Consider the following 144,179-nt stretch of genomic DNA (forward strand, 5'->3'; position numbering starts at 1 on the left):
CCACAAATGCCTTGTTTTGTATTTTTGCTCGCGGCAGATTAGGTCATATTCTTCAGCTGTTGAATATGTACTTTTGTAAGCCCTTTTCTTAACAGAGATATTTAAAACAAAATGTGAAAATGGTTTAAGTAAGCTTTGTGGTTAAAGGTAAAACCCAAATCCTCCTCTAATCCCCCTGGACACTTGTGTAACACTCTGTGTATACACTTAAGACTCTTTTCTGCATACCACAAACCTACACTTTGGTTTTGTGTGATTTCATCAGTGCTGTTTCCCTAAACACTCTGGGAGAGACACTATTTGATTACATAAGTTACATAAACCTGCTAATGAGCTAAATCTTCATGAAGCTCAGTGTTACACTTAGACCTAATTTTCTCACTGCTGAAGAATCTTATTTAGATGAGGAAAGATGGCACGGTGGTGCAGTGGTTAGCACTGCAGCCTCACAGTGCTGGGGCCCTAGGTTCAATTCCTGGGGTGCTGTCTGTGTGGAGTTTGCATGTTCTCTCCAGGTTTGTGTGGGATTGCTCCGTGTGGTGCAGCTCTTTCCACAGTCCAAAGACATACTGGTAGGTTTAATGGGCTTCCAGAAAAATTGGGCCTGGTGTGAGTGTGTGCATGTTTGTGTCTGTGTGTGCCCTGTGATGGGCTTCTAGCTGCCTTGCACCCACTGTGTGCTTGGTTAGGCTCCAGCTCTACCCAGCCTGTAGATAAAGCAGTTAGAAAATGGATGGATAGATTTTGTTGGAATAGGCAGGATGGCACCTGATGAATATGAAAATATGCTACTGACAACAAGTAGTAAGCAGATGGAAAAGGTTTCATTGAGTCATATTTGCGGAAGAAAACATGGTTTTAACTGTATTTCTTTGTGTGCAAGCACATGCAAACATATCTCTCCCATCTTATTTAAAAACCAAATATGAAACAGAAAGAAAAGATAATGTTCTAAAGAAAAAACAGCCCAACAGCAGTTCATTGAAATACTGTTTAATTCTGATTCAAGACAAGATCAAATAAACATGCATGTTTTCCTTCTATTGCTACATTATATAATACATAAATGCTTCTATCAATACAAAATATAAAAATATGTAGTACCTCATTTACATAATATATACACTAAAATGTCCTTAACTTAGTGAATTTATGTACAATTCATAGAATTAAATTAAAATGCTAAATACGTAAAACCATACATTTTGCAAAAAGGCAGAACTGTACTGAACATTACTGTTGCTGAAAATTTTTCAAAAACAACAAAAACCATACTGCTACTGTATACTTCCATGGCTAAATGTTGGCAGTTTTAAGTTGTGTGCAAGAATACATTACATGAAGTTATATAAATTGAATAGTTAATGGGAAACATGCAAAATGTTTGTGTTGTCAACGGTTACAGTAATATCAGTCACAAAACCCATTGTGGACCATACAATATTAAATTTATTTCCAAGTTGTGGATGCTTTTAAGATGAAATTGTACTTTATGAACAAACCGTTGGAGTGCAGTTGTGCAAGCCGACATTCCCAGCTGGAATAGTCTCGCCATCCCGCAGACCTTCACGAAATGATGCAGTTCTTGCTTTTTCGCCTCTTCCTAGTGTGCAGCTGTCCCCGGCCGCCCAGCGTGGCAGAGCCCGCGAGCCCCGACGATCCGTACTTGTGGAGCAGCTCGTCACTGGTGAGGTACCGGAGCTGAACGGGCCTGGGAATGGGCTCGCCCAGGAAGTAGCCTTCGTCCTCCGACTCTGAGGAGGACGAGCAAGTGGAGCACCAGTCGTCGTCATCATAGTCATCGAAGTAAGGCCCCAGCCGATGGCCCATGGGGTTTTGAAGTGTCAAGTCAGAAGTGGTCCGCGGACACTGCCTGTAGGGCTCCTGTTTGTAACCATTCCCTAACAAATCTCTCCCTCCTCTGGCAGCAGCAAACTGGTCGTAGTCTTCGCGGATATGCAGCTGAGGCCGGTCCCTCGCTTGACTGCGTCTTTCGGCAGCAAGGTGGAGGGCGTTCTCCGAGCGGGAGCGCCTGGACCTCCGTGAGCGATGGTGGTGATGGTGGTGGTGGTGGCGGCGGCTCTCCTCCTGCTCGTTCGCCCGCCTCCGCATTCTTTCGCTCATCGGTGGCAGCCTGGTATTGTTGGCACTGCTCACCAGGTTAACAGGATCTTCTGCCTCAAAGGTAAAGCCTTGTGCCAGCCTGGACAAAGCCTGGGATTCCCTGTACTGCGCAGGATACTTCAGTCTCTCAGCAGGGGGGCCCAGGTCCTGGTAGGGCTGCACGGAATTTAAGCTTCTGAGCGACTCGGTGCTCCTGAACTGAACTGAGGAGTTCAGGGTCCCCATGTTACTTTTTTCCGATATGTTCATGCCGGAGTCTTTGCTTAGATCTGGCATCGAAAACCTGGACAAATGCTCCTGGCGTTTGGTTCCTCCATCTGCTGACGTTCCTAAATAAATAATTTTAATTACAATTTGCACTTTTCAACAACATCAATGCCATTCGGATTCTAATTAAAATATACCTATAGTTGTTTTTAATATGGGACTTCGTTCATTTTGTAAACTACTGTTATTCTTTTACCTAATTAGTATCTTATTTAGTTTTTAACTAATGTTTTCCCTAGTGGCACTATTCAAACCCATTCTTTAGCAATACAATCGTTTTCTTTTATTTCAAATTAAGTTTCAGACATTTCAAGAGGATTCTGTAAACAAAGACTAAAAGACTGAAATGGGACTAATTAGGGAACAATTATCTCTGCTAATCAACAAAATATATTACATATTTGTAATGATTAGAAGTTGGCAAAATAATCAAATGAAATAATGCTCATCATTTCTAGATAACTAAGAGAATGACTTTAACAACAGTGGTATTTAAATAGCAGTAAAGTATCTAAACAGAAAAAATGCAATTAATCAACCAAGAATTCAATCAAAAATATTTTTCCAAAATTGAATTGTTCGTTTTTTTCTAACCATCTCTGTAAATTACTGGGATAAAATTAAAAATAGCCACAAAGCAAAAGAAATATCACCCTGTTCTAACAAAGCAGATCAGATCAAATATTTGCAGATTTGAAGACAAAATGGAGATTTACAAGCTACTGAATGAATATCTTAGCAGTAGCTTGAGGTTTCAATTAAACAGAACAATGTGCGCCAGAATGCCAAGATGTCCTGCTGGAGTGGAAACTTGCTATATCTGCTTACAACAATAATAATGAACATAAGTTCACAGTAAATATCATGTGTTATTTTTGTGGATCCTTAGGCTACTATCATTTTCTTGTGTTTATGAACATATTACTGTGTAAGTCTCCTTCCTTCAGACCACACAAATCATCTGAGCAATCAATCAACTAATACTCACAAAGAAAACAAGTAAATATTAAAATTGAACGGTTCTATTGTTTATATTATGCATATATTTGAAATTGGCTATGGTGGCAAGTAGAATAGTTATTTGATTAAAAGAAACCAAATCCATATTGTTATAATACATTACAAAGAAAAGGAGAATACCTGTTGCATTGGACAAAGCAAGAGACTCCATAGATCCCCTAGGAGTTTGCTCCATGGGCGTAAGTTGCTCAGTAAAGCTAAGTGCACTGATAGGGTTCCGTGTTCGGCCCTGCTGGGGCCCCATTTCTCTCTCTCTCTCATAACTGTGGAGGCTCACTGTTCTTTTCTCCGGAAACGCATGGTTGGAAACTTCGCCAAAACTATCCTGTACTTTCAGCTTTGGTGAAAAATAGTCATCCTTGCCCTCGTGGATCCAGTTATCGGGATGCCCCTGCCCAGCTGAAGTGGAAGCTCTCTTTGAACCGCTGTTCTCCTGGGCCCAGGCGTCTGGCGGGTTCCCAGGACTCTGTGCGGAGCTGTAGGCTGTTCTCACATTGCACTGGCTGAGAAGCTGGAGAGGGCTTGCCGTCTGCTCAGTTTTACTGTCATACTGGTACAGCTCCTCCCTGCTCTTCCAAACTTGGGCATCCCGGTTCAAGCTAGGTGCCTGGCTAGAAAGACTCAACAAGTCCATTTGCAAAGAAAGGGGGTCGATATCAGTTGAAAATCTGTTCGACGAAGCTGCAAGTAATGGCGCCGATAGCCTCGTGTCCTGCTTTCCATTGTTTTTTCCGATTTTGGCACTGCGGCGGGATTCCCTTGACCTTGCACTCTGGAATGCAGAATCCGAGGAATCAGAGCCATTGGGATCTTCTCCTACGCTGCAGGAGCGGGAGCAAAAGATCTGACCTTGCTTAGGCAGGAATGGGCGGCCTAACAGGGACTTCTTACAGCGTGCGCAGCAGAAACAGGTCTCTGTAGCATGCCAGTGCTGACCATCATACGTCATCTGGCCTTGATCAATGCCTGATACAGCAAAGAAAATGAAGGTCAAATTGAGAACCTGCACAAACTAAGTCTGTAGCAAATGCTATCCTATTGCTGGATGTATCCTATTAAATACATGAAACCGCTGAAGAATACTCGTTAACAGACTTTGACAGACTACACTTCTAAAAACAAATACAAAAGAAGAAGATGGGAAATCTTGCCCCACTTTATTTCTGAGACCTCTGGTTGGCTTTTTAAGCAATCCTCCTAAATCCTACTGAATACAGTAATCAAAAATGCAATGCACTGTGACTAATCTTTTGCATGCCCAAAGTTATGCAAATCTTACTTATTCCATAACAATAAAAATAATTCTATCACGCTAATGTATAAAATAATGTATTGTGTATTCCCAAAAGGCTGCTGGTATTTGAGAGTTAAGGAGAAAAATCTGTAACTATGCAAGATGTTTAAATGATAAAAGAACACACTGCATTTAAAGCATGTTTTCTTGTTGTGCCAGAACGAAAAAAAAAAACTTGGTCCTTAACAGATCACATCTGGTTTAGAGCTTGTTTTCTTCTGGTTTCAATTTCTAATCAGTTTTAGCTGAATACGTTTTGTATCCTGTCTAACTGGCAATCATGGCCTAAGTGTTCTTTTCTGCGATACGTTAAAACAAAGCTGGTATGATTTTGTTGCAGGGATCTACGATATTTCGTTTCTTGGAACACGTATTTATGGGAGATTTTCATTATTTGTGATTAGATTCCACTCTTCCAATGAAACTGATTAGGTCAGTAAGGGGTAAGGGGTTTGAATTTTAAGAATTAATGATGCATAGCACAGGCTTGTAAAGACATTTTACGTACAGTTTAAACTCACACATATATCTGATGAGTGAAGCCCTGAACGGGATACCTCATTATTCCATTGTTGGAAACACGTGTTGTAAGAACACTTTTTTTCTTTAACTGAGAATGGACATCTACCATTAAATTCAATTAAAATTAAATAAGTAAACAAATGCAGAAAAAAACAATAAATAACTGTTGAGAAACTAGGCTTTACCTATGTGTTCACCACATGAATCACAGTACTCTGCATAGAGAGACTCAAAGCAGCTACAGCAGTACGGCCTTCCCTCTTTCATTATGTACCGCTGGCCGCCCAGAACAGTCTCGCATTCAAAGCAACAGAAGTGTTTCATGTGCCAGTGTCTTCCTTCTGCTTCTGTGCACTCATCTGCAAAAATGATCTGCAAGACAAAGAATGCATGACTGACCTCCAGGTTATATCTCATTGCAGCAGTGTGATAAGGGAATATTTACTACTTAAACAGCAAGTGACAAGAGAGTTCACAGGCTCAGGAGTGTAATTCAACAATATTCAGATGTTGTCCAGACACACATATTAGCTTGAATTTTAGATCTATAATCAAATTTTAAAAAAGGCTATACTTGGAAGGGTGATTTCTATACAAAATCAATCAAATCAAAGCAATGTATTCCTTTCTCAGTTTCTAATGTATACATATTGATGCATGGAATACTACTAATAATCATATACAGTAGGTGTTTTGTTACAAGACTCATTAACACAGTGATAAGCTTCCCCTTTGCATTTAAGTATGCAGGTCATTAACTGAGAAGTGGAATTTTCAAAGAACAAAGAAAACTGCAAAACAAGACAGGATTCAGTTTATCATTGGCCCAATTCTGGGTCACAGCTAATTTCTAATCCTGTCACTGCAAGCAAAATGAAAATCTGCAGCACGAAATGGGTCTGTCAACCCTGTCCCTCTGGAAGGCTGGAGGGTCTGCTCAGGATCAGAGCTTTACTCATCCCAGTCCTTACCTCATCGCAGGCTGCACATCTGGGCTTGAGGCGCTCAGCATGGTGCCTGCCACAGTATATCTTCCCGTCTTGATAGAAATAAATGAGATCTACCAAGAGCTCGTCACATATGCTGCATACAAAACAGTGAGGGTGCCAGCAAACTCCATGCCCAGCTCGTGATGCGAAGATGGCCATGTCACCTCCATTAATTTGCCCACCACACTATTTCATGAGAGAGAAAAAGAAACTGTACACATGAGGACGTATCTGCACACCAAATACAGCATCTACTTTTTGAGCATATTATGGGAGTGAAAAAAAAAGTGCAGTCAACAATCCTTGTTATACAGTATCATGCTGATCCACATTCTCGATCCACACATATCAATAAGAAACTTGAACTTAGAACTCAGCGTTTGCTATTGCTCTAAGCTCTTGAGCTCTACATGTGATCAAACCGCAATAAAAACTTGAAGTGATTACATTAAAACCTAATCAGGTACATTTGTGGGAAACATTTTTTAAAGCATTCTTTTCTGCTTCTGACAGGTTTACATGATTACAAAAAAAACACTCCTATCTGTCACAGATAAAGGGATTTACTGTAAAATCCTATGATAAAAAAAGAAACAGCAGGTGCCAGCAAAGCCAAAACTGCACATTTGTTCCTGTAACATCTGTTCTGGTATAATAAAAGGAACACAGCAGAGATATGCTGCCAGTAAAACAAATCCTGCCTACACAGATATATAATTTACTTGTCACTCCCAATGCATGATCTTATCAAGCCAATTCACGGTATTACCAATAACATGCAGCACTTCCGTTATTACATGCAGTTTTGCATTCTTTCTCACATTGTTGAAAACTGGAAAGGTAAAGGGATATTTAAGATTCTAAATTAATTTAAAAGCTGTCAAACAAAAAATATTAACAAACAACAATATGCATATTAAAAGGGCTACCCTAATGGTATCTGACACAGAGGAAGAACATTCATCATGGTTTCAGATTTTAGCACTGTCCTTGTCTTAATTCATATATAAGCCTTGGGTCAAATAATACAAATGAGTTTTAGAACAATGAAGTGTCACAGTGCGAGGCATAGCATTCCATTTATGAATTCCGATATTCATTCCGATATATATATATATTGGACACTATGGAATGTGTGCAAACCAAGGCATTACCTGCTCACAGATTGCACCAGTCATCGTCACAGGGAAAGGTCTCACATTGCCTCGTCCTAAGTTCTCCCTTTTCCTCTGGTTGCTGAACAGTTTCAGCTCCCTTTTCTCTTCATCATCCAAAGAGTTGCAATACCGCACCTAAAACCAAAAAGACAAGAAAACTAGTGTCAATGAACAAATGCAGCCAACATAGTGACAGAATGACTATGTGACAGAGTGACTAAATAAAAGTCTGAAATTGCTTCCAGGAGGTACCATTGTGATAAAATAAACACAACATTCAAGTCCTGCTGAAAACGCAAGAATATCGCCTATGATTGCTGTACAAAACATTTTGGGAAGAATTTCACCAGATCACACTATTTATATTGCATGTAAAACATTTATGCAACAGACTGTAATTTATATTTGGGTACAAAAATACCCAAAAATAACAAAAATTCAAATAACAGTTCTTTCAAGCACACAGCATATTACCAGGACACTGTGTAAGTAAACCTCTTATAAACAAACTGGATTTCATCATCCAGCATATGTCCTAAATCTGGAAAAACAGAAGTGTTCAGTGTAGTAAATATGAACTTACATCTTAGTCATGAATATTACTTTATTAAGTCTTTACAAGATGCCATTCTTCTTTCACTGGTTTTACCTTCATAACAAGAAAAAATAAGTTTCCACTGCAGGCCGTGAAAGGAACATTTACCTCATTGTCGTGTGGAGGCAACTGATGAAGAAGCTGTTTGATTCTGTACTTCTCACCAGGGCTGTTAACATAGGGAACCCTGTCCTCAGGAAGGCAGCTGTAATAATGGTGCACCTGGAGAGAAATCAGTGCTGGCTTTAACAAAAATACAGACTGCGCCTATAAAACGCAAGATCAATGTGGATCTGTTCGCTGCAGAAGCAGTTGACAGGCTAATTATAGGCTAATCTTTTATGTAAAGGGGCAGAAGAAATATGAACAAGCCTGGATAGTTAAAGCAATGGCAGCTAACTTGTATTTGTCTGCGTTTCAAATGGGAATGGTTACAAACAAGTGGAGGCCATTCAGTCCATCTAGTCCATTTGGTACTTAGTAGTTAATTGATCCAAGGATCTCATACAGCCGTTTCTTTAGAGAAGTCAGTATCGGCTTAAACCACGTGGCTCGGTAGCTTGTTCCACACACCAAAAGAATTTAAATGTGAAAAATTGTTTGATCTGCTTCCTTTTGAATACTGACAATGCAAGGCATTGGTTCATTTCTGCAGCCACATTAAATGTTAAAAAACTTGCAGTGTAAATTACTCCCCCGGTTTGAAAAAAAGCCCTGTTCAGCAGATTCACTGGTCATTTAGATATGGATTTTTCCTCCAACTGAATAACCCAGAAGAGATATGAATGTGTAGTTATGTCAAGAAGACAGTTAGCCTGTTTGGGCATGATTCTAAGACTTCCTCCTGTGTTTCAAGAAAATGTCTATATTACTTGAGTATATTTTTTCAAAACTGTCACCACATTTCCAAATGCACAAATTCATAAGCTGCCGATTCAGTTTTTAAAGCATGAAAAAGTCCCTTTAATGTGCTGAGACAGTGATTGTGCCAGAGATGAAACAAGGCTACAGTTGTTGCCAGGCAGAGATGTTTATGCGTTTAAATGGCAAGACTTGAGAGAAAATAAGGCTAACACTAATGGAATGTGTAGGGGAGGCAGATGGGCTAAACCACTCCAAGAAGTGATATATGGTAGTGTGCAAAATAGGATGGTCTGCTTGATTCGGAAATTCACTACTTACTGCTCATTTCTGTCTATATCACATACATGTAACCCCATATTTCATTGGAACAAGTAAAGGTTTATTCCATGCTGAAAAGAGAGGAAAAGAAACACAACGTTTTGGCTGTGGAGCTGTCTGTGGAACACCCAAAGAAGGCTCCACAGCCAAAATGTTGCATTTCTTCTCTTTTCAGCATGAAATAAACCTTTTCTGGTTCCTTTGCAGCTTACGCGTGTGGACGCAGCTACCTACTTGAACTACTTCATTGCATATTTCTTTGCTTTATGTAATAACAGTAGCATTATTAATAAGAAAAGTAATTTACCAGACTGTTTCCAAAGCAACTTACAGAGCACTACTGGCAGCTGCTGCTGCAGACTCACTGATCACAGGACCTTTGGGTTCTGTCTCATCTATAACAAACCTGCCCAAATGACAGCAGTGGATTGTAAACTGTACATTTCTAAATCCTTTTTTCCTGTTTTCCACATTGTCTCCACCTAAGCTGTAATCGCCAGTCACTTCTTTCCATCTTGTCTCACTGCAATGACTCCTGTACTGTACAGAGCCTAAGCTATGCAAAACATTACAGGCGACTTAGTACCAGCTGTGGGAATTGCGCCCTCACTGACATCACTACAAAACCTGCAGGTGGCCTTTAAGTCACAGGAGTCTCCGTTGTGCCGAGAGTTCCCTTCCCCCTGTAGTGCTTAGCCAGGGTTTTTATTCTTGAATTAAAGATTTTTCAAAGCAAAAGACAATTGAAGGGGTAAAATATTTTGCTGCAATTCAGTTCCAAATTTATGTAATCTATGATGTATTTTCAGAGCCAAATCTTTCCAATACTCTGGGGGCACAGGGACTTGCAGTTTGTGGTCTCACAGAGGTTGGTCATTTCTGGGTAATGAGAGAAAGCTAAGAAGGCACAGGTTTATAAAAATATATGTGGAAAAACATCTGGAGCAGGAAACATAAGCATAAGCAAAATATACAAATCATACTTCATAAAGTACATTTAAAAGCTGAGCTGACTGAGAAATCTTCTATATTACCAAGTTAATACTCTTTTTAATAAACATTTCTTACTAAGATAGCACACAAATGGTCAAACTGTCTCATACACAGTTTGGGCAATTATGAAAGGTTGCTGTAAAATATTTTGATACTGATTTTCTTAGGATTTTTTAAGATCCCCTGTTGGGATTGCTTTGGTTGTTTTATGAAGGACAGTGGGTTCACAGCTCAGATGCCAATGCAAACCCCTTCAACAGTTTCCTGAGTGGCATACATTATGGGCAACCTACATTACACTTGTAGAGGATACATGAAAAATAATACTTCAGAGCTATCAAAGGCATTTTCATACAAGTGGGATAAACAGTGAAAATAATTAAATGAGACAAGACTAAAAAAACTTAAATGAGCCACATTTTTAACAGCAGAACCGGAAACATTTGGATTCCAGCAAAATCAGAAAATGCTTGTAGCTTTACAATGCAGCACATTAGGAGCCACATCAGAATACAAACTCACTAAATCCACCATTTTTTCTGTTCCAGCAATTACGTTGTTAAAAATATACTTTGAATAGAACCAGATGAGGTGTCCCACCCAGACAAGAGTCCCAAGGTGCACAGGAATGAGATGCTGGCCTACACTGAAACCGAAAAGATTTTCCACTGCCTGTTCCACACAGAAAGGAATACTAGAAATCTGAGAGGAAGTGGAGGTTTGGCTGAATGAGATAGTTACTGTTTGCATCTGTTCTAGGAAAAGCAGAATAATTCAGTGTTTTGGGCAAATTGCTTCTACAGAAATTTGTTTCTTAAATGTCTCATTACAACTTCCTCAGTTACAAAAATGATGAGACAGAATTAGAAATAAAATGATTTACTCTGTACTGTGTCTACATTTAGGATTATACAAGTATAAATTAACATTACTACGAGATTTCATGTAGTGAAATTAATACTTCTTAATATCTTCTGGTAGTAAGATTTTCACATGCTCATTACGAAACTTAAGCTCAATTTGAGATTAGACATGTCAAAATACATAATTTTCAGTTTCTTAGAAGCAAATATAAAACAAACTTTTTTCTCACCTGACAATACACTGCATGTTCTCCGTAATATGTTTTTAATTGACTTTGGCTTTTTCAAACTGCCATTATCTAAATATGCACAGTCTCTAGTGGTGAAGGATTTTAATAATTAAATATGCACTGCTAACAAATAAAGCTGCAACAAATAAAGCAGTTATTTACAGACCACAGACCAAGATTTCTTATAAACAGGAAAGTCATGTAAGAGTCTCAAACTATAAAATGTAAGGTGTATTAAGTGCTTATATTCGAATGTTAAGAAAAGATTTATTAATTTAATGATCTGTAGCTGCACAGTATCAAAGCAGTTTCAAACTGCTAAAATGTAGATGAGACCAATGACAACCTAAATGAAGAAGCACTGTACTGAATGTCACTCTCAATGAACACATCTAAGTAAAAAAAAATCCTCAGGTTATCTTAATGCATTACTCAAGGAATTTTCTCAAACTGGGGCTATTGTAATATGTTCCATAAATAATCAGATTTCTGCAATCATTGAATGGCTCTTGTGCTCAGCAGGGCAGTCTCATGACTATGTAATTAACTTGAACCCATGGATGACCTTTGAAAAAGGCTAAAACTGAGTATGCAATGCATGCGCAGACTCTAAGGAGTCTGAGTTATTGACCCCACTCATTAGCTAAGTAATAAAACTGGGCAGCCAGGTAATTAACAGGATGAAATGTGAATCTGTAAATAAAATAAGATTTTTTTATTGCAAACAATTGGTGCATCTTAGAAGAAAGAGCAATAACTTAACATGAAGCACGTTTATTCACTTTCTCTTTAAACATGTCATATAGCGAAATACAGCTCAGCAGCCTACAATTAACAAAACCAAAAGCCTGGTCTTATTACTTCAAGAACATTTTACTTCACATCTCTTGTACAAATACTTTAATAAAGCACCGATGCCTATCTTTTTTTAAGCTCCAATACATAGTTACAATGAAGGGAAATTATATTTTCTAGGGCACTCGTTTCACACTTCTTAACAAAGCCAACTGTTCCACTTGAAACCTATTTAAAATCAAATCCCTGAAAATGGGGTACCTGTTCTGGTTTTAATCCGGGGGGGACCCAAGCATACTCCTCCAGGGCACAGCCGGAGTCGTCGTCGGATGTGGAGTTTCTCTGGAAGTCGTACATGAGTTTGCTCACAGTCTTCTCCATTTCTAAAGGCATGACTGCAACAACATGCTCCTCCCGCGAGCACTTACAGTGAAGGCAGATCTTCCTGCAGAGAGCAAGAGACCCATTTTTGAGTTTAATGCTCTTAGAGAAACTGTTTAGTTGAATTAGCCCAATCAGCGGACGCTGGGACACAGAACTATAAACACATTCTTTGGCAGCATGCCTTTGGCAGGAACCCAACATATCCAAGGCACTTTAAAAAAAAAATCCAACATTCGTGTCTTTTGGAATATAACCCCTACATGTTATGACAGCCTCAGAGGGTCAGGGGTTAAAGCTGGATTGTTAAACCTTGGAATCAGGCCTTTTCGCACTCTTTGGCCAAGAGCAGAACCAGAATGATTTCCTGACACCCCCCCCCACCACCACCCAATTATAATAATTACCTGTGGATACAAATAAATAAATGTCAAGTAGTGAATAACTAGTGACAAAAAAGGTTTTGAATTTCATTTGAGTGCAGAAGACTAAGTACTGCATGCTAACTAGTGCACCTACTTTAAACTTGTATATATATAATTAAGAATACGGAAATTATTTCCTTCTAATTAAGGACAGACAATGATATCTCTACTTAAGGATAGACTCTAAGGATATCCTTCAGTGGGTAATCACTCTGAAGCCTGAAATTAACTTGGAATTTGAACATAGTGGCAATCCTGCCTTAAATGCATATGTAAATGTCTGTAACTTCGCCACAGAGACTACACCCATCTGTAAACTGAAAGTGTTGGTATGTTAAATTACACTTCACCGAGTACAAAAAGCATTGTAAAAAAACTTAAGTGCTTCAGACATTTTTTCTGCAACAATACTTGTGTTTGCAACTAGTGTCAACTTTCTTTAGTCTATGAGTCTAACTTAGTTAAAGCATGGACTTTGGCCAGAATTTTCTATTTCCTGCTATTCGTCAGATCAAAAATACACATACATCCAAAAAGACAGCCTGCATCTGGTTTGCATCCATCCAGCCAAGCAGACTCATTAGGGCCCATGGCTCTCCCTTTCAACAACATTGAGCCCAGAACCAGAGACTGCAAGCATAGAGATAGGTTAGCTGGCTACTGTTGTATAAAGCCAAATACTGCAAAAACAAATCGCCCATGCTCATTTCAAACTTCATTATTACTTCAAGAGCATAAAAGGCTTGAAAAAGCCAGAACAAATATAGGCTCTAAGCTGGTTTATATCCCTTTTTTCCCCCCATTTAAAAAAATAAAAATAAAATGCATGTATAATTCCAAAATGAAATCAACATTGTACATATACGCAGGTATTTGTTCCAGTGTTACATAAACACAAAAAAGCTGTATTTTTTGTAGTATACATTTATTTCTCATTCTTTGCATTTATGATATAAATAAAGCATTAGGTTCAAAATCCCAGACACTTTATTACTTAAAATGTTTTCAGTTGCCATTGATTAATAATGTCAATTGAATAATAATGTTTAATTGCAATTATTTAACATTTTACCATTTTAATTTTTTTTCTTTCAATGCATTTCACTGCTGTTCCACACATGTAGCCTACAAATGATCATTTCATATTTGTGCACTATGAAAGCTTTTTTTAGTGTTACCATTACCTTGACTTGAAATATCTGCATTGCATCAAATACAGGAAATCTAATATCATCAGTGCAGAACAACTGTACCATTACTTCATTGCTTTAACCATTAGTGAAATTCTGACTGTTGCCAAGATGTACACTACACAATTTCTGTATATAAAATTATCAAAATTTGTTAATACTTGTCACTGATAATTAATACACAACCTCTTGACAAACAAGTTGTTAGGATAATTAGAGTATTTAAAATGTGTGGTTTTAATTGGCATTGGTATGAAGTCATGGTTAGCAATCAGAACTCTAAACTTGAACACTGTGGGTTCAGAAAATACATGTACTGGTTTTGGATCCTTGAGGAATTAATGTCCTTCAGATTGCTTCTGTAAAATACCCAGCTGTCTAACTGAGCAGAATTGAAAACCAACATGATAAAAGCATCATCCAAATGAATAAAAAAATAATGATTGAAACAAAGACATCAGTAGCCAGACTCAGAGCTGGTACCATCACAGCTGTGACACACCTGCTTCTGTACTGCCCAGAGCAAAGGCCCTTTTCTCATAAGCGTGAGCTTTTTGTGTATTGCTAACAGCGTCTCTATAAATAGAGCCAATATCATGATGATTTCAATATACCGTCATACTTCAAGATGAATTTTGCAAAGGTTAAACAGATAAAAAAATAAAAGCAGAGATCGTTACCTTGTTAGTATTTTACCAGTTTTAATTTCCTTTAATGGGCCTTCTTGACATTGACTTAAAGAACAATACACTTTAATAGTCTTCAAAAGGAATACAGGTTAATTAAATGTGTATAAATATGTTTTATAGTGTACTACACCCACAGATCTGGCACTAAGCCAGAGAAAAAGACATTGACTACATGTTTAGTGACTCCTAGTTTGCATTCCAAATTTAAAGAATAGAAACTTAATTAGTGAGAAGGAACAAGTAATAGGTTTATTCCATGCTGAAAAAAAGAAGAAAGAAAACACAACATTTCGGCCGTGGAGCCTTCTTCAGGTGTGCTCACACGGCCGAAACGTTGTGTTTTCTTTCTTCTTTTTTTCAGCATGGAATAAACCTATTACTTGTTCCTTTGCAGCCTACGCATGCTGACGCAGCTACCCACCTGAACTTAATTAGTGAGATATTGAGATCATGCAGTTATGACACTTGCTGAAGGGCAAGTCATTTTAGAAAGAAAGCTCTGCATGACCTGGCCATCCACAAGAAATAAATTAGTACACCAAGATTATTTCACAACAAAACATAGGGATTGATCTGCATTACAAACTGAATACTGAAAAAAAGGTAAAATCTTCAAAATCTCCCTCCCAAGACCTAAGAAAGATGAAAGTAAGAACCCTAAAGCTATCCTCTTATAGCTTGTTAAGTAACACGAATGACAGTAATCCTCTGTATCAATGATGCAAGAACACAGCCATTTGGGATAGTGTTAAATTGTCAGATGCATTTCCAAATTCACAGAAACGGTGCAGATCCAATGTTGTGCTTAACCACACTCATATCAATTTGTAGACTAACACCATTTTATTTTTCTCTCCTCTGAAAGGATGACTGCAAAACCACTTCCCTTGGCAGAGTTTTGTCACAGTCTAAACATGGGCCTGGGCAACATGTGGCATCATCCTCAAAGTGCCTGGTCCCTTTTCCTGCCCTTAAAGTAGTTTGATGTGGTTTCCAAAAAAAATTCTACAAGCCTATTTAAAACAGTTTACAGATTCATTGTAGCTTTTCCAGAGCATCATTCCGAATGGATTAAACAACATCATTAAATGGCAGTTCTGCGTAGGAGAGCTCAGAACAGCTGGTTGTAAACAGCAGCCAATTTTTTTTTTTGGGATACTGGGCCGACAGATCATTCTTTACAGCCCTCAGCTAGTGGGAGTCTGGAGGGAAGAATGTTTATTCAACGTTTCACTGTACATTCAGGAAGGTTTCTTATAAACTCAGTGGCACCCAAGTCCAACGTAATACTGTGAAATACTCACATTCAGTGAAATACTGTTAAACATTTTCCCTTCGATGGTAAATACCACGCCTGAAAGTTTGGAAAATGTAACATTGCACTTCAATTAATTTTGTCTCTTTAGTTCGCTAATTGGTCTCTGAGCAACCTCAATCTGCCCTGCTATCTTTGTCAATTATTAGCATCCAATTACACCACAACCAAGCAATGTGTTCCACCTCTCAAACGTTACACTTACACCTGCCACCATAAATCATAACCCTATGGCTCCTCTCCATCAGTACCAAGGCACCTGTACAGACTGCCGGTAAATGAAACATGGTTCAGAAAAGACCATAGCAAAAGTACTTCTAACATTGCTAAAATATACTGTTTTTTTCATATGGATTCAAACAACACTCCTGAATAATTTATTCAGCAGGAAAATCTAGAACTTTTTAATGCTATGTTTAAATGTTTGTCCCATTGGTATTTCATTAAATATTTTCATTTTAAGATCGCAAATGGCTGATATGCCTTTATACTGAAGTGGACACCGAATGAGATTTTCTGCTATACACCCCTAAATGTATTCCAAGTTTAATTTATTATGCAGCACTGAAGTGCTTATTAAGATATACAAACAGCAACTTACATCAAGAATAATTCACTATAGGACAAATAGGACAAATCTCTTAGATCACTGTGTTTAAAGTTTCAGGTACTGTAATGACTATATTCACAAGAATGACTGACATGGCTGTCTTTTCAGCTGTCTTGCTGGCTATAAGACGCCATCTGTGAAAGCAATCAGTAGGCTTGCTGTTTGTGTTTTCTGACACAAAATAAAGGAAAATGCCTAGAGCAATACAAAACATGACATTTATTGTCTGCTGAAATGATGTATAAATTGCAACTCGCAAAAATGTTAATTACAAATCCAAACAAATAAAAAAAGTACACTTTATATGAACCAGCTGCCTCTATATTATGGAGGTTGTTTTTTTGACAAATATACAAAAATGGATCAAGATGTCCTTGAGTCTGTACAATAGCAGAATAAAAAGAAAACTACTATGGTCATTGCTGGGATTTTGCAGAAGTAGGGGTACATCTGCCAGAGTCACATTATCTGGCTGTTTACTCTCTTCAAATGCTAATGCAGGATGACCAATTTTAGTTCCATCAATCCTTGGGACAGCCAAGCCATCGTATCTTCAAAACAAAGGCTGATCCGATTGGAACATTTACAAGAACACAGGTCATGTCTATATCACAAATGGGTGCACAGAGAAAATTGCCTCTTATCTTGGCAAAACCTGGAAAGCAAGGCCATGCAAATGGGGCACTTTGCAGGGGATTAGGAGGAAAGTAATTTTATTGTCTGTGAATATTAGCAGAGTGCCAATATAAACCAAAAGAAATTGTATACACTGTAACTGCTTCATAGCAGCTGATGACCATTACACAATGGCAGTCCCCATAATCCAGACACGCACACAAAAATTGACAGTTACCCTAAAAGATAGTACATCTGATACAGTATGTCCATGTGTACTATTTTACAGGCTACACTAATCTTCAGAATTATTAAAAAACAATTCGGAATGTACAATGCACTGAATGACTTAGAAATATGTGAGTGATGGTATAATCAAATTTGATGTGGGGGTACTTTGTAGTGGTAAACCTCACTTCCGTAAGGACAATACTACAAAACATATATTCCTTGTCATTTGAAAAAGACAAGTAAATCCAGTTAGTGCTGTTTATTTGACTTTAAGTCTTTCAACTCTAACTACTGGTACTAGGCATCCCACAAAAAACAGTGCCACATGAAATAAAATAAATCAAATAAGCATTCCAGAAACAACGCAAGACAACTCGCAGGAAGATCAAAATCAAGACAACTGAAACATAAAATGTAAAGCAAAACAATCTGCTAGCACAGAAAACATAACATGCTTTCTTACCTTCAAAATGAGAAGCAGTAAACTAATCCATACCTGCTTCCCAACAGTGGAGTTAGTTTTTAGAAAGCTGTGCTCGGTGCATATGCAGTACTGTGATGCAATGAAACATCCCACTCAGACTCCTCTCTCTGTGCCACTGCAAGCTGTTTCTGTGTGGACTGAGCAGTGAGCCTTTGTCAGAGCCTCTCAGTAAACACATACATCAAACTTGCAGATTCCTGGAAGCCGTCCTACAGAGACGAGCCTCAGTCTCTCAAGCAAATGTCCTTGTGCTGGAGTTTCAGTAATATAAATTGTCTCCTTTTTACAATTTGGGCTTTGTTCCTTCTCCTCCTTTCAGAAAACAGAATCTCTCATCCTCTCCCTTTGCAGCCATCTAAATGAATCCAACAGACTCCTGCTTCCAGGGTTTCTTACTAAATGAAGCTCACAGGCAGGAAAACTGGCATATGTTTAACTTGATCTCCAAGGTCTCCCTAGCACAAGACATTTCAAAGGAAGCATGCAGCTCTGCTTCAGTAATGACTGCCAGCCCGGTTACTGAGCAGCCCGGCTTGCTGATGCAGTCTACACACCTCCTGCATGCTAATGTGGCCGGTGATGTCAGCAAGCCAATGTCCTTACATCGGTATAATTAGCAGTTTGAATGACTGGTATTTTAGGTTCATTTGCATGTAAATCGGGCAATTTCCCTCAATCAATAGCCCAAGGGCAAGTCACACTTTAGTGAAAACCACAGGATCTGCCCAAAGGAAATGGATCACATTTCAGAGTGGACAAAATAGTGTGAGCACTGAACCTTAATTTATCAAAAAGTCTTCAAAACATAGTTATGAATTAATCATTAACCACCAGCAGATATTGCTGTTAAGACATTCAGAATAATATCCTGATTCCCAAGTTAACCATTAAATGCTTAAAACTCTGCATTTGTTTGCTGTCAAGAGCTTACCATACCCACATCTTAAATGGCCTTAATCAGCATGTGGGTTTAATTTGTTTGACGTTTCTTCCTGACTTCAGACTGATTCACACTAAGGGTTTAAACTTTGCATTTAGTATAGATCTGGAACAAAACATTAACACAGAAGTTACACATTAATTTGTAATTCATAGAGCCCTTCACTGTAGAAAATATCTGACAGAGTTGAATGACTGTTGGGTGGTCAGATCCTGAACTTTTTCTCACACGAGACTCTAACCCTATTGCGCTTTCTTCTTATTTTCTCTGTTTTGCTTAAGTGATAATGGTGTTTCACTTCACTGGTTTTCCTAATAGGAAAGTCACAGCTCCAGGCATTCCCAGTGGTAATACTTTTCCATATTTCTGAATATAGAAGTATACGTGACTGTTTAACAGTTTAATTATATTACTTATTCAAAAAGTCCATTAGAAACAATGTAAAAATAAATAGTTTTACATACATGAAAAGCAAGCCTATATATATAGCAAAGGTCTACACATTTGATTAACTTTATAAAACTGTGGTTTTAAAGCTAAGGAAGCTTGAGGGCATCGAATTAACTTGGCAAAATCAGAATAATATAAAATTAAGAAGCAGACTACATCATTTTAGATTGTACACATGTAATGGTAAATATTAAATCTGAGATCTAGATATGTCAACCACTTAATTTAAGACAACTTAATACAAAAAACAGACTATAGCTGCATTTAAAATTGCACTAAGCACAGCAATATCACTATTAGTTTAGAGCAAATTAAAAAAAACTACTCTGGGGACCACATAAGATTTAGTCACAATGGTACAGCATTCATCCTCATTCATATAAAAGTTATCTGTATTTGTAATCACAATGTGACTAACTTGAAAACTGTTAAGGTAGCACTGTCAGGAAAATTATAATTCTGGTAATTATAAAGTGCAATCTATAATGAGGCCCAAGTTTATTATTTACCCAGTTGAGGTGTAGTGAACTAGAACTATGATGTAGGGATTTCATCAGTTTATTTTCAGACTTGTACGTCTTAACCTTACAAACTACTAATGCTAGAGTGCTCTTAAGCTGCTAATGTCTTGTGCACTTGCTAACTGAATTAGTGTCAGAAACGTTTAACAAAAACACACACAGCTCTACCTTTTCTTAGGTCCTTGATGAGAACAAAATTAGGTACTAACAAAAGCCCCCTCCAACCTAATCAAAGCAATTAAAATGGATATCTGGATTTGCTTTAAGCGTAAACAGTCTGAGAAGTTAATGAAGATAATTACATGCATTTTGTATAACGCTTTTCATCCAAAAGGATCCTAACATACTTTACACAGAGGAAGGAACCAACTTCACCTGGGTGACTTGAGACAACAATTATGCATCGCAACCATGTTAGGAACAGTGATCATTTTCATTACCCACTGAATTAAGAGGAATTTTTAGATAAATATATGGAGGCCAAAATGTGAAATTTAACCAGCATACCTTGGTAAAGAGCCCTGCTCTTACAGTATAAACCCCACCAAGGGTTCTTTAATGACCAAGATGTCCAGACCTCCGTTTAATATCTCATCTGAGGGACAGAAGCTCTAACAGCAGTGTGTCCAGTTTCCTGGCTGAGGCACTGGAATCTTCACTTGCTCAATGGATAGGTCCAGTTACACTTAAGTGTGACATGCACTTCAATCTGTAAAATGTTACCAAGAGCCAGTAATACAGTATTATAAAAAAATAGCCATTGTGTTTTAAAGATTTCACTTGCGAAGAAAAAACTTTATAAAACGTTCCTGTGAATGTGTCTCCATTTCGGACAATACTTTATCTAACAGAGTTATTCAGACCTTATCAAGGAAGGAAGCAAACAGAAAAAAGGCTTGCTTTGATAAACAACAACACGCCTCCAATAACAAGACTGCTGGCGCCACAAGGTGTTCTAAAGCTTACAAATACATTGCTCTCGCGATAAACTCCACATTCACTGAATCGCCAACATTCTGTCTTTAAAAAAACAGTAGTCTTTGATGTGGAAAATGTTGATGGAATCAGTCTACATCAACAAAGTAGAGGTCACAGCCCAGTCCAGCCCATAACTGATTACTTTGGCTAGCCACAGTTCTGTGCCTATAAAGATAACCAAGTGCCCATCTAAGATTAGGCAGCCTTCACACCATGACACTGGAACTGATTTCCTTTGCACCCCAGCAAGCTTCCTGTTGTAAATTGAAAAAGAGGAATTACTTCCTATAATTTCTCCACTGTAGTGTTTCCAGTCTCGACCTGAATTTTTCACCTTTTGCTGCACGTGCTGTTATACAAGTACAGAGAGAACACCAGCCACCACCACCTACATTTAGGAGCCAATTTTGATATAGGAGCAAGTAAATGTTTATTCCACGCTGAAAAGAGAAGAAAGGAAACACAACGTTTTGGCTCACACTCAAAGAAGACTCCACAGCCGAAACGTTGTGTTTCCTTTCTTCTCTTTTCGGCATGGAATAAACCTTTATTTGTTCCTTTTCAGCCTACACATGCTGACGCAGCTACTTACTTGAACAATTTAATATATACGCATCAAGAAAAACGATTGCAAGACAAACTGCAATATTTAAAATTGATTTATACAGAAATTATTTTCTATACAGACTAATCCAATTATACTATACTGTGCTGCTCCTATTTTCAGGTAGGCAGGGAAACAGCATGTATGATCTGTAGCTGGAATGAATTTGGAGGTTAGCTCCATGGAAGCAGCCCATTTCTACCTCTGCGGCCCTGTATGAGCACAGCACATCATCAAACTGTTGTTAACACATTTATCAGAACATCTCCTGCTAGACAGAAACCAATCTCAAGGGCTGACTAACTTACATTTGACCTACTTTCATAATCCATATGCTGCAGCCTTATACATTTTAATTTGGGGCTGGTTTTGATAAAAATATGATTATTATATGAACATATTATATATATTAAGAAAAAAAGAGAAAACTCAATATTACACCCAATATTCTTCTAAGTGGAAATAAAATTATACAGAATTGTATCTTTCTAGACAGTATATTGCATTCAAAATGTACAAGTGGGGAATTAGTAAGAAGGCAGTTCTGAACTGATTCACACCACTGTTAGCTTTCTCCAGTTGACAGAATATTAGACATTTTAATTTCTTATTAAAATGAAAAATTAAAATGTACTGGAAGTATTTTACTGGAGGAATTCAGTATTGCACTCAGGGATACAACAATGTCTCACCCAGGATTTGAACCCACAGTCTTCCAGTCCAGCACCCTAACTACTGCCAGTTGCACTGACAATCGAAAAATGATTTAGTTCTTTTATTGTAAATTAAATATTAATTTAAGAAGGTCCAAGTGTGCCAGATCTAAAAGTGGCATTTGTCCTTTGTAACACAATGAAAAGTACTCCTCCACCTTAGGACTTCCAACTGAAGTCATCCTTCTTGTGAGCAACTAATCAATACGAGAATAGCAGCAGATGTTAATACTTTTCTCATCTAAGCGGAACAAATTACTTGCACTCTGCAAGGAGGCTGAGTCATGTGACAGTTGTCTGTGTACCTGTAGTCAAGGTCACCATGGTGCTGGGTTCGTTGTAGATGTCTTTCATGTTCTCCTGAATGGGCACAGCTGATAAATACTAGAGATTAATATGCAGTGAAGTTCAGCTTATAAAGCATACTTTCATCAAGTGAAGGCAAGCACTCACCAAATTATATTTACACAACTAAAGCTTTTTTAAAAAAATATTAAAATGAAATATAATGCTCATTTGGCTTAAAAATCTAAAAGTGCTAACTGTTCAAATATAGCACATAGCAAAATATCTAACTCCTTAATGTTTTACATTGTAAAAGTTTGAAGACATTTCCATCCATAATTCAAATTTTACTACAAAGGAAAGGCATTTGTAAAAAAAGGTCAAAAGAAATTGCATGATAAATAAATAAAAAAGCAATAAAAGAGTTCAGTTTTAGTCTTCCCCTCTTCTGTTCAAATTAAAAGTGAACCTGTTCAAAAGTTTTACTCTTCCATGAGCTCTCTGTAATGGCCATTGAGTCTTTCAATTAAATTCATAAAGCCCAAGTATTTGTTAAAATATTTTGCATGGGAAGAGTCCAGGATGTATCCAAGTGTTGAATGAAAAGTGGTTCTGCACACTACTTTGTAACTTGCCTTGCACTTTTATTTTTGCTTCCTTGAGATGAATTATGCCTCTAAATTGGAGTTTATACCTTAAATTCATGAGAAATCGAATCACCCAATAAGAAAATGCTTATTGACAAGTTTAGGCACAAGAAGCTTTGGTGTGGTCCTCTTGGCTGAGAGCCAACCACCTGGCCACAGGAAACAGAAGTTAGGACCCCATATAGAGAGAGAAATTAACTCTGGGGTAGCTGGAGATGGAGGTGGAAGAGAGATGCAGAAAAATGAACGCAAGCAAGAGAGAAGCTTACGAAGGTATTTATAGTTTTTTCAGGAAGTGACACAAAGGATTACAAGTTAAGAATAGCAGAGGTGGGGGAGACCAGGGTTACTGTCATCCCTCGTGAGCTTTCATTACAACTCCATTAATAAGGACTCGAGCCAGCTTTAAAATATTCACTTAACATCTGTCTAAAGAAGAAAAAAATGTATATGTGAAGTTTCACAAGAAACTTGTGCACATCATTATGGTGCTGCCATCTCCTCTGTGCTGTCCCATTTTTCACGCATTCTCTGAATTAACGTTGACTCCATTACCTGCTCTCACCTCCTCCGCTGACTTCCTCTGTCCTCTCACTTGTGACCCAGACAAGCCCTCCCCTTGCCAAAGTCTCCTATGTGCTCTACTTGGTAAGACCAACCTGTGTTTGACTAAAACCTGCATTCTCAAATCTATATACCGTACATTGCCCTCTTCCCCTGCTTCTCGATTTTTCTATTCTCGGTTTCTGTTCTTCTGTTTTTCCAATCTATCATCCAGTCCTTGCAAGCTTTTCTCCACTCTCCCTTCTAATCTCAACCCTTCAACCCCAGTCTCATATGCCTCATTTTTCTCCTCCAAGGTCTGGCATCTGCAGACTCTTCAGCAGTTAATCTCCTTTCTCATCCAGCCTACTCACTGCCCACCTTCTCTCACTTACAGTACTTCCCCTCTTTTCTCTCATTCACAACACCTCTAACATCTTGTTTTAGGGTCATACACATTCCACATTCAAGATGTCAACCCCACCTCCTTCTCCACACCTCTCCATTCTCTGGATGCTCCCCCTCCTACTTTTAAACAGGCCCGCATTACACTTCGACAACATGGGTAGGAAGCTTGTTCCAGAGACCTACTAACTTTTGTGCAAAAAAAGTGCCTCCTGTGTTGAGTTTTAAAGGCAAAGTTCCCCACAATTTCCTCTTGTGACCTCTATTTTGTGGTTCACTACTGATGGTGAAAAAAAGTCTATTGGATTAACTTTGTCAATGTCTTTGATAATTTTGAATCAAGTTCCCTAGTGAGACCTCTCTGTTCCAAACTAAAAAAAAATGCAGTTCTTTTGGCGTGTCGGGGAAAGACATTCCTTTAATCCTGGGAGTATCTGGTGTCTTTTTTCTGGACTAACTCCAGAGTGACAAAATCTTAATTACAACTTTATGACTAAAACTGTACACAATGTTCTAAATGTGATCTTCTTACTGCATTTTAAATTCTACACTTAACTACAAGTCCTAACATTACTTGTCTTTCTTACTGCTTTCCCACAAAAAAGCATTTTCAGAACAATGGTCCCATGCTCCTTCTTCCTTTTCTTAAAGTTTTGAGTATACAGCGCAATGCCAACTCTCCGATTTCCTCTTGCACTGCTTGCTGCTTGATCCTTTACAGTCAGGCATTTGCTCGATACCATGCTCATCGTCGTTTCTGTTTCTCTTCATTTGGTTTGTGCTGCCTCTCCCAGTCTTAATCCTTCTTGATCTCTCTGCTGGATTTGACACTACACTCTCTAACCTAAGTCTTAGCAATGTTCACACCTTATTATGTATTATGGCTTCTCTCACACCTCTTTGATTGCACATATCAGGTCTCCTGACTTTGCAAAATTACACAGATAATTGAGGTTTCTTTTGATGCTCAGTATATATTCACATTTCCAGAAAGTTCTTGATACTAGCTTTTGATATTAGTCCTCATGTCTTCTAATTGGGTGGATGTCAGCAGTGGTGCCACAGGGATGTGTTCTAGGCCCCATCATCTTCCTTACTGATAATGATTGAGGTCCTGGTACAGTAACATTTCAGTTAAACTTCCAGCCAATACAAAAACTGGGGGAGTAGCAAACTCAAAAACAGCGACAAGGATAAAAGTCAACATTAAGTGCATTAAGGGAGCCTTGCAGGAAAGAGGAAAATGTACTGTATATTGCATGGATTTTCAGAGCTTAAGGAAACTCCACATGAAAGGAATCTGGGTATATATGTAAGTCCTTCCATGTTCTCCACAAGACAATCTGGAAAAACGATAAACAAGCCAGAGCTTGGGTATACAATACAAAAGAAATTGAATTAAGGGAAGTTCTGATCACCTTTAACAAGGTACTTTTAATAATTAATTTAGAATATATTGTTCAATTTTGGTCACCATACCACAAAAAGAATAAAGTAATAAAGTAGCCTAAATAGTTAAAAGAAGGCACAATTTCTGGTATCAGGGGTCTTTGAGATAGAAATAAGTTAACGAAATTAAATCACTTCTGCCTAATTCAAAACAGAATAGAGTTGCTATGTGATTAATGTACTGCATATATAATCCTAAACATATAACCCAGGAGAGCATTTCAGTCTCAGTAGTCAAACAAGGAAATGTTCTCAACTGGAAGCTAATAGAACATTATTAGGAGAACAGGAAAAAAATCTTTACACAAAGAGAGTGTTGAGGCTCAAACTCTGGGCTTCTTCAATAAGCAGCTGGTTGAAATATTTAGTTTCAGTTAGCTACTTAACTACCAAGTTGGCAACACAGGAGGAAGGGCCTCCTCTCATTTGTGGCACCGCTCATGTTTTTATCTGCAAATGTGTGCTACTCTCCTTTAGTATTTACTATACAGTTATGCATTTACTAGTTCCAGCAACCTAAAATATCAAATTGTAACGTCACAAACAGCTAAAAGGATTTTTTCTTCCAGTGGAGACAGTCTTGGTACTCCCTAGGCCAAATGAAATAGCACTTTTGTGTACTGTCTTGTTTTGCAGTCTGGCAAAAACATTAGAACCACTCAGGATTTGTACCCCAGCAGTGCTACGGACTGTATGTTTTCTGTCATACACCAGGCAGTAATAGACTGTGTGGGTCTATTTGTAGGCACCAAATCAAATATGTGAAAAGGGTAACATATGAATTTTCTTGGAAAGAAGTATTATTTTCACAGTTTAAACTGATTTTAAAAACAGCACACTGTTTTTAAATCATGTTACGGTGGATGAGATTTATTTTAAGCAAGTAATTCTGCCATAAAAGGCTGGAAAATGGACTTTGTTACAATAAACAAATCTATTGTTTCAATACAGCCATACAATTACTAAGAGACAGTTTTATGAGGCAAAAACAGTGCACTGGGAGAATCTCTACAGTACTATATTAATATTTCCACAAAATTCTGTAAATCAGTATTTTCTTCAATCATTAAAAATTGACTACAATAAAATTATCAGTGCTTCTTGTTCTTTAATTTGATAAAATTCCATAGCACCCACTAAAAAACAACAACAACATTAAAATGGCAACTTCAACTTGCCATCACACAGCTTGATATTGCAATAGAAACTCTGCACACTCTCCAGATACTTCAATTCAGTCTGCTATTTCATAAAATGTATTTGACCATAAACAGATAATTCAAGTAATACAAGTTCATTCAACTCAGATGACTGAAGTAATACAAGTTAATAAATGAAAAGCACATGACCAGAGCAGCCTTCGCTGTGGATAGAATATCGGAGCTTGTTTCTAATAAAAGCAGCTGAACAGGGGGAACAAAAGAGGATTAAACTTCAATATGATTCTCCAGTAGACTGAACAGAGTGACAGATTGCCTGAAGTTCAGCTAAATGACTAATAAAAAAGCCACGCTGGATCAACTCCCTCATTGAGTGAGAAAAGCAAAGGAAGCAAATTGCCAGGATTTGCTTCTTTTTAGAACGTGTGCGCAAACGTATTATTTTGTGTAATTCCCATTCCAATCAGAAAATGAACTGCCATCAGCACAGGAAAATGTAAGAAGTGAAGATGTCTACTAAAATGTAGAGGCTCCTGGGGTTAACAGGTACTGAAGGCTACCCTGCTGAAGGCAAAGGGTTCCCCTGCACGTAACTGTTAATACCTGGGCTGACTTCATAAGAGAAAGGGCAACAGGGAATCATGCAGTATGCACACCCCTCAGAACTGGAGCTACATCCATTGGTGGCCTTACTGAAGTGGAGTAGGGCTCTCTCAGACACGCCACAGCCCACTGAGCTATTGCAAAAGCAACACCTGCAGCTTCCTGATAAACAGCAGTCAAGCTAAAGTGTTTCAGTTTATACAATGCATAGAATATGAATAAGAATGCAAACCCTTGAGTTTCAGACTTTAGGCTTACTAATGCAAAGTCTTGAAAGCTATTTGTGTGATAACGATATGAAGGCATCACTATGTGAGAAACTCCAGGCACTCGCAAAAGTCATGTTCAGAAACTTTCACTTACTGTACTTTTTTTCTTCATTTGCATACTTAATTCCAGATTTGCGGTGCTTTATTTTCCTGTGCTAAAAATTGCTCTTAGGAAAATATCCAAAGTTACACATCACGGCAGCAGATGGGGTTTTTGCAATGCAGCTCTTTAATGTTTATTTTAACTGAGAAAGATGAATTAAAAAGACTCATGAAATTCTAAACCAGCCCTCTTTTCACACACTTCCACACGGTTAACATGCTTTTCAGAGAGAGCTTGTCTCCAGCGACTGCCTGCTGAGCTCTGAGCTCAGCTGTACAGACAGTCCTCTGCAGGTCAAGAGAAAAGAACAAGATGCCTGTTTGAGGAGAGTGTAAACCCAGCTGATTGTGCTGCCAATGGAGATCTCAAACTGACCTACATATGGAAACCTTTTCACACTGTGGAAATGGCTGCTGCTGCACACCATGCCCCTCCGTCTCCGTAGATACAATTATATATGCAAATTGCAAAATAACACGATCAGTAGTTATTTTTAACTAAGTAGTTAAAAATAACCCACACAAGCTTTGCAACACTACTTGAGGCAATAAAATTATGAAATCTGAACTTATCCACAGCAGACTTTCAGTTTTCTACAAATTAACACTGCAGAGCTTGCAAATTGTCAAGTCAAATACAAAACTTAAGAAAGGGTTATTTAACAGTGCGAGAGGATAGACCACTTATCTCAAGCAAGCTGATGCCCAACGTCAGAGGCATCTTTGTGTGATTTCATTATTTATACTGTTTATCTCCATATGGAAGTATAGAAATAAAATGACGTGCTGCAGCACTCTTAATTGTTTTATTCTAAAAAAGTAACCTATAAACAGTAATTCTGTATATTTTAATCTGTAATATTTTAATCCTGCACTTGACATAATGCAGATCCTTGTTTTTATAGTAAACTTGTAACTTTTCATTTTACTAAAAATGTGAAAGTATATATTATGGTAACTGAAAAGGTAAACTTAAGATACTCAGATTTTAAACTAAGGGAAATGTTAAAATTGATGAAAAAAATCACTGATTAAAACCATATAAACTGTTTAAACTGATTAAAAACAGCCTTGGAACTGAGAAAATGTAAATATATATAAATATAGTAAACAGAAAACAAAGACGTTTCATGAATACATAGCAATTATAACTTGTTTTTCTCTGGGAAAAGGGCTATTGAGTCTGAGAATTTGACATCTGAGAAATCCATATTACAAATTACATCATCTAAATGCAGGTTCCAGGGCACTCTACCATATCCCTTTCCAACCATTAGGAACAGAAGGATGACAAAATGTCAAAAGTGGTTATGAACCAATTGAAACAAAGACAAAATAAACTGTCGCAACAACATCTTAACCAACATTCTTCTCTAGAATATTTACATACTGCTTTTATTTCTCACTTTGGCTGATGAATCATATCCTGACGTTAATTCATGTTAAAATGTTTAAAACATTTGCTGGAGGGTGGAATGTTTAATCACTGCATGTTGTTATTCATACTTGGTGCTTGCAGAAGAAGTGAGTCTGTTGCTATGCGTTGCAACTGTAATTTCTACCAGCTACTTCACATTAACATTACCAAGCACAGTTGCAGCAAAGAGCTCTCTTGATTGCGCTCCAGCAATTTAAAATCTTTACAGCTGAGGAAAATGATAGGGCTATTGAATGGGTATCATCTTAATAACAGCCAATAACTCTTAAGAATAGTCAACAGGCCTTCCTTTGGAACTTTGCTACTAGGTTAGCAGCAGCAGTAAAAAGAATGTGTGGCCACATCACACTCCTCACAGTGGGGCAAGAGAGGTCAGAGTTTCAGCTGTCATGGTCTGGTATCCTTGAAAAGTCTGATTAATCAGACACTAGGACAGGGGCCTAAAGGTGAAGTCAATGAAACAGTTCAGCTCTGTGCTGAGAATGTCTCTCATTTAATAAACCAATAACCTCTTGCTGCAGTAAATCACCTTCCAGTCAATACTGAGTACCATGCAGGTCTAGAGCTCAAGTGACCTTTAAATACCTGGCTTAGGGTATTGATCAGTGGCATTTGCATTTAGCTGCTACACACTGCGATCATATTAGAATGCACTGGTTACAAAGGCAACATTGACTGCATTTAAAATTCTGATCTTACAAATGATTATCCTGGGTAGGAAATATATTTCCAATCCACCCATCTGTTATTAGAAACTGCTTATTCCTGGTAAGTGTTGATACAACCTGGAGTCAATCCTGGAAGCACAGGTTGTAAGGAAATACACTGTGAATGCTTGTCACAAGCACCTAGAGACCTCACTTGAACATGGTTCAGCAGCACAATAGTTGGGCTTTTTCTTTTCTATACTGTTCGAATTAACCTCAACTTGTTCCAGTTTAAAACCACCAGTTATTAACATATCCAGCATGTCACTGAGGCATGGGCAGAATACGGTCAAAAAGCAAGTACAGAATTTAATCCAAGACCACAAAAGCCATGAGACAACACTAGTTGCAACACCACTGTGCCACCCTACAAATACAATTTAAATTAATTTAAAAAAGGAGTGTGAGCTTTTTCCACTAGACTGCTTAAAGTTAATATGAGAGTGGTAAGATCTTGTTTATAGTTTCAGCCATTTGCTTTAGAATAAAATTACCAGTGACTTGTTTTAAACAATTTTCTGTGATACAGCAAGAATTGCTACATGGCAAAGAAAGACCCATTCTTGCATAATATCTTAACTCTACATCTGGGAAAAATTTAGCTTGCATGTGCAAATTATTATAGATATTAAAAAAGAAGCATTTTCTTAGTCTTTAATCTAAAAATGTGGTTTCTGAATAGTCTGTTTGCTTTGATACCCTTAACCTGCAACGTAAGCAAACACAGCATCTGCAAAGCCTCTTCATCAGAGCCAAGAGTCTCTGTGCTTGCGGTGCTCTTAACCATATAACACTGCAGAGGAACAAAGCTGACCACATCGATCTGGTAATCCACCTGAGCAAACTTTGAAGATCCTGTGCTGTCTGCAGCAGGTTTTTTAGAAAGCCCTAACAACCAGGGTACGGCATCTTGATATGGGGACACACAGCTAGGGCTGGGCGATAATTCGATAACGATAATTATAGCTATATAATTTTCCTCGATATAATTTTAACAAAAGTTCGATAAATGTTCGATATATATGTTTATGCTTTGCGCATGATATATGCATGCGTGTTGCAGATCGGGCAGCTAACGTGGTGTTGTTTACCCACACGGTGGTGGCTGACAGGACTGTACTTAGAGTGGAGACATGAGCGACACTGAAGCAAATGTAGTGCTGCCAACGACCAGCTCGAAGGACGATGACATCGTCTACAGAAGGTCATTCAACTTCAGTAATTTGGAGATATTTTGGCTTTTTACAATCAGACATAAAACAGAGCACTTTAAACTTTGCAGTCTGTCTGAGCCATCTTCTATGTGTGTTTTATCACACTGCAGTATTTAATTTTTCTATTTAAGATATTTATTTTGTAAATTTTACTCATGCATATTTTGACATAAAAAAGACTTGAATACTCTCTACCTCAGATTTGTTTAATGTTTCTGCTGTTTGGCAAGTGTTTGTTGTGTTCTTAAAATAAAGAGTTGTTTAATTTACCAATTAACTGTCTGGTTTCTTCAACTTTCACTCAGGAGAAAAAATCTGCCTTTAAACTTGAAAGAAATAATGATTTGACATTTATCGTGATAATTATCGATATCGACTGATATGAAATTTTTTATTGTGATAATGTTTTTGGCCATATCGCCCAGCCCTACACACAGCAAGCCAAAAGGTAAAGAGCAGACCTCTCAAGGTAAAGCATAATACCTCTGCAAGTCTTTGAAGCAGGAAGGAGCATGACTGGTCAGTGCTTTGTAGGTCAGCAGAAGGATCAATCCTCAAACTGGGAGCCAATGCACAAAGGTTAGACCAGGAGTGATATATATGTGGGGAAAGGATCTGATCAAGGCTTTTGCAGCCAAGTGAGAAAAAAATATTGTTGCAACCAGGTGTGTGTCCACCTCAGCCTTTACATAAATCGGAGTGTAAGTGTAACAGTAGAAGTTAACACCATGATGACTATCCAAGAGGTTCCATGTAGATAAGGATGAGAAGAAGGCCAGGAAATGAACCTTGTGGAGCACTAGACAATCTTTATAGAGAAGCCAGAAGTGGTTTCTCCTATTGTCATGAATTTCTTCCAAAGATTATGAAGATGAGATAAGAATTCAGCACGTTAAGTTTATTAGTTCAGTGGGAGAATTTGGATTCCTGATATTGTTTACTTGATGAAAGAAAAAGCAAGAAAGCACTACCTTGCTCTTTCACAAAAGATTGAAATTGTTGTTTGGCTTATCAGCTGTTGACAACTAACAAACGTTGTCTAGGGCTTTCTTGACTATTATCTGTAAGGTTAGAAAGAAACTAGTTATTATTGCACCATACAGCATTTTATACCAACTGTTTCAAGAATGAATATAAAGTAAAAAAAATAGTTCTTGTCTTTAATATTTTCATTCTCTGCTGACTTACAGCAAGTAATTTATCCAGCTTCAAAGCGGGCTGCTCCAGGTTTCAATTGGCATCTGATTAAGATCTGGAAAACAGCTGATTTGACTTCTTAATTCACTTAGTTCAGTTAAAACATTAAGGTCTGGAGCAGAATGAAAACCAGAAACATGCAGTACCAAAGGACTGGAGTGGCCTACCCATCATAAACCGCTCGTTACATTACCAACCAGGAACTTGCTGACCAGGACTGGTGACAGGATGGTAAGTGAAGCCAGATGTATTAAAATAAATGGAAGAACCTTTATGCAGCTCACATCCAACTTACCCTCTCACACCCAAACCTCAGATTTGGAGTCTGGGATGTCATAAAAGGGAGAATCTATTCAATCAGCAAACCTTACAATGCAGTGATGGACTTTATCCTAAGGAATGAGGACAAATGGATCAAAGCAACGATTAATTTTTAAATTCATTTCATCATCTCTGCCAGTTCCATTGAAGGCTAATTTCATTTCGCAACCATAACATTAACAGAGCAAGGCAGAATGACTCAAGTTCATGTGCTGGGATGTGTCAAAGCCAATAGCTCAAAACCAGCCAGACTCAATGTACACAGAAGCTTATGATTCATACAATGAACAAAAAAATACATTTACATAAAATCACAGCTGATACAAAGGCATTTAATGACCTTTACAAACTACTGCCTGAGAATAAACATAAGAATAATGACTAGTACATTAACGCTTTAATTTTCTTTGATAAAAGTCATCGTAGCCTCAGAAATATTCCTTAATGGTGCCTTCAATGATATAAGGAAAGTGTCACAACTGTTGGTTAAAGTCAAAATGAGTATGTGAACAAGATTTTGGGTGCTGAATAAGTTATAGATTACATTTCACTGGGAATGCACTTTTGTAATTTTAAGGAATCTTTCAACACCACCACAGCTTTTCATTATATATAATAAACACATGTGGGAAACCAGCAAGATGGATGATATGGGATTTAGGGAGCTGTAATGGTTTACAAATGGAAGCTGTTTATTCCAAATAACACTCTGTTGTGAAGCGCATGTGTATGAACAGACTGCAGCTTTACTGTACTTCCAAAGGGGCTTCCAAAATAAAGCAATGGGATTTTTAAAATATGTGGACCTCAATAAAAAAAGCAGAAAACAACAGAATCAAAGTACAGCATTTTAGATACTACATTTTGGTCAGAAGGAAAAAAAAACACTCTTTATAAATGTACAAAAGATTCACATCCTAAAAAATATAACTACAGTACTATATAAGTACAGTATAGTAACAACGTATGTTGTGAGAAGATTGTGTGGATGTTTCTAAAGAACCAAGAATGAAGAGTTAAATTTTCAGAATGGTCTGACAATCTGGATAACAAGTTTTAGACAATATGAACTACAAATTACATTTCTTTAACCTTATCAGTTCATCAGAATTGTGAAGAACATCAGAAGGAATATGAAAGATGTTTTTATAGTATTCTTGTACCAGGAAAAGACGTTAGTTGAAAAGGGTATACTGATACTGTTGTGTAGAAATAATTAAATGCTAGAGAGTACTTGGTCTCTGATCTTGAATGTCACTGAGTGAGTTTTAGTTTCTGATCCACATGCAGTGACAGCATATTCCTCAGGAAAACGTTACTTGGATTTTTTCCAAATTCGCTCAAGGATAACAGTATCATTACTGCTTCTTCTCCAGTTGAACAGTTCCCAAGCAGAAAATGGATTACCTCCCCTACAAAAGCATATACATAAAATGGAATAAAAACAACTGTAAACATGGAAATTATCTGCTCATTTCAGTAATGCATCAGTATAGTAATCAAATTAAAATCTGAAAGCAAGGGACATTAAAAAGAGCTCAAGAGTGTTAATCAGGGGCCTGACACATCTGTAGAAGTAATAAGCAACAGCTGGTTTCTTGTACATACTGTACTGTATTCAATCTAAAAATGAGGTCATAAACAAAATACAGCTACACAAAGAATCTTCTCTACCTCCTTTCTAAATAGTGAGTTTTAATGTTACAGTGAAGCAATGATCCAAACAATCATTTTGCATCTCATATGGGTTCAAAGCTGCAAACAGACCCCAGGTGCCCAAGGGATCACCTTATATTACAATAAGTAAAAAACCCCATCTATGACCAGCCACAACACTTACAGTTTGTGTCAGCTGTTCATTTAGCATGGCCCATGAGATTTGTTTTGTAACAGAAATACAGGCTCACTGTTTTTTTTTTGTTAGGAATAGAAGATCAATACTGGGAATTGTGACACAAAGCAAACAACACATTATCCAGTGTTAGCTATATATACTACTATCCAGGTGGCTCAGGAAGTTGCTATTTTAATTGCCAATAAGACCTTTTTATTTAGCTAGGAAACCGAAAGTATTTTGAACTAAGAAAAGGAGGGAAAATAAAAAGCAGAGATCCTGATGGAGGTTTGGCAGCTCTGTTGTGTGGTCATTATAAAGATTACAGACTCAGAACAACGAGTAATTCATTAATAAAAAAAGAAAGTTTCTTTTGTACCCTTCTTGTGCTTTTGACTGCTAAACTGTGTTAAGAGCTGTGACTGATACATACATGATGTGAGGATGCTCATCATTAATCTTTCAGTAGAACAGAACACAGAACAGTCTGGTGTGACTAGGAAGAGATTCAAGGAGTAAGATCACCAGAGAGAGAATGAGGTTTAAAAGGTAACAGGTCTGAGGTCAATGTCCAGCTTCACAGTATGAAATAATTCTTTTTCTGTTTAGACTTTAATTATACTAAAGCGGACAGAACTTCATTAAAGCTCAAAAAGCTCACTGTTCCGTGTCACAGTGGTCAATCAGAAGTCCTTTCTCACCACTCTAAAACTTTTTATATACCTCATTAAAGACTTAACATTTCACATCTTTACGGAAATCAATATGTACAAGTTCGTTTACAAAGCCACTGTATTTATAAAATTATTCCTTATTTTGAATTTGATGTGACACTGGGTTCAAATAAATTGCTTTATTTTGTTTCCTTAGTCAATGAAAGGCACTGCTAATACAAAAATGACAACACACAAGCAAGGAGTATAACTGCTCCTCTCTCAGTTAGTCTCTTTCTAGTTAACTGCAACCATCTCTCTCTTGGGCAGGACCTAGGTTTGTTTCATTTGAATTTAAGAGTTGTAATCTCCAAATATGGGCTACACAAAAACATTACAAAAGTGAACCTTCATATTTTTCAGGTGCAAACCAAAGCCAAATTAAACCTGGCTTTGCTAAATACATCTGAAATTCAGTTGAACATACAAGCCTAACTCTAATGAAATATGTGTCTAAATGTAGGTCACATAATCTGTGCCAGGCCACATGGGTGGTTAAAGTTTTTAAATTGGTAGCAGCTAAAGTACCGCATCAATCATTTTAAAGTATATATGAAATAAAATGTTGTAGTTAAAAATAAAATAAGGTTTCCCGTGGGCTCAACCAGTAAAGGTGCTTATTTAGAGTGCAGAATGAGCCCTGTGGCTCAGATGTCACCAGTTCAAGACTGGGTCATGTGCCAGCTGTTGCCAGGATTCTCCAAACAACAGTGCACAATTGTCACAGTACTGCCAGGTACAGTGGACATTGTCCACCATCCGCACTGGGCTCTCACAGCTTTTGCCGACATTGCAACTTCTGCAATTTGCCTTCAGTAACCTCTGTCAATAATCGAACGGCTCTCCAATCAGTTTTAAGGCACTGCAGAGCTTGCAATATTTCAAAGGTTGAAGCCTTGAACAGGCGGATGCTGGAGAAATATGTCTGCAAGCCCCGTTTCTCAAGGTGTAGTCGGACGAGTTGTACCAGTGAAGGATTATCCATCCATCCATTTTCTAACTGCTTTATCCAATACAGCATGAAGGGAGAGTCACAGCCTATTACACAGCCTGGTAGGATACAACCTGGATGGGATGCCAGTCCATCACAGAGGACACACAGATACAAACACATGCACATTCACAGCTGGGCCAGTTTTGTGCACTATGGGAGGAAACTGAAGCACTCTGTGAAAACACACGTGAGCATGTAGAGAACATACGAACATACGAACTACATGAAGTATGAACATACGAACTACATATACGAACTATACTACCGTCAATTCCAGATGAGGTAGGTACGTTGCTGAAAAAAATAAGCAGTTCAAAATGTATTTCTAAACACTTTTTTACTCTATCTCTCTCTATATATAACTATATATACTGTAGTTAATGGTTATAGTTAATATAGCTGTGTATTAACTGTTGTATATAACCGACTATATATTATATAGATTGAAGTAGTTCAGGTGGGTAGCTGCGTCAGCATGCATAGGCTGCAAAGGAACAAGTAATAGGTTTTATTCCATGCAGAAAAGAGAAGAAAGAAAACATAACGTTTCGATGTGAGGGAGAAGCCTGAAGAAGGCTCCACAGCCGAAACGTTGTTTTCTTTCTTTTCTGTTCAGCATGGAATAAACCTATTACTTGTTCCTTATATATTATGTAGTTCTATATGTTATATACAACTATAACTATATGTAGTCATATAATAAAGGAGCATTCTCTTTAATATTGCAAAAATTTAAGGTACACTTTTTTTTACGTTTGCCTCACAGTAACATATGGAGCTGCTGCAGAAGACAATCTTTATTTCAAGGATTTTCTGAAGGTTTTACAGTATATGGCCTGGATGATGACTGTCTTACTAAAAATAAACTGAGGAAAAAAAAAACTGTGGGGGCAGGACACTTTCAGATAGTTAAAGGTGACATCTCATCTTACTAGAGAAAAAGACTACATTTTCGATGACAAGACTGCAGGAACGACTTTAAATGCATATTAGGGCAGGGCTGCAGTTTATCTTGCAGGGAAGGAGAACCTTCGAGAATTTTCGGGCCACATGTGTGCCTCTGTTTTTCTTTCAGCAGGGAGCTTGCCTGTTTGACAGACAGCCGCGGCTTCCTACAAGGCCATTAGGGATGTGCCATGTACACACTGTTTGAAAGACACAGTTTATAATTAGCAACAGAAACACTAGCCCTGCTAGACATACAAAGACCTTGCTGTGGTTGACGAAGCTAAACATTTGTAGAAATCCTGATCTCTTGCACGTGCAAAATAAAACCCCAAAATAATAGGCTAAATGGTTGAAAGTGATTTTACTTAATCACGTTTATTAATTGCACATTTACATGCCAAAAAGGCAAAAAAATAGAAAAGTTGATACGTTTTGCAGAGTGACTTCAAAGATGGTAGGAACAGCAGCTTGGGTAACAACTAGTAATGTTTTACCAGTTTTGCAATGACTATGTTAAAGAAAAATTGCATATTTAAAAAGATGATTTAGATTTTAGTTTGCAGGATAACAATTATCAACAAATCTTGTTTCCTGTGCATAAAGTATAGTCTGCAGCCATGCATTATGAAACAGATCTTGCAGCAGATCCATTAACACTGTAACAATAAAATGTCCAGTCTTGCTTATATCTGTATTCTGTTATACAATATGGGGCTTATATCCACAGAAGCATGAAAAGTCAACCACAATTGAATTATGCCTAATTATTTAAAACAGGGGTTTCACTGTTGTGGGATTCTTTTAAAGATTCCTCTTTACTTTTAAAAAAGACACTGAATAGGCCAATTGTGAAAATATGACAGTTCCCGTATTGGGTGCCATTTATGAATTCAACAGAATTCAGTTAATTTCTCCATTGAAATGGGGCCAATAGAAAGAGAAGGGAACAAAATCAAATTCCATAATGAAGGAGAAATGTGCCTGTTTGCACAAACAGATTTGTGCGCTTTCAATAACAAATTTGTTTTAAATTTCAGGATTCTAACCTGATCAGCAAAAGATGTCCGACTTCATTTAAAAGCAAATTGGGTCATTTCGTGCCATCTCAAGCTCAAACTTTTGTGCGACTTTTAGTCTGCAAGGTTACAGAAAAAACACTAACTAGTGCCAGTCGACTTCAAAGTTACAGTAATTACCACTAGAATAATAAAGCCAGTCTTCACTGGGAACATCTGTATTCAGAGATCGCCCAGGCCATGACAGAGCTGTGATGTTCTTGATTCCGTTTGGTTTCTCGTATATCTTGAGCTGGACGAACACAGCTGATGCTCAGAATCATACCTCCTGCTGAGGATGTTAAGGGATCTCCAAGTCAGGCGGCAGCCTGTCTGTTTCAGCGATCACCTGTCTACCCGAGCAGCACAAAGATGGTGAGTGTTTCAGGGCATCATAACTCTGCCATGGTTGGATGGCTGTATGAATAGATACGCAGATGGGTACAGATGAAAAGCCATTTTTTTCATCCAAAGTGCTAAGCTGTAATCCTGTTTAAAGTGAATATTCTATCTAGCTTTCAGCTAATTGTGCTGGCTAGTGTTGGCATGGATGTTCAGTCTAGTGGTATGCATCCACTTTGCCTGTGAAAATGCCTTTGGTACACATGCAGCATTATTACACATGCAGCATTATAAAGTACTTGCTTTCAGCAACACTTTAGTTCGTTTTATCTTCCAAGAATCATCAGGAGAGTAAAAAAAAACACACCTGCTTGACTTGCTAGACAAGAGAGAATGTTACAACAAACATGTAAAAGAAAGCAGATTTAGAAAGCCCCATGGGATTCCTGCATCCTTAATATCAATGCAAACCATTGCAGAAATGAAATTTTCCATCAGACAGCAGTCTCTTGTGTCAGTAATACTGCATGCCATCCGAGACACTTTTGGGGAAGTACTTCATTTTCATGATAATGCATTTCAGACAGGCCACTTAATCATCCACAGCTCAGGACCACAAAACTTTAACAAGGATGATTTGCACTTCAGTAAGGAATTCACACAGCAGCCCTGTTTGTGGTGACCTGTGTTAATGCACATCATCACACCTTGATGAGGACTGTAGCCAAAATGTGAAGGCAAAGCCACTAAATGAAGGTCTATTTTTCTTTGTTTTTCTGTTCCCTGTGCACCACGATTTCAGCCTTCTCTTTCATCACTGCAGTGCTCTCATCGTCTTTTTCCTATCAATATCCCTGTTGTGACATTCAGACGTTATGCTTTTCTGATTCCCCCAGAATCTATTGGCACTGGCATGGGTAAGGACTTGATCTTAAAAATACTGCTCAGACATCTGAGACGGCTTCAGAGAGATGTCAAACATCACAAAATGCGGCTATGGAAGGGGGAACGACATAATTATAGTCTAGTTTGATTTATCTTGCTTTGTGGAAAATATTCTTTGTGTACTTTTTCTAAATTCATCAGTTTAATGATGAACTCTACAAGAAGAGTCTTGTTTCCTCCGTATTACAACATTTAATTAAGATTGTCCTGATAGTCGAGATCTTCCAGTATACACAACAATGCTGGCCACGACGTCTTGCAGATTTATATCTCAGAGGTGGCAGGTGCTGGCAAAGACTGTTTGAGCCAAAATACATCCTTTGTTACACTTGTGCATCCATTTAGCAACAAGGCAGGACTCTGAAACATGCTGTGCCAGCCCTCAGTGTCTTGTTTCCACAAGCAGCTAGAACATAAGAAAGGTTACAAACGAGAGGCTATGTGTCTCATCTAGCCTATTTGGTAATGACTAACTGAACAAAGGATCCCATCCAGCCATTTATTGAAAGAAGTCAGGGTATCAGCTTCAATAAAGTGGATGGGTAGCTTGTTCCACACTCCCACAACCCATTGGGTAAAGAAGTGCCTCCTGTTTGCAGATTTACATGCACTACATTTCTACTTGTGCTCTGAGGGTTGTATTTCACTGTTTATGCTGAGTTCACTGAGCTGACTTCATTAAAGCCTGAAAGTTGAATGAAGGATCGGCCCAGGAGTTTTTTTTTTCATTTTTAAAAAAAGGAGGAGGCACTTCTGCGTCTTTTCACTTGTACCAAGACCGGCAGCAGACGGCCTTTTCTAGTCTCACCTGATCCGTGAAAAGGCATGGAAAGTAAAATTAAAAGGAATAATCATCACAGGGTAATGACTTCACATTCACGGCTGCGTGATTTTGTTACCTCAAGTGTCCCAGTGCTCGCGGCACCATGCAATCTGCACATGGTGAGGCCTGCAGTCAGCTGCGCCTTTCACTGCTGGGAATCCCCATTGCCTCCAGGGGTCATTTGAAATGAAACCCAAGGCATAGCTGCTCAGCTGGACACCGATGCTCCATTACAGTGGAAGTGTAGGATCCCACAGGAGCCCATATGACCTTGCTAAAACTGACACCTTAGATGCCAGTTATTTTATTGCTTTGGTGTTTGCAAATTCTTTAGAAAAGCTAAGCCCTCTACTAACAGAAAGTTTCCCCTGATTACCTATGGTTAATTGCATTGTGAATTGAGCTCAGCCCTACTTTATATTTGTAGACACTGTGCTAAAAATTCTCCAGTACATTTAATTACATTTGATGGAGAAAGTAAATGTTAAAGTACTGTTTTCTATAAGTAAACATTTATATGTTTTAATAGGATCATAAATAAATCCCAGGAAACAGTTTCTATTTACATGGACTGATTTAATAGGTTACTTGCTAATGTAGCTTAAAAAACATACACAAATATCAACTTGGTTTCAAAAGTCATTCATTCACTCATTCATACAGCACAAAGAAAAACTGTACAGTACAGAAAACAAATCAGTTCTAGCGGAAAGAAAAATATTGTTTTTCCTCCAATGCACGAGTCACAGGACGAAAACATCTGCTCTTTCATTCCCCGTAAACTGTCCTCTTGACAAACAATCCAACCTAATCAACAAATGGCAACAAAGGGGGAATTTAAACCCAATTAACGCAGCCTGCTGCCAGAATCTAATGGGGCTGCTCTCCTTTTAATTAGGTGAAAAACAGAGATTAGAGTTCTTCCTAAAAGGATTTTCTAAGACACCTTTAGGACGAAGTATGATTGTTATTGATTTTTTTTTGTTATAAATTAGATAGCAGTACTCCGAGATATTCTTTTTACACTATTCTTTTTAACAAGATAACAATGATAAAGTGATATTTAAAGAAAAAGTTATCCTGCCGCTAATTAAATATACATAGCAAGGAGATAAGACTTGGATGAGTACTGTACTCTGCTATTTGGAACAGAAATGAATCACACAGGGCTGAAATAAGTACATGCTGCTGGGAAACGCACTAAGGGGCTTGCATTTTAATTTCCATTGTTGTCAGCATAAAATGTAAAATGGGAAAGATATGAGTTTTACCCTTCCCCCCACCCTCCTTTTTTTAAAAAAAAGCCTGTTAGTTCATGGAAAGACTAGGTCCCAAAGGTCAGTTTCAAAAGAGCAACATTAATATTTTTGGACTGAAATAAAAGACCTTCATATGTTGTGAATAAATGATGTAATTAAGACTGTTATTCTGCAAAGGCAAAGCAACATTTGAGGTCTTCCTTTGGGTTAAACAGAAAAAAAGGCAATATAGAAGGTCAGGAGGAGAGAAAAAACTCTTCACGCACATTAAAACTGTTTTCAGAAAATAGAAGTCTTGAGATAGATAACACTGGCGGGGGGGAAGAGGCTTGTTTCCAAAAAAGGAAGCTTGTTTTTTGAATATATCTGAGAGGCCACTACAGCAGCAGTGGGAATGCACGTGTTTGCATCAATTTAATGATTCGTGTCAAAACACGAAAGACCATACCATACCTACATGCATGAAAGAGCTGGCATGGTTTCAGCAGTACAATATTTAGACTGTACTTCACATGTAATCTTTCTTGTTCTGCAGTGATAACAGAAATGCACTGAATTGCATTTCTGCCTCTGCAGTGCCTAACCTCAGCCGTGTTAGGAAATAAAATTACAGGAGTACATCTATCTGCATTTCGTACATGGCACTTCTGAACTTCCCCTTCTTAGCTTAATTAGGCAAATGAGGATTGATCAGACACAGAATAATTTAGGGAAACAAGCAACTGACACGTTGTGAAAAGTAGGAGAAACATTTCCCCAAAAAAGTGTGCAATTTAAACAATGAGCATCTCTTTTTTTAAAAGGTCCGCATCTAAAGCTACAAGGTCAAATCAGTGCGGTTTCAGATCACACAATATTTGCTGGACATGCAGGGTTGGAGGATGGTGTTGACAGGGTGGCCTATTTGTCTCCCAGTGGGATGGGGGAAGGGGAGCCGGAGAGCAAGAGACACTTGTCTTAGCCAGACAGGTCCTTAAAGCTATCCCTGCATTCCTTGTGGCTTATCAGGAGCAGGACTTGTCAATACTGTGAGATAGCTATAGATTTTTATTTCTTTCTATGGACCCACAATAGAGAGGTTTCTCTTTAGGAAGGGGGGGGGGGGGTGTACGGGGTCAACAGGACACATATTGCAACACTCCAATAATGATGCAGTTTGCAACTCCCATGAAATTTACCCAGCCACTTCTAAAGTATGAGGATTTTATTTGGCCCTGAAATTTAGCTTTTTTAAGCTTCTTTAATATCAAAAGGGGGTTGCTGGAAGCAAATTGTTTATGATGTGCATAGCATTAGGAAGAGGAAATATCCTCCCATGTAGAAAAGCTATTTTATATTCCTTGGCAATTTCTCTTATAAAAAATACATCCCCTGAGGTGATCTACACTGGCTCACTATATAGGGACGTTTAAGAAAAAGCCAAAGCACATACACATTTGAATTGAGTTATGCTTTATACATGTAACTGTCCAGGGTGTATCCTGCCTTGTCTGCTGGGTTCCAGCTCACCGCCATCCTATATTGGACTAAGAGGTTATTGAAAATGAATGGATGGATGCTACATTTAAAACATAAATCACAGTCAGGCAGTTAGTAATTTGTGAGATTTTGTATTAGTAAGTGATAACAGGAAAATCAAATCTGGGTTGGGTTTATGGTGAGAACAAGAGTCAGGATCGATCCACAAAGCATCTTTTTTTGCTCTACTTTTACACCATCATGAAGAACGCATTCCACTGAGGCCACCCACTCATGCAGAAATCTATGGACACATTCATTGCTCCAGGTTCTATAGAAGAACTCATTACAAAAAATAATTTTCTAAATATTAAAGGTCCACACTGGTATTAAATCTTTTCATCTTTCTAGCCTGTATTATGGCCACTTCCCCACCCAGCCCCTCCCTGCTCTCATCATAATTTCTGATTCTAACACATAACACAAGCTCTGACAGAAGTATTTAAATAAGTAATGATAAACTACTAGTGCTGTTTTGCTCAAATTCAGTGCAGATCTTTTCCTGGTGAGCAACTGTATGTTATTCGGTGACGGTGGCACAAAGGCAAAAATACAATAACTCAAAATAATAATGCCAAAATCTTTCTTTTCTTCAATGAAAAAAGCAACATCAGTACCCCTTGATCAATTTAAATAGACTATCTGCCTTCCCCTGCTATGATAAATGAATGAACAAAATCAATCAATAAATAAAGATGGGGGATACAAGGTAATGCAGTTTCAATGTGAAGATTAAAGAAACCTGAATACAGAAACAAAGACCAACCCTGGTGAAGACCAACAACAGCAGAGTTAAAAATAAAATAAAAAGGTATGCTGCACAGCTGCTCAGATGGTTTGTGGTTTATATCCTGTCGGCTCATTTAAATCACGACAGCTGAAATGACACTGGCTACTCCTTTTTCAAGAGCTAAAGATAAGTCACACACTCCCATATGCAGTTTCCCCATTGTGGACCGTTTACTGAGGGAAAAAAAATGAGAACGAGTTTAAATCACCCACACAGAAATCCTGCTGCATTCTCACTGTAATCCTAACATCCCCACCCTCTCCTCCAACTGACAGATGTAACTATGCAGCCTCTGTGGCTCTGCAAGAAATTAAAACTTTCACCAGTACCATCCTCATACATTCCAGCACTAATAAAATCCATTTGTTTTCAAAGTCTGCAAGCCTATTAATATCATTTCCAAAGCGGCATTAATAATGCAGCTATACGAGATCATCATGGCTGGAGTAATTTAACAAACTGTCAGGTTACAGCAACAAGCCTGATGGTAGCACCAGTCGAGAGAACTCCATATATTAGAAAGAAAAATACAGATTGAGCTACAAAACTACATACTAGCCATTTACAATGCAAAAAAGCCTTCATAATACAAGGTACTCACCTTTAACTCTCTGCGGATGGAATGCTTTCGGATTGTAAAGAAAATTATACTGACAGAATGATCATTTGCAGAGGGATTCCTGTAGAATGCACTTTCAAGGTCTTCTCAACCGAAAAAAAAATCTATCTTGTAACAAAAAAAATCAAAATAACACTCAGGTGGGTGCACACTGCATGAAGTGGAGAAGCTCTCTCGTCTGCTCTGCTGGTGCTGTTTGCCAAGCAATCGGGAACACTTTTTACCAGTCTAACCAAGCTCTGTGTGCTGTAGGAATGCTTTCAGGTTAGGTCACTAGTGGAAAACTGTGCAGGCAGCTTGCAGTGCATGAAACTGACACCCACCTAACCCCTAGTTTATTGGAGTGACTCATCAGCTATTACCCAATCACAGCCCACCAGCCAGACTCAGATTAGTATCACAAGGCTCTGGTGCTCTTGAGCTGTGAGGAAAAACGAAGCTGAACAATTGCAGGAGCTTTGTACCAAGGAAGAGAAAGGAAGTTTATCTGAACCCCTGAAGTCTTCTTACCATCATAAAACTACTCTTAATAACAGATACATTTACCACCTATACGTTACACACCTGTACACTATAGCAATATACCGTTACTGTAAAAACCTGTCAGGTGAGCAATTTCAACTGCATTCACTTCATCCCTTCTGATACAGCCAGTTCCACATTAATTAATACAGTACATAAATCTGGTTTCAGCACAAAAAATGCAAGTGATCAATTGGTATTTGTTACATAAGGAAAACAAATCAGTGCTGGATAATGCAAAAACACATCTGCCCTAGATAATTGTATATTTGTACATGAAATTTCTATAGGTCCTTGATAGAACCATTTATGATGGAAAAATCACTAAAGTTTAACGATGATTGAAATTTGTTTTAAAGGTACATATGGCTTTATCTGAAAGAAACGCATTTTGACTTATTTCTCAATTTTTCTCCCAGGAAGTAATTTCTCTGAGTAGACATTTGATCATAACCAACATCTGTATCTTAATAGACCATACAGACACGATAAAAGCAAATTTGCCAAAAGAAAAAAAAAATAGAGACCTTGGTTTTGGGAGAGCAGAGAAAAGTCATAAAATTGTGTACCACACATTGTACAGTAATTGCTATATGAAACCATTTGCTGACAGCACATACTTTGCAAGTCACAAGTGGGCAAGATAAAGAGGATTTCTTGCCATAAAATTGATCTAGTGTAATTTCTCAAATTGAAATTTGGAACAAAGGTTGCAATTGCGATAAAGTTGTTGACAAAGGAGACATTTTTCTGTCATCATAACCAAAACATTCAAAAAAGTTTCATATCAGATTTCATATTTATATCCGATCAATGCTGCTGCCCCCTTCAATGATCAATCTCCTTCTAAGAACAATAAGTAACATGATTAATAAGAATGTAAAATGACTTAAGAAAAATCTGCATAACTCAAAAACAATTAGATACCAATATCTGCATAGTACATAAATATCCATGTAAAACAAAGTGTATAATACATATCTATATATAAATAGCTCCTACATCTTCGCATACAAAAAGGTTAACTAATTTCATCCTACTAAATGAATAATAGGATTAATCAATCACTTGTCAAACTGAAGTGTAAGCTCCAGTGGAGCCAAAAGTTAGGAATTTGGTTTTGTAAGTGTTGCCAGTTTCTAATATTAATAAGGATGATATGGGATCAATTATTCCTGGAAAACAGTTTCCTTTCCCCCCTCTTGCTTTACAAAAAAACAAACTGGGGCACACTTCAGTTTAGTGCAATGGGTATTTTGGATACAAGCCACATTAAGAATTCGTAGAAGAAAATAAATTTTGGGTGCCATCTTAAAAGCGTATAGCCCACAGCTAGCACTCTAATCTCAAAGTGAGCTACTAAGAGCAATTTTTTATTTTTATTTTCTAGTTAGGAAAAAGGGAGAGAGAAATATAGAACAATAAAAAAGATGATTTCTTTACTGTTAATACCACTTCTCCTAAACTTCTGTGTTGTGCTGAAAATAAGCATTGACATTTTATACACATAACAGAAAGGCCTGATGACTGTAACTGTGAAGCATGTCTCCTTCTATGCATTCCTTTTCTTCTCAAATTCAAAAGCCATTACACTGACGGCTGGCAAGGAAATCGTTGCTTCCACACCAATTAAGTGAGGAAAGGAAGACAAAATCTTATATATCTGTCATCTTATCTGTTTCACTGCAAAATTGAGAGGAAAATGCCACAACTGTAAGCTTTGTCTAGACAGTCAATAAAGTATGAACAACATTTAAATCTTGGAAACTCAAGATGTGCCAGCGTTGCAGAAGTATACTGTCTGTGGGATCTACAGTATTACGATCTGAAAAACGATCCATAGTTGCCCCAGCTCTGGAAAAAAATCATAAATGTTTGGAATCCTTGGTGTTAAAAAGCGCATTTAACAAATACACGACTTTTTATTTTTTACGCAGCGACAAGTCAGAATATGACTGTCAGTTTGTGGATCTGTTACTGGAATAGGTTTCCTGCTTCAGATTGGAACACTATAGCCTACCGAGACCACACTTGACCCTGAGCCAAGGCATCAAACACTGAACGAGCCTGAAGCTATTGGCAGGGCCTGCGGTATTCGGTGCGTCTCTATAGATGTCAGAGAATGAGGGTGTGGGTGTGTTAAATCAATGTAGCAAATAACTCAATGTCCTGGATGCACAAATGATAAATTAGTCTTTTAAAAAACTTAAAGTAAAAAACAGCAAAAAAGGCTTAAAAAAATTAATTATCTCTTGCTCCAGCACTGCCTTATGATCCTGGCACTTTGTTGATGCAGAAATGTCTCTCTCTGCAGCAGCAGAAAAGGCAAAAAACAGATAGGTTAAGGCTTCATCCAGCATTAATGACTTATGCAGCGACCTGTCCAGCGGACTGCTAGTTAGTGCAAACGTTTAACTCCTCACGGGTAAGAACAGTCATTTGCAGCTTTTAAGTCTACATATATGCATAAGCATAAATAATTTGAAACTAAATAAAAAAAAATCAAAATATAACTAAGGTTGAGATTTTTCAAAAATAAAAGCATGCATATATGAACTACTAAGAACAATATAATAACAAAAAGGTTATTAAATGTATCCATTCGTAATTCTACCCAGTTATTTCTACCATATTCATAATCAAAAAATGCAAATTTTATCTTGATGTGAATGATTCAGATTGGCTATCTAAATTGCTTACTGACATTTGTCAGACAGCAACCTCCTTCAGCTTCTTCACACTGAAGTGAATGTCTTCCCTGCAACACAGAAGGTGAAAGATGAGACGCCTTTACTTCTGCTGTTTGACTCAAGCTTACAGATCATTCCCTCTGTGTTGCTGTGGTTTAGGGTTTGGCGGAGAAAACATTTTCACATGGGACGAATGCAGTCACAGCAGATGAATGAAAGAGTCGGGACATTTACCCTTACAGTCTCTGAATGCATTCATAACATGCATCCCATGAAGCATGAAACATCCATATGCATGGGTGAGGCAAACTCAAAAAAGAAGTAGATCGCGCTATGGTATTTTTTAGGAGAAACAACCAGAACTGTTCATGTTTCAATGAGAAAGAAGCAAGGCTTGTCACTCTTACCAATCAACAAGTCTGTTTAGTATAAAATACACGAATAAAGAACTTCTATATATTCTTAATATAACAGTGTCTACAGGATGTTTTTATAAAGAGGCTGTTTTTTTTTCTTGTGGTTAAATATTAAAACACTTATTCAGACTCTGCTCCCAAAAGTGAATCCAATGTCCAGATATTCCTGTCTTCTCTAAAGACAGTAAAAAACTAAACTCTGAAGAGTCCATGCCCATAACCCTTTAATTCTACAGTGCTCACAGACTGAAGTCCAGGCAAAATCAAACTCTTGACCCACTCCCACTAACAGCAAACTAACAACCCACGCCTTGATGCTAGATTTCATAGCGAAGGAAGAGGTCTTTAGGAAACAAAAAAGGCACCATCAAGCCCTGGGTTTACAATTTGTGATTGGTGGGTGGGACAAAGTTTGGAACTGGTCTGGGACTAACTCAAGGAAGGATAAGATTGCAAGATTGTGTGAACAAGCTAAAGGAAAAAGAATATACAATACGTTGCACAAGTTTTTATTCCCCTGCAACATGTCCACATTTGTGCTTGCAACTGTGAAACCTTTAAACTGGACATTAGACTTAGAATATACAATTTATCTTAAACCGGATCAGCTAAAAAATGCTGATAGTACGTAAAAAAGTGAGGTTTTCATAGACAATTAGTCAATTCTGAGTTGCATAGGTCTTTATTCTCTTTTCATTGGCAAAGGTTAATCATTTCAGGTGCAAAAACGTTACAAAATTAATGTAATGGTCTCTGTCCATGTGTAATTGATGTAAATCAAGTTTGACTTAAGAGTCATCCATCCATAAATTTCTTTGGTTTCATATTGGATTTCAAGCCACAACTCACATAGTATTAAGAAACCAACCATGATGACAAAGTTAGGAATAAATTGGCACAGAAGCACAGGTTACAATAAAGTTTTGAAGCCAGTGATCATCATTGAGAAGTAGAATGTGTCATAAAACCCAGATCAGGCCAGTCTTCCAAACTGTGTGCCCAGGTACACAAGAAATGAGCAAGAAAAACCACTGTGAAACCAACAGCAATTTTGACTCCTATTTCTGAAGTGGAACTCTGCAAAACATTCATTCTGCATACACTTACAATATCCTGGTCCTTACATAGTTGCGCTATAAAACGTTTAAGCTGCACTACAGACATCTGGTAGAAGATTGTGCTCAAATGAAAGAAAAATGTAACCTTCTGGTCTAAAAGCAAAGTGCTACATTTGACATAAACCCCAAACCTGGAACATCAGCCAGTTAACATGATCCTAACTATCAATCATAGAGGTGACAGCATCATGTTATGGGGTTGCTTCTCATCAGCAGGAACTGTGAAGCTTGTCAGAAATTATGGGGAAAAAAGGCACAATTTTTTATTAAAATCATAGAGGAAAATGTGCTTGAGACTCCCAAGAATATAAACCTGGATTAAAAATGAATAGGACTTTAAGCACAAGGCCATATTAGAGTGGTCTAACTAACAGAAAGTAAATGTCCTTGGGTGGCCCAGTAAAAGACCTGACTTGAATTCAATAGAAAATGTATGGAGAGACTTGACTATTTCAGTCTATCAACAACGCTCAACAAAATTGTCACAACTGGATTTTTTGCAAGAAATAGCTAAAATACAATGAAACTGGTAAAAACCTATTCAAACAGGCTTACAGCTATAACTATTGCTAAAGTTGCTTTCACCAAGTACTTAAGGATCTGAATAAATTTGTTACCAGAACAATTTCAATTTGTTTAATTTCTATGAGATTTTGCTGGCATTTAACCTTTCACATATAACTGTGCAACTGAATAAAAAATGTTTAAAATACTTTGGTGTAAAAATGGGGTTCTAAGTGAAATTGTAAATCTTTGGCATTTTCACCAATTCAAGACCGTTATTAAACAAAACAATTGCAGCTACAGTAAGTGCGGCAAATCCAAAATAAAAAAAAAACACTCGGCAAAATGAAAAACACTTTCTGTCCTCATTAAAAACCTATTTCTTTAAAAATTCATGAACAAAGGCAAGTCAAACAGTTGGACCATAAAAATTGAAAAGGAATTCTTCCAAAATTGCTGTGCTATTGTCAAAGCCACACACCCATATGGGATCATTCAAGTGTCGTGGACAGACAGAAGCCTAGCCGTAGTAGCTAAATGGTTTCTTTTCAAGTTAGGCTTTCTCCACACAGAGAATCTCAGTTTTGTTCTCCCACTGGACACATCATCCTCTGACACAATCAATCAGCGGATATTGCATCTATTGATAGGCAGCAGGCTGGCCTGAAGCCCTGCTGCTCTCTTCAGTATTGATCTCTTTCCAGAAACATAACCGAAAGCCACAAAATAGTTACTTCCTCCCTGACACAGCCACATACCTCGATAATAAGAATCGAATGTACTGATCAAATAAAACTACTTCCGTTTGAAGATATTATTCTTCCTCCAAGTTGACCCTTCCTGGAATTTACAAAGTACGAACAGAAGATTTAGAATTTGTACATACTGTAGGGGTAGGCGATATCGCAACATTTTTCCTGTATAATATATATTGAAAATTGTACCATTCCAATCAAAATTTTATCTTCACTGTTACATGGTGCACGAAGCACAGGGTGGCCAAAACGTAAGATGCTTGACTCTTTTACAGGGTATGAAATCTCAAAATATTCATAAGAAAATGTGGGTTAATATTACATAATAAGCTAGTTCTCTCTCTATTCCACAAAGCCTGGGACAGGCACCAAGTCAGAAGGCAAAGGAAGGTTATGTTATAAAGAAGACAGTATACTGTAAACAGCTGTGCATTGGAGCAAAACCTTCACAAAGAAAAAGACTATAATTTTGTCCTTACAATTCCAACGAGATGGCAAATGCAGTTACTTTTCTCAGTTTCAGCATTCTACTTTATAAAGTGAACATTTTAATTTATAAAACCTGTTCTCGGGGTTACTGGGAGATGGTACTAGTACAACAATGATATACTGTATAAAGCAGATGGTAATTATCAAAAATATTTTTGTAAACCAACTTATCACTACTAATAAAACTCAAAGTTCAATATTTTAAAACCCAAAATTATGTAAAGCACAAAGCCAAAAATCTTCAAGAATTGAAATATTCAAATAATTCACAAATCTGGAGTAACCATATTTTTAGGAATACATTAGAATAATAAGTATAGCTAGAATAACTGCGATGAGTTCTTCACAAATAATACAGAACATGAATAATATAGAGAACTAAAATTTCCCTTACAAATACCAAGACTGCAAACACTCCTTGTCAGCTCTTAAATCCTTAATGGCATCTTCTATCATTTCCATCTTAATTCTTTCTACCTACTCTTAGCTTTCTGCTAGAATTATGTCACTTTGTCTCATTATGAACCATTGCAAATAACTATGAGCCTGTACTGTCCTTTGCACAACTATTATGGTTGTTATATTGTGTAGTGTTTATGAAGGATTTATGATAACATTTTCTAGTCTCATTCAAGTAACACACTAGCAGGTTTTTTTTTGCCGTTTTCATCCTGAAAAATCCTAACATTCAAGAAAATGTTATCAAATGTGCATTTTTTCTGGTTGATGTTTCTTCTTAAACTCACCTGTTGTATTAGACTCTAAATATGGTTTTCAGGAAAAACATGCATTTGTACAAATATGTAAAAAAAATCACCAATAAGTCCAATAATTCACAAGTGCAACACATAAAAGCTAACAAGAGGAGACCTATGCATTTTCTTCGACAGGAAGAGAAGGATATTCTCAAGCACATGGACTGTTAAGTATCAGTAGGATGTAAAAAGGCAATAACCTTCCTCACAGTAATGTGTAAACTTCATGAAGGCAGTGTCAGCTCTTCCCATAGTTCCTCATGACTGAATTTATATCTCCAACTGGGGCTCTCCCTCCTATTGAAGCCTTTGCTCAAGCTGCTCAGTCCCACAGCATGCAGAAGATAAAATACTGTTGCTAAATTAACATTTGCCACACGGGACCAAAGGCACAAAATAAAATTCCAATTCCACACTAGCAGATGTCCTATATCAGACGCTCAGATGCAGCTACCTTAAAAAGCAAGTAGCCAACCATTTCTCTCCTGTGCATTGAATCACAAAACAAAGGAAGATCTAAAGGCTGGAAACAGAAAAGCTTTTGTTCTGAAAAGTGTGCACTTTGGGGCACTCACAACCACACCCGTTACATATTCTTAAAGTATACTAAAGGAATTATTTATCAGCCATTTGCATGAAGTTCTTGTCATGTGGAAATTTGACCTATTCGCACATTTCTTAAGGCTTTTAAAGTATTAGAAATTTCAGTTTCTGAAATTAGTTCATGCTTTAGAAGCAAAAGAGAAAACAATGGTAGTGAGAGTTTGCACCGGAATGTGTCCAAGGAAAACCCATTGTCTTATACCCTTATAATCCTTGATTTTTTTAATATTCACAGTGAACTTTTTAAACCTAATACTGTCAGTACAGCATATATTATATATGAAAACAACAGAAAGTGCTTTTTTTCCTACAAATCATAATTAAACTACATGTATGCAAACTGTTCTTATAATCTCTTCACAAGGACAGAGGTTAACAATTAAATACAGATCCGAACGCCTTAAATCCTATGATAATTTACTGCATTCATTAACTTTCAGGGACAGGCTATTTCAACAGTGCAGCACATTAAACACAAGCAGTGGATTGAGCTGTGTAAAAGACTTCACACCACTTGCGGAAATCAATGTCTATGTGAATTCCAGGCAACGCTCACAAAGCACCTCCAGCACATTAGTGCTTCCTCTGTAATGCTGTGCTAAGGCCGTTCTTTCAATCTACTCTAAAGGAAGTCTTTTTACGAAGATTTCTTTATTAGCACCACCCCCCTGCATCCCCTACCAGTTGTAATTGTAAAGCAAAATGAAGCATATGAAGCTTGGCTGTATAATATAACATATACAATCAAAGGCATCAACCTGACTAGAGCAAAATGGCATCATCCCTGAACTAAAGATGTCCCCCTAATCAACTTGTGCTTAAATTAAATAGTAATGCTGTGACATTGCTCTCCCCAGTGAGCCGCTGCGTCCATGAGCAGTCGGTAAGCGAGCTGTCAGATTGAGCACAATAGACAGAGTGCTTTCCAATGAGCTGCACCATCAAGGGCAGACAGAAAGTGTGCAACTGGGGATTTGCCTCATACTTGGGTGATCAGGTTTTTCTCTATAGTAGTTTCCTATCTTCCTGGCTGTGCTGTTCATGGTTCAATAGCTTCAGCTCCCACAAATGAGCTGGAAATCCTCAGATGGCCACTTCAGACAAACCAGCTGTGAGGACAAGGGAAGCAATATTTAAAACTACTTGAATATAGGATTCTGAATTATATCTGCAATAAAACGGTCATTCACTTTACAATAACGTTACTTGGGCTGAATGAAGAATGTAAATAAAGAGGATGAACATCCTGATTTTAAGTTATTCAAAGTACTTTGATTTATAACATTACTTTTCCCCTAAAACAAAATCCACATTTTGTCTCCACAACAATAAATCCATAGACAGAACTATTTGATTGTATTTTCCTTCCGTCTTCACTAATTTAATAGCCATCCAGCCTGCAACACCTGTTTAATCAATAGTGACTATCCAGAGGGATTTAGCGGTCTGCTGTGGTTTATCAAAAAAAGACAACCAGACTACTTTGGTTCTTATCATTTTTATCATCTTCCCAAGAACAGCAGCTGTCTTCATTCCTCCCTAAGGAATTCCAAGGTCTCGGAGAGTAAAAAATACAAAAGTAAAAACTATTTGTGTGCAGATGCAGGATAGAATTGAAGTTCCTATTAAATCAGGAGTGAAGCAAAGCTGCATTTTCCAGCAGGGTTTTCATGCATTGAAAATGATGTTGCAGTGTGATAAGAGGAGAATTAAAGCCTTCATTTCAAAACATTATCTACAGAAAGGTACAGAAGGTGCAAAGTAATGCCAGGAAACTCAATGTACAAATCATTAGCTGACAATCATTTTACACCATCAGTATTTGCATAGTTTTTCTCCTTAAGATTTTACAGTACAAATTCTCTCAAATGTAAAACCACCATTTAACAGCGCATGCTAACAATTTCAGAAGGATATTAGTCTAAAAGGTGGGATGTTTTGTAGTACAGCTAACAAGTCTTTATCCGACGGGACTGGAAGGATTTGGATCTGCATTTAAATGTGGTTGCATAAAGTCTGAAAAGAAAAACCCCATCTGAAATGACACAAAGTGTCCACTAGTGATCATCTCAGCGGTAAATCAATTCTCAGCTTGTGGCGCAACCATTTTGTTTAAATACTGACAAGCAAATAATGCAAGAGAACACTGCATGTAATCCTTTCTCCTCTTTTGGAATTGCAGAATATTTATGCATTGAAAGTCCAATATTGTGAAATGAAAACAGGCATGCTACATGGGGAGTTACAAACAAATTCGATCGTCTAAGTCTTTAATCCATTCAATGCTTTATGGGTTAACATATTTTCATAATATATTTTTTTAAAAATCCAAAAAATAAATAAAACATTTTAATTGTTGGAAAGAATAAACAAGACAAAAAACATGTCTATATGGGAAACCCTGCTGTGCTAAAAGGATCTTGGTTTCAATCATGTTTCTCAAAACCTCACTGTTAAAGCAAACAAATGATAAAAATAACAAGTACAAGATAAGTTACAAAACTAGCAACTCTTCAAACATCTAAATTATTTGCTTTCACATTTTAAAACATAAGAGTACTTTCATAAGCACATGCTGAAACAGGTACTTTCTTTTGAAAGCACAGCATATGTCAGCTGAAAATGATAAATTTCATTCCCAAGAGACTCAGTTTCTAATTGTGAAGACTGGTAGCTCATTAATCTGAAATTCAGTTAATTTAGTTTTGCACTACAAAGGTTAGAATACTTACAAATGCAAATCAATGCAGAAAACCTTTCAAATAACTGAACTTCAAAGTTTACAGTCTATAAAGTAAATATTACTTTCCATTCGTCATGCAACAGGTCAGTGTCTAGCTGGCTGCTAGATTTATATTCTAGCTATTATCCAAAAAATGCTGCAACCCAGATCACAGTAAAAAATATAATATGCAACCAATAAAAACTGAATATCTACAATCAATTTATAATTGATAGAACTGTCAGCTTCACCCTTGATGTAACAACATCCATGACATCTGATCTCTCTCTCTCTCATCCTAGTGTTAATCCCGCATCAGCAGGGTCCACTTGTCGGCCTTTGGTGGTTTGAACCAAATCTTTGAGCTGACGTTGCCATTAAATGCGATCGAGAATACTCCAACCGGCGCGTCACTCCGTCTGCCGACGGGGGGGGGGGGGAGGAGAACAAAGTAATGTAACCAATTCATAGAGGGGGATTATTAGGAGGCATGGGAAATTTGGCTAGGACGCCGGGGACCCCTACTCTTTTTGAGAAACACCTTGGGATTTTTAATGACCACAGAGAGTCAGGACCTCAGTTTTACATCTCATCCGAAAGACGGTGCTTGTTTACAGTATAGTGTCCCCGTCACTATACTGGGGCATTAGGACCCACATGGACCGCAGGGTGAGCGCCCCCTGCTGGCCTCACTAACACTTCTTCCAGCAGCAACCTCAGTTTTTCCCCAGGAGGTCTCCCATCCAGGTACTGACCAGGCTCACACCTGCTTAGCTTCAGTGGGTTGCCAATTGTAAGTTGCAGGGTGACATGGCTGCTGGCTATAACCCATTTCTGATATGTTGCAGAATTAACATTAAAGGTTATTTAAAAATTTACACTGTGTAACAAGCATAGAACTGCAACATAGCATTTAATTATCATGATAGTGCATGTATTTCGAAATAATATGCTGTGACATTACACAAAGCAGCAAAGGGTTCTTCAATGATCTGCACAACCTTACATTGCTTTTTATTTATTGCTTTCAGGAAACAGAAACAATATTTGGTAACCTACAGTACATATTCTGGAAGAAAGTTCTGTGCCATTGCCTACACATTACTCAGTCTGGCACTTGTCTCTAGGCATTAAAAGTTTATTAAACTACTGTAAATCAAAGATCTCAGATTTGCAATATAGCAAAAACTAAGAAAAGATTCAGTGAAGTGAGCTGATTTTAGCTCACAAACTGAAGCACTGTCAAGTGGTCTCTTCACTATATCAAGGTGGGTCACTTTATGACACTACTTATTGATTCTATATATTTCCAGGTTGCATGAATAGACAATAGGAAGGTGTAACTTTCTTAAAACCGACTGCATCAGCATTGTGCAGACAGGAAGACCCGCTGATGTGTAAACTGCGGAAGAATTTTCAGTGAAAAGGCTGAAGTACGCTAAAAGGGAGGATAAAACTACAGAGTCGAATTTCACTCACTCTAACTGACATTTTAAGCTTAATTTGTTGCTGTGGAGCCATTTAAAAACCATCCCTACCAAACCTTTTGCTACTCCAAACCAAGAAGCCAGCCACCTGCTCCGTGCAGTGAAGGTATATCGGTAAAATAACAAAATAATCACCAGTAAGACAACATTCGCTACGCCCGCAAGCATATGGAATTGGAGAAGGTTTGAAATGTAGCAATGCCACATCAGAATCCCTGGAACAACTTGGTTTCTGTGTGCTCATTTCCAACTTGCACAATACTACACATGGATCATTTGCTCAGACCCACTTCCAAAGAAATGAAAAATACCACAGTCACTGCCATACCCAAACCTGGAGAACACCTCACACTGCCAGCCAGCTACCAACGGATCTCCCTATTGTCTGTGCGTTGCAAGATGTTTGAGCACTATGACCTGCAAAGTATATCTCTAGAAGAGAAACCCTTACTCTCCACCAGGCTGGTTTCTGTAAGGACCACAACACACAAGAGTTCAGTAGTAGCATTTCACCACCTACACAGAAAATAGTTTTCTGAAAAAACAAAAAGGAAGACAGACTGCGCTGTCTAAGACACACTATGGAATGCTGGCCTCCTTCTGAAGCATGCTTCCAATCCAGTTTTTTGAAAAACAACTGTGGTAATAGCTCCAAGAATTCAATGCACTAAGTGTGCTGTCGGTTTTTGTCAATTACACAACAACGGATACCTTTCGAGCATCAGTTAAAAAGAAAGGTTACCTTCAAATATGATGTTTTAACTGCATAAATTGCTTATTTTTAACTTTTACTCCTTCCATCTATTATACCCCCACTTGAGAATTCCACCCCAATCCCTTCAAAGCAGCATGACCTGTGCTCACAGGGACCCTTCAGTTTGGTAAAGCAGGCAGACAGCGCTATACTGTGGAGGTCCCAGGATAAATGAAACAGCGGCATTTAGTTCCACAACAAAGTGTTTTCTTGATTTCTTAAGACAGAGTGAAACATAGTGCTTTAGCTTTAAATGGACATTAGCTTCATTATTTGACATTTTCCAAAAATTTGTATCCTAGCATTTCAACACCCTCCAACTTTCTGGCACAAATTAGAGGAAAATAATGTTTGTTTTTCTGGACTTGTAAAACACCATGAATAAAAACTATTCATCAGACAAAAACTACCAATACAGCCAAAAATGAAAGAACATTTTATCTCTTGTTGGCTGGTGAATGTAAAGAACTGCCCTGATAAATGACTTTCACATTTTGATTCATGGATTAGAATACTTTTCAGAATCACCTTTATTACCAGGTTTTTTTTAGATAGAGTTATCTGTAATTCATTGTTACAGTTTTAATCGTGCCACACTTCTTCTTCCTCACCTCTGTTGAAAAACTAAGGGTACAATTTACCCTCTTACCCTGCTTTATTCTGCTGCGACTTGAAAAGGGACAAGAGTTTTCCAGGTCTGATCTTTACAATCCTCTATAAATAATACTGACGGGTCCACCTTGAGCAAGCAAGGAATACTTGCTTGGAAGAGATGTATCTGAGGACTCCGACAGGATTCAGTCCTGGCTTCAACACTGTACCACAAACCATATCATATCAAGTAAGTTTAGATCAATGTCACTGATGGCACTGATGTACCAGACCTTGAATGAAGTCTTGATAAAATTGACAACAGTACTGTAGTACAAGGTGGTTCTAACGAAGTCCTGCCGAAACAGTCTCCAGTGAATAGCATGTCAGAGATTTACATGAAGGGTCAGAGACTAAGGCAAGGTCCTGCCCCAACATATCTGAGGTCAACTCTAGGTGGGGCCTCGACCTTCAGGGAACTTCTGAAGAAAAATGCAGCAAAGGATTAGAAACAAACCCCTAGCTAAGATCAATGATTCTGTGGAGAGCTCTGCTGCCACTACCCTGCAGACTTCAGCACTCATCATATCACATTCTGTAGTATCACCTGTCTGGTCAAGACCACCTCACACATCTCTTATGGACACCTACGCATATCTTCATAAGAACTCTTCTCTCAACAGCCCTTCACTGTACACCTATTCGGACAAACATTACCACTCTACACATCCACCGACTGGCAATGACTCACTGTGGGAAAAAAATATGTATTGCACTTCACCTGTCACTCTATGCTGATACGTTCAACCCACATGCTGCTTGCCTCCCCATCATGGCACCCTATATGGAGCAACCTCCCTATACAGAATTGTTCTGCAGACCCCCTCTGAATCAGGTATTGGAAAGTACAGGGGCTCAGAGATAAATGGCTTGCAGCAAGCCACTTGTCAGCCTGCAGTTTTTGAACTTCCATGGAAAGGGTTGTCATTGCTAAGCAGGTTCAGGATAAGCCAAGGCCAGGTACAGCCAGCCTACATCCCTATACAGTATGTACCTGTGGAGAAAGAGAATGCAGCACATCATTGAGGAATGTCCCCTCTACAGACTCATAAGGAGTCTGTTAACCTTGACTTCAGCAGACTTGACTTAAAGGATTTGCATTTGCTACATAAAAAATAATAGCACCTAATTACTGTTCCTCTCTTTTCCAGGGGAAGCAAGCTACAGTTAGGTGGTCCAATTTTAAGAGCTCAGTTTTCCTAACCCATTCAATGTGATTTATGACACTGTTCCTAATGCGTCAAAGAAACAATTTTTATCCTTTCATAGAAATCAGCAGCATATTTTCTTGGAATAAATACAAATTGCTGTGCTGGGGTTTAATTAAATATGACATTTAATAAGGCAAATACAATGCTGCTGCCCTACATATGCAACCTAAGTTCAAATGCCATCTGTCCATGCCTTGTGCTAAAACATTTGTAACCTCTGTAATGAAAACAAGCTGTCTGTGCTCAAATGCAAAGTCAGCGGACTTCCAATTCTACAGGACTGTGGAAATGAGGAGATAAATCACAAGTTCTTTTAACTTCTAGTCAAAAGCACTTTAATTAAAAATAATAAACTGAAAAATCAAAAGTACTTAACACTTAAATCTTAACAAATGTGATTTTTAAGGCATAAACCAACTCAACTATATATACAAGGTATTACAGGTATAATACAAAAAATGGTATCTTCAAATGTATAAAAGAGAAATCAAGCATTGCACTAAATAAGGAATGAAGGAAAGGCAATTTATTCCTTAGTCAAGATTAACTAGAAAGTACCATTATTGTAATAATTAGATTTACATCTAGTACAGTGATGACAGAACTATCATTCTGTAGTAGGGAACATTCCAAATAACTTACAGCAACTTAATACAGTAATAATAAGATCTATAGAACTGTGGAGTAAGTATATCTTATCCAATCACACAGCTTTTTGGAATTTCATATGCATTTCAGTGCCATATGGAAGATAAATTAAGCAAGGAAAATCAAAGTAGCGCTAAATTTTGGCAACTATAAGCGCCCAAGTTCTCTACAACACAGGGATTTCAGCTACACACGTCATAATGACATAGATTCTAGAAATTGGATCTCAGACCTACTGGGAATGCACACTTCATGGTGCCCTAATTAGATTTCTACAACATAAGTATATTATAAGCCTTAGCAACTGGCACTTTTTATTTTTTTATAGCAGGAGCAGTTCATACTGAACATTTGGCAAGGTATCCAGTAAAGAAAGTATCACTGGAGAACCCTGTTACAGCCATGAAAAACCAAAAAAAGGCTTAACAAATCCCGTCAATTTTCATCTCTGTACTTTTGAGAAAATTGTATCTGAAGGCATTCCTGAAACAGAACTACATTTCCAATACACCTAAGCACCTTTCATCGAGATTTAAGGTTAAATACTTGGTTACTGCATAGGATTCCGTGAGTCAGTCAAAATTCAATATCCAAGTACACATTAAAACTAATAGGTCAAGAAAGGAACAATGCATTCATTTCTGCATCAATAAAGGCCAAATTTTAATTCAACACAACAGCAAGGAGATCTGCATTAGAAGTCATAAAAAGCCTTTTTGTATTAGGCCTAACAATTTAATCATTTCTTGTTTGCTGAAGTAATTTGTAACTGACAAAACTAAAACATTAATAAGTAACATAATGATTAGCTGAAAATCAGAGGGCAGGAAAGTACAAAACATTCCATTTTTGGAAATATGTCATTACTAGCATGTCATTTTTCTCTTTCAAATACTTGTCACATCATACTTGGAACAGACAATCATAACTCACTCCAACTTCCACCTCCTACACAAGCTTGTAAGTTAAAAAGACAATGTGTCTCATCTGAAACACTTGCATCACTATTCCATTTGCTTCTTTTTGCCCTTCAAGCTCAGAATACAAATGGAAGGTCTTCAGTGTTGGCCAGACAATGAACGCAGACCCTTACAGAACACTTCCAGACCACAGTTCAACAGAAATAGCTGAGACCCCTGAATGAGAAGTCCTGAAGGAGCTCAGCTGAATCTACCCCACCAGCTTCTGACACAGAAGCTGATCCCAGCTGGAATCGGATATATTAAACTTAGGCAAGTTCCCTACTGGTGGATATCCTATGCACTTGGAATATCTGTTTTTTCCCCACACTTTTGCACTTAATTTTACACAGACGGCCAGTTCCCTTCTGATTCAACTTCAAAACCTGTTTCTTCAGAATCAGAGCTCCTCATCAATACAATTAGGATAAGCAGCTATTGGGATTTCTTCCAAACCAAACCCTACTTGTCTCAATAAACAGCAAATCAATAAACAGCAGTCTTAACATCACACTCCCTACATTCCTGGATAAAACAAAAGGTCTACATTTATCTGCACATTCCTGCACAGCATCTTAAACACAATCACTCATCTTAATCACAGCATTAATATTGAGTTTGGTTGAGGTGATAATAGCACTACGAGGGTTTGAAGAGGGTGGCTCTTTGCTTAAATGGAGGACATTCATAACACTACTGAAAACAGAGAGGTCGATTTATCAGTGGGCTCAATTCTTGTTAGTTTCATTCGAGCATTGTGCTGAAGTTTTTGCATTGTTTTGGAGGTCTGGATCATATTGATTGAATAAAATCTGATGATTTAGGTTTCATATGTTCAATGCACTAACTTTACATTTGTGACATTAAAATGAACTCCTAAAGAATTGTACCAGATATCATTAGAGGCTAGCCTCTAATTGACATACCTTAAACAAATTAAAAAAAAGAGATTTTATTTTTGTAGACAGCACAAAATACATTTGAGGTAGCTCAATTGAACTAGGGCTATGCATTAAGTTCTTTATATGAAGAAAAAAGGTCTTTAGTTTAACATTCATAATTTATATTTGAGATGATAGACATTAACATCTTCAGTTAAAGAACTATGGAAATACTCAATTAAAATGAGCTAGAATTAATGCCACGTATGCAGCTCAGTTATGCAGATATAACTACATTTTAAAAGCACAAAGAGAAAATTTAAATATATATCAGATAGTTAATAATGACTAATACTTTAGGCGTGCTTATGTGCAACTAAAAAAAATAAGTTCCACATGTAGACCTTTGACTGCTCCTTAACCTTATTAACCTACAACAAGCTCAGCACCGAGACAGACTAATGACACTTAACCCAAAGTCAGCTGGCTGCAAGATACAAACAAACTAGATATATCAATGTGTCTGCTGTTTGTTCACTGTGCTCAAACAGGTCAAATACCAGATGGCAGAAACCTGGGATGAGATTAAGATTATCCTAGAACTCTGGTATTATAAACTCCACGATCCTTCAGCGTAAACAAAATGTTAACAAAAGAACTTGCTCTGCACGGTCATAAAATATTCAGAGTCCAAAATCTGCATTTCTGAAAGTAGATGCAAGCAGGGAGCCTATTTTCTCCATGTAGATATATTTATGGTTTACACGCCCTTACACATCATATGGAAAAATAGCTTCGTACATATTTTTTACTCAGATCAAAATTGTTCTTTTTGGGGTGAACAATAAAAACAGTGGTATCTAATTCCACAGCTCTGCCAAATGGGACCAACAATTACAGACCCTTTAATTTCTTATTAGTGCAGAGCACAGAAATATAATTATAAGGCAGAATAGGAAGATGAATCCTGTGCGTATATATAGTGCCTTTCATCTCAAAGTACTTTACATGGAAATGGGTACCCTGATATAATCCACACAACAGTACACTACACAAGATATAATAAACCTGGATGGAAAAGGATTAGAAATACAAAAACAAAGTACATTAAAACACTTTAACAAAAAGATACAGTTATATTGCTTTGTTCTTCTTTGAAATACAGCAAGCCTGCTTACTGTAGTTAAAATCATCCTCATACTCCAAAGCATTTCTGTTACACCTGGAGAAACCACAGGACTTAGCTGAGTATTTCTGTTAAAAACCAATGAGGTATGAGCTAAGGTGGAAGGAATTGCTCTTAAAGTCAAACTACAAAATGTCAGGGTCCTGCAGTATTTTTTATTAATTCTACCTCAGAGAAGTTTCTCCTCTGGCATTGTGAAAGAAACAATTTGAGTCACATTCATCTTTTTTCTGCTATAAATGCCAAAAGAAAAAATACAAATTAAGATTAAATGAGTGGTAGAAAAAGAAAAATTCTAAAAAAAAACTTTAGAAGATAATTTCTCATTCAATCAAGAATCAGTTGGAATTATACAGTAGGAATACAAAATCTCTTAAACTTGGACATCAAAATCCAGACTTTTTTTACTTTTTTCCCCCTCACTCGATTTAACCTCTGTCTTTGGAAGACGGTGACAGTCTTCCAAACAGCTTTATAGGAAAATGATCAAATGTTTTTACAAATGGCACCCCATTTTTTCTTAAATAGAACTCATCTCATTATTCAGTAGATCAATGAATGCACTTTGACTACTATTATGAGATCAATCCAACAGCTTGGTCACAGATTGGTAATTAGCTTTTTTGCAACATGCACAAACCTACAGCTCCTATTGACTATTTTCTGCTCAATAAATACATATTTGTAAACTAATTGCTTTAAGAACAAAATGTACAGGAAGGAAATAAAATCACAAGACCAGACCACATTAATACATCATGTAAGATATATATTATTAAAAATGCAGAAATATGCATTTACCACTTCAAAACTATGGAAATCATGAAAGATATTTTTCAAAGATGTCATGAAAAATGCCTCAACGTGTATTCAGACAAGGACTATCCAAATCCTATCTAAAAGTATAAGTAAAACATCTAGGATGGCCTGTATGTTCAGAAGATTAGCTACAGCAGTAATAATGTACTGCTGCTCTTCCGTTTATTAGCAATTAAAACTGCTGATTACCAATTAAATTAGCTTAAATTAGCTTTTGCGTAATAGAAACCATCTAACATAATTAAATTTATTTTTTTCTTCGACAGAGTTGAATAACAATCAAATGCTAAAACTAAGATTAATTTAATTCAGCAGTTATAAATTATAGGTGCTATATTCAGTGATTCGGATATATAAACTCAAATAAAGAGTTGCTAATTTCATAATAGCATAACTTTCTTTTGTGCTAACCCTTACTATTTGTGCAGGTTGCCTGTCAACTCTACAGTCAATTCTCTTCGATCATTAATCATAGCCCAGCGTTCAACTGCTTCCAGCAAATCAAACCATTTATCTCCAGCAGCTAATTCAATGAGACCTCTTTAGTCCTGCAATACTTCACTTGAACTGCAATGCCCCAGGTTTTAGTATGGAAGCTTGAATCTTAAGCTCATTGACATAAAAATAAAACAGACGACTAAAATCGTAAATCAACAGAGGCAAACAATACATAGCTGTCTTTTACACCAGCATTTTAAATGCAATAGAGAAATGTTTTCCTGTATATACAAGCAATTTGAATGCAAATTGTCGGGACCAAGTAAAATCTCCACTATTTTCTCTCCTTCATTAATCCTCGTCTAAATGGAAAGAACAGAACAAGGACCTATTCTCAACCTCAAATATGCATTAAAAGAGCAGAATTATTACCAAGCTCTTTGAACTAATGTGTCCCCCAGCAGTATTAAAAAAATAATTTATGGTGCTCGATATTAGGCTAACATCCGCATAATGAGTTGCCTCTGAATATTTCTGTGTGTATCCTCTCTAAGCAGGATCACAAAGATACAAACAAAAACTGCCACTGTAAGACTAGCCACACATTAAAGAAGGTGAGCTAACATATTCTGTAGGATGAATTACAAAAAATGGATAAATCTGCTTCATAAAATGTTACACTGACATTTCAATCCAATCCGTTATACTGCAAATACAAACCTCCACACAGCAAGGTGTGCTGCACTTGTCTCTATGAAAATGATTACGCACTCATAACACTGGTGCTTTAATATATTCATATCAAAGTACAAATTTCTTGTCCCTGTGATTATGTACTACCCTACAGTGGCTGCCAACTAAATGTGAATATGAATTAGGTAGTGGGCATCACTTGACATTTCTATTCTGATGTTTGCTGAGTAATAACGCCACTTGGCATTTTCAGAATTGAAAACACAGCTATTGTTATTCTACAATTTCACATGGCGTTGTCAAGACTACAGAGAAAGAGATTACTACTACTTGAGTACATTTTAATGGTAATGATTTTCATGGAAAAACTCCATGGGCTGAAAAGAGTGACTAATTTGAATTGACAATACAGCACAAAGAATCATACCTGAATCCTTTTAAAAAAATAAACAAGATGGTTCATCCTCACCTTTGTCCATTTATCATGAAATGGTCTATTGAAAGCAAACGAAAATATATGTTATTGAAAGACAAACTTGTCAATGCAGTTTTCCACAGGTCTAAACGTTTCCCTTAAATATGAGTGCAATTTGAGTGTCGCCTCTAAAAATTAAAGGCAATGAAAAAAATGAATACTCACTTCTTTTTGTGCAAATAGTTTTACTTTTTATCACAACCAGTAGGCTAGCCTGAGCTTATCTCGCAAATTACTTGCCTCGGCAAACCTGATATACTTTCTTATGCTTTCCTTGCAGACAAGACATCAACATCAAACAATTTCCAAATATCTTGAATTTATTATGTATACTAAAGCATACAAAATGTCAATGCCAGGGCATTTACAATTCAGAAAACATAGTTGGGGGCATTCTCCATATCAGGCATTTCTCACATTACAATCTGAGGTACAAAGCTAACCACTGGCTTGCATTAATTAATCTAGAAATTTCAAAAGTGCCAGTCTTAGAATAAAAAGCCTCACCTAGCAATATTATGCAGAGACAATATACAATGGCCAAGGGACCATTTTCAAATTGGTGACGACTGGACCATCAGGCAATGCATCAATTTGCATAAAAACCTTCTGTGTATATTAGTGTATGAAAACCTGATTATTTCCATGAGGTGAGAGAATGCATTAAGATGGCTAAAACTGCATGAGAAATTGCATGAGAAAAGTTCTTGGAAAAATGAAATATAAAGAGGGGAAAATATAGGACTCACTGTCTAAGAAGTTAACTTCATTACATCAGCTGCATTTGTCCTTTGAGAAAAACTATTTTGGACAAAATGGATTTCAAAGTTTCAAAAAAGTTCATACAATAACAAAAGATCTACATTACTTGCTTTTGCTTTTTGTAACCCCCCCCTCAACACAAACACACTCTGCCATCCTCCCAATCTTTACAATTTAGAATACTGAAAACATTATTTTTTAATAGCGTCCTTACCTAAAACAAGCTGTCTGCACTGAAGCCTTGCACTTCAGGCCTTTTTGGGCCCAAGGGAGCAAACTAAGTCACAGAGCACCTGCTCTGTCCACCCTTGTCTCCATGGTACCCCACTTGTGAACAGGATCCAGCTTTTGTATTGAGCAGAACAAAGATCAAAACACAATCTCATTTGCACAAAAAGCCATGAAACTGAAAAATACCACATGCTGTGAAACACACCCAGTGTGTCATCTTTGCCCGGTGGATACGCTCAGCTCCAGTCTTGGAAATGATTTAAAAGGATAATATAATTGAGTTATCAACATAAAACACAGATTACATGGTTGAGTTTCCAGTGAGTCTGGGGGCAATGTCAACAGTTGGACGTTATCAATATAAAAGCCTTTCAAGAGAGAATAGCTCGTTAACATACAGACATGGATCACAGTAAGAATCTAAAACGTGATCTTGTGCAACTAGACACCTTCTAGTTCTTTAGTCCTGCATGTAAGATCAGAACTGTATTCATTCTACGGAAACAATGAAAAGTATATCCTGATAAAGCACTTTGTTAAACAGCCTTTCAATTAACAAACTAGACATCAATCTAACACTGCAGAAAATCATAAAATATTAAATGGACAGTGAAATTAGTAACATGCAATGAAGAAGACAGCATGGTGAGATTGTTCCTACAAACATTAGTTGTGTATTATAGCCCTAAATTAATATCTCTATGATTTACTGTATATTAAGAATAGCATACCCGTGCTTTTTTTTCCAATTGTCTTCGATTTAAAAACAATAGTTAGTCATCAAAATCTAAAAAAACATTTTAATCCTGAGGAGTTAAATTAATAAACATGCAGATTAAATAATATCCTCTTGGACTAGTTTCCATTCAAGTCAAGAGAGGTAAGTTGCACATAAAAGGGACTCATAAAGACCTTAGGCTTTGACCCGCGAATTAAATTAGTAGAATACAATCTACTAATACAATCTGAAATAAAAAGAAAAACGTTAAGAGGTTCTCATTTTCTTACAGTATATCTGGGCCTCCTCAGGGGAGTCTGATGATCACTTGGGTTAAAGAGAACAGGAAGCGGTACCTAGGCAAATATTCAAAAACCCATTTACCTCTTTTAATATGCACTCACGGAAGATTGCGACGTGCAATCTTTTAGCATTTCAATTTTAAAAGCCCAGGGCAATCCTTCCCCTAACAACGGCTGGAAAAACGGCGAACGTGCGAGGAAGGGGCTGAATGGTTCTTTCCGAAAACACACTCCTGCTCCTGCCGGTTACCCACGGTGAAGCTTTAGTCTGGCTTGAAAAGATTTAATGTATCATGTCTCAGCAGTGGTCCCCCTCCTAAGAGGAAGCCAATATCTTGACCTTTTGTTTATTGGCTAAATGCCATTCATTTATAGAAGGTATAAGAGATAGCGGAAGATAAAAGCTTTAAAAGCAGATTGCTTTCTCAGGATTTCGCCATTGCCAGGACCAGGCTCCTAGACGTGGCTTGAAAGAAGATGAAAAGCAAAGCCTGTCAAGAGAAATGGGCTTAAGGATTAAGAGAACGGATTTAGACCCCTTAAAGTCGAAAACATTGACCTCTGCTGATTGTTACAACAGCCTTTTGATTCCATAAAGCAGTTAACCTGTTGTTATAAGGTTAAAACACTAGTAATCTCTGAATTGAAATGAGACTATAGTATTTAAGTTTTTTTTAAAAAGGGGCTATCTGTAAGTCTGCAGTCAGAACTAGGCTGTAAATGGAATGTGGTTCCTTGAAAATGAAGTAATTTGTTCAGTTTGCTTGTCTCTTAAATCACATATTTGGCTGTAGATACTGCAGTACACATCAGGATCCTTCCTGCATTTATCATAAACATCAGATAAAACAAAGATTATACCAGTCAGACATTACATCAGACCTCTAAAAAGGCTTTTCATTTTTTGTTTTTGTTATATGGGCTAATAAAAAATAGCTATGCTACTACAATTAGACTTGTTCAGTGGTTAACAATGGCTATAGATATAGTCCTTTTTTTGGTAGTAGAACTTTAAACAAAGCCTCATAAAGCAAGTTACTTTGCTTCAGCCAGAAGATGGATTGGTTTGGTATTATATGACTGTTCCTTTTTTCCCCATTATTTGTTTTAACTCCAGGAATCCACTTAATTTTCTTTCAGGCTGCAGTAACATTACTGATTTGCTGGCTGCTGTCCTCTGTTGTCAAGGTACCAGCCGATCTTTTACAGCACCATTTCCTTGGAAACAAGTTAATTCACAACATGGCACCCATCAATACCAATAACTGTGCACTTGAAAATGCTAAACTGATAAAAAGTGACTATTATAAAAGCTTGCATTCTGAACTTCCCATTATTTCAATACACAATCTGTAATTCTCCATGACTCATTCAGTATACAAAGCAATGTGTCAAACTAACTTGCTCACAAAATACCCTTACAGTTTAAACCTTACACTTTTTCCCCTTAGACTTGAGTGCCACCTGGTGTAAACAGGATCATTTTGCAGCTATTTTAAATCAGTTTTGGACATTATATTTTGCTGTAAATTTATTTTAGGGAGTACAATAGCATTTTACAGATCTAGAGTCATTCAAACAAAAAAAGTACCTCAGGTGAAAATAGTACTATATCATACAAACAATATACTATCCTTGAGGAGAAAGAAAGAAGCAATTAACATTTCCAATCACAGAACAAACTAAAACCTAAAAAAAAGGGAATAGTTGGAAAAGTATACCAAAACAAATCAATTTTTATTTCAAGAGGGAAAGTAGAGCTGCATTAAAGCTCTATTTCCCTTTATTTAACTGTAAAGATACTTAAAAATTCCTGCTGTAGTTCAATATGCTTTCCTGCATTAAGAAGGAAAGTGTATATACTGTAGTACATACAACAGCAGCTCCAGCAACTGTGCGCTCTCCTTTCTGGGTGAATCCAGTGGGTCTGCTTGCGCCGCCAGAATGACTGAACATCACACAGAAGCAAACCCTGATCACAGGAAGCTGGCGGCTCTTCAGCAACATTATTAAAGGCAATTTCCTGCCCACTTGTTTCAGATTGATTGATACGCAGTGCTGGAAGAGCAGCGTTGCTCCCCTCTCATCTATACTACAGAAAGCACTTCACTTTTATTACAATTAACAGATTGACTAAACAAAACACTTATGTCTCTATTAACCTCAGCTTTGGATAAACAGCTATATACTTCAATGCTCTTTTTATCTGTAAGTGTGTGTGAAGCTTGCAGTTTACAGCAGTATTTAGAACTGTGTCTCTGTTGAAATACAAGACAAGGTTAATACATACTTTCATGAACTGGAAGACATTTAGAGATTGACATTAAAGCATCCTACTGTAGACACTATGGGCAAAATCTGCTTTTAACTTAAAGCTATTTTGAAAAGATCACTATTTTGAGTTGTCCCATCTCATTGCTTCTAAACAAGGAATAAGATGGGACAATGGAAGGACAACAAATAAACAAGGAACAAGCATGAGGTGGTCTAGCCACTTCATATACAGTTATCACTTACAGTATAATGACCTTGAAGCCTGTACCTTATTGCAACAATCCTTTCATCTTCTTCAAAGGTCTTGGCAATGAAAAAAGTAAGTCTACTTAGACTATTTAAATAATACTGGCAAGATTTACTAAACTATGCTGTACATTATGGTGATATTACTACAGATTAAGGGATCTTTTCAACTTTATCTCACATGTGCAACAGCAACCTCTGCTGGTGATTAAACTATAACTGTGGTGTTTTTTGGCAAACTAAAAGAGATCTAATAGATATTGGCATAAATAATGTGCTTTTTCTGTACTGTAAAGATTAACAGTATACTATTTACCTCTCGGAAATACAGTAAATATTATAAATAAAAATTATCTGAATCTGGATTTATTATCTTTCTTAAACATTCAATTTACAATTATGGAACTAAAAAAAAGTACAAATGTCACGCATCAACAAAGGATATATAACAGTTTAAAACCGAGCATAATGTAATAAACGTTACATGATAGAATAGTACCTTATCAGGTAATCATTACAATTAGTGGGAGGATTACACTATAGCTAAACAGCAAGCACTTTCTAGAATTAAAGATCAAAGCAAAGGTGAATCACACTCTGATCATCCACAGGAAAACATTAAACAATTAAAAACCTGTAATGGATACATTTCATAATGAGAGTTGAAACTGCAAAAGCCGCGATCTGTGAGAGAATATTAACATTAGGTAAATGGGATGTGGTAACTCCAACATCCCTGGGCAACTGCATTTTAAAAACTGCTGTCTTAATTCTTTTTCAAGAATCCCAGTCCCTCCATAAGGAACATTTGTTCATTAAAGAGTTATGCATCATTTATTAGGAACCACTTTTTTCTTTGAATAAATTCATGCAAAAAACATCACATTAAAGCTTTAATCTCTGAGCATTATTCATATGAAAAGGCGTCAAAGATCGTACAGACAGCTCTGTGGGGTTCATGCTGTCACATGTACTTGAACACCTTTTTCATCAAAGTCAACAAATGCGAATAGCTGTGCACCGCTACCCAAGTAGTATGAGCTAAATAAACCCAATATTAGGAGTACGTTTAGTCAAAGTGCAGTGAAGTAACCTCACAAATTTCCTGCAAACTGACATGTTGAAAAAGGAGTAACTGCACATTTTTATGCATCATCTGAAGCAGGCAGAAACAATTCTGGTAAGTAACATTAACAGGGGCAGAAATAATTATAAAAATAAGCAACATAAAACAGGCGTCTTCCTCATGAAATGTAGCTTCTCCATCCTGAATGCTATAGCATAGTTTCCTCAAATCATAAAATATATATTTTAAATATAAAATATATAGTATGTAGCGGCAAGGCTTATTAAAATACAGGAATTAAGTTTGCTGCTCCCTTGCCAGTCCCTCTCTCCTTCATCTCAGTGGTGCTTGATACAGAGAGGCCATTCCATTTGGTTCACATCTAAGGTGTTTTTCTAGCTGAAAGAGTGTCCGGATAAGGAACAACTCCCAAAGCTGAGATTCTTCAACCACCCTAACAAATGGTCATCTCTGGCGCCTCAAGGTCTGAAGGATTCTGGGAGAGTCTTATTCAAAGTTGTTTACAACTCTAAGGTCAGAGTGCACTGTTACTCATCATAAGCCAATCAGGAACTGGGAGGGCAGGGTAACCCCACGTGGGTCTCTGATGCCCATGAAACTTTCAACCAATGAACGACGGCAGACCCTCCAGGTAAAACAGGCAACACAGAGCTCCTAAGAGCGCCTCCTGGACATTCTTAGCCTCAGGGCTCCTCCTGAACATCCTCTGACTCAGCTCGGACCACCACGTAACAGCCACTGTGTCCGAGTGCCAGGACTTTCCTTTGTTCTCTAAGAGTCGAGAACGGAGGTTGCCAGCGCGTAACCAAAGGATCCACCCGAGGTTAGCCAGCAGCAAGCCTCGTGAACCCAATCTGAATCTAAGGATTCAGGAATAGCGCTTCATCAGGAACGAACCGGTCTTCCTGCCTAAAGAGTGTGACCTGCTTGGACCTGCAGTCACTTTTCTCCTGTGCACAAACTCTGCTAGTTTCAGCCAACACTAACTAGCCGGTCTTCAGAGAGCATCAGCAGCACATCGCAGCAGGAATCTCTCCTACCACGTCGCACGCCGCAACAGCACTGCCTGGCACCGAGCCAGAGAGCACCGATTGGACACAGCAACAAGCCTGCAGCTGTTTCTTTGTCTGTGGGAGATCTGAATCCACACAGATTGGATGAGTATTCAACATTCTGCATTACAGCTCAAGAATTCAATTGTTACCTCAACCTGAGTTGATATCAATTTAATTCCTATGAGTGATGTACTTGCTTTTGAGTATCTAGTGTAGAAGTTGTAACCAAGTTCATTTACGAAACGGTCCAAATGAATGATATACTGAACGTATGTCCCTCTTGGTATTTGTAACTCTTCGTGATTGAATATATAAGTTCTGTAATCTGCTAACCCTCACGATAAGATCTGTTATGTTTACATGCACATTTTATGTATTAATAAATGTTTTCTCGTGTATTAGCATCCGTGTGTGTGCGTTGTTTGAGTTATCCCGCAAGGTTGATTCTAATAGCCATCTGAAGAATCATTTTTGTGACTTGCTGCTACAATTAATAATTGTCCCAGTTAAGAACAAAACCCCTACATTTACTGGTGCCTCGTGAGAGGATGCCTACAAGTATGACAAACTGGATAGACTGGTGACAATAGACAAGCTCAGACTCAAACTAAGTGAGTAAGGAAGGTTTAGACACAGCGTGGGAGGTTTTAATGTAGATGGAGGGTTTACTTACAAGCGATCTAACAGACCTTCTTAATAATTAAAACAAATGTAAAACAATGCCTGACTGCACGTTTGGAGCACTAACTAGAGAGGGACCTGCAGCTAGCCTGCTTCAAAATTATAAAAAAAACTCTTCTCATTCATGTTAAAGTAACCAGCAAACTAAACTTTCTACAGGCTCTTTTGTCAGATCCTGACCACTTTCTTCAGTCTCTGGAGCCTCTGAGGTTATATGCTCTTCGTGAATTCAAGTACAGTCAGCTGGGGGCAGTGAACTATGGAAGCTGCAGTTTTTTCCAACTCCTCAGGCATCCCCAGCCCCTCATAGTGCAGCACACTTCCTCCCTCAGTGTAAAGTACAACTGGCTGGGGTGCAGTTCACCTAACTTCAGCTAAAATGTGCCAGGAAAACATGCAAGTGAGAGTCCATATATCAGTCATGCTGCTCAAAGGTCTATCACTCAGTGTTTTCTTCTTTGTGGCTAGTTTGTCTTCATCAGTATCTGTCCCATTTGGCTTAGTCTCTTTATCTCACCTCTTTATGCCTTTTTTGTTATTCCTACCTTTTCCTGAAAGTCAAGATGGTTTCTGTCATGTCTTGCATCATACTGCCAAGACAACATCAACTTACCTATTGCTGCAGGGTCTGTATATCCGAGTTACACCCAGAACACTGTCGCACTAGCTCTCTTCTGTAATGTCTCTGCAGTAAATTGCTATTTCAAGCTTAGAATCAGGTAGGTCAGCCCCTTATACATGTTGTAGTGCCTTCTAACTAAGATACTGTTGCACAGATATCAATTCTTCAAATTCTCTTTCTTCTGCCTGTGCCATATCTTCTGAATTTTAGTCAGTTTACATCCTCTGCAGCTCCACTGAGTACTCTTTCAGGATTTTTACTGCTCTCCAGTCCACTCTTCCTTTTCCTCCACTGTTGTCTCTGCATTCCATTACCAAACGAGAAATTGTACCATTCACTTTTTCCCATGTCCCACTTTTTTAAGTGCTTTGCAAAGTTCTTTTGGCAGAGAAATGTCCAACTTTCTTTTGCTCTATGTGAGGAGGTGAGTGCTTGTCTTCTGGTCTTCATTCTCCAATGGCAATAGGAACAGCAATTCCTCAAATTTCAGTTTCCCTAGGCATGTCTTGATCTCCTGTGGATGCTCCTCGTGTTCTGCCTCAGTCTTCAAAACTGCAATGTTGTAATGCTCTGCATCAATGTTTCCAGCAGCTCCTCCATGGTGTTTGGTCTGTTTCTTCCCCAAAAAGTTCAAAGCCTGCCCACATTCTCCACTGTGTGTGACACATTGAAGACATCCATTAGCATAGCAAGGTAAGAAGGCTTCACAGCTGAAACGTTGAGTTTTCTCTCTGTTCTTTTCAGCATGGAATAAACCTATTACTTGTTCCTTTGCAGACTACACATGCTGATGCAGCTACCCACCTGAACTCTTTATCCTTGTATGGATATTGAGGGGGTATAGAAGTTTGCCACCCTTGTCTTCATGGTTTTATGGACTAGGAGATGGCTTGCGACGGTGTACCCCAGGGTATCTTTTGGGAGGTGCTGCAGGGATACATGGTGCTGCTGAGCTGTGTGCCATCCTGGTTCTTGCAGAGCAGGTGTTGTGTCCATTCATGGTGGACATCGTACTCTGCCAAGGTGCAATTTGTCTTCCCTGCTGTTCATAATTTTCATGGACAGGATATTAAAGCACAGCCAGGATTTGGAGTGTATCCAATTTAAGCACCTGAGAGCTGATTCTTTGCTGTTTGTACTCTTTGCCTCATCTAACGGTGATATCCAGCGCACAATGAAGAGATTTGCTGCCAAGCGGAGGAGTTTAAGTATCTCGGTGTCTTGTTCACGAGTAAGTGTAGAGGGGAATCAAGAGATTAAAGAGCAGACTGGTGCAGCGGCAGCAGTAATGCAGACACTGTACTGAACCACAGTGGTGAAGTGGGTGTTGAATTTTTGGACACTCAGTTTTCTGGTCAATCTATGTCCCCATCTTCACCAATGGTCATAAGGTTTGGGTAGTGACTGAAAGAACGAGACCACAGGTACAAGCAATAGAAACGAGGTTTCTCTGTAGGGTTGCTGGGCTTACTCTCAGTGACAGGGTGAAGGGCTCGGCAATCTAGGGAGACCTGTTCCTCTTGATGGAGAGGAGCCAATTAAGGAGGTCTGGACGTCTGGTGAGGATGCTGCTGGAGGTGTACCAGGCACAACCCACTGGAAAGAGACCCTGGGTCAGACTTAATGACATGCTGGAGCAATTATATTTCTCGGCTAGCCTGGGAGCATCTGAGAAACCCCCAGGGGTAGCTGGAGATGTCTTGTGAAAGCGAAGTCTTATCTGCCCCGCTCAGCCTGGTACCACCGGGACCCTCACCAGGAGTAAACAATTAGAAAATGAATGGCTGGAGGTATTAGGAGCACTAGACTCATGTATCTTTCTACAAAGACCATCTAGTTTGACCCATGAACTAAATAAAATTGAGCAAAAGCTTTAGTTTTGGTTTTCAGACAACACTCAACTAATGGCATTTTACTAGTCCCCACCCCACCGGCTCCTTATAGCTGACAAGCGTTTTCTTTCGTCCCTTTGATTATCTTTCTTCAAGCTTTCTGTCTGACTGCCCTGGCCACCTCATAGTTCCAGCACAGCAAAAAAAAAACACAATTCCCTATAAAGATCACAAATCCCAGTTTTACACTTCCTTGTGACATAGTCCCTTAGTTGGAATCTTCAGGAGGGAGGGGGATTATGGGAGCTGTATTTCTCCCTAACAGTAAGGCATCTCTATCTCTTGAGTTATTACTGTATTAAAGAATGATATGTCTTTGAGATACATAAAAATGCATACTGTTAATCAATGTCACATCTGGGCTGGTCAATGAGAACTGGATCTCACTAGATGCTTGATTTTATTAAATGAGACTAAACATAACTGTACTACCAAAAATATTGATTTCTGTATAAAGTACAAAATATGTCTAAGAGAGCTCAGCTTGCCAAAGTGCTTCATTTTCCTTCAGCTGTTTTGTGTTTTGTGATTAAGAAAGGTAGCTTTTAAGACAATCATTAATGGGTCAAATCAAAGCCAGATTTTGAGTTGTGCCTTGTGCAGTTCAGGATCACCAGACCATGAGTTTCTGATGACTTGCACATGGACAGATCACCCAGTATGCTCTACAGGCATGAATACCATGCTGCACAGGATCCTTCATCAGTGCCAGCAGCATTCTAATCCTCCTCTGTGGACACGGTCTTTAAAGTCAGAGGTCTTTCATCAAAGCCCTCAGCCTTGTTTTTAGTTTACCTGTAGCAGCAGTACTTGCCCTAGCATCTCCACAGAAGATTTAGAGAAAACCACACAGATAAAGATCAACATGAACAAACAAATCCAAACACCTTTGAGAACATAAATCTATTCTGCAAATCTACCACAAAAACAGATCCCAATATTTCAAAGAGTTGAAATCTATTTCGCAAATCTACCACAAAGCCAGGATAAATATGTTCCAATAGTGTTTTCAAAAGCTATTACAGGGGATTATCACATTGGTTTTGAATATATCCACCTCCTGGAGATTTCTAAATAATGTGACCTACTCTGTATGCGTGGGGCATTTTCCATTTTATCTGAAAAGTAGAAAATTATTTAAAAGGGGAAGGCGATGGAAAACACAATAAAAAAATAATAGATGTATCAGTATGAATATATTCTAATAATAATTAAATGTCTTTGATTGAAACTGGTAGAACATTAATGATTTTAAGATGTAATAAATCAGCATATGAATACTACACAATGTGAGAAAGCGATCTTTATCACTTCCAAGATAAAAAACAAGATCATCTGTGTCCACAATGCCCACCTGATCATGGGCAAGGTCACTCTATCCAACCATTAACAAGTGTTATCTACTCATGTTTTTTAACAATCCTGCAAGATCTGTTCCATTTTATAATCTGTGACACCTAACACTGAAGCAGGTGACAGGTCCAGCTTCAACAGTCTGCACGCACACACAGACTTATACTCCACTGCTCATGGAGAGGAAGAGAGGTAAAGGACAATTTCATGCATACAAAAATACAATTACTATGTGGTACTAAACCTCCTACAACCCAAACTCCTCAAACCACACTTTTGGTCTTCAGTCTTTCAAAAGAAAAAAGCTTTTCAATGCTTCTGTGTGATGTGCAAATATCAGAATCACAAAAGATGAGGCATGCAAATAAGCCTGACTCTTTGCCCCTAGAATCAGTATTCTTCAGATACAAGCAAATAAGGCAGAAAATGCTAAGGAAATTCAAAATCACTTAAGACAAAATTCAAGAGGAGGCAAACATTTAATGGGCAAGGTCAGCAGGTGGGAAAGACAAACTAGATATAATATGGAGAGCTTCAACAAAGAAAAATAAATTTTCAACTTCTAATCTAGACGATGCGGGGAAACTATCAAAACATCAGTTTATATACAGTACAGCAGTTTTAAGTATAGAATGAGATGTGAGGTGTTAAAATTGCAAAATGTCATTTGTAAGATTTCATTTAAACTATACAGTACATGCAGTATTCTGATTTCTGCACTACAAAAAAAGGTCAAACTATTTAAATCCATAAAAACAAGACATATAGTTTTTTACATATAGGGTGGTACGAGTGAAGTGAAGTGGTGAATGTCCAGGCTCATTTCAAGAAAATAGTTCTTACTTAGATATTGCAGTATAGCCTTTTCTTCAATAGGAAACCAAAAGAGATGTTAATGAAGGGCCCCAGACTGGGATGTTTGACATGCATTATCAATGTGTACAGCAGTACACCCTGAATACAAAGTATTTAGAACCTGCTGGCTAAAACCTGGTGTCATTTCAGATGATACTGGCACTTAAAGTATCGTTAAGATGGTTTGAGCTTTGATTAATTCAAATATAAGCAATGGTAAAATTCCATCTGATTTAGCCTTTTGAACTTCTTTACAAAACAGGGACATAACACAGCAGATGCTTATTTGAGTTACCGAGGGAAACTCCTAAAGAATGCTAGATTCTCTGTGTCAGATAATTTTATTAGCTTCAGTGCCTAAGAGCCTCCAAAAGCACACACGTACTGCATTATGGTCTTTTTCATCATTGTTACAGTTGCAGGAAGTGCAGTAAATGATTTTAAAAATAAAAACCTAATGAGAATTTTTCCATTCTGATTCTGTCAAACGTTTAATTTTAACATTACACAAATTAAGTGTTAAAATAATTTCATTATTTTAATCATTTTTTAATAAGAAGTGACCACCTGGAAAAATATCCAAAGAAATGATTGACATGAGTTAAAAGTTTCAAAACTTGAAGTAAGGTAATATGGATTTTGATTAATTTAAATTTTACTGTTTAAATAAACTGCTATTTAAATCAATCTGTTTTTATTAAAAGGAAATAAGGATGTCTTAAGCAAAACTGTATATCCTTTAAAATGTTTATAATGCCAAAATGACTACATGTAAGTTCCCCATTATACAAACCCCTGATGAGAAATATCAACACCGCAGTAAGAAAGAATACCTGCTACTTAACATTTCAGCTTTGACCTTCAAGAAATGAATATGTGCCATGTCAGCATTTAGTTTCGAAGGATGGCATTTACATTTAAATTGTGTTAAATTGTGCTCCTATTACAGTTACAAAACACTATAAAAGTTTATAATGGGTGTAGTTTTTAGGGTGTAGCAATAAAGGTAATTAAAGGTAAAATACTAAATTCTGTTTTGAAAATTTAAACTAATATAAAATTAACTTTGGATAAACAAGTGAGTTCAAAATTCCAAACGCCAACTTTAAAATCCAGTTGAACCCATATCATCTTAAGACGTCAAGCAACCAACATGTTTAATGTCATCCAGACAACACCCAAGTATTGCTCTCTGAACTTTCATTGTGCTATTCTTTTGCATTTCAAAATGGTCATTAAGTCATTAAGTCTCCTGAGGACTAAAAAATACAATTTTTGAAAAAATATATTACCACGGTCATACAATAAAATACAGAAAAGTTTTTAATCACTTTCATACCATTCAAAGTGCTGCATCACCACAGGCTACCTTGGTAAAACAAACTACTAAATATGGGCATGCTGCCGACTCCCCACTACCTGCTTCAGATCTGCAGCTACTGTATAAAAATTAATATTTGATTACAAAAGTGTTTATAGTAACAATAGCTCCCTAAAGCTACTTAACACTTACCGTCTAAGCATTAGCCCAGCAGCAGTATGCTTGTGTGGTAAGCTGCACATTGAGGGACAGCCAGTGACAGATTGCACCTACAGTAGTTGACATCAGGGAACACTCTCGACACTCTAAACTCTAATTCAGATGCTGAATTGGCATGGCTCTACAGGAGTTCCTGAGCGGCCAGCTCCAGTCTGGTGGAAGGATCTACCCAGAGAAACCAGAATCAAGAAAAAGTTATGGACTTCTCTGGTCACTGTCACCAATGCGATTAATGATTTAAAAGTTTTAACACTTACAGCAGCTTCACAACACTCTTCAAAGACCAGGGTTTGCTAATGACTGTATATGACTTGCAAATGATGCTTGTACTGCAGCATCTTGATGGGCTTGGATTTTGCTTCATTAATATCTGCCTTTTGATTACAGCGATTGGGAAACAAGTCCAGAATGAAGACATTTCTTCTGAGATTTCCTTACATCGCTATTTAACCTCGACACAATGTGGAATATCAGTGTTTCCTGAGAATCCTGTAAAGCCAATTGTTGAAGCAAACCCAAAGCTTAACTCAGAGGTTAATTCTCTCTGGCTGCAGATCAGAAGATGGTTTAACTCCCAAGAATAGCAAAGCAGCATCATTTGGAGACTTTCATGCTGTGCCAAGGAAGCATAATTATGAAGATAATAGTGACAGAAAACAGCAGAGAGCTTAGTGCACAGTTTCGCAGCATTCAGTAGGGACTCTCTCTCATGTTTATGACCATACTCCTCCCCTGTGTTCCTCCAAACTATATTTTGATCTCAGTCTTAGTATTGCAGCTCTTAATTTATGACTAATCAACATAAGTGTCACAACAATTCACTTGCTCGTTAACATGCTGTGCCTAGCCACAGTCTGCAAGCAGCGCATACAAATGAGATGGTTTAGCTGGACAAAATAACCATTCCATTTAAATCTGGACTTCACATTCAGTGTTTACTAATCAAATTCTCTATTCAAGAAACCTACACAAATCTTCAAAATACATCTGGACATTTAAGCATTCATTAATGGGATTTTGTTAATGTTAATAGAAAGATTAGATAATTGAAGATGGAGATTCTTCTTGGAAGCCATCTAATCTGAAGATGTGCATGAATACTAAATACAATAGAACTAATAGGACTAATTAAGATTTAATGCTCACACAGGAAAAAATAGCTTCATATTCAGATGGACTAATAAAAGAAGTATCATCACTTACAGGCCCATATTCAGCAGTTTCCCTCAGTCTTTGTGGTTAAACAATAACAGATGATGACATGACTGTGTGATAGTCACGGTTCCGCGCGGGGTCGTGCCCCCCGCCGCCCGTTCCGTCCCCCACACCTGGGGCGCGAACCGGGGTCTCCGGCGTAATGCAACAGGGCTCCAACCGCATGAGCTAAAAGAGACCTCCCTCAGCCCAGGCAGCTGAGGACCCTGATACGCGCAATGAGGGCATTGACGTCACCACACTAGCTCCGCTGCACCTGATTTGTTCTGAAACTACGTAAGTATGACACAGGCCAAATCTGAGCCTTACTGTATTTATAAGCCAGTCACGTTCATAATAACAGGCTCTTTCTTCTTCACCAAGTTAAACATCTACAAAATTAATTTTATGATGTAACAGCATTTGTATACATGGAACTTATCTAAATAGCAAATCTCAAGAAATAACCCAGCGGTGCACATTGTGAATTAAACATTGATTAACAGAAAAATTAACAGAAACAAAACTGTACACCTCTTCTTTTTTTGGAAACAGCTTTGCTGTCGTTTGAGAGGAGATACACTGAGGCTTCTGAACTGGCAACTCCAGTACGTAGTAAGTAATTGCAGGGAGCTGTTCACAAATTCCCAATTCACCTTTTCATGAGGATCTCCACGCCTCGCCAGCCAGGGTGAATACTGTCACCATCTGCGCAAGCGTGACCATAATCTGTAAAACTTTCAAGAGGGAACAAAATGCAGACAGATTCTCCCTCTCACCAAAAGAAAACAGTCTCAAGTATGGCAAATGATCTCCATTCACCGACCTAAAGGCTTTGAAAAACAAGATACAATAAGATCGGTTTACACAAAGAGAGAAAGGCTTTCAGAGCCAAATACTCATATTAATGCTTAAATGGGCAACAAGTGGATTAAATCTGAATAAATTGGGGGAACACTGTGATACTGATGACATACAAAACAATTTCCAAGATCAAAATACAAGGATCAGTAAGAAAGTGTTTTATTTTATTGGTCATTAAATGGAATAAAAGGCATTATTATTAAATTGAAGAAGATAGGTTTGTACCAACCATGTATTCTTAAAACATTAGCAAATAAAGCTCTTGGCAAACAAATGATTGGACTTTTATCAACTTATTTTTGTTTCTTTTCACCTTAATACAAACTAAATCATCAGATCCACCATTAGGAGGATCGTGTGTGGCACAGATGTTGCCAGTTTTCCATATCAAAGGAATGTGAAGCTGAGAAAGTGATTTCGGCCTATTATCAAGGCATCTCTTGCTGCTATACAGGTTTGCATATCCATGCTAATTGTGTGAAAGAGAGCTGTAAATTTCCCCATCTTTTGTTTGGTATACCTACCACTGCTTTCTTTTTTCCCCCCTTCCATGACACTATGCAAAAAGGCACTTTGAAAAGGGCATTCATACGCCAAACACCACTGACAGCTTTATTTCATCCGGCTGCTTGTTAACAAGCTGAATGGCAGCCCTGCTCAGTGTAATGCGGATCCGATAAGGTTACAGCAAGGACAGAGGTATCAGAAGTATCAGTTTCTTGCCTGAGCTTTTGCCCCCACAAACCTTATAGCATTGGGGGATACAGAGGGAGCTTTGTCTGCACACCCTCCGATAACACCACCACAAAGGAAGCTACAGTTTAAACAAAAGTAATTCACAATCTGAGGACTCCTACTGCAACATATTCAGAATGCAGTTCATTTACAGACAAAATGCAAAATTACTACTTTATTTTCAAGGCTTATGCAACAAAATCTACAATAACAGAGGCACTTTCAGAAAGGAGCACACCAAAATGTTCTCTCCGAATAACTGGGTCAGATCAGATAGCACACTCTCACAAAACAAATGTTAATAGCATCTGTAATGAGGCTCATTAGTACAAGGGAAACCAATCAGGCTAAAAGCAAATATAAATAATTCAAGGAAAAAACAGTTAAGTATACCAGTGTTTGATTTATTTTTATCTGGTTAGGCCTCAAACATTGTCAGAAAGACTAAATACAATGTACAAGTGGAGGCCTAGTATTTATTTTTGTTGTCATTGTCAAGCGAAAAACAGTCTTTGTAAACATCCAAAACATTTTGTAAACATGCTTGGATTATACCAAACTGTAAGCTTTAATCACAGCAATCTAATGTCATCAGATCTCAGAAGCTAAACAAAGCTTGGCCTGCTCACTACTGGGATTAGACACCTCAAAGGAAAATGGTGTTGCTGGACCAATAGGTGGCACTCTTATCACTGGCCAAGGATTCCAAAAACCAATGCCTTAGCAGGGTGACTAGGGACACCGTTCTATACAGAGGTGCCGACCTTTGAAACAGATATTAAATCCAGATTCTGACTCCATGGTCAGTAAAATGCCCTTGGCACTTATCATAAGACTACTGAAGCTAATTTCCAGGCTAAACTGCACTCTATGCTTACACAGTCCGAAGTATCTAAAATTCTGCCTCAGTTCAATTGATTAAGTAATTTCTCCCTTTTCCACATGACCTCCTGTAAAGTGGGCATGCTGGTGCATAATTGCTGCATTGTCACCAGGTCGGGGGGGGGGCTGCACTTCGGTGATGAAGTGGGTTCCTAACTTTATGTACAGCACTTTTGTATTCCTTAGTGCTAAATACATGCAATCCATTAAATCTGCAAATTCCAAAAAAAAAAGGCCACCAAAGGTATTTGCCTTATTGAGGTCACTGGAAAAAAGAAACCCTAGATTTTACTGTCTGGGGGAGCCTAGTTCAAATAAGAGGAATCTGGCTACGAGGATGAACAAGCTACCCTATCCCTAAAGGTTGTTCTGTATTTTTTCTATGTCTCTCTAGATACATTAAATTGAAAATAAACTATTATATCAAGAACTACTACTCATGAAAATTAGTAAGGAAGCGTGGCAACATTTTCTGGAGAGATAAGAATACTACATTCATAAAACTGCAAATTGAAACACACACTAACATGTTAATGCAGATATAGAATATTTATTTTGACTTTGTGGGATACTGATCATATTTTTGGATTAGTACTGGACAACTTTATATTCCTCTGTGTACTCAATTAATCAAGTGGTAACATTTTGCAAACTAGAGATGCCAGTCATCTTGGTCATTTGGTAGCTTAGCAGTTAAATGAATTTAATATTTCCTCCAGCTGTTTCTTGGAGGAGCCCAGAGTTTGGGCCTCAACCACCTGGCTGGGAAGCCTGTTCCAGACACCCACAAGTGTTTCCCATTCTCCATCCTCAACCAAATCACTTGTAGTTGCTAATTGTCACCCTGTGTCCTTGTTTCACTAATGAGTCTATAAAGGTCTCCTGGGCTACCTATGCCCCCTTAAGATTTTATGTGCTTAGATCAAATCTCCTTTGTTGTAGACTGAGGAGGTTTAGGGGACCAGGGACCATTCTTGTTACTTTTTTATGAATTTTCTAAGGCAATAATATCCTTTCTGTGGTTCGGTGACTAAAACTGAACACGGTATGTTAAAAGAGGTCTTATTAGCAGATTGTAATCTTTAAGCATTAACTCTCTGAATTTAAATTAATCACCATTTGGGTGTATAAACACCCAGGAATTCCACATGCACAGTGCCACCTTAAATTTTCTTGAAGAGAGCATAGAAGAATATACATGATAGGTACTGTATCTAGGGCTTTGTACATAGATTACTGCAGCTCAGACTCACTCAAGCAACATGCACAGTGTATTTGCCTACATACTGTGTGGATCAAAATACATTTATAAATGTTACATTTAATTTTACACATAGTGGCTAAATCCCTTGTTTTCAACTTTTGTTATTAATTTCAATGCTTTGCTAATTATCTCAGAATGTAAATCCAGTACCCAGAGGTACAAAACTTTAATGATAACGTGGTAATTCCTATTTGTTAATCATGTCTAAAACCATGTTGCATACATTTACAGGATTGCAAAGTACTTTAAATTGAGAATCAGACTTTTATCGGGATCTCTGTCAAAAGCTTTCAGGAAATCAAAATATAATGTTCAGTGTTATCAACTGTCCTTGACATTCATTTGAAAAAGTACAACATTGTCGTACAACAAAAACATCCTTTTTTAAACTTGTTTTTCCTCTCTTAAAACACCACTATTTTGTTATTATTCTACCTAGCACTATCATTTGCATAACCTTACTTTTAACATAAATAAGACTTATTGGTCTATAATTTCCTTTTTCAGTTGTTTCCGTTTTTTTTTTATTAAATACAGCTACTTCTAAAAGTTTCCCTCTGTGGGTACAGCTCCCATTCTTACTAAGGTCTGAAATATCCTAAGGACAGAAACTAAAAGCATTTCTCTTTTTTCAAGAACAAGAGGGAAAATATTTTCCAAAACTTTAAAGGTTTTTCCTATCTCTTATTATTCTAAACAACAACAGCAATTAGTACAAATGCCTTAACCACAAGAAAATCTACCATCACACTCTCCCAAAGCACTTAATTCTAAGTCACTCTTTTAGTTTATCTGCTGGTATGAACAGCACTTGCCTGCATGGAAGTATACAATACAGAGCTCCCCCATTTTCCCCAAAGAGATACTTCATCATAATGAAATGTAATGTAACTTGAAACCCAGTTAAACACAGAGAATTTAAGTAACATCAGAATAAAACCTCTTAAAAAAAGTGACTTAAGCTAACAAAAGCAGTTCAGGTTTTTTACATCTTCTCATAGGTTTGCAAGTCTTTATTGTGTGCTTTACAAAACAAGACTCCTAGACTGTCCTAAAAATGCCTGCTATCAACTGTTGGAAAATTTCCACATTTATGGGTTACACTACAAAGATGTGCAATTACGGAAACATTCCTGTGTTAGAAATTGCCCTATAATTGTTTACAGCATTGAGGGCTTTCCAAACCTTCACATCTAATTCCCCCCAGCATGTTGTAAATTTTGTGCTCGTAACACAACATCTATTTTCAACAAAGTTGAATTGCAAGGAATTTTTAAGATCTTAAAGGACATAGGGGCTTGTATGAACATTCTCCTCAATAGCTGTTAGCATTTATTTTCATGGTTTTATACAACATTCAAATTTGTAATGCATATTCCAAAATCAAGTAAAAAACTATATTAGTGTCTAGCGCTCTAATAATGATTTGCATCTGAAGACCTTAAAAAAGTCATAGAGTCATCAATGTCAGGTATAAAAATTAATTTGACAGTCTGATAAATGCTACTTGGAGACCTTGTCATTATATGGTTTATTTTTCTACAATGAAACTGAAATGCTCAACAACTTCACACTAAAACTTCGTATGGAAAAACAGACACCCAAGCAAAATTTGAAACGACATGAACTGACAGAAGCTGAACTTTGCTGACTATTGGCAATACAAAGTGCCAATATAAATTTCATAAAATAAAGAATTTATAAAGAATATAAAATTTGACCATTAATACCATGTGAACATCTTCTGGCTAGAACCGTGTGATTATGTCAAAGTATAAATGCATAGTGAAAAGTGACTCAACATGCACTTTTGAGAGGTAATGGTTTATCAGCAGCTGCATGGAAGGTATCTTTTTTTAAAAAAAAGATTTTTCCTCTGGCTGCTTACACTTACAGAAAGCACAGGATCTACCATGGGCTTCCTCTGAGATCCCTCCACAGCCTTCATGTATAATTTCTGAGCCTGTATTTAATTACTGCAGATGTGTTCTACTTAAATACATCTTGAAAAATGTTGTAACTAATGGAAATATCTTAATTCACTTTGAAACAAACCTTTGAAGGTTAAAAACAAGTACATTCTGTAGAACAGTTCAGTTAGTTTTTTAATCATTATCTTATTGTTCAGCAATGTACTGAAAATCCTATTCATTACTCAAAGGTTTAAACTACCACAGCTTGAGTTAAAGTACTTGAAAATCAAATTTAATTAAACCTAACAAATACTCTGGAAATAAGCTTAGATTTGATATATTTGTTTAACCAGGTCTCATTAGCTGTAACGGTTCATAGATGCTATATATTTAAATATTCAAAGGTTTTCTTCTAAAATATTTTCCTTTTTCTGCACTGCATTAAAAACCATTTCTTTCCTAAAGTCTCTCTAAAAATGTCCCCCCCCCCAAAACAAAATCTCAAATCACGGCTTTTTCTTTCAGGCAACATTTACCAGCAACTTCACTATATAACAACATTGATCCCAACAGTGACTGACAGTGATTATAGGTTTACAGAACCACCTAAGCCTGTTGCCAAACAATCCTACCCTGAAAAAGGAAGAAATACTCTACCTCCATTTATGCAACACAAACCCTGGACACTGCTCGCCACACACATGACAGGGCTGCCCTCTTTCAGGCTCATCGAGAGCAGAGAGCTGCGAGAGGTTAGAAAAGAAGTAACAGTTAACACAAGAAGGCTGAAATTGAAATATTCAAAATACTTGATGAGCAAGGGAAGTACAAAGCATAGATATTCACACAAAACTGCGACAGCTGCTCAGAAACGCACGGCAAACTACCCAATAACCATCTTGCGTGGTTTACAAAACATCTCATTTAGTAAAGTCAATTATGTTTTCGTAAAACTCGTCACTTCGTGGTTGTGAAAGAGACAGGTGAGTACACACATCTTAGACTGTCAGACGAAACTGGATCAGTGTAAATGTTTAATTTATTAAAATTATTCGTTCAGTTTTAAAAAATGTCGTCTTATAATATTCAGGTGTTAAAATAGTGCCAGCAAAAACAATTATCATGTCCCTACTAATACTGTATAGACCCCATCACGTCTGTAAGTTGTTTCATCCTGTATATTTTTCTATAGTAATTTTTCACTAAAGTACCTCGGCTTTTTAAACGGTATCAAACGTTATGATTTAACGGGCAGGTGCTCTGCTCTTCAGCGGCTAAAAAGTAACCTTAACATAATACCACATTTGACTTTTGCAAACAATACTTTTTTTAAGAGTTACACATAACAATATTGTAGAAATCGACGGTCTGTCTGCAAGTCTATAATGAAAACAGTCCTAAGACAAACCCCAAAAGATTTCTTTCTTAGAACCTTCATTTAAACGTTACCAGTAAAGTTCATGCTTGCGCTAAACCAGTGATTTTAAGCTTAATAGTGTTTCATCCCTTTAAAATCAAATAAAAAACCGATACACCTCAATGCCTTCACGCTCACAGGCTGCAGTTCAATTCCAAGTACAGAATACGTCAACATTTGCAGGGAAACGGGGAAAATTCCAGGATAACAACAAAACACCCGCAGACCACTTACCGATCTGCTCGAATGTCTTTTCTTGGAACTGCGAGAGAACATCTCAACTTAATTTGCCAGGTTTCACAATAAACCCAATCCGTCGGAAGACCTCTTTTACACATTGGTAAACGAATCCTCAACGTGGCGCTGGAGATCCCGCAAAAGAACCCTCACTATTCTATTTCATTAAAGAATGAGTAAAGAGAGACATTCCGGAAACACCAGCTCCACCCTACCTGAGCCCAGTCGATGCCATTGGTCACTGGCGTTTTGATCAGAGAACGCTGGTGCCCTGATGGTACTTTTTAAAAAATATATGGATTTAGCTGTTGTTTTCATGCGTACACAAATTCCCAAGCGAGTTTACACGATTCACCAAGTCTTTGTAAAAGTCACTTCTGAGACAAAACACCGGAACGAGCTTCAATGGACAAACCGATAATCTTAAGCAGCAATAAATAAATTAAATAAAGCCAGGGGGATGAGTCCCAAGTTCAGTTTACATTGTAATGCCCAACAGCAGCCAAACAGCGTTGCTGTGGATTTTATCACCAAGGCTTTGGGAGGTATGATCTCATAAAAGCACATCAATAATATTAAGGCTGTCCAGTCCTGGTCCTGGAGGGCTGGTGTAGCTGCAGATGTTCAAGGTCTCTTTTAAGCACGAGCACCTAAATATCTTGGAGAAGTTTTTAACTGGTCCAGTTAAACCAGTAACCATTTAGCTCTTTTCAAACTGAACTGGAATGAAAACCCAGAGACATGAGACACATTGATACCGCAAGAACAGAAATGGACTCCCCTGATCATACTGTTGTCACAGGAATGTAATCTTCTGGAAGAAATGCTGCCAATCCCACTAACTGACTGAATGGAAAGACCCACTTCAGGAAAGACTAACATGCCAAAAATAAGGGATAGAGGGGATCATTATTAATAGTAATATATATATTACTCATATTAAGAGTAATAGTATAATATTATAATTATTAATTAATTATAACATTAAAATTAATTATTAGATGTTTTAAGTAATATAACAGCAATAAACCCTCTCTGACCAGCAACACTGAGAGCATTTTTTCTGAGAAACAAAATATGTTTTTAACTTTATATCTTGTTTAATCCTTTATTTAATCACGTAAGTCAATTAGGAACAAATTCTTGCTTACAGTGAGAATCAGTCCATTTCTACAGAAAGAGAAAGTATGTTGCTCCAGGGTACAAGAGCAATGTCATGTAGGGGACTTTAATCAACTACTATGTTGATTATGATAATTAATTTCTGTTCTGATATTTTATTCTATTATTTTTCTTGGCTTATGCAGTCATTTTCCAAACTTCAAAAACATAAGAAAGGTTACAATTGAGAAACAATGAGTTTACCAAAGTTTAATACTCCAAAATTGTGAAACTGCAAAGCCTCCCTGACAAGTCTTTCTAAGAGCGATGACGAGTAGAGATGAACCCTGCCTCACTCCAGCTGGTGTGCTGTTTGCTTGGCTTGTTTACAGTCAGAGTGAAAAGAGGTTCTTTTTAAGCTGCGATTCGAATCAGTATGCAAGCTGCCATAGTGAGACCACCCCCTTCAAGTGGCAGTATTGTTAAATAAGAGTATTTGGAATCTTCGGGCTGTACTGAAATGCCAACTGAGCACCATATCATGATACAACATTTCTTTTTTTGTGTCTGAGAAAACACTCTCAGTTTGAAAGGACCAGGCAATATGGAGAGGGTCACAGTCTGGCACTGAATGCAAATGACATTTTGCTAAAAATTATTAATTATACTTTTTAGGTCCAATCGTTAAAAGAGTTGAATTCTTATTCAGTTATTAAGGCGTCTTTCATCTAATCCCTGTGTCTGATTTCTGATAACAACAGGTATCCCTTAAGCACACCGCCACAAAAAAAATCACTATTCAGCTTGTCTAGAAGTAAACAGATACAAGACAAATCATTTTGAATAAATTGACTCTAGTGGAGCTTAATCCTTCAGCTCTGCTGGTTCCTAATCTTAGCAGCAGCCTATCAAAGTGCAGGAGTATAACATGGGGTAAGAATACAAAGAAGATAAGTGCCTATACATCGCTTGCACAATATAACTGCTGTGCACCATGGCTTTCGTTTCAATGCACTGCAGCCCTCCCCTCACCCCTCTGTATTTACAATAAGTAGGATTTCGTTTCAGCTTGTCCCACTTACAAAAAAAGACTTACTCTGGCCAAAGCCCTGAGTCTCTCCTACTGCTATCAGAGTCCCCTCGTTCTTTTTTTGACCTTTAGAATATATCATAAGCAATTACAGCACAGGATACAAACATTTATGTTACAGTTTCTGGGATTGGGCCATTAATTGTATTTAGTTTTTGAAAAAGCACAGTAAACAATTGCCACAGAGGAATGTTTTTTGATGTATAACCCAATTATCAGATCCTCCAAGCAAAGAAAACCTGGAATAGCCATTGTGTAGAAACATGAAGCAAGACCTACCAAGAAAAAAGAATGTGTTGTACCGAAGTTCAACATAAACAAATGTAACGTATCTATAATCTTTCTGTTTTGTCTAAGCCAGGCCCTGGTTTTTGTGTTTCTTCCTGGCACCTGTGGCACTGCCCCCAACGCAACTATGCAACTACAATCCCCTAACCTGGCATAATGTTGCAAACAAAGCAAAGTCACCACTTTCAAAGTCTCAGAAACAAGGGGTTTTGTTGTTTGATGGTACACAGAATGCTGGAGGTACTGTAATCAGTAAAGAAGTTCAAAGCTCACTTCAATTATCATAAAAGAAAAGAGTCACACTGGGAGTTAAATGTATGTTTATAGAATGAACAGACCACTGATAAACTTTAAGACTTTAAATTGATTTCTCGATTCAAATTCTTAAATTAATCTGAAGAAATGCAATAAAAATGCTAAATTTATTGCTGACATTAATCTGGGTTCCTAAATTATGGGCCATAATACAGTCCTAGATAGTCCTCAAGCACACCCCTTCCTGTGTTTGCTAAATGTCCTCTAAGCTTCTCTGTATCCCTCAAAATCCATGAACCCCACATTATTCACATTATCAAATTTCATGGTTTGTGTAAAAGCCTATGAAATATAATTTTTGCAAAGTGTTGTTTTTGCTTTTGGTCTACTGGTGTGGTACATAAAACACAAGTTGCTCTGCATCTGTTTGACATGGATGAAACGAAAATTACAAAGCGTTCTCCAAAATCTTCACCTATACTGGTAAGTGATGAGGACTCAGAGGCAAAAGATATTGCAAAGGTAACAGGAAACATATTTTTCTAATAACACTGTCAGCCAGTGAATCAGTAAAATGAGCATTAATTTGAAGAATCAGGTTACCAAACTAATCTGTGATACATGTTATTTTCAGCAAATCAAGCCACAGTGCAAGGTTATATGGGACATATATATATAATGCATTTCGGGACATATTGGGTAACATTATATTTAACTGGTTAAATAAAGGATTTTGCCTGAAATATCCAGAAACACAGGATTTAAAATAATAATTTAGATCTCGTGTACAACATGAAAACTTCCTTCCTGTTTGATCTTACACTGAAATTCAACTTGTTTTGTTGCCGGACCAGTTAGTTACACCTGAGAGATCTGTATTGGTATTACAAAAGTAGCCTTTGAGCTTCACTGATGTGTGAAGAAGAACTAATCATGTTAATGATAAGGAACACTTGACAATGATTGGTAAACGTGATGGATTAGCTGCTAGAACACGTCATATTTTGGAGTTGTGGTTAGAGGTCTGGACTTGTAGCAGGAGGGTTTAATTTCCAGAAGGGACAGTGCTGTTTGAACAAGACACTTCAATCAGACTACTTCAGTAAAAGTAACTAATCTGCTTTGTATAAGAAAGTCCATCCATCACTTTTCTAACCGCCAATCCATCAAAGGATACATGACAAACACAGACATGCACACAGATAATGAAGTAAATTCTTAATATTGGTTGCTTGTGTACATTTTGCTGTGAGTTGTTGTGATCATATTTAGAAGAATATGAGCAATGGAGAATTAAATATTACTAAATAATGCACTTTCCTTCTCACTTAATTTGATTCTGCAGAGTCACCCCCTGGCACCTATTGCAGAGATCCCTGAATTAGTGAAAATATCTTATTACCTCAAATTCTTTTATATGTTACCGAAAAGTAATTTTTTCGTTAGGTAGTAATGAAAAATAAATTAGCTCAATTTCAAACAATTTATGGTGCAAAAGGATATATATTGAGATTTTATATCTGTTTAATGCCTGCTTGTTCAATCAATATTGTGTTGCAAACACCTTTTGAGTTCAAACCTGTCTATTTGTATTAAACTAATTGTGGTTTATTTCATTATACCTCTGTGAAAAAATATCTGTTAAGTTTCTTGTGTTCTACACAAATTGCGTTATTCCTTGAGTGACATTTCTCTTCAACCTTTTTAAATGTTTTAAATGAAAATAGTTGCAAAGTATGCTTGAAATATCTTTGCATGTCTTCCACCAAAAAATGAAAAATGTTATTCTAACGAAAAAAGAAAGAACGAATGTACTTTCATTTACAGTTTTATGGCTTAAGTGCATAGATTGTTCTTACCCTCCCTGATTGATGTCAGTGAGTGTCAATAGGGCCTCAGTGACTACAGCTGTCACTCAGGTAGACCTCAAGGGAATATTTTTTGAGAAAAGATGATCTAAGAGGGCTCCTTCAAATTTTCTAAGAATTTCTCTACAATATACAGATCAGATGTACAGGTGTGGTTATCAACCACAGCTTAATTTATTCCCCCTTCACTTAATTCTTAACCGTAATTGTTCAAACTTAATTTATCCTAGAGCAAACACCACATTAATTTATCAGTAGGAAACTACATAAATGTGCTGTTTTTATTCCATGAAAACTACTATTAAAAATGGAAAAGGGTGATTAAATGGCCCATTTAACTGGACTAATCTTTGTGGGAATGTCTGGGAATGTGTTGTGGAGGAAAAATCTCCCAGGTTATTGAGAGAGGCAGTATCCCCTAAACATGTCCTCTGTGAGAGACATTTCTACAGCTGGCCAAGGGAATTCTTAACTCTTCATCAAGACAAGTTATTCAGTATTTGAAACTCCAGCCAATTGTAATTTTATTTTAAAAAAAGTACAGATAAAAAAGTGCACAATATTTGTTTCAGGTTTCTGTTCTGTCCTTCTGCGAGGCTATGGTAAACAAAATTAATTAACAAATTACATGTCTTTAAGTGCTATTATAATTCTATCCTATATTTCATATGCATACCAGGCTCATTTATTATAGGTATATCAACAGGTTTTTTAAACATATATATAAATGAAAATACTGTATGGGTCATATTCATGTGGTATTTTCTGCCATCTATCCTTTTTTTAATTAATACATTTTGAACCATTCATTAGTTTTAAATTACAGCCTCTCTGGAAACAAATGTTGAGAATAAGACAGAAGAACATGCTCTTCTGACATCACCTCATACCTGCAGAGACATTTACCGTTTTACTTGAGGCTTCACAGAGCCTGACAGGAGAGATAACACCAATTGGAAGAGGAATCTCACTGATATCAGTGCAGAGCTGGTTACAGGAGCCACTATTTTCTAGAAAGTTAAAAGAGCCCTGGCCAGCTACACTCAAGCCTCTCACTCCTTCCTGTTACTTGTGCACCAACATTTGGGTTATCCTGGCAACAGTTGGCAGGTGACATGAACCAGGTTGAGACTGTCAGGAGATTCCACTCACTAAATTTAATGTACTATTTTGCAAAGGAAAAGCAAGCTCCTAATATTCTAAAAAATAAAAAAGTTATTGATAAACCATTAAATTACTATCCTAATGTCATGTTTTACATTTGATCATTTCCCTGTGCTGTTTTCTAATTTAAAATTCTACAATTTTAAAAAAGGTGCTCTTGGAGGCACAGAAGCACAGTGGTTAGTAATGTTGCCTTGCAGCGCCGGAGTCCTGAGTTCCATTCCTGACCTGGGGTGCTATCTGTGTGGAGTTTGCATGTTCTTCCCATGCTCACATAGGTTTCCTCCAGGTGCTCTGGTTTCTACCAGCAGTCCAAAGACATACTTAAAGATTAATTGGCTTCTGGGAAAATTAGACCTGGTGTCAGTGTGTCATTGTCTGTGTCTGTGTTTGTGTCTGAGTGTGTGCTGTGATGGACTGGTGTCCCAACCAGGGTGTACCCGGTATTGTGCCTGTTGCTAGGCTACTGCTCTCCTGTGACCCTGAATCGGATGAAGAGGTTAGAAAAAAGAAGGATGAAAAAGTCATTGTCAATAATGTTTAAAAAGTTAAAAAAGGAAATTTGCATTTGTTTATGAATAAGGAACTTGTTATGTCACTAACACTCAGAAGTACTGTACTTTAGAATTTGATTGACCAGGTCAAGAACATCCCCGTTCACATCTTTCTGTGTGTCTACCATTATCCTGATCACCTCTCTTGGCACTGTAAACATCCTGCCCTGTGTGTAACAGGAGTATCTGCGAATGCCCGTTTTTTAACCTTGCAAACTATGGAGAAACCTGTATCAGGTCAGGGGGTAGGAGGAGAATTTCCATTTTTAGATTAGTGTAATAATTTTTCCTTAATTTCATTATTCATGTGCAGTCCTGTGTTTTTTTCTGCAGACCAAAGCAATTTAGCAGTTGACTGTGTAGAATTAGCTTTCAGCTAAGATACTATTTAAAATAAATTAATTTCTCCAGAAGTCCAGAAAAAGGTCAGAGCTTTATAGTTCATGCCATTTTAGGAATACAACCAAATATATGAATCATTCCTTCAAACTTTAAAACTTGAATATTAAATAATATTGTTTCCAACTCTAGAGAATGCAAGTATTAAAAGGACAAACAGATTTGCTTCCAAAAGACAACCAGCTTCACTTAATTATGTTCCTTTCCAGATAATTTTAGTACATTTTGAAATCTCTTGTAAACATAATACTAGTGAATAAAGCAAAAAACATGACCAAACAAACACCATTAATCAAGTTTCAAATGGTATACAGACAATTCTGTTCTCAAAACTGATACCTCGGCTAATTCCAAGGATTAGATTACTATTCTCACTTATCAGAAATGTTGGAATTCTTAGCAACTTCTTTTCAATCATTTGATCATTTTCTAAGTACTGTATGGATCTGTTTCAAAACCCGTGACAACATTGCAAGTTTATTCACCTTGTGGTACTTCTAGTCTATTCTTGCTCCACAAGGAATTCAAAAACAATTAATCAAAATCTCTATTACATTTAAAGAGCTGCAACGTAAACTGAGTTGAATATAAAACAACTTCCTTAAGCTATACCAGCAAACACTTTAGTTACGTAACAATAAAATCCTGTAGTTTAAATATTTTTTTATTGCTTATTGACTTTCATAATGACCTATAGCTTCTCCTGGAAGTCCATGTATTCTAATTTATCAATGTATAGCAAACGTAGAGTAAAATATTTCAAAACACAAAGGCATAGTAAAGTGTACAGGACTGTGGTAAAACTACGGCAAACTAGGAACACCTACAGCAAACCATATTCATGACAAGGGCACAGCAAAACTGCAAACACACTGTAAGATTAAATTTGGGTAATTTCATCAAAAATATGTGTTTTATTTTTCACAACAAGTGTATGTATTGACTATGGATGTCATTTTGCACCATCGATTTTAGAGTTAAAACTTTCCATAAAGTTAAACATCTGAGATAGAGGTGAGATCTTAAAAACAAGTCACTTACTTTTAATAATCCAGGTTAATTTTCTTTTTTTCCTGGCCAATTTCCTTATGGAGGAGTATCATGGCAGTAACAAGGCTTGATCATTGCTACTACAGGCTGAATTCAGGAACTCTTATGCAGGTGTGTTATATCAAGTGTTCATCAGAACATGTTCAGGCTTGAGGGCTTTGTTTAAGGAAACCAATGTGAAAACAAAACAGTAACTAAAACAGAACAGAATGTATATTGATCTGAAATGCAGATACTGCAATTATAGCAGCCAGATAAACAGTGAAGACATCTATTGTTCACTTCCAAATGTAAACAAGCGATCTTTGAAAGCTGTCAGTTCTCTTTATTATTGATTAACAATTTTTACTTGACGGGAGCAAAACCAAAGAGACACAGGAGTCCCCTGGGTCTGGATTGAGAAACAATACTCTACAGCTGGGAGGTTTTCCCAAAGGTAATTTCCTTTATCATCACGTCGGGCTATCTTGGAATATAATATATAGAAGAAAACTTCCAGCACACCCAATAGGACAGGATTGTGGGCACTTAACAAACAAAAGGGTTTATATTTCTGTTCCTTCTTTGGTTTTATCTTCTTGGAATACTTCAAATGTATATTTTGAGGAAAAACACAATTGTTTGTATTAAGAGTAGGTTTATTTCGATTTCTAGGAACATCTCCAGAACATGAAGCATGTGGCACAGCAATATGTTCATTAAGCCTGTACTCATGCATGCATTATGCTTCTGAACAAAAGAGTTGAACTAACAGCGAGCTTCATATTCATCAATTTGTTTAGATGATTTAGCTTAATAAATATAATCAAACCCTGAAGACCAGTGCAGTAATCAAACCCTGTAAAGAAAATGCATTCACAATGCCAAACAGCACACAATAAAAATCTCTACCTGGTTGTCTTTTTTTCTCGTTTTATGTTTTGCACTATCAGTGTTTATATTTTATCAAATAACACCTTGTTAAACTTACCCTCAGTCACGTCCATGTTCCTTTTAACACTCTAAAGTTGTTCTAGTTAAGAAACAATGCTTTTAGCTGCATATAACATGAGGCTTTCTCTCATCAATCCCTCAAGCAGACTTTGCAGGTGAAGCTGGTGACTAATTCCTGAGCCCATATGACTCACATTTCAGCCCTGCAGTTTGTGTAACTGATATATGTGGATATAGTTGCACATTTATTTTTGTCCATTGTGTAAAGAGACAACCTTTTTTAACAAAACAGCAATGAATAAGGTATATAAGAATAAGATTTTAAATAATTATGGTTACCAATGATCACAACATTTTATACTTAACGGTACTGTATACAGTATGTTAATATGTTTAGTTAAATTAGAATTTTGTGAAGATGCAATGACTGCTAATTGTATTTTAAATGTGGATATGGAGTAAAATACAACCCAAAAATAAAAAAAAGTATTCTTGTTACAGAACAGATTGATACTATAAAAACAACTTTTTATAAAAGCTTTAAGTCTCTAAACCTGCACTGGAGTAGATAATATCTGGGTTTTGATGTCTTGCTGAGCATTTTCACAGGAGGCTAATTTGAGAACTGTGCATGTAAACCAGCAGTTTGGATCTCTTTTTTTATGTTATGGTTCTATTTTATTTACCTTCAATAGTGGCTGGCATGATTGTGCTCACAAATTAAAAGCCTTGTTTTACATGTTACCATTTCAAATCCACATTCATATGGCCTTGGAGTGACAGTGCATGTTTCCTCTTCTCAGCATTTTACCCATTAAAATGGCACTTGGGAGCACTGAAAATATGAGGGGTTTGTGGAAGATTACATTATGAGTTATTTTTAGGCTTTCCCAGTGGAGGCCAGACTACACAAATATTGACAGACTATTATTTCATTGTAAAACTGGCATTTTTAAAAATATGTTTTGATATGCCTTCACAATGGACATGATGACTAATTACTGAATAACTGCCATTTCCATTAACAGCTTGGTGGCAGTTCTTTTAACTAACACTGTCATCGGTGAAGGCCAAGTTTGAACAATTTGTCGACAGGAACATTTATATGCTGAATACATAACATAATATTCATATAAAAATACATACATTCAGGTTTTAGTTAATTTGCATATAGATATTAGTTTCTCAATAAAAAAATAGCTTGTTCAAATCTATAGATGAATAACCATATATGAATATGCCAATCCAGAGTAATTGAGTAATCCAGAGTAATTGTGAATTACTGGATTGTTTTTATAAATCAGGGAGACAAATATCCCACTTGAGCTGTACTGAATTTAATCCACGTACAAGCTCTGATAAGAACAATGCCTTCATGAATCATACTAATCAGGAATCAGATTTATCGCCGATCTGGCACAAATATCACCAATCCCACTGAGGGTTATAGGGCTTGTAATTCATTACTATCAAAGCAATATACTGCTGTACTGTCTGGGGAGCTGCTCCACTATGGCGAGATGCAGGCTGTAAATCAGCATGCAACATAGTGACGGGCAACAGTTTCTTGTTTTAAAAAGATACTTGTTTTAAAAGATACTAATGCATTCTTTTCTATCAAGTTAACAAAAACAGAACCCCAATTTGTGGTTTCTAACAAGTTCAAATTAAATCAAGAAAGCTGAAAGACAAATGGGTTTAATAGTTAACAAAACACAACCTTGACAAGGTAAAGACATTCCCTTAAAACACATTTTTCCAAAGCAATAATTATGATTTATAATAATCAATATTGCTATTATCTAAATAATGTCAGGCACTATAGTTTTGTAAAAGATTCCATAGAAGGCACTAAGTGATCTGAAAACTCACTGTATTTTAGCTAGTGCAGTAAAACACCACATTGCAAAATTTTCTCGAATTTGCAGTAAGAGTGGAGAAACATTATCAACAGAAATAGAGATCTTCAGGTGATGCATGCAGTGTTAGCCACACTACTTTCCCGCTGGAGAGATTGATTAGTGGGAACCCATTAGTGCAAATGGCAAGGGTGTAGACATCAGCTATCTTGGTAATCATTAAACCAAATGTGTTTCAGAAGAGTCACAGTAACTTACAATTTGCTTTACCGCTGCTTTGCTTGTGACCGCAATGCTGTTTGTGTCAACTCCCAGAAATGCCAAATAAAAAACACATGAAAAAAGATTTAGCTTGTCATAGAAGCCTGGAAACACATCATGGGCTTTTACTTTGCTCCCATTATTGCCATCAAGCCAAGGGATGTAATGTGTTCTAAACAGAATGTATTAGATTAGCAGCACTAATCTCTGAGCTGTAGTTTGTTTCTAAGGTTAAAGAATAAAATATGTGAATGTAAATACTATACGTTTAAGCCTTTTGCACAAATTGTCATCTTCAGTAATGATGTATATTAAATTTGCTGTATTACCATTTCCTTTATTGCACTAACAAACTCTAATACAGATTTTATATCTGTGATTTCAATTGCAGGTTTGACACCACTTCTTGCTTCTTAGAACTTGGAAAGCAATTGCAGACTCATACAACATCATTTACAGGATAAGGAAATAATCATAACTCTTGCAATACATGGACTAGTAGCAGCAATGCCATTTTATTTATTGTTTGTTTCCTTATGTTAAGTCTTACAACAAACCTGAACTCTTTTGTACTCTTAAAAATAAGACAAGTTATACCTTCACTTGGGAAAACATACAGCAACAGTCACTTATGTAAAAATACATATTTCATTTGATATAAACCACAGATAAGTTTGGTGACACTATATAATACAGTATACAGGCACTTATACATACAGTATATACAGGCAATTTAAACAACATTTGTTCAGGCAAAAAATACAGTTATGGAAACTGCACTATAGAGGTCTCAGGCATCACTGGTGATTTCAAAATTCCTATGCTGAATATGAATGATAACATTTACAATTGTATGTACATTACTACGAATGGAAAATATTCTAAATTTTATTTGTTGCTACAATTACCCACGTTTTCCTTTTTTTCACAGGACCTGAGAAAATCTAAGCCTAGTCCTACAATAATCCCTTTAAAGTGCCCACAGGAAATGTAATTAGTTAGTGCAGCAACCTAATCTGTAATTGAGGCACTTCTTGCATCTAACTTTTCTCTGATATCTCCAATATATAATATAAATTGTAAACTAGTCTTTGGCTTTCCATTCCTTATAATTTCCCTTTTAAAATATGCTTCATCAGACACTCTTCATGTTCCACAACTCTTACTGGATGTGCATGTAATGTCATATTTTCAAAACTGAGGTAAAATACAGGAGATAAAATATTAACTACATAAACAATATTATATTTCTTTGTGTATCTATAAAATTATCAGCATTAAACATACTTTAAGACATCATACAGCGGGTAGCCTGATTGTAAAAAGTACCAAAAATGTTGCTTCAAAAAAACAAATTTTTTCTTCATAAAAGAATGTTTGTTTTGAAATTCACTTGGACGTATTTATGCTTTTTCTAATAAGGTGTGAAGAACAGCTTTTCAATCTCCTTAAACCAACAGCAACGAATAAAGAATACATGTTGAACTTGAGAACTCCTGTTTCTAAGGAACATTCAGAAATTGCTGTGCTTCATTCCCATTACACAACAAAGAGGAACGTGTCATGCAGTTTTACAAAAGGCTTCACTGTTCTGAAAAGTAGCCCAATAGCCCTTCTTTTGAGTTCAGAAAAATAACAAAAAAGAAAACCCAGTAGGACCACCACAGAAGATTAAAGGAATGAGTGTTTAAAAATAACAAAGAAAGCACTTTGCAGAACCATATGCAGAATCTTATTATTAAACACTGATGATTTTGTTTAGCTTTTAAATCTTGAGCCATGTAACAAAATGGACAAAAAGCTATGAATATCTAACACAGACACAACAATTTGCAAGGCTGAATGACCATCCAAAAAAAAACATTATATTATTTTTGTAAAGATACTACAGAATGAAATCTACAGTTTAAACCATTTTCTTTTTGTTAAAAGCATAATCATTTGTATGTCTAGATTGTATCACAGCATGTTCATTCCTCTTTAAGTGCTATCAGGATCATAAATTTAGTGAGTAATTAACATACAGCAAACATTAAAAATTGAATAAAGTTTTGGTCTGAGGCTAAGAGCGTCAAAATAACGGTCCTCTAACTCCTTAGGTAAAATTTCCTGCAGCCACAGATTAATGAGAAGTGATTTGTTTCCTATGGCTAGATTTCCAGTTCTTCAAAGTTCTTTCAATTCATTCTTTAACTCTGCTGCCAGGATAGCCTCAACAAGTTCTGATCTCACACTTGCCATTTTTCATCATTCAAGAAACATCTCTTCCATCCAGCCTCCAGGCACTCTGCCTACATGACTTCCCTTTCATCTCATTCTTCTAGATAGGCACTGCCTTTTCTGTTCCTATTGCTGTCTTTCAGAGAGGTAAGGCCCATCCTTCAATATGACACCACCTATCTCCCCTTTTAGTAGCCTAGAGTATTTTCATATGGTTAAATACTTATAAAAGTTCGATTTCATATCACTGAAATTGTCAATAACGTGGGAAGTATTTGGACAGGTTGCAGTGAATGAGAAAGGAACTCAAAAGAAAGTCACACAAATTTCAGGGAAAATAGCTGCCACTTTTTACAATGAACTTTTGAGACTAAATTAAATCCAAACCTAAATGTAGCTCAATATTTTTGTTCTCATTAAACCGGTTTCTCAACATTCCTAGCCATTCTGAATTTCAGTAATAAATACCATCTCATTTCTCTTTACAGCGGGACAGGACACACAAGAAGTGTTGAGGTCACCAAATGGAAACTCTTTCTAACAATCAGTTTACAAAAAACAGCATTCAAACAGTTTAGAGTTTCCAATTGTAAACACCAGTAATAAAGGTATTCCCTTTAATCTTCCTTCTATGATGAAAGACAATTATGGAACTAAAGAACTTCATTACAAAAGGTACTAAATGGATATCCCTGGATTAGAAGCACGTATGACAAAGTTAATATGACACGCCATATTCTCAGACCACAGCAATATGTGCTTGAAAGTCACACACATGAATGCACATTCATGTAAAGAAGTAGAAGATACAGTATTTAATTCCACACATGTTGCAGGATAGACAGTAATGCATGCAACTGTAGTGACAAGTGGCTTTCACAAAAACGTCTTAACTACACAACGAGACACATTTCCATGCATATTTGCATTGGTGAGATGTATTTACAGTTATATTCCATGTCAAGTTCTGAACTTTCTTCTTCGCCTTTCCTTTGATAATATTTTGTGCTAGTGGATATACTGTATGAGGGAGGCAGCACAGCGGCACACTGGTTAGTGGTTAGTACTGGGACTCTGGGTTCAATTCCAGGCCTGAGGTGCTATCTGCATGGAGTTTATATGTTCTCCATGTGTTTGCAACGTGCTGCAAGCTGCTGTGAACATGCTGAACTGATTTAACTGAACATAGAGGTGTCATCATACTACTATCTATCCATTTTCTAATTTCTCTATCTAACACGTGGTATTGTGAGGGAGCTAAAGCCTATTTTGGGAAGCATTGGGTGAAAGGCAGGATACACCCTGGACGTGATGCCAGTCCACTGAAGGGCACACATAGACACACATATATACACACTCACACCAGGGCCAATTTTCCCAGAAGCCAGTTAACCCTCCAGTATTTCTTTGGATTGTGGGAGGAAACCAGAGGACCTAGAGAAAACCCACGCAAACAAATTGCACCTCATGTCCTTAATTGAACGCAGGGTCTCTGTGTTTAAACACTGACCAATCCGCTACTCTGCTGCCCTTCTCATATTTCCTATTATAAGAGTAAAGGGAAAGAAAGAAGTTCAGAACTTTGATAACCTGGAATTGTTCTGCAAATACATAACTTGTTAATATTATTAATATTTTATGATCTTCCTGAGTGGTGGGGCCCATGTAAGGAGCCATCACACATGAGCGCTCATTGTCTTTGTGTTCATTATCTTGTACCTCCTGTTAAGGAATGGCTTCCCTATGGCTTTGTGTTTAAGGTACATGACTGAGACGCTTATAGCTGTGCTAATGATTTCCATTGCATGGAGCTACGTGAGGGGCACTCCCCATTGTGAATACAAACTTCTATTTCATGCGCACATCTAACAGAGTCCTGCTGATATGCTTCTTTTGTAGATGAATAAGTAAAGGTTTGTTCCAAGCTGAAAAGTAGAAAGAAGAAACGTTTCTGGCTGCTGTACCCTCAGGTGTCATTTGAAGAAAGCTTAATAGCTAAAACATTGTGTTTCTTCTATTTTACAGTGTGGAATTAACATTTACTTGCTCCTTTGCAGTCAACACATGCTGATCCAGCTCCCCACCTGAACGTCTCGTTCTGTAGATGTTTACTACATCTTTGCAAATGAGGCCCTAGCAGTCTTTCTTCTATTTTCTCACTGATGTCCATAAACTTAGGTTTAGAAGGTCAATTCTGGGTGTCTCTCCTATATCCTACTATTTTACTATGCAGCTGCATATCCAAGTATAAGTGAAGACTGTGTGCTGGTCATCAGTGCCATTTCCTTTGTTCCTTACAAAGAAAAGGTGTAAAATTGCAGCAGCTGCATCAGATGACTAAAATACTGTGCCACTATAAGTGCAAATCTTTAAACAGTCACAGCAAAAAGGAATCACTCTCCTGACCTGACATGATCAAATGCTGCAAGTGGCTTATTACAAAACAATTTTCCTATGGCTTAAAAAAATTACATCAGTAAAACAATAACAAATGTTGTACAAATAACTGGATTTTTTACCAGTAAAAACTAAAATCAAGATTGAAATGAAACTCTTGCATATAGTAGAGTATTACTGTAGCCCACAATTAGGGTGCTGATAAAAAAGAATAAAATATACTTCACAAATCCTTTTCAGATACAAAAATATAGGCAAATAAATAAATAAAAAATTTAGACACAATATATACAGTCTGCTCATTTACCATATTTACACATTACAGATACTAGAGGTAATTCAAAATGTCTTCATTGTGTAGCACCTCTTGTAGATAACCTGCAAAAAAAAAATTAGAGTTGGATAGTTTACTGTTAAAATAATGATGTAAAAGCATAAAACAATGTATAAGAATACAATATTAATAATAAATTAATATTAAATATTAATTAAAGGCAAGGAAAACCAAACTAAAAAGCAAACAAACATGCAAACCTTTGGATTTTCCTGAATTTAAATCACTTTAATGTGGAAGACTGATCCAGAAGATGGTGTGCATTTTCCACAATACCCTCCACATTTTCCTGTAACTCTGCTGCCATCCTGTGGAGACAAAAACATTGCTGCTTATTATTAAACTCTTCCTCGTTGACATCGACATGTTGCAGCAACAGCCCCAAGTTTTCTAAGTACATTAGCAGTAGAGCTGTATTTATTCTCTACCCTTAACACTCAAACTCTAACATTTACCTCAGTGTAACCTTTGCACTGAAACCAGTCCCTGCCTGGGACTTAAACTCCAGTCACACCTATATTATGTGGCTTAAACCTGACCAGAACCCTTACCCAAATCCATTCATTTATCATAACCTAGAACCCTGTTTAAATCCTAATGATCAAATCTGACCTTTATCCTGCTTTTCTTCCTTTTCATTATGCATGCCCAAAATGAAGATGAGCCCAACCTAACCCTGTATACAATCAGATGGGCTGTGATCCATGTTACAAAGTTTTGGTGGATTGCCAGATTAAACGTAGCTCTAATGGAATATTTCAATCTGTATCACTGTGTCCTTTACGATTCTCTCAGACTTGAGCCAAAGCCACACAAAACCTTCTAGAGTCTAGACTGAAGCAGTGGTGCAGAACTGCACCATTGTCACCAAGGGGTGGAGCTGGGGGCCCTCTTCAGTGCTGGAGCTAGACTGCAGCTGCTGCTGAGCTGTTGAAATCACATCGCCATCACAGCCAGTACCGTTGCATTCTGCAACACTTACTCGCAACCATTTACAGAGTTGTATCTTAACAAAGGTTATAAATGAGAGAAGGCCCGATCCAGCCTGTCTGGTAGTTAGTTGCTAATTTATCGAAGGATTTAATGTTGCTGTTTCTTGGTTTTACATGTATTTCTGTGTAGTTTTCACTTGTGCCCTCTTGTTTTTGTTTTACTGTTTACTGTCTAAAGTCCATTGTTTTGATTTTGTCAAAACCTTTGGGAATTTTGAATACTGTATGCATTAGTACCATGTCCCCTCATTGACTCTTCTGGTCAAGACTAAAATTATTCAATTCCTTCAGCCTGTCAGTGACACTTAATAAGCCCTGGAATCCATCTGGTTGTTTTCAGGACTGATTCCAGAACAATATGAAGCCTTAGAAGTGTTTTGCACAATTTTAACATCACCTGATTTAATTTCTCTACTTGTGAGTAAATATCCTAACTTTAACCATTTTGTTTGCCTTTTTAATTGCTTTCCTAGATTGTCTAGACAATGTAATTCTACATGAAATTCTACGTGTCAACATAAAACTTATTTTTCACGTTGCCTCTTTACAGCACAGTTTCCCATTTTGTATATTTAGAATTGATGTATTTTACGACATGCATGCAATACCCAACACTTGTCTGTGTCAAATGTCATCTGACGTGTGTTTGATGGTCATGTCTTTGACCTCCATCAGGTATTAGCAGTGCTTTACACAAATGTAAAACATGCTCTCTTCATGTCCATCCATCCATTATCAGGGAGACACTTATTTCCTGTGACAACTTGGAGTGTATCCCAGAAGAACTGAACAACATAGAACACCAGCAAGAAGTAAATACTCAATTCAGAGACCCCAATTCATCTAACAGCATGTTATAGGAAGGGTGGAGACAACTGGAGCATCTTGAAAAACATACATGGACACAGGGAGAGCAAACTCTCTCATAGAAGGTACCCAGACTATATTCAAATAGAGCCAGAGCCACCACTTCATGTATGTTGTTATTCTTTAAGGAAATGTCATATTTACACTAATAATCTACATTTGTCCATGTATTCAAACATTAAAATGATAATAAGCACGTACTAAAAAACTACAAAATTAATTAAAAGGGTGACAATTAATAACAATTACCTATTTTTTGTTAAATTTGCTAAATCAAATTTTAAAAGTTAATCGTAGCAACCTGCAAGCTAGTTTAAAAAATGTTTTTTCTTTGAAATAGCCCTTTCTCACCAGTCCACATAATCACTGAATGCTGCCAAAATAAACACATCAGGCTGGGAGGGAGGTTGGCTGGGCCAATCTGTCTGGCCACTCCTGGACTGGACTATGGGGTTATATGTGATCCATCACCTTGTAGATATTCTACCACTTCAAAATATATATTTTTTAATTTTTATTTTTTCACATCAGAAAAATCTTACTATTTTTATTGGCCTGAATGAGCTTTTTAGTAAGTGCCCTTCAAAGGACTTATCGTGAAATAACTTTTTTTTATCTCTACCCACTTCAAAACTGCTTGAGTATATAGTGCCTTAAGGTGCTTTTCTCTTCTCCTGCCAAAAGCAAGATTCTCCTGATTTACAACATAAAGACAGATTGTGGAACAGTTTTCTTTTGCAGCTCATTACGCCAAGTGCCCTTCAATGAAGATATTTAAGGCACTGGAAAGGAATGTCTCAGAAAATGAACAGGCTTGGTTGCCTGCCTAGAAACAACACTACAGCCTTGTGAGGCACAACTCCCTGAGCCCTTGAACCAGTGAAAAGGACCTTTTTGATTCCAGTCTTTCACAAAGCACCCCCAGAGAAAAGAGTGGCAGGAGTTTTGCCAAACCTGTTTAAACCCAGATTTTGTCTTCATCTATTGAGTATGCTTTTATTCAACTTTCCTGGTCTTGGAGGGTCAGTGTGTCAGCAGTATTTCTAGGTCCCGTCAAAGCACTAGCCCTGAAGAGCTCACAGATATGGTTAAACTGCCAGCAATGGGCTGATTAAAACCTGTAGACTCGCTAGGCCTTATAGGTCCTGAACTGTCCATCCCCATGTTCTTAAAAACAATTATTTTTAACACGATCTCCAACATTTAGAATTTTGTGCTTGCTTATTTTGTTAGTCCAAGGAAAATTACCATTTATTTTCTGTTTTAAGATGTTGAGTTAGGGTTTGCTGATCCAAAGCAGAAGCAGTAGTCCTGGGAATAGATTATACCTAGTAGCATCTTTTAATACTGATTTCTACATTATACTTCTTTTTTGATGATTCTTTATCCAAATGTAAAGATTTTCTGACTAAGGAGCCACTTCTTATCTCTAACTTTCCTTGTGTTCTTACATTTCAGTCCTGCAGTTTATCTAAGTGATATATGATTGTACATTTATTTTGCATGTTGTTGAATGAGACACTTAACAACATTCTTTATAACAGCATAAAGATGTAGTATAAAATAATCACAACTAGTCATCTGTCTACGTATTATCTAAAACCCACTTATTCCTGGTAAAGACTGTGACAACCCAGAAAAACCCAGTGCCTATTCCTCAAGCCAAGGGAACAATTAGCAGTCCAATGCTGGGTACACACACACACAGATAATTTAAGAATAGTAATTAACCTTAGCCTCATGATCAAATAAGTTTTATCTAGAGGACAATGAATTGGAATCTAGTGTTGGCTAAACTGGGATCTAGTTAATACACAATGTCTGTTAACTTCCATTAATAGTATGTCACTGAAAAACACAGAAATGCAGAACACTATGTCTCACCTGTGATTTATGTATGTCAGCAATAGGATAGTTGCCTTGGGAAACCCATTTGGTGTCTTCAGCCACATGAAATCCTGTTCCTGACAGGTTAATACTGAATCGACCCTTAAAATGAAAGGACAAACAAGAATTTTGTTCCAACTTTTGTCACTGACCGCTAATTCAAATACCTCCAGAACAAAGTGATTGATGTTTTCCATTAAATCCATTAGAGGGCAGCAGTGCTGTCTTTCAGTCAGAAAATTCCCATTAATGTGGAGATTTTAATGCTTTGACATTGCAGAAAATGTTTTGTGATTTAAAAACATTGTTAGTTTTTCCTTATGTATTTACACCCTTTAGTCTAAGCAACACAAAACAGCACAATCAAAAGAGTTATTAATGAGGACTTAATATTAGTTCAAAATGCATTTACAGTTTCAATATTTTTTAACAAACTTAAAAGGTTTTTAAAACAGAACAAGTCAATAACAGTAAATAAAGTCAATAATAAAATACAACAACATGCAAAAGGTGTGCAACAAAAGGTCTCTATGTATGTGTGTATAGGGTGAGATAAATAGATAACTTGTGAAGACAAGAGAAACCGTTTGACCACGCTGTCATAGTTTTCAAACAAGCGAAGAAAGATATACCTTACATATTACTAAAAGACAATAACCTCAGAAGATTTAAATAATTACAGACTATTTAGTTGAAAAGGTTTATTTTTGTTTAACCGATACAAAAGCTACTGATGCTGGATTAATTGGGATAAATATGGCTGTAGGTATGCATTACAGATTCTTTGAAGATAGAATTTCTTTGTTTCAAATGCAGAGCAGCTCAATATAAAAAGGAACGAGGGGAGCACAATCTCAGTTCTTTCAACTGTCTTAATTGTTGTATAGTTCTTTGTTTTCTATCATAGGGAGCTCCCACCACTTCTAAGATTCATATTTCATATGGTATAGCTAAAGCTTAGGATATCAGCTGTTCTACTGTACTACCAACAACACCCCGAAAATTGTTTTTCAATGTTACTGTACATGTGTCAATCATTTGTAGTCAACCCTAAGATAAAACTGCAGACATTACACAATGAAAACAATTGCACTGTTTATGGCTCTAAACAGACAGAGGGAATCACAAGGGAGGCCAAACTAAATCATAGCTGAGCGCTTGTCTCTTTTCCCATGTTACTCATTGGGAGACAAAAAGAGGATCTATTGACAATCTCAGTGGATTCTTCCAAAGTGTGAAGAAACTGTCCAGCCCCCAGAACAGTTTATCTGCTATCTGCTGTATTCCATCCTGTGAAGAAAATTCTACTGTTGCCATGAACTTGGATGTTTTCCTGATGCATCTCAGCACAAATACAGCACAGATGCCCTTCTACACCATTCTGTTATTTTACCAATTAGTAGTTTATTCATTAGCCTTTGCAGTACCAGTATACTCAGATTATATCTTCATGCTGAAAACAGAAAAAAGAAAACACAACACTGTTTTCTTTCTTCTCTTTTCAACATGGAATAAACCTATTACTTGTTCCTTTGCAGCCTACGCATACTGACACAGCTTCCCATATGAACTACTTAAAATCTTCATGTTTACCTCATGTAGAAAACAACCAAGCCATTTTAAAGTGTTTTGGAAGTTTTACTTTGACCATCATGAATTATGTGCAGAACGTAGAGGGATTGCCATTGGTTTTACCACACATTTACTCTAGTTTGACTTGTCATGAGTCTTCATCTCATGCTACCCTGCGGTACTACACTTAATATTTCTCTTGCGACATTTCTGTGTCCTCCTTCGCCCTTACCTGTGGACACCTGGCCGCACTGTAGCAGTCTCCCGCTGTGGCGAATGGGACGTGGTGACCCTCATTTGTAGATGCAAACTGCCAGTCTGTTGCTGCAAAGCACAAGAATGATTTGATCAGGGAAAGCAAAGGTCCCAATGTAGTGTTAAAGTACCCAAATAATTCCTTTGCTGCTGAATTTGCAAGAGCCCCTACTCGCTCGCTCCTGCTATGTTATTAACCATGTAATGGCCTGGTTGATTTTAGGGTGCTCAAAATACTTAAATATAATTAGACGTACTGCAGAATTTCGGGGCAATTTAAAACAATCTCTACCTTATATAGCTCTAGACCTTTAATTGATTGGTGCTCTACAGCCAAAAAAACCCCATCTTGAATCAATTAACTAATTTGAGCTTTAATTAAATGCCTGCACTGTCGATATAAGAATGTCCTTTTTATTTTGAGCATCTTGGGCAGTGAAAAAAAGTCTTCCTGGCTGTATGTGACAGTACAGATGGCATCAGTAATATGTGGAACAGCACTAGAAAGGAACATGCTGTAAGCAACACTGTAACACACAATTTCTTAACAAGTACAATATGTCCCTTAATCCCCTACCTCTCCTGGGTTTCTAAGTCTGACAGCGTCTGTCATTAAACTGTCAACCAGCTGAATGATTACTCTTCATTATCCAGTGTTAACTCCTAAATTTATTGGATAATTTACACGAAATGTGCAATTTACGAGCAGAAAATCTTTATCTGCAAACATTTCAACATGTTAAGGACACAATTTCATCAGACTTTTTTACAGAATGTTCTTAAAAGGTAAATTAAAAATAAAGGGTAATAAAATAAAGGGTAAAATAAAGGTTCTCAAAAGGTAATTCTCCTGATGAGACCATGCTGTATACTTTCCGATTTAATATAGATTTTACATTTTATGTAAGCCTTTGTTGTTTATGGGGAGTTAAATCCCATCATTGCCAAAGTCGAACATGACACTGAGATGACAACTATAAATCAACAACTTACATTTTGCCAGCATTTTGAATTTTCATTTTTCTTCACTGAGCCAATCCGATGTTTTAAAAGGTAGGTTCTGAAGAGATGATATTTATTCAAGATAATATAATGTGAACTCCTCTCAATTATTAGCCTTAGGTGTCTGGAAACAGAGTATACAACCAATTTATTTGAATTTGATTTAAGATGAAAACCATTACTTAGGTCAAATGTGATAAAACAGGAGGCAAGGTAATAACATACAATTTTCCAGAAGAGGGTGATTAAGCTGTTAAGCTCTTACATTTTGCAAGGCCATACGTTAAAGTGCCCACTGAAGGATGACATGGTACCACAGTATCTCATCCAGATGTGAACCGCTGAGACCTCCCTACATGTTTCCCTTTTCTCCTGTCTCGAAGGACCTTAACAGCTGTGTCTTTGACAGACACTTCAGTAGCTTTCTCAGAAGAATACATCTGTTCAGCTGTTACTCCAGTTTGAAGAGTTTTGTACTGCTGTTTGTGACACTTTAACAGCTTTAAATTAACATGCCAAGAATATACAATAGTTTCTAAGGTTGCTTAGATTTTTAACTGATTAGAATTCTCTTAGCTGTTTAAAATTTCCCCAGTAAAAGAAGATGCTGTTAACATAAGATCATAAGGGTACTTAAAATAGTCATCATTTTATTTTCATATAATATATTCCATAACTTGTATTATTTTTACTGAACTTTTAAAATGCATAACCCTTTAACTTGGTACACCATCAACTGTGAAAACGCCAATTTTTCTATGTTCCACATTGTTACAGGCAACAGTACTTGTGTAATGCCCACAAGGAATATTTCATTTCTTCGCCCTTTCTTTAAGGAACCTCATGTTAAGAATACTGCTGCCCAGATCAACCATGATCAATATAATGTTCGCTAAGGAACAAGTAATAGATTTATTCCATGCTGAAAAGAGAAGAAAGAAAATGTTTCGGCTGTGGAGCCTTCTTTGGGTGTGTATAACGTTCACTTATATGTTATTTGAAAATCACCCAATTAAAAAATTACGCATGGGCAGGGTGAAAAAATACTGCAGTAAATGCTCAGATTAATGGACTAGCAGGGGGAGAGGGTGTCCATTACTGCTGAAAGTCTGTTAATCACAAATTTTATATGAAAAAATATACATGGACTGTATCCATACATCTTTTGAATTACTGTTTCTCAATTGCAACTTTGCATCAACACAGTTAATTAAAATTGCTTATTGTTATTGTTTGTATTATAAATATACAATCTCTTTATTTTTATGCCTTGTAAATATACTATATAAGATTCACTAAAGCACACAAAACACAAACAACACCCATTGTAAGCAACTGACTTACCCCTATAAGGCATCAATAATTCTGAATTATATAGTATTTATGTTTTTCTTGTTTTTTATGCATTATTGTGCATTTCCCCATTACCTGGTGTTAAGTCTGGTATTTCTTATTTTACAGATAAAATTCCTGTCTAGCAGATTTTATCCATTGAATCCAAAGTACGTTAATGGGAAGTCTGTTAAACCAAGTGTTTACTGTATTACCTGTTTAGCTGTACTCCACTTGTGAGAGCAGTTATATGAATATGATTATGTAAATAAAAATTAACAGTTCTTCCTTGATCACTTTGTAAAGACAGACAAATGTCTTCTGTCTGAAAAATTAGGGCATGTACAGTATAATACATGGCAGATAATCTTTGAGTCATACTGTAACAGGGCTCATGCACTGAACCAGTAACAGAACGTCCTCTGAAATCTGCACAGTGTGAAACTCTGCCGGTGGCAGAGGAGCTAGTATTTTGGTATGGAGGAGTTATCCACAGTCTAGGGAGTGGCACTGTGCATGTTCAGAGCCCGCAAGAGACTAGGAATCGAATCTCAACAGTGACAGGGAGATCACAATGTATGTTATGTATCTTCTGTAATTATAAAGCGTAAATAGGTAGGGCTAGGCCCTCATTTACTTACTTATAATCTGCATTTTGTTGAGATCCAACCTCACTTTGCGGAACATAGTGAGACCGGCTGCAGTGTAATCTCTCCGACAACGGCAATCTTCTCGTCTGCTGCCATTATACGGACACTCCGTTGGATTCATGAGCCTAAATCCAAAAACACATCAGCCAGGACGTCTGGAAAAAACAAATGTCATGTATTTGTCGGAAAAAATGAACTAAGCCTTAAAGGCATTCTTACCTAAAGCCAAAGACTTCAGAAAAATTTTCTGCGTCACCTGCTACCAGTGTTATGTACTCCATTGGACTGCCTGACTGCATTCCTGCACAGTAAATCTACACCAAACAAAAACAAAACTTAAGCCAGAAAAAGGGGATTTAAAACACTTACAGATGTAATGCCATGGAAATCAGATTCCAATAACTTCACAAAAGCTGGTCATTTGGTATCCTCACTTTAGCTGTTTATTTATCTGAACAATATAGTAACAGTCATCTATAATAGTTGTAAAGAAATATCATGGTGGACACTGGATGATAAAGTGGATGGCTAAATCTGATTTACTGCAAACTGTTTTTATTTCATTAGTAAGACCAATACCAATTAAATTGAAAAAATAATGTAATTGTAATCTAAACACTACAGTAATACATAGCAGCTCAAAACACGATAATATATTTTTTTATATTTTCACTGATAAACTATTGCCATTTTCTCGATTATATGTTCAAATTTCAGTTCTTTGTTGCCTGTTTCTGTTTCTCTTTTTTTAAAAAAAGGTTTCAGTAAAAACCTCATGAAAATGTAACTAAAGTAAGCAATTCAGTATGTAAAACTATACTTAAATTAACAATATTTTTTACACTCTTGCAAGGGCCTTAAAATAATCTCTACCAACGAGCTATACATTACTTCAGTATTTTGTGCCATATAAAGTCTTGTAACTATAATACTGAGCAAAATGTAAAATTTTATTAATTTTGAAGATCTGTCCAACAATCAATATTATTATAAATCAATAAAAACACCTTTACTGCTTTTCCTTGTATATTGATATAACGTTCCCCATCTTCCATTAAACCATTCAGCCTCTGCACCTCACTGCAGCTCCCAGGTAACTTGCCTGAAGTGCAGAGAAAAAAAACACCAAGAAGATAAAGAACTCTTCACTTTCCTAACGAGCCTACTGTTAGTCAGTATCTTCAGAAAAATCTGTTGAGCACAAAGAAGCCCTGTGGCAGTACTCACAGGCTGGACTGTGGCACGTTTGTCTCTCCTCTGGCTTTGTGTCAAGTGGACACAGCTCACTAATTTGACCATCGTCAGTCAAACACCTAACCGTCCTCTCTGCCACTCCTTCTCCACAAGTGGCTGAGCACTGAAGGAAAACACAAATCACAAGTTTGCATGTCTAAAAATGAGCACACTCTCACAAACAGTGAAATATGTATTAAACAGTAGTGAAGGAACAATTAAAGGTTTATTTCATACCAAAAAGCATGCTTTTTAGCATGAAATAAACCTTTACTGGTACCTTTGCAGCCTATGAATGCTGAAGCAGCAACCCACTTGAACTTCTTAAACAGTAGTATGTTTTGGCAGGTATTTGAACATGTACTGTATATTGATTTCCTTCACATGCTGTTAAGAAATACTAGAATTTTGATCCACGCAGTGAACGGGCTACAGTATATCTCTAACCCAACAAACTGATAGAGGAAATGTCCAATTGTCTTCTCAAAACACTGCAGCACAGGTGGCTTTCACTTTAAAACAAATCACTTAAAGAAATCTGCAAAACAAAAGAAGCACCTACAGGTCCCCAGTTTCCAACTCTCCAGGCTTGAGCCGCAGGGCAGCTGACAGAATGGCAGATCTGAATGCTGGCTGGTGGAGCGCCAGGACAGTTAGAAGACTGATACCCATATTCGTAATGGTCCTTTCCACTGTGGACTTCACTGCATGACACCAGCCTTCTCTGGTACCCCTGTCCACAGCTCACCGAACACTAGAAAAATGTAGAGTGGCACATTAATTCCACAGTTCCCTCAGTGTGGAGGAGATACACGACAGATGAAAGTCAAAATGATACCCCATCATCTTTTTACTGTTTAAACAATGGATGTCTCTGTCTCTGTTGTGAAACAAGTATTCAGTTTCATGTCCTTACCTAATCAACATTACGATAAGCTTTTCAGAGCAAATGCAGCACAGAAAATAACACACTTCTGCCCTCTTCGTCACTTTGTCTCCTCCAATCTCCAGTCTGTTATATTTCTTCTCCTCCTCTCCACTCTGCTGCTGCCTCAAGTACCCCTGTGGTGGAGCCTGGTTGCTGCAAACACCATGAAAGCTCCATCTCTGATCTGCATTTTCTGTTATTTTATACCTCCCTTTGAAAGGCAACTAGCAGTCACCATTAGATCTTAATTCAGTAGCTCTTCATCAGAATTTAGCAAAATCATTTTGTAGAATGTATAGATTTCTGTGACATGTTTAAAAGCAGGATACCTATCATGTGGCTCTGTAGAAAATAAATATGTGTTATAAACTGGGATTATGAGAGATATGTGAAAATGTGACATTGCAAGGATCGCTTTGCTGTGCTGGTGTTAAACGTTTCTCCCAACATGTTCCTTTCCTTACATGACTCTTAATGCAAAAGAGGTGGTCATTCATGCTGTATCTACTGGAGTTATAAATGCTTGAGCTCTAGAGACAAAAGAAGGAAGGAAAGCATGCTGGTGTCTCCTGCTTAGCTCCCTGGAGGGCCTTCAGTAAGAAACTTGCTTCAAAACTACACCGAACAGCTTTCTGTGACTTCCTGATTTCCTACAATTTCTTGTCATAATTCAAAACAGAGATTAACATCCTCAATTTGATTGCAATATAGGAAGTTTTTACTCTTATCATATATTTACTTTAGCTGCAATTCTCTTGGTTTGAGGGATGACAATCTGGCCAAGGGCTGGATAAGGTTGGTGGAACCTTCCTACGAATAACTAAAGTGTTGCGGTGTGGGAGGTGCAGATGTGGACATTGGAAGACTGTTAACTGACAAACATTGTCAGGATATAAAGATCTGAAGAAGGGGCTCCCAATTCTGGATAATGTGGCCCAGAGTCAAACAGAGTCTCTTTCAATTGCCAACTGCTTAAGGTTGTGAATAGGAGGTACAGTAAATGGGTTCATTCAAACCTTAATCAGATAAATTAAACAACTCTCCCAGGTGAAGAGCTGTTTAGAATTTGAACTCCAATTTTTTAAAAATTTTGTAGTCAGGATCACTGAACACTGCAAACACTTTGATGCATATTGTTTTCCTTGGAAACCACCAATGCAAACCACTGATGTAGTTGTGTTTTCTGTATGTAAGCACCGTCACAACAGTGATGTCACAGGAAGTAGGATTCTCAAAGAAAGGCTGGCAAAGGTCCATTGTTTTTAGAGATACATTTAAAATACAAATAACAAGGTTTTTGGTAATTTTACTTCACAAATACTAACAATGTTCAGTTACACGTTTAAGGAACTGTGGCATAGAATTCTAACTGTGATAAAGAATTGACAAAAGGTAGTTTTAATGTGATGTAATGTGACAAACATTTGAAAATGCAGAACACTGGTCATGTTGCAGCAGTAGTTTTATCATATCACCCCACTTGTTGCGCTGTGTGACTATTTCAGTTAACTACTGTAGAAAATACAATTTTTAATGCAAATCTTGTTTATATGCAAGTAAATAAAAGCATCGACTAAAAATTAATTATAATATTTCAAAACATCTTGAATGCCTGTCCACGTTTCATGCACAGAATACATTTTACCATGAGCTCAAGACCATAAGTTTCACTTGGAAACACATTAAAGCATTGTTGAGATTACCCACCTCAGACCACTCCCCAGTAATCCAGATGTACTCGCAGGGGTGTGTGTTACAGGTTTCAATGTCCAGAGGCTTCGCTTGTGAACCGCAGTGCATGTCGTGTGCCTCCTCTTCAGCCTGATCTACACAGAACACTTGTCGTCGTCTGCTTCCAGAGCCACAGCTTTTACTGCACTACAAGAGAACCACAGGGTAAATGGATCAACAAGGTCTCTAATCCCTCTCTGTCTGCCTAAATTATCTGATAAGAGTATAGATGTTTTCTTATCTGTTTCTTGAGGCCACAAACATTCAAACCATAATGTGATAAAATACTGAAGAGACAGATTTCATATATAAATCCTAAAATTCTATAGATTTATGCCTTGTTTTACAGGCCCAGATTTTGTCATTGTTACATATATCCCTAATCCTAAATCAGGGGATTTAGGTATATAGATTAAATAAAACAGAAAAAAGGCTAGTTAAGAGTGAATTGGAGCAGTCCAGTGATATATTATTTCAATGCACTGGTTACAATTATAATATACAAAAGACATCTCTTCAATTTAAAAAGAGGTACAGCACAAATACTTTTTGTTGTTTCTTTTGTTTAACCCTTTTCATCCTGTTGGGAGTTGTAAGCCCTAACAGTAGAAAACATCTGCAGTCCCATCAAGCCTGAAGCCCAGATTCTAATCTTCAGAAGACTCAAGACTGCAGAATTAACGTGGACAGAGTTCATCTCCCAAAGAGCCAGATGTGCATTGCGCACCACTAAAAAAAACTAATCTAGACAACATTCAAGGTGCACATCCTAGAAGGTCTTCCTTTGTATGAATAATAAAGGAACTGTTTTTGCTTAGTTTCATCACACATAAACAAAACGTTTTTCTCATCAAACTCTTGTTCATCGCTGAATCATTATTATTTGAATGTATCTCACTCATCACCCATGTAAAATGTATAAATCTGGTAATGTTATGTATCTAATCCTATTAACATCAAAATATCCAAAGTAGTTATATTCAGCAGAGGTGCAGAGAGACTTGTTGGGACAAGTTTACAACGAGGAAAACTATTTTGAGCTACTGTATTTTTCTATTAAAGGAAGCATTTAATATATGAGCACTTACTTTTTTACACTAAAACAAAAATGTGGACCATAAAGGGTTAAAGTCAAAGTCTGCTGTCAAAGTCTGATCTATGTATGATCTGTGAATTTCCCTTTCCAAATCACAACTGCACGTCATTGATGACATCTGTGGTGCATAGTTTGCTAAGGTACAGTATAAAGAACATTTACTTTATTACAAGCGCTGGTGACATTTACTTTATTACATGTGCTTTACATGAAACTAAAATCCCAATTTAAACCTCATTTATAATGTCAAAACAGACTCCAGAGGCATAAACGCTTTGCGTCAGTAGCACTTAACAGTTACAGTAAACTACAGCCAGACTGCTTATACTCAAGCTGTTCAGTATTACCTTAAAGCACCAGTATTTCTGACATTCCAATATGTGTTATCATTGTTTAAATGTCCTTGTTTGTGAGGTGTTAAGAATTGGGATTTACTTACACTGGAGTTTAGTTCAGTATGTAAAATGGACTCTAAATCTTGTTAATGGCAGACCCAGTTAACTGTGAATTGATATTATTTCACAACACAACATCGGGTATTTGTCTTTGCTGTTCTTTCCCCATATGATTTGTAATATATTTTAAGACTCCAAACAAAAAGTTCTCCTATCTCTGTTTAAATGATCCCAGTGCAGTGCAGTTAGCAAGCATCGACTTATAACTAAGAATTATAACCAAACAATTGAATATGTTTTTTGTGCAAATATTTTGAAACATTAAGACTTTTTTTTTCTGCAGAAAGCAGAGCACATGCCTGCACGTATCACAGGAAGAGCCCTAAAAATCTAGCATATATCTGCACTGCATCACAGCTGCTGCTGCCTCAGTAAAGAGTAATTAACAGGCAAGAATGCAATAACCTGTTCCTAGGAATCACGTCTGTCAATGCTGTAATTTTTCAGAACCCTGTGCAGCGAGGAGTCTTTCAAACCTTTAGTAAAGCAACATGACCCATCTAACATCAGCAACAGAAAGGGCTTCTATAATTACCTCCAGCTGTTGAACGTAGTAATGAGGGCATGGAAATGGTATTTCGAAGCGGGTTTTTGGACTAATTAGACTTTTTTTTAATAAGTACTGTAATTTCATGCTGTTCTGTGACCTAGTTTTAGGATTTCCTGTACAGTTTTCCTCCAAAAGCAATTTCAATAAAACCTTTTGTGAACGAATTTTTGGATTTTGTTTTATAGATATACCATTTTTCAAAGTGAAGCTGTACTCAGCACTAAAGCTTCTTTAAAACTTGAGCTCACTTTAGCCCTGCCCATTACAGCAATATAAATACAATTGAATCAAATTTCAAAAATGGAATTATATGGTAGTCATTTAGCATACCCAAATATTTTTGTAACTGAATATTTCAAACAATCATTAAAAAGTGCAAATGCCAATGTAAAATTTATGGCTGTATTACATACCTGTATAGGTGGAAATGTATTCTGACAGGTTTCAAAATCTATGCGTAGATGAATACTTAACGATTCCTTTGCTAAAATAAAGAGCAATATTACTGCACGCCTGAATAAATTTTATGCCCATTTTGCACAGATTTATAAAAATGAAATTTAATACTTTATGTCAATCAAGTACCTCTTTGCAGTCTGACATTACCATGAATGAAGAGTTAAATTGATCGCAAGAAAAAAAACCTGTCATCTGATTTCCATCACGAGCCGACCACCCTCCCCCCTCAACAGAGCTGCAAAATCTCGAGCTCCCCTGGCTATCTGACAAAACCCAGCCAGCAGCGCTGTGGTCCGAGCTTTCTCTGCTCACACCTCGCCTAATCAGCAACATGACACTGCTGTGCGTCAGGAAACCACAGGGGCTTCGTGCTTCTGAGGAGCGCATGATCTGTCTCACACACAGAGCTCGCTTACTTACGTCTTCCCACTCCCCCTCCCTCCACCTGTACTCAGAGGGGCAGGCGCCGGCCTCACAAGGCTGAGTGGCCGGTGGCTGGGCAGAAAGGGAGCACTCCGACTCCCGTGAGCTCCTCTGGGTCCCATTCTGGCAGAAAACGTCTCTCTGCTGAACGCCTCTCCCACAGGACACCGAGCACTGCACCAGGAGAAAAGGTAAGACTTCACTGAGCACCCATGCAGAAGGTTGGCACAGCGGGCTCGCTGCACCATCTTTCTCATGGGCATCTCCTGTTGCAAGGGCAGCAGATTCCAAACTCTATCGCAGAATTTGAATTTGGATTTTGGAATATGAATTTACACTGTTGCAGCTGTTCCCCGAAGCTTCCAACTTCTTTTTGGGGGAGAACTGATTAATAATAATGTTCTTTGGAATGTTATTTGTGATATGCTTATTGATGTTATTATTGATGACCATTTATAATGGTTTGATTGGTCTCTTTCCCCAAGAAATACAAATTCTTTAGGAGGCGGACAGTGCTGTGACCGGTTTAAAGAAGCTAAGAAGCTTGCTAAATCTGAAAATTGCATGTCCTTTGTTTTTATGTTAACTGTGTTCATGAAAATGGACAGCATATTCAGGGATTGCAAAGTCTGTGAAATATCCAACTATCATTCATTGATTCTAGAAATATCGCAATAAATAAAGCACACATCATAAGATCATGTCCAAAAATCATATTTTTTCAGTATTTTTTTCTTTTAATGGTTAAAACACTTGTTTTATAAAGTGCAATACTAGATCAATACTAGCTGCTTTAATATCTGAAAATCTGTAATACTTAGAGATACTTGGGTGATAAGTGTGATAAGCTGACAATGTTTTATTTAAATATTAATTTCAGAACCAAGTCTAGTTTTTAACTAAAATGTTACTAGACATCACACTGGAAGACAAAGAAGAGAGTATTGAACCACAGTAGACTAATGCACTGCTTCTTCAGGGAGCTTTTGTCCAAACTCGCTACATTGTTTTAAAATGACACTTATGTTAAACAAAATTCACTAAAATAATGACCACCAAAAGTTCTTTGATTTGTGAAAAGCTAGATTCGTCTTTTCTGACAGAGAATAGAAAGGGTGCAGGTAGATCAAAATGAAAAAAAAAACTGCAGACCATTTCAGTGTTTAAGAAGGGGCCACTTTGAGGTAGCTGGTTTCCCCTGTTTTCCACCTCTTTCAAGATGTCCTCTTGATATACATTACAAACTCTGCCTTCCCCACACCTGCACCCTGGCTAATAAAGAGCAGATTGTTCGGGAGGCACAGGGAGACCATGTGCTGGAAGACAAACATCCAAACAGAAGTCAGTCTGATCACAGACTAGCACCTGTTGTACTCCGATAGCCATTTGTGTCTTCTTCAAATTAATTTTCTATTTTGTTTTTCCAGCTCTGCCGATGAGATAAGAAATGTCTTAACCCAGATGAAGAGTCTTCAACACTTAATATATGGCGGTAAGCACTATTTAGACATTATTAGCATTATTTAGACTATTTACATTTGTTCTATCTCTTGTAATGTCTACTAATGATGTTCTGATGTTGTCCGAAGAGATTCCAGAATGAAGGTTACACCTAAACTCTTCATGAGCTTCTTATTATTATACAAGTGAGAATTCTGTAGAATTCCTGGAGGAAATGTATTACTTTACTTTCTTACAGTATAAATTCTTCAGTTTAAAGTGAAATGTATAGATCTACAAATACTTGCATAGGCTATAAATATTTACAATAAATATATATTGTATTGTATATATCTTTTACAATCTTTTACATTATATATGTATGCACACTTAATTCCTTTTAATCATCATACCACTGAATACTGTATCCACTTATTAAGAAATACAACCTTTCACATGGCACTTGCTTTTCACTAGGTTAGCACAAATCAACATGTACCTGAGTGAACAGTGAGGCAGAAAGAGCCAAGTTGATTAAAACCATGCAGCACTTCATTACTTTTCTGATACTATGAGTAGGGGAGGCAGTGCTGGCGTGTTTCCATCATTAATATTTGTGAAATGAAAGAGGAACACTGTGAAATACTGTCAGCCCACCCCTCTGTCAAAAGCCTGCAATGATCAAAAGAGCAATTAAAGGAGGAAACTACACACAAGCCCAGATACACGTAGGAGCTACAGAATGGTCTGTTAGGACTACAAGAGTGAAATTAAGTTAGATAAGGGCTGCTAACATCTGGGAAACATCACTCAGTCTCAAAACAAACAGCACAAATAAACGTGTTGATCAGGAATAGGCAAACAAAGGATGTAGATTTTTTTAACGACAAATTAATATTCTCAGCCATCCTAATTAAGTATGAATTCTGTTAAATGTTTCTCAAGGCTTGCAAATATGTTAGCAATGTAAATCGTGTAACCAATGTATTAGATGTTAAAGTGATATATTATACTTATAAGTTATATACTTTCAAGTAATCCGTATACAAATTGATGATTGACAAATGAATGATTTTCCCTCAAGTGATTATTAATTTTATACAGTAATCACTTACAGAAGTAACATGTAACTGTAATGTTTGTTTTTTTAAATGTAACATCTTACAGCATTGTGAATAATACAACACCACATTGGTATTTTTGGGATACTGTAAATAATAGCAATCAACAGATATGCTTCAGTCTATCAAAAACAAAAACGTTTCCTCTTTAGAAATTCTGCACATTCCTACGGCAACAACAACTTCTCCATGACATCTTCAGAAAATTACATTACATAGAAGAGCCTGTGCAACATTAAAAGAATATTAAAAGTTTAAGTATCAGAAGGAGGCAGGCAAAAAGAATTTCACTACTGAGTATCTCCAACATAATGATGTTTTTAATCCCTTTCCAGATGAATCTGTAGTTGAGGCTAAAAGATTTCAGTGTTTCAGTGGGAGAGGCACTATGAGCAGTGAGGTATTATAGTTCTCCTTCACATCAATCTGTTAAAGTGATCTTTTTTGTTAGCACTCTAAATTCCAAACTCTGTTTCCTTTTCGAATGTTTAGCAGAAAGTCCTAAATGCAAATTAAGTCCTAAATGCAATATAATAATAGCCCATTGTTTAAGTAAACAGATCCACATGTGTTACAGTTTGCAAGATGTAACAATGTAGGAGTTACAATGAAAGTAGCACTGATAGTGCAAGATGCAAGTGAAAATACTCTTGAAGAAAGCAATGTTATTTATTTTAACCAAAAGTCATGATGACATTGTGATACCAATTTCTTTTAAAGAGCCAATTTTTCAGTGGCTACTTAATGCCAGCAAAGCAAATTTTCAAGACTTTGTGATTAGTAAACTAGGGTCCAGCTGTTAATCAAACTCTGTTAAATTCTAAATATATGTTACTGTTTGACTGACTCTTTTAATTAAATGCTGGTCTTATGAACTATGTTTACAATTCGCAGCTTGCAAGCTGGCAAAAGTTTTTTACTTAGTCATTTGTTTAACTGGCAGTGTTTCTCCAATAACTTGCAACACACCAATTACTACTAATCACTTTCCACCTCTCTTCTGATTTATTTCATTACAGTGCTCAAGACAATGTCTTCAGTCAAGAAAGCTGTTTAAGCACAGATAAAAAGCCCTTTCTCCTAAAACAGATGCATGTTGGGCAAAACATATGGTAAAACTAAAAAAGTTTTCTGGAGCATTCCATTAGATTTCTAATCAACATAAATAAGATATAATACACTGCATTAGTGGAATCACCATTTTATAAATAACACAGCATAATGCTTTCAGTGTATTACAAAATTTTTCTCTTTATATTTTCTTTCATTTAGACATATGATAGAACACTCTCTAATACCTTTTAATTTTATTATTAATGCAAGTTACTGCCCTGTTACAGCGCATCAACAACCAAATCACTCAATGCAGAAAAATGTGCTATGAATTTAATGATGAGATATTTTAAATATCATAAGACTGACTTTGGGATAGCGTTTTTCCCCAATGGGAAGGCTACAAGCCTTCCTAACATATTACCGAAAAACCCGCTGAGCTGAAGTACTGAAACATGCCCTGTAGTGTCACTACTAGAAATTTAATTTTCAACATCTGATGTTTTCTGGAGGTCTGCTACCCCATATCAGGAGTAGGTTTTCCTGAGACACAACAGCTCACTTAAGATACCCATCAAAGGTATAACCTACAGATGGTCTGGATCCAGACAGAACACTAGAAAGCTACCTGGGTCCCAGATGTTTGTCACATGTAAGGAATACTGTCTGGTCTGACATGGTAAGTGGATTCTTTCTGGCAGGACACACTAAAGAGCTTATGACAGATGTTTTCTATTCTATGCTCTGCAAGCTGTTGACAGTATTTAACCTCATTGAGGCCCCGAAGAAAGGAGACCAACAGGCCTGCTACCCCAGTAAGCTTCGACCACAGATTTCTAAGGCAAAGAGATGAGACGATGACTTGAGATATCCAAATGCTTTAACATTCACCAATTATGAATACATCAACATAAACCACATACAGCATGAAGAAAGATGTCTTACAGCTGCTGAACATGACAAGAAACAGAATTGTTCCATATGGGACAGAACACTATACAAAACAAAAGAGGTCCGTCTTGAGACTTGCATGTATAAAGTCTTTAGAACACTATCGCTAGGATGCACACAAAAAGGAAGAGAAAGTGCTTTTTTCATGTCATTTACTTTAGATGCATCACATCATCTTACTTTTAAAAATGTGCTTTAAATATAATGCAATGAAGGCAACGCCATATACAGTGACAAGGTATGTACAATACAAGTGTTGCAAATGTGTTGGAAGTTTCACCACAATGACAATGAGGTCATATAGAACTAAGTATAACCAGAAAAAAGTACCAAACACACCCAAGAACCATTCAACCATTTAGAATGGTCTAAAGGTTATTTAATAAGAACCCTTAAAATGGCGTTACACAATTAATTCAGACAGTCAGAACAGCAAAATATAGACATACAGAGTGCAGAGCAAAAGCATCCGGGTGCAGACATGTCTATGTCAATCCAATAAAGCAACGTCTTTATGACTGTAAGCTACAACATAAGAAGCCATGGAACACAATTTTAAAGAATGATAAAATTGTGTGTTTTTTAATGGAATCACTCAATCTTCTGAGCAGTAGTGCAAGATTATAGGAAACGCATGCTCAAGATTGGATGGAAGAACAAGTAAAAGTTGGACTTACCTGTCCCCAGCTTCCTGCTTTCCATTTTGGGCACCTTCCCCCTCTGCACCTCCTCTGCCTGCTTGGCTTAGCCAGGTGTTCACAGCTCTCATCTGGCATGGGCTTCCCAGACTTGCTTATGCAAGTAACCCTGCGGAATTTGTATCCTTTTCCACAAGACACGGAGCACTGAGAAGAGAGGTTTGAAGAGTCTTATTAGTGGGCTCCATGAAGCGTGTGCATTTGCTTTTAAGATTTCATTTGATTTCAAATGCGTGTGCATCTGAGTCAAATAAAACTTTTCTTCTAGAGAACAGTTCAAGTAATTAATAGAGTCAACTGTCATCTACTTCCCAATCAATTACTGTGTCAACAGTATGACAGATTGTAGTTTGAAAGCATTGCAATCAATAATGCATGCAGGAAAATTAATTTATTTTGAAAAATATTTTTATGTTAAAATAACAGTATATTATATTTTAATTTTAAAATAACATATTTTAAAATACATTTCAAAATAACAGTAGGTAGCAAACCATTGTACAGTAATCACACAATACTATTCTAAAGCAAGGAGCTCTTCAGGCCAACAACACACAGATTTCCCTAACTATATTCTGCATTTGTATTAAAATGATCTGGGAATCTGTACTGTTGATCTTGTATGTAGTAAAACTGTTGTCTAAGTAGTATGTACAGAGAAATAAGAGGTATGTGGAGCTCAGTTCGAAAAGTGAAAAAAACAATTTTTGGAGTGCATGTACAAAGAAGTTTGTTAAATATTTTGTGGTTTGCAGAGACAATATAGTTTCACAAATGTAATTATGCAAGTTCTTGACTTAAGGAACAATAATACACTATCATAGCTACCAACGTCTTGCATGTCTGTGGACTAGATGGTTCAACAAGTCTCTCTCCGCACAGCATTGCCAGAAGGAATCAACACTAAGAATAAATCAGCAGGTATTGTAATTGAAAGCTTTGTTGTAAGCCAACCAGCTGCAACCTTTTTCCAGCAGGTTCACTAAACCTCTCGAAAGCCTAACTCCTCCTGACAACCAGACACTGGACAGCCCTACTTTGATTTTGCATGTCAAGTTTTCAGTTAAGATCTGAGAATCCAAGCTGGATTGCAGCCGAGACAAGGATTCAACATGACAGATCCTCGCTGAACAAGTGTATTACCCAGTATGGTGCCCTCAGTGAATACTGTGCACTTCTCTAACTGAAACTTCACATAACCTTTTACCCTTTGCACTCACATCATAGTATTTTCTTACACATTCCTGACACGTTAAAAACAACAAACAAGAAGCACAACATCTGTGCACTAACAATTATCACAGCTATAACAATTATAACAGTTAAGGGGCAGTTGTTTTTTAATTATGCTTGTCAAAAAAACTGAGTTATGCAGCGTTTTTAGTACCACTGTTGCCAGCTTATCAGATTCAACTCCAACAATTATTCCAAAGGTAATTAACACAAGGCTGTTTCTTTGACATATGAATATTAAGGTCTGAAGGAGATAGTGTATCTTTCAATTATTTTGTAATAAGAAACAAGACATATAAAGATATTTTCCAAAAAGTTTCTTTCCTTCAAAGATGGCATTTTTTTCCAATATTGATACGGAATTCATTGGACATAATTCCATTTTCAAGTCACTCTTCTCTTGAGTATATAGGTAACGTGCTTATAGCTCTAAATGAACTATACTGATTTAATTAGAACAGATCCTGATTTATGCAGATAAAGAAAATAAATGCTTTTCAACATTCCGAAGCTTTGCTTATAATCGTAACCCCATAAATCTGACCAGGCTAAGGCATGAAGTGTCTAAATAAGAAAAAAAACAATTCTGATGTGTGAAAGACTTTTAAGAAACACATTATATCCAGTTCAAACATCCTAAAGCCCTTTGAGTCTTCCGATTTCACACAGATGTGTTCCACATGCAGGAACAAACAGCATGAAAGGGCAGTTCAGTCACTGCTAGTGATTTACGTACTAAAAGACACGGCTGAAGGTTTGACCTATATAATCCTCTTTTTTTGAAGACACAGCTGGAAGAATCAGCTTCTTTGTGGCAAACAAGAAGTTGTATTTATATTTTAAACTGTATTTTAGGAATATTTATTTATGCTACTTACAAAACATTGTATGACTTCATAACTAAAAAAACGATGTAGCTATCAGCACAGTCAGGAAAAGATACACATATATAAAACATACATGTGTATGGGCATATATATATATATGTATGTGGGTGCATGGCACTGTGGCTTCTCAGCTCCAGCTTTCTTGGTTTGATTATGTGGTGGAGTTTGCGTGTTCTCCTGGTATTCATACAGGTTTTCTCTGGGCTCTGCAGTGTCTTCCCACCTCCTTGAAGGTGGCTGGCTTGGATTGATTGGCTACTCTAAATTGTCCCTTTCACCAGGACCTCCTGTCCAGAGAGAAGACGACGTGCACGCACTCAAGCTCTGTGCCTTCAACTTGCAGTGACCCCTCGCCAGGGATAAGTGGCTTAATAATGATGGATGTATAGATGGGTAGGAAAACAGAGTTGTTACAGAAATTACATTTGGAAAATTGTTTCTAAAGAATTTATTTCCCTAGTCAGAATGAGAACAAATGAAGAATCTACTGCAAGGCCTGCAAAACTGGCTTTCAAGTATTAAACCACATTGCAATAGTACCGGATGTGTTCTAGTAAAAATGCATGTCACATACCCAGCTGTTAAGTTACACTTACAGTACACCCAGCCTGTCGCTGTCTTGGTAATTAACCGCAAGCTCTGTGCTGTTTTTGATTTAATCCTCACGTCTTCATATTTTTACACTGTGGATTGTCAATTCATATACTGTACTTGCCAATGGCAATTACAAAAAGGAGCATACTAGGAACATATATAACAAATAGAATACCCCGAATTTGAATCTCAAATAATCATTCATCATTACTGAAATACTGTGCTGTTTAATAAGGGAGTATAATACAAATGTAATCAAAAGCGTTTTGAGAAAACGTAAACTAAAAGTATTTAGTGGCCAAATGGGTATGCAATTTGAGATATAGTTTGGCTGTAGCAATCTTGGTCCTGAGGAGTGGGGGGGATCAGTACTTTTTACTTGCACCTGTACAAAGTAGGGCGAGACAAATGCTCTGTCCTCTTTTTCGTTCATGTTAGCGAAACCCAGTCAATAAAAAGTGTAACAAAGAGAAAAGTGTCTTTTTGGATCCTCCAGATCTTACAATCTCTCCTCCTTTATCAAAACACCTCTTGATTATTTCATTCTACTTTAACTGTAACATATTTTCAAATGGATTTTATATGACGTTAAATGAATGATGAAAACTGTTGTGAAATGATAGCAATACCCAGATCATCATTTATAGCAAACAGCTAAAAAGGACAATTAAAGATTTTTTTAAGGAGCAAATAGAAAATGGGGCTCAAATGTTCTCAAGAATTTCCCATTTCCACAAGAGATAACAACGAACAAACAAAAGAAGTATAGGACAGTTTAATTGTCAAAATATAAATCCAAGTTTACATTTTTCCTTTGGAAATAATATTTACACATCAGTACAAATAATTTTGGTAGTTAAAACAACTCAAAGTAGAACTTTAAATGATTTTCATATACACTTTAGTCAAACCCTACTTTACACAGAAATTATTCAATTTGCTGGTTGCACTGCAGCACTTTATTCTGATCAAGTTATTCTGATCTGATTCCTTTCAGTGCTCATTTAATCCACCTGACCTGAATACAACAGCAATTCTAAAAACAAAATCAAAAAGATGAGTGCTGGAAAAACCCATTCCATGCAGTCCCTCCAAGCTAATTAAATATGTCTTGATGGGGCTCCTCAGGGATGTTGAAACACCAAAACCTCCAAAAACAAAAGTCAGCTCAAATGAAGGTTTGAGAGAAAGTTCAAGCCTTTGCTATTCCCAAAACACCCTGTTAAAGTTTTTTTGAAAAATGTTTATTTTCTAAGACATCCAGCATTCAAGAATACAGGCTGTTGAGCAGCTGTCTTTTGTACCCAGGATAAACAAGGCTTAGACAATCATTCATTGAAGATGGAAAGCAAGTCTCAGGGGAACCTGCAGACTTATTCCTGATTAGCTTGCCAAGCAAACTACCTAAGTTGTTTAGTATGGTGTGAGCAACTGGCCCACCAGTTTGCCTACAATGACCCATGATAATGAGATCCATGACAAGCCTGTTTTCAACAGACTGAAGTAAACTGCTACACAAAACAGATGCCTAAGAGGGAAAAAGCTAAATGACTGAATAATTAATGAAGTCCATGTGTTTGTGCAGTCTGATATTTTACTGTTATAAACAGTTATCATAAATCAGTTAACTCAGAACACTGCAGTTTGAAATAATTACCTACACAGTCCCAAATTAAGAAATACAAACACACACACACCAGGATATTGTGACAATCCCTGTAAAATATCCCTGTTAATGTGATAAATATTTACTCTGAACAAATATGTGCTTTACTGCATTCCAAAAAGAAGAGGTAGGCTGGGTTGTAAAGACAGCATTTATATCAATATAAATAGATATAAAAGCCTATTTCTCGAGCTTGATCTGTTCAAAAAACAACATAATCAAGCATCAAAGCCATAGACGTTATTGTCAGTATATTCAGTTTAACATACATTTATCAAGCACTTTTTAAAATAGTGTCTTCTAATTAAATATAAATATTATAAGAACATTTTGGGGATGTCAGAATATCCGTATGTATGTGTGTAATTTGTCCCATGAGCTACTAATGTCACCATAGGGACTGTAGAAATATAGCTGCATTAGTCTGAACCGGCAAATTGCAGTAAAGCCCAGTTATAGCAGCATACAGGCCCAGTAGAGTACTGAGGTATGGATAAGCATGGCAAAAATGGAACTAAATTCTTGCACAGTACAGTCAGTGTACAGCATAAACATTATAAAACCACAGGGAACCTGTAATAACAGCAAGCACACATTCATAATAGTGGAGTCAAATATATATGCTGCCCCTCTCCTCGGTGTCAACGCAACCTCGGTAAACAGCCATGTAGTAACAAAATTATTAAACATTTTCCAGACAAGAGTTTGAAAGTTCTGTTAATTTTTTACAACAAAGACTTTTAAGATGCGACATGGAATAGGTTAGTTGGTGTGACATTTTGCAAGTTTTTGATATACGATGTCAAACGTAAAGCAAATTAGTCATCAAAAGACAAGTTATAGTAGAAAAGAAGAAAAGGCTTGATATACCACATTATAACATGTGTTTATTACTATTAATGCAAACTAATAAAAAATACCATTTATATTTACTGTTCACAGTTTATGTTACATAAATTATTCTGCATTTCACAACACCCACAGATTTTGTGAAGAAAAGGAGGGGAAACATTTTACATGCTCAGGAAGAAGACCTTCAAATCTACTGTTTGTAGCGTCTTCGCCTAGCCTTCAGATTAATTACAAACAATCCACTATCAGCTTTTATAGTGAGACAAAATGGTGAGCAACAAATTCTGTTCTTCTTAATGGTGTTAACTTTGAATCAACACTATTTTAAAACATGTTAGGCAATACTCTATTCTCCTCAAGAAAAGAATACGTAGAATGAAGTAATCAAAATGAAAAGAAACTGGATTATCATTCTACATCAATGTATAAAGGTAGGTGCATGGCACTTTCTTTAACAATAAAAAACAAAGAAACTTTTAGATAACATTTCTAATGTTCTTTAATTGTTACCTTTTTGGCATTAAACAATTGTAATTAAGCAATATTTATATAAAAATGTAAATATTAACATTAGAGGAAGTAAAAAATAAATACACATAATTACATAAATATACAAAAAGTTCACAAGACTGAAACAATTAAGCTAATACTGCAATTTGATTTAAATTATCTTAAAATGCTGTAAAGACAATAATTAACTTAGAATTTAGTGTAACATTCCAAGTGATTGGTTAGTTACTCCAGAGAGTCAGCTAATCATCTTAACCAGTCTCGTGCCCGTTAGAAAGAAAGAAGGGCAATGCTATTTGATAATGAGGTAGACATAAAAGTCTGGCTTAGGAATGTGTTATCAGAAATAAAATAATGTGTCCCTTGTAATTCTTTTCATTGCAGGTTTTGGAACTTTGCAAGGAATTTTCTTGTAAAGCTAAAACATTTTACTGAGAAGAAAAAAACTTCATGAGAGTAACCTTCACAATATATTTTAAAATCTTAATTTCATGACAAAGCTTGTCTGAACTGCCTTTAAATTTAACATTTATGCCACTCTGAAAGGAAACTAAACATTTAAGATAAACAGCAGAAACAGCAAATCTATACAGCAGGTAAGGCTTTCAAACGCAGGAGCGCATGAATTTTAAATAGTAAAAAAGGTCACATAAAATAGCACCCACATAACCTTAAAATCAGTTGCAAGTCTTCAATTTGTGATTTCTCCCTTGTTGTGAAGAAGCACCATTAAGATGATATAAATTAATGGCTAATTAATGGTTTTTGTTTGGTGAGGTATAGAAATGAACATTTTCACATGTGGTTAGATTTGCTTTGGTTACACTCACAGAAGTTATTTACAAACGAAAACAGAAAACCTAAAATGCTATTCATATACAACACCCTCTGCATAAAGTGCTTTAGCATATAATGGATATGCCAATGTTTTCATGAATCGTCTACTCCTACTCCACGCAAGATGACCTGATAAAGACACTTGCAGCATAACATCATTTCTTTACAGTGCCAAAATGAAAAGATAAAGACAAAAACCAGTTCATACTCCAGTCAGCACTAAAATGCAACGCTAAGATAAGTCCTCAGACAATGGAATTAAATTTTAAGTTATAAGGGTGTTCCAGTACACATATTAGTACATATTAGATGGATATAAACATCTCTGGAAAAGCTGAAAAAATATATCTCTTCTGAATGTAGCCTTCTCACATTTTTCTAACAGAAGGGAAGCGATTGCTTCCTCACTTGAAATATACCAAAGAAATATTGAGTTGTATCTGTTTCAAGTACTGTAAACAAATTAATCAGTAGAAATGATAAAGGTTCCGACATTTCAGAGTAAGAATTTTTAACTTTGCTTTAACTTTTTTTTTGCTGTGATAAAAAAAAACATAATCCTGATATACAAACAAATATAAAATAGAATATTACATGTACAAAATAATCAGGTACAAGCACACTGATATAATTTTGTTGCAGATGAACTGCATTGGTAATCTTCATATCGAGAGAGAGTACCGTATATACACTAGTTAAGAAAATGCTTAATAAATTATTAAAAAAATATTATTTTTCTTTGATTTCCTTTGATCAAGAAAATTAATACTGATTTCTAATTATAGAAGAACATTAACACAAACAACAGGGAATTTCTGCATAGGGGTCACTTAAATATATATATATACATATGTTGTAGATTATTCTTGAAGCTGAAGCTTAACCACAGGTCTCCTGGTATGTCATCAGTGTGCTTTGCATACTACACAGCATTATTATTCTAAATGTACAACTTAATATGATGAATGCTGCTTCACGCTTAAAGGTTTAACTGTGAATTGTATCCCCGGAGAGGAAATGGTTTATGAATAAACTTCTCTGCAAGATGAATATTTTCTCAAGGCTGTGGAGAGTGTAAACTCCATACGATTAAAGCCATCCTATAAAAGCACAAATATTCATGACCGTACCAAACTCCAAGGGTTGGTGTTCCAGTGTGGGTCGGAGGGACAGGCCTGAGTATTGCACTGCTCTCGATCTGGTGGTTTGTCCAGAATCTCACAGCTCAGGTCATTGAAACGTTCGCCATTGGGCCGCTGACACACCACAAGCCTGGTCTTTATTCCCCCACCGCAGGTCTTGGTACACTAGACAGAGGAGCACACACACTTTTGAATACAATTTCTGCCCTTCACGCAGCACAAATCCAACCTCATCCTGCCTCTTCAAGGACAAAGCACAGTGCATGATAAAGCCTGAAAGCAAGGATGCACTAGTTAAAGCATGTAAGAAAACACGTGGCTCATATTATTGGGCTAACATGTTATAATGTCATTTCTGCTATAAATCATTGCACAAATAACTGTAGGAGGGACATTAGCAAAACAAGTAAATTAGGCACCTACCATCAATTTCCATACATTAATTTACATAATTATACAAGTCTGACAAAGAATCTTTATTTAACAAGGTAAGGCAAATGAAAAGAATTTCCTACTGACATTGACAACATGGGAAGGTGTCAAGTTCAAGAGCACCACAGTGACCCACTTGGGATTTGAACCCACAACCACCAACTTTCAAATTCAGAGCCCTAACCACTACTCCACACTGACGCGTCTGATTTTATATAAACAGACTTGCCTCCGCTAGGGAGCAAAATGAGCTCATTTGCTCATTGCTCAGCAGGACAAGTCCAACACAGATATGTCAGTAACAACAGGAAATCTTGAAGGCAGCACAATGCCACCTTTTCATTCTTTCCACGTAGTTACACTCTTATATAGCACACATTGTAGCTGCTAATCAATGCTAATAGAGATTAGATCTCGTACAATTCCTGTTGTAAACAAAAACCTTACCTCTCCCCAGTTACCATAAGCCCACTGCGGACAGGGGCCAGATTCACATGATTGCTGCTCTATGGGTTTCGTTGTGCCATCACAGTTCACAGCTGCGTACCCATTCTCATCCTGACAGACAACAACACGGCGCTGGAATCCTCCTGCACAAGTACTTGAACACTGTCATAAGAAATGGCATTGGGTGAGTACAGCACATGGATGATTTTTACAATGTATCAGTAATAAATCTGTAATATTAAAGACATTTATTACTATTGAAAGAATTAAACATCGAGTGTGTGAAAATTAAGGAGAATCAGACATTCACCAATGAAATGTAGCTACATTATGGGGGGCTCAATATGGACAGAGAAAAGCAGGTAAGGCACAGATACCATGTACTGAATACAGTGAAATCAAACAATCCTAAAGTGAGAGGTCTCTCAAGGAAAGTAAACCAACTTAATATTTTCCTGTTAGAAGGAACATGACTTTAAAACTAAACACCTAAATTATTATAATATTAAAGTTTCCTAACAAATGCATGTGTGCAGCAAAAAAGAAAACATGTATATATATATGGAGACTTAAGCGGAATGATAACACCTTGAAGTTTTCCCAAAGATCTTCACATATAGAAAAACGCAACAGTCTATGACTGACATCAATAGTTCAAAGGGGACACATTTAATGCTATTCATATGTTAGAATTTGAGCAGATAAGTCTTATTATTGTTTAGTCTTATTACTCCTAGGGATAAGAAAATACTTAAGTGATATAGGATTAAATGTGTGCTCGGTGTGATGTATTGCAATTAAAAACACCATAAGGAGATGAATAAAAATCTGTACAAATTTCCATTGAAAAAGACATGATTTTAATCACTGCAAGAACAGTGAAAGGTACGATCGTGTCCCACATAAGCAAAGAACATCAGCTGGCTGCTATCTGCATGACTGAAGGCAGCCTGTCTGTGACAGGCGAGTGAGACAATCTGCTTCAACAACCAGCAGGCTGGTTCTGTGAAGGACAACCCACATCACAGAAGGGAACAGGTAACCACACTGTTCAGGAATATCACTTTCGGCTGACCAATCTCTTTAATTGTCTTCAGACTGCGGTGGCTCGATAAAATCCAACAAGAAATAATCCACTCATGAGAGGAAGGACTGTAGGATTCCCCCTTTGCATGAGAAGGAGCCATATGCTCAGAGGTCTACGGGAGTAAAAATGTTGACTGCGGAGAAACAAACCATATTCTTCAGGCCAGAGTACATCTGAGATTCTGTTACTCACAAATGAATACCATGACATTTGTCAAGGTGAGAATATGTGGTGAATGTTTTTATTGCTGCTGTGTTTGCTTAGCTAGTTGGTTTGTCAACCAAGGGTTAATAAAGCAAGACAGGATCTTTTCAATACAAGAATACTTCAGTCCAGGCTGATAGTAACCTTACAGCTCAGTGATACAGGAACAAAGTGCTTTTGCTCACAGATTTCCTTACAGAACAATATAAGAACACACAGAACAGGGATTAAGCTTTGTATGACTACCAGAACTTCTGTGGGACCAACTCATCAGTGCCATCAAGAGGAGACAGCTGTGATTGGCCATGGTTGACCAGCTGGTTGCAACTGCACAGGATGAGGGAGAACTTCCCACAGCGGTCTACCCATAGGCTGATCAGGCATATGCATTATCACTACCAGGACTGTATTATTCCTCGGGGGTGTCAGACCTGACAACTTAACTTAAACAGCACCTGAAATGTTTTCATTTTGACAGTGTACCAAAAACAATGCATTTTTGTTCACATGTTCTTCGATGTCTATATTCAAAATCCATCCACCCATTATCTTGAAGCAGCTCACTCTGGAAAGGGTAAAGGCAACCCAGGGCCTTCCCTGAAGATATAAAAGTTTGGAATGAGAGCACATGACTGCTCTTCTGTGAATGGGACACCAGTCCATCACAAGATGAAAGAGAAAAAAAATTAAGAAAAGTCAATTAAATCATGTCTTTGGGAGGTGAGAGGAAAATGAAGGACCCAGAACAGACCCAGAGTTTTAATTGAGCCCAGGACCAAAGAGCTGCGAAGCAGAAGTACTAACTGCTATGCCACTGTGCCAACCCTCCATTAAAAATATATGGATTTAATCAAAAGCTCTTGGTATTGTGATTCCGCTTTGTTATACTAAAAATGAAAGTGAAAAACAACTTAAGCTTTAATTAGAAAAACAAGCACATGTCCTCCACTGTCCATGTGTCAATCCTCTATGGCATACGTGTTTTTCAGCTTTGGACAAAAAAGAAGCCCATTTTAGAAGTGACTTTTAAAGCACCTCTCACTTAAAACAGACAGAAAAATAAGACTGATGGAGAGCCAATAGCTTGTATTTTTGATTATTAAAAATGCTGGACCACGGGGAAGTAAAACGTGTTGAATGATGAGAAATGATGAGTGATCAGGGACCCATTTGCCTTCTGTCTGCAGTATATAAGATGAGAAAAAGGAGGATAAAGTGGATGCTCATCTGCATAGTAAAAATATTAACAGAAAGCATTCAGAAAGAGAATAGAAAGGGTTGAGGTTTACTAACCAATCTTTGCAATCTTTTTCCGTATGGAAAGGCGTAATAACAAGGAATAGGACATCATCAATTTAGATATAGAAAAAGGATTTGAGAAATCTCAGTACAAAAGATTAGTCTTAAAGCTCCAATCAGCGGGGGGTCTGTTACATGCACGTTGATAGATACAGAAGCAAAGAGTAATTGCGAAGGAGCAACTGCTGCAAGGTATATGGTAATGAGAGGGTAAGGCTGAGCCTAGAGCTCAAAATCCCTTCTTTTTGTTCAAAGGTTCTCATGTAGTATGAAGTACAGTTAGTAAATGCATTACAGCAGGAGAGCAGACTGTAGCTGAGGGAGAGAAGAAAGTTGGTCAGCCGACATAGACACAGAAAATCTCATTCAAACCAGGTACTACTGTGAGCAAGAACCCCTGTCAGTAACTGTTCCCATCAACATTTTTTTTATTATTGTGTAAAAAAAGAAAAAAAACTTCTCTTACTTTAGGGACTACTGTATTAAAAACTGTATTGATTTGAAGGAATAAACTAATATTTATGCCAAATTCTTACATCAAGATATATTTCAATGTATGCTTAATTATAAGGTTTGGATAATGTCAGTTATGGCTTCCTGCTGGATTGCATGAACAATTATGGAGAAATCAATAGTTGGGCTCCCATTTGGCTACCAGGATCCACGTGGTAAATCTTGCCTGGTTTATTTGATCATGTCTTGTTCAGGAGTTCCACTGGGTTCTGTGATGGGTCTAAATTTAGTAATTACATGCTGCCTCTTTGCCATCATCACTTGCTTTGGGTTTCACCTTTATGCTGATGAAACTCACATTTCTGCACTTTACAACTTTGTCTGGTATTAAGATATGGAGGCAGCAACTGTAACAAGATACAGACTGGCTCTAAAGTAAATTTAGAGTGGATTGTAATCTGACTTATTAGGTACTGATTATTTTGAAGATTTATAGCAGGAGAATAGACCAGCTCTTTATCTTACTCTGACTTACTCTACCAGTGTGCAACACTACATTTGTGAACCTCACTGCCTCAATCAATTAGGTTGAGACAAACTAGGTGACTCAATATTTTTGAAACGCGCTTAAAAGACCCATCTTTTCAATATTACATTTAATACATAATTTAGTTTTCCCTCTTGGTTTTCTTTTTTTACTTCGGGTATGTATAATTCATGTTGGGAGTTTTAAGTTTCTTGCACTTGACAATTGTGCAAAATCAAATGTAAAATGACACTCAAAATCTCATTAATAGTGGTTATGCTTAATCCTTTACAAGCCTCCCAACACAAGGCCAGACCTCACTTTCCATAGCCTTCAGTGAACTGAGAGTACATGATTTGACCAATGTATTTATTCATAACAGCTGTGCTGACTTAGTAATCAGGGTAAACTATTTTACTCAAGGATATAACAGCAGGGATTGAACCAATGACTCTGGCTACAGTTCCAGACCCTAAGCACTGCTCCAAACCTCCCTGGGTTGTTCCTGTAGTTATTAATCAACGGTGACTTACTGCTCCCCAGGGTCCTGTTCTCCACTGGTGAGATCCGTGGGTATGCATTCGACCAGCATTGCGAATAGAATTCCCTGGTGATGAAGCCTTAATGCGGGAGTCTGGATTGGTGGGAAATTTCCCTTGGTCACTGGAGCGCATAGGACACTGGGGCATGGCACAGTCTTGCTCCACAGCTGGACGGTCGTCTGGATCACACTCGCTCACGTCCACAACCTGATCACTGAAGTTCACGCAAACTACTTGTCTCGTCGCCTTCCCTTGACCACAAGTCACAGAGCACTAGAAGAATACACAAAGAACAATCAGACTGAAAAAATATTCTAAAACATTAGAGGACTGCGGCTCAATAAAAACCCCAGAGATGATTATATTTAAAATAAAATCTTGTTGCAAGAAAACAACAAGGTCAATGCTTTGGACACAGATCTTACAGAGTCTTACTGTGCACCTGGAGTCTCCGTCTCTGAAGAAAGAACTCAGATTGCACTGAAAGTAACTTGATTATGAAAGTCAAGTACAGCTACAGAGCCATCTGAGTGCTCGTGGGGTCAGCTTATACTGGTTCTGCAGCCCTGAGTTTTAGAAATCTACTTAACCACCACCAACATCAGTTTGCTGTACAATACAGACAGCAAATGCATAAATACAAGACAACATCTTTTAAATAACAAATGCAAACACACTTCTGATAATTCAAAATAAAAAGTACAGATTACTCTGCATTCAACTTGAACGGTTTCACACAGCCACAGCCAGTAATGTCAAGGCAAAGCATTTCACTATCTGTTCCAAAATATGCAACAAACACTCCTCTTCAAGGCTAATGGTGTACGCACACTTGCAATGTAACAGACATTACTAACTGTATTACAGTTTAATATTAACTGAATAACTGTACTATTCAGTAAATGTTCATTAAATTAAATAACTTGCCAAACAGGGGAATTTGAAATATAGTATTTTTTAAATCTCAACAGATGTGAAATTAACTTATCTGTGATTTGGTCTGGCAGACGGGGTCTCGTACGGCAGAGTAAGAAGAGCTCAGCTGGATGAAACCGAGCCAAAGGCTGTTAACTACAACTTTCAAATTAATGGCGCAACAGACTAGGATCATGAGGCGAGTCTAGCTAGAAAGTGAGGCTCTCCCTGCTGCCTATGTAAGTACTGTACGTAGCACATGGCATTTGCATCTCAACTTGGTTTTGTTCTTGGCCTGGTTCTCTGTCGAGTGGCTAATGACAGGCTGGAGATGACTTTACAGGCTCACTGATGGTTTTATTCCCCTTGCATCTTGCATGTGCATAGTTGATAATTCAAAACAAGCCGTGTTCCTTCATATGAAATAATTTGTGAGCTAACTGTAAATTTCTATACCTACTGTATTCCAGCTATACCAACATGTGCTCAGAATTCGACCTGTTTGTGCCTTCACTTTAAAATTTGCTAAAGGTTTTGTTAGTTTCTCCATGTAAATGGCATTTATGTCTGTATAACTTTCCTCGCTAAGTGCATGTACTTAATTTTAATCAAGAATGAAATGCTGAAACTCCTGTCTCTGCCAGTCTGTTGCCTCTAAATAAATGGCTTCCTGCTTTACTGAAACCTGCATTAGATTTTGAGTGAAATAAAACAGGAATAAGAATGAAAGTCTTCCCCACAGACCCTGCAGCAGATTGCTTCAATCTGTGACCACAGAATCTGATTTTCTCTAGATTTCTAATTCTGATTAAAAACATGTGTAAACAAAGCTTGCTCCTAAACTTTCCCCTATTTTCAGGAGCTCCACAACTCTAACAACAACTTCTATGTAAGTTGTAACTGTTGAAATTAAAATGAAGCATGGCAAAGAAAACTGGACATTCAATGGAAAAACCCCATATAAGAAAAAAAAAACATTTAAATTTGCTGAAATTATTGAAAATTACCATTTAAATAATGTGAAATTCACATGTGTTAAAGGACTCAAAACACAGATCACAACTGGCAAAATTATCCAAACGTAGTTAACAAGTTAAATTGAACTAACAAGCGAGAAGGGATTACATTGACATTCAAATAAATAATACCTCCTGCACCAGAAAAAAAGGAGAACCTTGGATGTAGACACCCTTGAGTAAGGCAGACTTCAATGACAAATCACCCATTCATCCATTTTCTAACCACTCCTTCCAATTTAGGGAAGCAGAGGGTGGGGGTGTTGCCGGAGCCTGGAGCCTATCCCAGCAAGCAATGCATACAAGGCAAGGTACCCCCTGGATGGGACGCCAATCCATCACAGTGCTCACAGACACAAATACACACTCACTCACACCAGGTCCAATTTTCTCAAAAATCAATTCACCTACCAGTATGCTTTTGGACTTTGGTTGGAAACCCACTTGAACATGGGGTGATAGTAGGAACATCAAGCGAGTAGCACCCCAGGTCTGGAATTGAACCCAGGGTCCCAGAGCTGCAAGGCAGCACTGTGCCGCCCAACTCCTCATCCATTAGTTGTAAAGGAGATTTTTATCTACCCCAAGGAAAGGTCCTATTGTGCAAATGTCTGTACTTTTGTGAATGTCAAACATTTAACCTGGTGCTAACTGACATAATTCTAACTGATTTACAGACATTTTACACCAGTATTTTCACCACAAGGTTTATTGTCCCTTACCGAGGTCCATTCCAGTACTTTCCATTGCCCACAAGACACGACGGAGCAGGTCTCTCTGGCAGGGGGTTTGGGCAGGTGAGCACAGGCCGACTCCTCAGCTACCCCACCCTGGTAGTCCCTGCAGCTGACATAGCGCATCCTGGTACCCTTCCCACATGTCACACTGCACTGTGGAAAGAGGCAGACTTACAATTAGATTGTGTGCGCAAGCAAAATGTATTTTAGTTCCTACAATGAAAAGGAAAACCTGAGATCAGCTACTGATTATGGAATGATGCAATGGAAACCTTCCATGAGGAACTGGGTTTGTAATTTGTAGCTGGAAGGTGGGTGAAAAAACTCTGACTTGGTCTATCTGCCCAAACGATTCTTTACCTGAGTCCAGGATCCAAACCGCCACTGGGTTCTGTGACCACGAGTAGGCACTTTGGTTTCTGGAACAACGGGACGCACAACAGGACAGGGTGTTACTTCACAATCCTACAAAAACACAAGGACAACTTTCTTAAAGCACTGAAGCAAGGATCAACATGCACAGGAGTAAGTGAGATATCATGATACAGCGCAGTCTGCACACTGGTAATGTTACACAGCTCCTCTGTGTGAGTTCAGCAAGATTGATCGTTTTTGCCATTCCATTCCACAATCCAGACTGTGCTTTCCCACAATATATGCAATTGCATCTTTTGATTGGCCACAGAGGATCACAGTGTTATTTACACAAGAAGGTATATATGAACTACAGGGCTTAAAGTTTCAGAATAAGCTCTTAAACACATTTTACAGACTCTAAAGAGACTTTAACATCTGAATATTTTAATGCACAATCATACTGAACTGCTTTTGCAAAATGAGGCCCATTATTATTGGGCCTAATCATTTAACCAGGAGAGCCCTTAAGTAGAAAGCCTTGCTTGTACCCAGTTTCACGGATGAGCTGCTGGGATCACAGAGGTGAAGTGAATTGTTCAAGGTCAGAAAGCAGTAAGGCTGAGTTAGGAATTAAAAGCAGGGCCTCCAAGAGTTCACTGCTTGACTTTCGTTACTCTGCTCTTCTACCTCCATTACTTACTATGAAAATGTCTTTTCAGGCACAAACAATCAAGCTCAAGGAAAAATTCAGATGTGTATTTAGATAAACTTTATGATATTTAAAGTCTTATTGAACTTCTTTAGAATCCCCTGTGCATGTCTGCAATCTTGTTGCTTTCTACTGATACAAATTCCTGAACACGCCTGAAGCTGACAGACAGCCCTGATCTGCACCGTTGCCTCCTCCATATGCCATGGTGGGCTACAGACCCCAGACACTCCTCTTAAAATTCTTCTCATGGCTTTCTCTGCGCCGTTTCCCTCCTACCACAGCCAAACAACAGACACACTCACACCCGTCTGATCAAACAACTGTGATCAAAGTACAACAATTAAAAAAGCCCGTGTTTCTGGCAAAAACCTTTTTTTATTTCTACCCTGTGGAAAAAAAAGAATTATGTCTTTTTACGGTCATCTTTCCAGTCGGACTAAAATGTAATGATTCACACTACTGCACCAGAAGAGCTGGGTTAACAGGTAACTTAAAGCTACTAAAAGGGTAAAGAGATCTGAGAATCATTACTCATTACATTTAATTCATCACATTTCACAGTGTTTTTATGGAAATTCTGATCCAAAGGAAAGAGCACCACCTACTGGTCCACAAACACCATTTGCAGCTTCTGATTCCATTAAAAAGTGAGTTAACTAAGTCCTTAAGAGTTGGGATGGAAAGAAAGGTAGAACCAGTATACCCAGTGTCTCTTTAGTTCCAGGAGGACTTATAACATTTAACACCATATTCTTTGATTATAACAACGCCTGCATAGCTCTTTCACATTGAAACATCCGGGTATAAAAATAATTTCGGATAAAAGAACTAATAGTATTGTGAACTTGCATCTTTATATAAACTCAAACACAAAAGTCACATAATAAAACAAATGTGACCGTTTTAACAACCAAACAGTAACAAAACTCCTGGAAAAGTTAGTTGAAGAAACAATGAAAACAGGACTAGGTCAGAACGTTTCAACAAAACATTCCCATTATTTTCCTTTTTTCCTCCAGTGAAAACAAGGTTAAAACATTTGATCTTTGTTTTTTAAAAACACCACTATAGAATGATAAGTTAAAAATCATTTCACCGAGACACCAAAATTACAAGGTTCAAACAGAACAGAGAAAGGATGCACAGAAAGTAATGGTTCAAAAGAGCTCACCTGAGAATCAGTGGGCCTGGTAGCTGCATTACATTCAGAGTCGTCCATCACAGAACCATAAGAGCCAACCACGCATTTAACTGCCCTCATTTGATAACCTGGACCACATGTGGTGGTGCACTGCAATCAGGGAAAGTATTTTAAAATTGTATCAAAGCTGCCACAGGGACCATAAAGCTGATAATATCATTTCAAAACCCTCATTTCGACAGACCCATGCAAAGATTAAAAGATAGAAGTCAAAAATAGATTGGCTAAGAATTTCTAGTAATTTTTCTCCCTGCTAAGGAGTGAGTACACACTTCTTTTCTTCTGCTTCACTAGCTTGAGTGAAATGAGGTCAATCCTCTGTGGCAGTGGTTCAGCTGAAATTGCACACGGTTCATTTAATGCCTTCAAATATACATTTAACATGATTGCCTACTCCATGGTATGTGAATACATAATCTCTGTCACACTTTTGTACTTACTGGAAACTTGCACACACTCACTGCATTTAACACAGAAGGTTTACTTTAATTTGTAACCATAATTTTCATTTTCAGCCCTTGAGCAACTTCTAAGGCACATGCATGGTTTAGAGATAAAAATACAAAGGCATGCGGAATCATAACTTAGAATATACACGCACATCAAGCTGACTTTCTCTTACATCATTCAACAAAAAAAATAGCCCTGGGCTTACAGATGTTCCTGAAAATGAAGTTCTCAGCTCACTCCCAAAAAGCCCACCGCATTGGGAAAAAAGGAGGAACATTATTCAATTCTAACCTGTCCCCATGGTCCAACTTGCCATGAAGCACACTCCTGCTGTTGACATGCTTCTACTGACTCTGGCTTCGACGAATCACAAAATCTGTCATCTAGTCTGTCTTCTCCAAACTGACACCATGTCTGACGATGCTTGTATCCTTTACCACATGTCACTAGGCACTAGAAATGCAGGAAACAAAATTGTATTATTTGGAAAAGGCAAAATTATGAAAAACAAACAAGATTTACAATTCTGAATGGGGGAAGAAAACTGGAAGTTCAGAACTGAAAGCAGTACACACTGCAGATTTCAAAGTAGCCCCTGGCCCAGCGGCAGAACACCACACACAATGCACAGAATGCCGCTGGCTTCACTTACTTCTGACCACTCTCCAGTTTTCCACTGTGGGCACAGAAATTCATTGCATGGCTGGACAGTGAGCTTCTCCCACTGACTGCACCTGCTCTCGTCGTGACCAGCCTCTGCAGATTTGCCGCACTTTGCTGCTCGGCGTCTCGTGCCACCTCCACAGCTTTTGGAGCACTTGACAAAAAATGGGAACAAAATGCTCTTTCAGGGCCTCATCATTATTTCAGAAAAAAAAAATGTTAAAATCAAAAAAGTGATTGGAATCGTGGAGGAAAAAAGCCTTACTTCTGTCCAAGGGGAATATTCCCAGCCTCCAGGGTTACAGTCTCCGCGGCACTCCTCTTTGTTATTAGGCTTTTCTTGACTGTCACAGTATCGGTCATCCACTTTCTCCATTTTCACTGCTGTGTGGATGTGCTTTGCACAGTAAATTTCTAGTGTGCGATAACCTATCCCACACTGAGCTGTGCATTCACTTTTCCTCGCAATGTGCCACCTATTTCAAGATGTAAATTGATGGTTCTATTACTTCAGCATCCAGACAACATGCACATCTATCCTATGCATGTTAACAATGCTTTTTTGGAAACCTTGACACGTGTCAAAGACTAGCTCCTAGCTTTTGACAAACTATGGCTTTGATTCTTGTTTTTGTTTCCCAGGATCTGATCAACTTCGCTGCCACCAACAACAAAAGTACAACATAAGGCACACAGTGAATGTCTTCTAAACTAAAGTACCTTGCAACAAAAATGATAGTTTCTTCTTATTTCTTTTAAACTCTCAATCCTTGTTTTCAGTTTTCCTGAGATCTATAGAACTGGAGGCCTAACTTTGCCATCTTCAAGAAATAATAAATATGTACAGCATATGCTTAATTTAAATATAATCAAAACTAAAAATCCAATTTTTATGTTTTTAAATATAAAAAAAGGAATTACTGCAGTTGCTCCGCATGTTGGAAATATGTGTATAAATTTTAATTAGACACCTTCTCTGTAAGTCACACTCTCTTTTGGGTACATTAAGAATGGCTAGCAAGGTATACAGTACGCCCCTGCTACAGACTCACCTGAGGTCACATTCCATATTGCATGGCTCAGTTATCACCGGGGGTAGTGGAGACCCATGACATCTCTGATCAGAGACGACCACCCGGTCAGATTCTCTGCTGCAAAGAACCTTTCTCTTGCGCTCACCTGCTCAACAAAAACAATTCAGAGCATTATTCATTTCGATCACTTAACTATACAGAACTTTTTTATTTTTCCACTGCCTGGACTCTGGCCCAGAGATCTGACACTGAGCACACGTGTCCTGACAGCCTATGACATCAGAATCTGGAATATCACACCCAAGATGACTGTGCCCACACGGTCAGCGGAGGCTATATTCTGAACTGTAACACTAACCTGCAAAGCACTCTGTGGAAAAGCGTTGCAAAGGGCATAATAACAAACAAAAGATTAATTGATTGATTGATATCTTTAGCATTATTTTAATTAATTTTTTTTACATATCAGTCTCAACAATAAGATACAAATGTAATGGATTTCAAGTTCCTCTCATTTTTCTTTCTCTCAGTATATTATCAGAAAAAGATAAGTACATCTGTATTTTTAGATAATACAATTCCTAGTTTCAGCTAATTCAATAACATAGGTAATGTACTTTACATGTCCTAGAAAAGGTTCAACACCTACTCCTAAACC

At 37.2% G+C, this 144,179-nt stretch overlaps 2 protein-coding genes across 6 annotated transcripts in view; both read right to left on the minus strand.

The window, feature by feature from the left end:
- Positions 1-977: 977 nt before the first annotated feature.
- prickle2b (prickle homolog 2b) lies at positions 978-95,105 on the minus strand. 4 transcript variants are annotated; one of them, XM_088916834.1, is made up of 9 exons: positions 95,018-95,105; positions 86,261-86,346; positions 12,293-12,476; positions 8,077-8,190; positions 7,371-7,508; positions 6,199-6,402; positions 5,413-5,599; positions 3,532-4,377; positions 978-2,453 (listed from the first exon to the last, which is right to left on the minus strand). In XM_088916834.1, exons 3-9 carry the CDS (start codon positions 12,422-12,424, stop codon positions 1,567-1,569), a joined length of 2,508 nt encoding a protein of 835 aa, XP_088772960.1. In that variant the 5' UTR covers positions 12,425-12,476; positions 86,261-86,346; positions 95,018-95,105; the 3' UTR covers positions 978-1,566. The 4 variants fall into 4 exon arrangements, with proteins under 4 accessions (XP_088772960.1, XP_088772958.1, XP_088772959.1 ...); XM_088916832.1 differs by lacking the exon at positions 95,018-95,105 and adding an exon at positions 87,255-87,431; XM_088916833.1 differs by lacking the exons at positions 86,261-86,346; positions 95,018-95,105 and adding an exon at positions 44,340-44,702.
- An 8,143-nt stretch (positions 95,106-103,248) lies between these two features.
- The window catches only part of adamts9 (ADAM metallopeptidase with thrombospondin type 1 motif, 9), a 56,381-nt gene continuing 15,450 nt past the window's right edge, over positions 103,249-144,179 (minus strand). Inside the window, exons 19-39 of one of the 2 annotated variants that reach the window (XM_088916322.1) lie at positions 143,540-143,666; positions 142,753-142,963; positions 142,477-142,641; positions 142,116-142,277; positions 141,345-141,464; positions 139,465-139,569; positions 139,090-139,257; positions 136,428-136,709; positions 132,326-132,487; positions 131,435-131,611; positions 123,705-123,872; positions 118,460-118,636; positions 115,456-115,626; positions 113,383-113,574; positions 112,815-112,944; positions 112,595-112,689; positions 111,807-111,901; positions 111,579-111,712; positions 108,581-108,672; positions 106,774-106,878; positions 103,249-103,338 (exon numbers count right to left, since the gene is read on the minus strand). In XM_088916322.1, the coding sequence (XP_088772448.1) occupies positions 103,249-103,338; positions 106,774-106,878; positions 108,581-108,672; positions 111,579-111,712; positions 111,807-111,901; positions 112,595-112,689; positions 112,815-112,944; positions 113,383-113,574; positions 115,456-115,626; positions 118,460-118,636; positions 123,705-123,872; positions 131,435-131,611; positions 132,326-132,487; positions 136,428-136,709; positions 139,090-139,257; positions 139,465-139,569; positions 141,345-141,464; positions 142,116-142,277; positions 142,477-142,641; positions 142,753-142,963; positions 143,540-143,666 (3,128 nt within the window). Of the gene's footprint in view, positions 103,339-106,773; positions 106,879-108,580; positions 108,673-111,578; positions 111,713-111,806; positions 111,902-112,594; positions 112,690-112,814; positions 112,945-113,382; positions 113,575-113,835; positions 113,902-115,455; positions 115,627-118,459; positions 118,637-123,704; positions 123,873-131,434; positions 131,612-132,325; positions 132,488-136,427; positions 136,710-139,089; positions 139,258-139,464; positions 139,570-141,344; positions 141,465-142,115; positions 142,278-142,476; positions 142,642-142,752; positions 142,964-143,539; positions 143,667-144,179 lie in introns of those variants that run through there. The other variant, XM_088916323.1, reaches the window with a different exon arrangement.

Source organism: Atractosteus spatula, chromosome 5 (genome assembly GCF_055471065.1).
Source record: "Atractosteus spatula isolate fAtrSpa1 chromosome 5, fAtrSpa1.hap1, whole genome shotgun sequence".
NCBI lineage: Eukaryota > Metazoa > Chordata > Actinopteri > Semionotiformes > Lepisosteidae > Atractosteus > Atractosteus spatula.

Bases quoted from the DNA above. Each gene is read 5' to 3' on its own strand.
- prickle2b (XM_088916832.1), bottom strand. From the start codon at position 87,296: ATGTTCTCTCGCAGTTCCAAGAAAAGACATTCGAGCAGATCG. The intron at 5,600-6,198 runs GTAAGGACTGGG...TTTGTCTTGCAG, and splicing joins GATGTGCAGCCTGCGATGAG to ATCATTTTTGCAGATGAGTG. The intron at 2,454-3,531 runs GTATTCTCCTTT...TTATTTATTTAG, and splicing joins TGCTTTGTCCAATGCAACAG to GAACGTCAGCAGATGGAGGA.